Raw genomic sequence first — 111,479 nt, 5'->3', positions numbered from 1 at the left:
GCAGTGTGAGTGCCACTGAAAATCCGCTCGCGTGCCGCCTTTGGCACACATGCCATAGGTTGCCTACCCCTGTTCTAGAGAGGCAGCAGCTGTGGAGATGGCTCAGTGGAGCATGCTTGCGGTGTGACTGGACAAAATGGGTCTCTGTGGATTGCAGGTTGGGGGAGAATGGGCCAAGGGAGGGTTTTGCAGGTGCTTCAGCAATCACAGGGTGTATTGCTGCAGATTCAACAGGAAACCCTTCAGCATTAGTAAACAGCCTCTGGTGCAATCTCCTCCAAGCTGTTACACTGGGTCTGCACAACGACAGGAATGCTAGTACTTCCCCAAAGCCCTGGCCTCGGAGCAGTGCCTGGCCCAGCTTGGCTGCATGTGTCATCGAATAGGGAAGGATGAACGGGCGTGCCCCTTGCAACACCTGGTTGCGATGGCTTCCTGCCAGTGGAAGAGTGAGGTTATGCCTCAGTGCTAAGTTGACTTGAGCACACTGGGGTTTTCTAAGTAACTCTTCGTCCTGAGCTGTGGGGACAGCGACCGGGGTGAGGGTGATGGAATGGGAGTTGCTAGGAACATTGTGATGGCAGAGGGAGGAGCAGAGCTGAATTGTGCAGGAGCCCTGCTGATGGACACTTGGCTGGGATTTGACTACTCTGCCCCTGTGGCCCTGCACATATCATGGGTGGGTGTGTCCATATCCATACAGCCTGCACAGAGCTGGCTTGGCTAGCCCAGGGCTTTCTGTCCCACAACTCTTCCACGTTTCCATTCTCCCTCTGGCACAGGGTCAGAGCAGAGATTGCCCCGGAAGCAGGGCCAGTGCAAGGATGTTTCGCGCCCTAGGTGAAACTTCCACCTTGCTCCCCACCCTCTGCCCTGCGGCACCTCCCCCCCCGCCCCAGCTCAGCTCTGCTCTGCACAGGGGCCACTGTAGCTCCCAAATAGGGGAGACACAAATCACCCTCTACCTGGGCAAGTGCAGGGCTCTGTGCCCCAACACAGGAGGAATCCCCCTGCCTAAGCACATGTCATGGAGTTTGCCAGAAGAGTGAGAGAGGGCAGGGGACGTTAGCGTTATTGTTGCCTTGCTCAGATCCATTTCCATTACAAGATCCATTTGTAAGTAATGTCTCTACACTTCAGGCCATTGCAACACAGTGGTTAAGAGCTCTGGTGCCATCTGCACTAGGACTTGCAGCTGCAGGAGAATTTCAGAGAATTCTGCGTGTGTGGGGAAAAACCTGGGGATTGTCTCCATGGCCTAGCCCTTCACTTGGCATGTGTGTTGAAGCTGCTGCCAAAGCAGCTGGGGATTTGTGAGGGTCTCCTCTTTGATGGAAACTAACCTCGACAAGTGAAGGCTGGTGGTAGAATGTGACCCACACAGTTGTTACAAGTGGCATTACTGCCTTCACCAGGGAATAATGCCATGTAGGCTCAGGCTATAGAAGACCCATCTACCTCACTGCCACCTTTAAAGGTATAATGGTGGCTGACAGTTGCACTCCACGCTTTCACTTTCAATTGTTACAGTAATACCAGACACTGCTAGAACAGGAAGGGCTAGGAGAGAAAATGGTGTGGTGTGTTTGTTTTTGTTTGGTTTTTTCTTTTCATAAAGTATCTCTCACTTTTTCCCTTGCAGTTAGTCATGTCCTCTGTGGGGCTTTGTCTAAACACACAAACTGCATGATTCTGGTGTGGCTCTGCTGCACTGCTTTAACTGTGCCAACATCCTGCAAACATCCTGCAAACATCGTGTTTAGACAAAGCCCTACAGAGGACACTGACTAACTGCAAGGGAAAGAGTGAAACTGACTGTACAAAAATCACACCTGCAATGACAGTCATATGGGTACAAACTCTGTTTGCGGACCAGGCCTTGATTGGGTGGGATTTCCCATTTTAAGCACAGAATTCTCTCCCCTGCTGGGGTGTGAAGGTGGGATTGGGAACCACAAACATTGAGAAGAGGTTCTGGGGCAGCAGTATTGCCCAAGCATTTAAAGATTGCAAGTCCTCTCATCTGCCCTCCACCCCCAAATGCGATTGTTTTAAAAATCATGAGGTGGTGGTACTGAGTGGTGTGGGTGGGGGGAGTCTTTTTATTGAGCTTCTGGTTTCTGAGCCATTAAGCTTGAAAACATGCCTCCCTTTCTTGGCCACCATGAAAACTAGAAACTTTAGAAAGTTGAGATTCTCACATCTGCTGCTTGGCATTAGTATCCTTACCCACAGGCCACCAAGAGTCTTGGGTTCAACTACCAGGGAACCCCTGAAGGTGGAAGGGGCAATTATAGGACCTTTAATTTTGGATGAAATTCTCTGGCCTGTGTCATGTAGGAGATCAGACTAGATGGGCAGGGCAGCGCATGCTTTAAAACCAGGTTTTAACCCACAGTCCCAGCTATGCAAGCAAGTGTGGGTTCAAAGAACATGCCTGAGGGTTTTATGTATGGCTGGTATGGGGGTCTGGGCAAAAACACACAGTGGGTAGACCTACAGAGTATATATAACCATAACGGTCCCATTATGAATCTGTCTACCTTACTAGCTAGAGGTCTCATTCCTTCCCCCCACCCCCCTGTCCTGCTCCTGTACACATTTGCCACATGAATGTAAATAGCAGCATAGCTGCAGTAGCGTACATAGTGTTGTACTCGGCGTGGCTAACCCCTGCCTCTGCTGCCACTACCCATGTGATTGCAGCTGCCTTGCTATCTATACTCATGCTAACATGAATGTATGTACAGTCCTGAGAATCACATCCTTAGCTCTTAGAGTACATGTAGCCTGTGACTCCAGGAGTGGAAATATTACAAAAATGCCCCAAACTGCAAGAGTTGGCAACAAGCGAACACTAGGGGCTACTTGCAATCTGGCCATCTTAAAGCCAAAAGGCATTTCAAGTTTCTTCTACTTTCTCTGCTCAGAGCCCTGGGGCCACTTCTTCAGAAGAGTTCAGCACCCAATGTGCGGAGCCTTCTTGCAGGCCTGGCCCCAAGAGTCATGCTGGGGGCTGAATGTTTGGACATAGGCCCCAAGTTCCTTTGCGGGTTGGACTAGATGCCTCCTGAGTCCCTTCCAACCCTGATATTCTAGGATTCTTTGACAGTTTGGTTCCTGTTACATTGACTGTCAATACTGGCCATTGTCTTGCTGTTTGAAAACAATTGCAACTGATCTCCCGCCAGAGAATCTCACCCAGGTCAGATTAGATGACCTCAGCTGGCCATGAATCCAACTGCATAAAGCATATGGAGGAGGGTTGAGTTTTGGGGGCAGGGATTGCATGGGCCCGTAGACTCCCTCCACCCTTTCCAGCTTTTGCCCATAAGTCTCCTCTTCCCATCCGCCTTGCAGGTGGTGACAGAGTATCAGACCAACACATTGAGGAGGTGACACTCACCGTGCATATCCTCACAATCCAATCTGAGCAAGTCTCTGACCCTCTTTGCCAACAGCCTGCCTCACCCTAATCCCATCCCCTCCAAAATGTCTGAGGAAGGTGCTGAGCTCAGTGTGACCGCTCAGTTCAGCAGCTGACCTTTCTCTCTGAGGGAAGTGTGTGTGTGTGTGTGGCCAGCTGTGAGGGCTTTCCTGGGATGTGAAGGATAGCCCCGAACAGGTCCCTGTTTTGAGGCATGCTTTCCATATACATCTGCATAGGAGCTCACTGTTCTCTGGAAATGAGAAGGATCTAGCAGGACTCCTGCTGTAGTGGAGACACTCCCATGAAGAATACCTGATGATTCCCAGAGCTTAATGCTAGCACAGAAGTTTGGAGTGTTGGGTGACTAGCACAGAGAAGATTCTGAGGTGGCAGAGGATAGCTTAGGCGGAGCTGAAAAGGAAGCCATTATCTAATTAGTAGTTTCAGTGGAAGTGTGTGTTCTCATCAAAGTGTCATGCATTAGACTTCCTCTTAGCTGACCTGTTAATATTACCTTTTTTGCATACAACCTCAGGTCAAATTCATTAGACACATCTCCCTGGTGTGGCACTCTGAGTGGAACCATCTTTTTGCATATCAGTTGTCCACGTCACTTCCTCACAAAGTTTGCTAGGCTGTTCTTTCCTGAAGTGGGAGTTTGCATCTCTCCTTGAGAGGCCACCTTAACGCACAGGAATTAAATTCATGACTACATACATGCATCAAATATGATAACTCCAGATAGCGATAGCACCAGCATGTCCAAAGATGGCCTAGTGATGGTGCCCTTCATGAAGGTGGAAACTCCCAGTTTTACAAGTGTGCACAAAAAAACCCTGAACTTAATTCATAAACCTATAAATATCCTAGCCTTTCCTCTCCTGCATACCCTTCCCTGCTGTCCCCTCGTCCTGAAGGCGCTGGATAAAGATCTGGAGTGCGCCAAGATGGACCAGGTTACTGCAGTGAGTTGCTGAGCGTGTAGCTCTTCCCCTCAGGATCCCTAGAAGTATTCTGGGGGGGGGGGGTCTACACCAAAAACAGAAACATTCTGCACACAGTATTAAATTATGCAAATTTTATTTGTCAAAATAACACTACATAATCAGGCCAATTTCAGTTATTTTGATTTATTTCAAAATACCTTTAAGCAAGTATGTCTGTAACAGTTCAGACTAACTCTCTCCTGCTGCGCAAGTTGGTGTTTAGGAAGCCCCTGTGACAACCCAGTTCCTGTTTCTTTGCCCTCTTCCTCTCCCAAAGCCTAGACGGGGAGGTCAGCGGAGGTGACAGTGGGCCAGTACAGAGTACCGACTTTTAAAAAAAGGTGCAGCCGTGTACCAGCAAATAAGTGGAGCATTCACTACTGGCTTACTTTCACCTCTCTGGGCTGCATAAAAAACAGTTTAAACTCAAAGCTAATAAAAGCTTGGAAAGGGAAAACTCACTGTCACATTAGTTTCTTTCCTCCCTCCTCCTCCAGCCAGGCTGCCAAGGCAGCTAGGCTCCGCATTCCCCCGACCCCTCGCACTCAGCAGGGGCTGCAGCAGCTCCCCTCTAGCTTGCAGCAGGGAGCAGGGGGACTGGGTGAGGGAGAAGCCTCCCCAGGACGCCTGCTGCCTGCATAGGAATAGTTTACATTTAGCTGTTCACTCCCTGGTTCAACCTGTGGGATTAGGGGCCATTTATGATATCCTTGTTAATTTCACTCACCCTTGTTGTGGGGGGGTGGGGGTGAGACCAAGGCAGGGGCAGACTAGAATAGGCATTTGGCTGCACAGCTTAAATCCAGAGCTAATAAAAGCCAGTGGAAGGGGAAAACTCACTGTCACCGTTGTTGGGGCTGGAGGAGCAGGGAGGAGAGAAACCACTGAGTGAAATTAACAAGGATGCCAGAAATGGCCCCTAATCTCGCAGGTTGAACCAAGGAGTGAACAGGTGAGTTTAAACTGTTCCTATGCAGGCAGCAGGCATCCTGGGGAGGCTTCTCCCTCAGCCAGTCCCCCTGCTGCAAGCTAGAGGGGAGCCGCTGCAGCCCTGCTGAGTGCGGGGGTCGGGGGGAAAACGGAGCCAAGCCGTGTTGGCAGCCTGGGGGGGAGGAGGGAGGACAAGGAGAAAAATGTGACAGTGAGGGTTTTTTTTTCACTTTTTCAGGCTTAAGCCAATATGAAAGTTCTATTAGAGATGGTACTGGTGGCAGTAGCTTTATTTTCTAGATCCAAGTCATGCAGTGGGAGGTATGAAGTATGTAGGAGAGCTGGGTTGCTTGCCTTTGGACTGTACCAGTAAGAAATGTACCTCACTTTCACCCTGGCCCTGCCTCTTCTGCCTGAGGCCCCGCTCCTTCTGGGGCGGGGGGGAGGCAGCGGAGTGGGCCCCGTACTGCTAAGAGCTGTATTTTACTTTCATGCCTGGAGGTCAGACACCCACAACCTTCCTCTTCCTCCTCCTCCCCCCACATCCCCTGGAGCCCAATTATGCCCCCCTCAGGAATACACCCAAATTCCCTCTCCTCAAAGCCCAGCTGCCGTGCCATCTAGTCCAGCTACCCCACTGACCCCCCCCCCCCCCGGCTGTGGTGCTCCTCCCTCACCCAGGGATCCAGAGGAAGAAACAGATGGATGCTCAGTCTGAGGCTTGAATGGAGTTTCCTGCACACTGCTGTTTCCTTCCCTTAGGTCATGTGGGGAACTGGAGCTGCCAGTAACTCTCTAGCTTCCTCTCCCTCCCCCCATCACTGTCTTCTATTTGTGACCTGGGCTCTGCTGGGTCCAGTGGCCCCTAGTAGCACTGCAGTCCATTTCTGGGGAGGAAAGGAAATTCTGCATGCACACCATTCATTTCTGCAAAACTGTGCAGTGGTGCAGAATTCCCCCAGGAGTACTAGAAGGGACAGACACCTTCTCTCCTGGCACATGTAGTGCAGCACAGCAGCGCATGACCCCCAGAAGTCTTAGCACCCCACACCAAGTACTATGTGGACGCAGGACATCACAGCAACTTGTCGAGTCAAAGGTCTGAAGGGACCATTATGAGGCTGTGGCCTGCCCTCCTGTGTAACACAGGCCAGAGACCTGCCCACAAGCTGTTGTTCTGTAGAGTTGCTACTGTCCCTTGTGAAAGGCTAACATAAGGGAAGTACTCAAGAGTGGACTGCTTATGTGAATTCTGGAGTGCAGACCCACCTGCAGTGAAACAAGAGAGGCATCCTCCTAAAGATGCACCCAGTTAGCAAACACACAATGAGAGCAGTGGTGAGCTGCAACCGGTTCGCACCTGTTCGCAAGAACCGGTTGTTAAATTTAGAAGCCCGTTTAGAACCGGTTGTTCCTGGAGGGACAACTAGTTCCAAAAGGGCTTTTAAATTTAACAAAAGCTCTAGCAGCTCCCTACCCTTCCCCCAGCCCCAGCTCACCTCACTCCGCCTCTGCCTCCTCTTCTGAAGCTCCTCCGGCTTCTCCTCCCCCTCCCCAGCTTCCCGTGCATCAGCTGTTCGCGTGGGAAGCCTGGGAGGGCTGAGAAGACTTCCACCAGGTGAGCTTGAGCTGGGGGCGGGGGCGCCAGCGGGAGGAGGGCTCCTGCCCCCTGGGTCGAGCTGCGACCTCGCCGGGCAGCGCGGCGGGGCTCCTGCCCCGGCCCCGGCGGGGCTCTGGTCCCAGCCCTAGCCCAGCTGGGTCCCCACCTCCAGGCAGCGCGGTAATGGGGCAAGGAGCAGGTGTTGGAAGAGGGCAGGGGAGTTGGATTAATGTCAGAGGGCAGGGAACAGGGGGATTGAACGGCAGGCAAGGGTCCCGGGGGGGCAGTCAGAAAGGAGCAGGGGTTGGATTAGGCGGTGGGGGGCAGGATTCCAGGGACAGTCCGGGGACAGAGAGAAGGGGTGTAGGGGTCCTGGGGTGCCATCAGGAATGAGAGAAGGGGTTGGATGGGGTGGCAAGGGGCAGGAGTCCCCTGGGGGGGCATGACCCCCTCATGGGGTGAGGAGGAGGGAACCTGTTGTTAATATTTTGGCAGCTCATCACTGAATGAGAGTGCATTGGTGCAGTCTGATAACCCTGGCACCCTTGTCCCAGATGCTGTATACACTTCACAGTAAAGGTCCTCTCTATCTCATAGAGCTGGAAGGAACCCTGAAAGGTCATTGAGTCCAACCCCCTGCCTTCACTAGCTGAACCAAGTACTGATTTTGCTCCAGATTCCTAAGTGGCCCCCTTAAGGATTGAACTCACAACCCTGGGTTTAGCAGGCCAGTGCTCAAACTACTGAGCTATCCCTCCCTGCCAAAGATATTCTAGTCTCAGGAATGCATTTTCCTTTAACATAACACTTTTTCTGTGTTTGGCCAGCACCCAGCCAATAGGGTCCTGGCACCCCCACAACACACCATAATAAGATAATTGCACCAACTGGAACATTAAAACAAAAAGTCCTGTGTATACAACCAAAGCCGCCTCATTCCGCTCTGGCTTTGTGGTGTTCTTTCTATGGGGTTAGTTGCTGGAATTTGTTTTTCTGTTGTTACTGGAAGGTGGTATCTCTGCTTCCTGCTACTAGAAATTTTGTTTCTTGCCATATGAAGAGCTGTGCTAATAAATGGCAGTTAGATGTTTGTTTGTCAATATGTAACAAACAGAAGCCTCAAATCACACTGGCATCAAGGGTGCATGGCACTAAATAGGACTAAGTCTGCAGTTTTGAGACCTTGCTTGCATGAGAACATTCTAAACCAGTATAAACAGATTTATTTAAACCAATGCAACCCTGTTGTGTGGACTCTTACATTGGTTTCAAGGTGCCTTCTAGTGATTGTATTACTATGGGCAGGTCTACACTACGGGGGAAAATCGATATAAGGTACGCAACTTCAGCTACGTGAATAACGTAGCTGAAGTCGAAGTATCTTATATCGAATTACCTACCGTCCTCACGGCGCGGGATCGATGTCCGCGGCTCTCCATGTCGACTCCGCTACCGCCGTTCGGGTTGGTGGAGTTTCGGAGTCGACAGGAGCGCGTTCGGGGATTGATTGCTACCTGCCGATACGGCGGGTAGTGAAGACGTACCCTATGAAGTACTTCCTCTTAAACCAGTTTAAAGGGGTTGCACTGATGTCAATCAGGGCTGGTCTGCGAATTATGTTTTTGGGAACAAACTGTTGTCGAATAACTATTCTGAAATATTTGCATCCACTTCCCTCTGAATGTACACAGAGTGCTGACTTCCTCCCCCCACCACCCCCCCAATAAAGGCTTAGCATTCTGCTTGGGTGTGGTGTGGTGTTGTCCCACTGCTGGGCTCTGTGCTTTCTAGTACTTTTCCCATGGGGCATTGTGGGATATCTGCTGGGAGCCACTGGAATTCTGGGACTTAGGGTCAAGCTTGCAAATTCCCATGATTCCTCTGGCTTCTGAAGCTGGCAAGATTTTCACACTGGTGTCAGCCAGTGTGCACCACCAGTGTGAGACACTAATACACAGCAGCTGCTTGTGGACTGTCACTTTGGGGGCCAGCTGTTGTGCTAAGAGGAGGAAGATGAAGCAGAGCAGCTGTTTATGCCTGATCTTTTCCTGGAATAGCTTCACTTCATGCAGTGCTGTTTCTGGGGTTGGAAAGCCAGTTGTGATGCAGTCCTGGGATGATCAGCAGTGGTGGCAGAATTTAAAGATGACCAAGGCCACTTTCCTAGAAATCTGCATGGTGCTCACCCTGGAGCTGCAGTGGCAGCAAGCCAGCATAGAGCTCCCCTCAGCATGGAGAAACATGGAGCCAGGGCTATCGGGAGGCTCACCAACCCTGCTTACTGCTGGTCAGTAGCTACCCAATATGGTGGTGGTAGATCAGCTGGTGCATGGAGGTGTGCACTGCGATAGTGCTAATGGCATTGGTCATAAAGTTTGGCACTGCACAGGAGAGACCTGATGGATTTGCCCGCTTGGAGTTCTCCAATTGTATTGGGGTCACTCTCCCCCACCCCGTCATGATCTCCAGGGACATGAAGCACCTCACTACCACCTGCCCTGAGTGTGAGGAAGCCTTAGGGTCCCCTGACTCCACCAGCAACGGGCAACACATGCACCTCCTTGAGGCCTATGCGGGCCCTGCTGCTGTCTCCCTTCAGGTTAGAGATAGGCATGCTCTAACCCTAGCAGCCCCCAGCCCCTGTTCTACTGGACACTCTCAGCCATTGGCTGCAAAGAAACAGCACACCCAGCTTAGCTGTTCCACCCCAGCTCACCGCTCCACATCACATGCAACAGTGTGAGGGTTACGGAGCTTGAAGCAGGGCCCGGGAGTCCCCAGGCAGCATGTGGCCCACAGGCAGCACCCAGCAGCTCCCTTGGAGGACTAGCTTGCAAAGAGCTCCACTCACCAAGTTTCTGACTGGGGGACACATCCAGACCCATTGATCAGCTGGGAAGTTCCACTTAAGCCAGAAAGAGGCACAGGAAGCTATCAAAGTGGGAATCCATGGCTGGCTGCTAATATGGACCACGACCGAGCCCTGCCTGTTCCTGTCATCCTTATCCCAGACACCCATCTGTTCCAGGTCCTGCTTTCCTGCCTCCTTCCAGGTGCCTGCTCTTACCTCCCACCCCTGATGCTGACTCCAGCTCTGATCTTAGAGCTGGTGGGAGAGTCAGGAGCCCACTCTGGTTCCAGGCACCTGACTCTAACCATTAGGTATGACTGCCCATGCCCCAGTCCCTACAAATTTATTTTAACAGTGACTCAAGTGATAGCACGTAGAAGTATTGGAAACAAATAGTCACAGGTAAAATCATACCATGCATTCTAGAGCCCTGACTTAATTAACAAGATACTTTCATGTCTAATAAAGTATTGCTCACTAGCACTTTGCAGCTGGGCTGGCTCTGACCTCTCTTTGAAAAGGCACAACACGCTGTCCGCTTGTCTCCTCAGTGAAGGATCCAAGCTTGTCTCCTGGTACCCCGAGATATATCAGAACAGTTCTTTGTCCTTAATCATCACCAGGGGAGGGATAGTCTGCTAAACCCAGGATGGTGAGTTCAATCCTTGAGGGGGCCACTTAGGGATCTGGGGCAAAAATTGGTCCTGCTAGTGAAGGCAGGGGGCTGGACTCAATGACCTTTCAAGGTCCCTTCCAGTTCTAGGAAATTGGTATATCTCCAATTATTTTTTTTTTTATTTTTAGCAGGACATAGGCTGAAAAATCAATAAGAGAGGAAAGCCAGAGGAAGAAACAATCCTCAATCTCTTTGATTCATATCTGGCTCAGTCTGCAAACAGCCCTACAGTGGGAGGCAGACAAGTCACAAATGACCAGACAGGGAGGTAAGTGTCAGTTGCCACCTATCCAAGGCCTGTCACCTGACCTGGTGACCTGTCTCAATCCCAAATCCTTCAGAACAGAATTTTCAGTGCAGGTACTGTGACAGACCCAGGCCAGTGGGGTACAGGAGTCTGGTAGAGGACAAATATACTGGTGACTGGATGAGTAGTTTTCTGTTCCCTGAGTGACCAGAGCAGGGGCTGCACTAGAGTAATCAGCAAAGAATCCTGTGGCACCTTATAGACTAACAGACCTTTTGCAGCATGAGCTTTCGTGGGTGAATACCCACTTCGTCACTTGCATCCAACGAAGTGGGTATTCACCCACGAAAGCTCATGCTGCAAAACGTCATCTGTTAGTCTATAAGGTGCCACAGGATTCTTTGCTGCTTTTACATATCCAGACTAACACGGCTACCCCTCTGAAACTAGAGTAATCAGGAACCTGCTAGAACCAATTAAGGCAGACAGGCTGATTAGAACACTTGCAGCCAATCAAGGCAGGCTAATCAGGGCACCTGGGTTTAAAAAGCAGCTCACTTCAGTTTGTGGCGCACATGCGAGGAGCTGGGAGCAAGAGGCGTAAGGAGCTGAGAGTGAGAGGGTGTAGCTGCTGGAAGACTAAGGAGTACAAGCGTTATCAGACACCAGGAGGACGGTCCTGTGGTGAGGATAAAGAAGGTGTTTGGAGGAGGAAGTAGCCCAGGGAGTTGTAGCTGTTACAGGAGGCACTCTAGCCAGCTGCAATCCACAGGGCCTTGGGCTGGAACCCGGAGTAGAGGGTGGGCCCGGGTTTCCCCCAAACCTCCCAACTCCTGATCAGGCGCAGAAGGAGTTGACCCAGACTGTGGGTTCCACCAGAAGGGAAGATCTGAGGTGAGCAAATCTGCCAATAAGCGCAGGACCCACCAAGGTAGTGGAGGAGCTTTGTCACAGTACATAACTCCTTAAATATTATCTGTGATATTCTATGATTATCTGTGCCTATATTTTTTGCAGTGGTTATGATGATCAGTGGGCTACTTGCTCTGGATAGAGACCTCACCTGTTGTGTTTGGTGAACTAATTTGCATACATCTGATCCAGGGAATCCTTGTAAACCCCTTTGCACCAGTTGGCACCAACAGGCTCCTGGGTCACAGACCCATGTGCCTGTCCTTTTGCTGACCCACACCAGGCCTCAGAGTTCATTAACTATTGCTTCAAGACCTGGCTGATCAACATGGAAGGTTCACCAAGATTAATATCAGAGGGGTAGCCGTGTTAGTCTGGTTCTGTAGAAGCAGCAAAGAATCCTGTGGCACCTTATAGACTAACAGATGTTTTTGCAGCATGAGCTTTCGTGGGTGAATACCCACTTCTTCGGATGCAAGAAGAAGAAGTGGGCATCCGAAGAAGTGGGTATTCACCCACGAAAGCTCATGCTGCAAAAACATCTGTTAGTCTATAAGGTGCCACAGGATTCTTTGCTGCTTCTACAAGATTAATATGGGGTGTTATGGCCAGGTCCATGGTACCCTGATCTTTTGAAACTCTTGTCTGGGTGTGTATGGAGGTTTCTTTCTCTTTTCCTTCCCCTAATGGAAAAATGGGACTTTTTTCCTCCCATGTATTGCCATAAGAACAGCCTTACTGATCAATGGTCTGCCCAGCCCAACTTCCTGTCATCTGACAATGGCCAATGCCAGGTGCTTCAGCAGGGATGAACAGGGCAATTTCAAGTGATCCATCCCCTGTTCAGTCCCAGCTTCTGGCAAACAGAAGCAAGGGACACCCAAGCATGGGGTTGCATCCAGTATTCCCTCTACATTTTCCCACCCATGTGCAGAATGTGGTGAGGGTGGAGCTGGGGCAGAGGGGTTTGGAGTGTGGGAGGGGGCTCAGGGGTGGGGCAGAGTGTTGTGGTGAGGGGGGTGAGGGCTCCAGCTGGGGGGTGGTCTCTGGGATGGGGCCAGGGATGAGGGGTTTGGGGTGCAGGAAGGTGCTTGGGGCTACAGCAGGGAGAGAGGATTCCCCCAGCTCTCTCTCCCTACAGCAGCAGGACCTGGGCTGGGGGGAGGAGGTTCCTCTCCTTGCCACAGCAGCTCTGGGGTTGGGGCTGCAGGATAGGCTCTGGGTGTGTTCTTTGAGTGCCTGTGTGGCACTAAATAGGCTGCTGCGGGGCCCTGTGGCCACACAGCTTACAGGGAACTGAAGTTGCATCCCTGACCATCTTGGCTAATAGCTATTGATGGATCTGTCCTTCATGAACTTATCTTACCCTTGTTTGAACCCAGTTATACTTGGCCATCACAACATCCCATGGCAACAAATTCCACAGGTTGACTGTGTTCTTTGAAGAAGTGCTTCCTTTTGTGTGCTTCAAATCTGCTGCTGACTAATTTAATTGTGGTACCCCTGCTTCTTGTGTTATGGGAAGGAGTAAATAACATTTTCTCCACACCAGTGAATTTTTTATAGACCTCTGTCATATCCCTACGTTGTTCTCTCTTTTTCCAAGCTGAACAATCTGCCTTTTTAATCTCTCCTCATATGTTCTATACCCTTAAGAATTTTTGGTGTCCTTTTCTATACCTTTTCCAGTTCTAATCTTTGTGTTTTGTTTGAGATGGGGTAACCAAATCTGCATGCAGTAGTCAAGGTGTGGGTATACCATTTGTTTAAATAGTTGCAATATATTTTCTGTCGTCTTATCTATTACTTTCCTAATAGTTCCCATCGTTAGCTTTTTTTGACTACCACTGCACATTGAACGGATGTTGTCTGAGAACTATCCACAATGACTCCAAGATCTTTAAGTGGTAACAGCTAATTTAGACCCCATGATGTGGTATGTATAGTAGAGATTGTTTCTATTGTGCATTACTCTGCACTAAGGAGCTGTCACTACCTGCCCTGCAACTCTAGGTGCCTTCAGTGCTCTGCTTCTGTGGCTCACCCCCCTGACACCAGCAGCTCATATACAAGCATGCAGGTCCCCCCTGCTTCCGCCAGCCTTGGTTACATTTTGCAGAGTGACCCAACACCCTCCCAGTCCCAAATTTCCCCAAAACCATCTGTCTTGTGATCATCTGCCAAGGTTCCCAGAATTCTGAGTTACTGTGTTACCCTTCTCACTCTCTGCCAGTGAGAGCTTTGCTAATTGGAAGCTGTGTGACAACTCCCGGACCTGCCAGCTTGTCTGTCTGGCCAGCCAACTCTGCAGCACTCTTCTAGTCCACACCTTGCCTTGGAGGCAACAAACCATGACCCCGAGCTCCCCAAATACATCTCCCCGCAGCATCCACTCCCACAAGTCATTAAGTTCACTGCACCTTTAAAGAGACAGTAATACCAGCTTGTTAATGGAACTGGGGGTTGAAATAAGTGTTTGTCAATCACAACGCTAAACTGGCATGTTGTGGAAAAATTGACCACACCGTTGATTTTTGGGTCAGACACAGCCTTGAGGCACCTTTATTAGAATACAAATATGCATATAGGGAAGGTCAGCATGGCCCCATGCAAAAGGGGTGGGGGGGTAGCTGCCTTGTCTTTAACAGATTTTCACCAAGCTTATAAAGGATAAAACCACAAAGCATAATTACACATCACACAGATTATACTTTATTAACTCCTTATTTGGCATACTTTCTTACTTTTAGTGAGCCTGTCACTGCCCCTCACCATCTAGGGTTTTTCCTGTTATTGTCCCAAATGTGGTTTTCGTTGGTAGTCTGCCTGCCTTTAAGACCCCTCCTTTGTGGTTGCATTGGATAAGGCTCTTGTCGCATTCTAGCTGAGCTTCCCTCAGTTCCCCTTTCTCTGGTTTCTTCATCACCACCACCCCCCCCCTCGTGCCCCTTATACAGACAAACAAGTTTTGCAGAAGTTAACCTTTGTTCTATATAGCAATTGGGTTTTGCTAACAGGCCTGGGCCTGAAAGGCAGGGGTTAGGATGCAGTTTGCTTCTGACCCTATGGGTGGGGGTCTGGCAAATTCCCTATCAGGCATAATTTAAATTAAAACAAGTTTATTAAACAAAATGTCATAGGTATATATGATACCAAAGATATAGGGTTAAACAAGCAAAAGTAAAAATGAATTTCAGCAAGTTACAATCTTTGCCTAAGCAGGATTCTTACCTGTATTGAAGGATCCCTTTGCCTCAGATGTACAGGAGCTCTGGCCTTTTTATCTGGCCAGTAGAATCCTAGAATCTCAGGGTTGGACGGGACCTCAGGAGGTATCTAGTCCAACCCCCTGCTCAAAGCAGGACCAACCCCAACTAAATCATCCCAGCCAGGGCTCTGTCAAACCGGGCCTTAAAAACCTCTAAGGAAGGAGATTCCACCACCTCCCTAGGGAACCCATTCCAGTGCTTCACCACCCTCCTAGTGAAATAGTTTTTCCTAATATCCAACCTAGACCTCCCCCACTGCAACTTGAGACCATTAATCCTTGTTACGCAGACCAAAAATGACTTTTTCTGCTTATATTTCCCAAAGTTCATTAACTTTCCTTGAAGAGGCAGGAAGGCTTCCGGCTGTTCTTCTGTTCCTGTTGACTTCCCATCCCCTTGCTGATTCATATGTAAATTTGACTTCCATTGTTGGTCACAACTTGCGTAATATCACTGGAGACAAGTAGATAGCTACCTTTCCTCCTGGCAGGAGGGAACCAGTTTCTCCTTTTGTTTGGTCACAGATTGTAAAGCATGATATTGGTGAATATCTGTAATTCCCCATATAGTATTGATGCAGACATTTCACAATTATCTTAATCACCAGTATCTCACAGGCTGTCATAAAAGACCTTGCTTGGTACATGTCTATCATGCAGGTTTCAGAGTGGTAGCCGTGTTAGTCTGTATCAGCAAAAACAATGAGGAGTCCTTGTGGCACTTTGGAGACTAACAAATTTATTTGGGCATAAGCTTTCATGGGCTAGAACCCACTTCATCAGATGCATGGAGTGGAAAATACAGGAGCAGGTATAAATACATGAAAGGATGGGAGTTGCCTTACCAAGCATGCGGTCAGTCTAACAAGGCAATTCAATTAACAGTAGGATACCAAGGAAGAAAAATAACTTTTGTAGTTGAAATGGGCCACTTTCATTAACAACAGTTGACAAGAAGGTGTAACAGTAGGGGGAAATTAAGTTTAGGTTTTGTAATGACCCAACCACTCCCAGTCTTTATTTAGGCCTAAGTTCTAAAATAAATGAATTTTAGTCTCTAAGGTGCCACAAGGACTCCTCATTGTTTCTATCATACAGTAATATTAGATTAAGCAATAAAATCAGTTGACTCAGTGTTTAAAGGTCAGAGCCGCTGTCCCAATAAACCATTGCAGTGTATTCTCCAATAAAGGTCCTTTTCTCCTTCTGGGAAGAGGCACCATGTGGCCTGGTGAAGACTTTATGCAGGCTCCTTCTCAGCTGGTAGTGGTTGAGTTATTGCCATCTCCCCTTGTTAGCTTGATGGCTTTGTTTACCTGTTATGTAAATTCACCATTGCCACTGCCTGGTGGTCACGGAAGTCAAACAAGGAAATAGACATTCCTTTGTCTAAGACAGACCGGGCTTATGCATTGCTTGGCAAACTCATCTTAAGAACATAATTTCAGCAGTTGTGTATTACCTGTTGTACACGTCCCATACATACATCATGCAATGATTATTAGGGCTATCGTGTTACCAGTTGGTATATGAAACCTTACACACAACAACACCTTTTTGATACAGGTTATGACACCAGTGTGCAAGGTGTAGTGAGCACATCAGGCCTGCCGAGCTGCTGACACAGATTTGTGGAGTGCAAGTAGAGCTCTGTCATGTTTGATAGGAAACTTGGAGCTTTTATCAAAATTTTGCTTCCCATCCAGTAGTGCAAACAATAAAATCATTAACTGACCAAGGCTTGCAAGCTGTTAACCCCAGTACCACAAAATAAAAAGCTGCAAACTTGAACAGTGAAAGAAGGCAGAATGCTTGCCTAGAAGTGCTGCATGCCCATTTGTGTCGCACTGCTTGTAAGTGTGCATAGGTGCAGGTGTTTAGCTTGTTTTGTCCTTCCCTTGCAGTGTAGAATGAGGAGGAAAGAAGAGAAGATTTGAGTTAGGTAAGAGCTGGGGTCCCAGTATCTGCTATTTTCCCTGTCCTGCAGTGTAAAGTGGGGAGGGAAGCGCCTGTGGCTAGAATCCGGGAAGGGTAAAGCTGCTCCTGGTACAGTGTTCATGGGCTGCAGGATATGGCTGGGATGTGGAGGTGGGTGGAACACTGCCTTAAGACTATATCTGCACTGCACACCACTGGTCTAGCTATATGCCACAGTGAAAAGCAAGCTGCATCCACACTGCAGTGTCAGGGAACGTCTTCAGCGGCACCCCGCTGCCAGCAACTTTCCCCACTGCCGGAGCTCTTCCCTGCTCCAGAGAGAGGCTCCAGCACCAGGAAGCTACACTGCTAAAAATAGCAGTGTAGATGTGGAAAGTGCTGCTTGGGTGTGTACATAGCTGTAAGCATCTGGACTCACTCCTGCTGGTGACTTCTGGGAATTAGCTCGTTCCAGCTCCGGAGCGCCCTCTGCAGGCCAGTGATCCGCCTTACCTGTGTCCCATGTCCCTCCCAGGACCCCTGTGCCCCGTTTACCTAGGCTGCTGCCCCCTGGCGGTAACCCCTCACAGCCTCAGGGTCTCCCCCTCCCAGGGGAACCTCCACCCACTATCCCCACTTCACCTCAGTGTTCGGCTGCTGCCAGTCCCCATCTAGCCCCCCGCTTACTGGGGTGGACTGCAGTGTAAGCCACTCATCATAGGCAAAGGGGGTTCGGACCTGCTGCCTCTGCCTACCCATGGGCTGCCCCCTGCAACCCAATACCTAAAGGGCCTTACCAGGCCTTCAGCCTGGGGCTTTCCTAGGCCAGAGCTCCCTGGCTCCATAGGCCTTTCCCCAGTCCTGCTCCACTCTAGGTTCCCTTCTTGGCACCTTGCAGCCAGGCCCTTCTCCCTCTACAGGCAGAGGGAAAGTGCTTGGGCCTCTGGCTCACAGCCTTTTATAGGGGCCAGCTGGGCCTGATTGGGGCATGGCCCCAGCTGAGCCTACTTTCCTCCAATCTGCCCAGGGTTCTTGCCCCAGCCTCTCCTGGGCTGTTTCAAGCTCTGCAGGGCAGGAGCGGGTGATCACTCCACTACAATAGCCCATATAGGTTACATAGCCACAGGGTTCAGGTGTCTCTACTCTACTCGGCTGAGCAGTGCCTCCCCATCTGCACTCTCTGTATACTCATGCTAGGAGGCATGCAGTGTCTGTACTGTACACAGTGAAGATGTACCCTAACATGCTGTCCTGCAAACTGATGTGCTTTTGCATCAGCATGTTTCTGTACATCCCTGTCTCTTTCTATGGTGTCCCTTGTTGGCTCGGTGGTCTCTCTTTGCCAGGAGAACTCTCCTCCGCCGTCTTGCTCCTCTTCTGTGTGGCTGACAGAAGTCATCAAACGCTTCATCCTTTGTCGTCCTCTTTCTTGCCCTGGAGATGGGCCAGGTGTTTGGTAGATCACATTCTCATCCTTGGGGGCTGGGGGGGCTTCTGGGCAGGACCTGGGGGAGTTGAGAACCAGACCAACAATGAGAAGCTGCTGTGTGGTGTGTGTATTTGTTCCCCCCCCCAACCCTTTCCATGGGGGACTTTGTTCTGATCCTAGGTTGTTTGGTGCAGTGGGGGGCAGGGTGAGGGGTGGTCTGGGTGTTTGCATGAGCTGGGGTGGATGGGCAGCAGGGTTTGTGTGTGCATGGGCTGGTTTTGCAGAGGGATGCTTAGTGCACCTCTCCAGGTTGTCCTTGCATTGGTGGATGTTACCCTGATACGGGTCACCAAGAGGCAGCAAACGGGTTTCTTCAAAAACAAACAGAACCTAAGGCCAGACCAGTAAGAAAGGAGAGCAGTAGAACAGAGACCCTGGACTTCAGAAAAGCAGACTTCGACTCCCTCAGGGAACTGATGGGCAAGGTCCCCTGGGAGAACAACATGACGGGGAAAGGAGTCGAGGGAAGCTGGCTGTATTTTAAAGAAACCTTATTGAGGTTGCAGGAACAAACCATCCCGATGTGTAGGAAGAAAAGTAAATATGGCAGGCGATCAGCTTGGCTTAACAGTGAAATCCTTGCTCGTCTTAAACACAAAAAAACAGCTTACAAGAAGTGGAAGATTGGACAAATAACCAGGGAGGAGTATAAAAGTATTGGTCAGGCATGCAGGAGTGAAATCAGGAAGGCCAAATCACGCTTGGAGTTGCAGCTAGCCGGAGATGTTAGGAGTAACAAGAAGGGTTTCTTCAGGTATGTTAGCAACAGGAAGAAAGTCAAGGAAAGTGTGGGCCCCTTGCTGAGTGAGGGAGGGAACCTAGTGATAGAGGATGTGGAGAAAGCTAGTGTACTCAATGCTTTTTTTGCCTCTGTCTTCACAGACAAGGTCAGCTCCCAGACAGCTGCACTCTGCAGCACGGTATGGGGAGGAGGTGACCAGCTCTCTGTGGGGGAAAGAAGTAGTTCGGGACTATTTAGAAAAGCTGGACGAGCACAAGTCCATGGGGCCGGATGCGCTGCATCCGAGGGTGCTAAAGGAGTTGGCCGATGAGATTGCAGAGCCATTGGCCATTATCTTTGAAAAATCATGGCGATCGGGGAAGGTCCCGGATGACTGGAAAAAGGCTAATGTAGTGCCCATCTTTAAAAAAGGGAAGAAGGAAGATCCAGGGAACTACAGGCCAGTCAGTCTCACCTCAGTCCCTGGAAAAATCATGGAACAGGTCCTCAAGGAATCAATTCTGAACCACTTAAAGGAGGGGAAGTGATCAGGAACAGTCAGCATGGATTCACCAAGGGCAAGTCATGCCTGACTAACCTAATTGCCTTCTATGATGAGATAACCGGCTCTGTGGATGAGGGGAAAGCAGTGGATGTGCTATTTCTGGACTTTAGCAAAGCTTTTGATACGGTCTCCCACAGTATTCTTGCCAGCAAGTTAAAGAAGTCTGGGCTGGATGAATGGACGGTAAGGTGGATAGAAAACTGGCTAGATGGTCGGGCTCAACGGGTAGTGATCAATGGTTCCATGTCTAGTTGGCAGCCGGTATCAAGTGGGGTGCCCCAAGGGTCGGTGCTGGGGCTGGTTTTATTCAATATCTTCATTAACGATCTGGAGGATGGTGTGGACTGCACCCTTACCAAGTTTGCAGATGACACTAAACTGGGAGGAGTGGTTGATACGCTGGAGGGTAGGGATAGGATACAGAGGGGCCTAGACAAAGTAGAGGATTGGGCCAAAAGAAATATGAGGAGGTTCAACAAGGACAAGTGCAGAGTCCTGCACTTAGGACGGAAGAATCCCATGCACTGCTACAGACTAGGGACCGAATGGCTGGGCAGCAGTTCTGCAGAAAAGGACCTAGGGGTTACGGTGGACGAAAAGCTGAATATGAGTCAACAGTGTGCCCTTGTTGCCTAGAAGGCTAATGGCATTTTGAGTTGTATAAGTAGGGGCATTTCCAGGAGATCGAGGGATGTGATCATTCCCCTTTATTCAGCTCTGGTGAGGCCTCATCTGGAGTACTGTGTCCAGTTTTGGGCCCCACACTACAAGAAGGATGTGGATAAATTGAAGAGAGTCCAGCGGAGGGCAACAAAAATGATTAGGGGGCTGGAACACATGACTTATGAGGAGAAGCTGAGGGAACTGGGATTGTTTAGCCTGCAGAAGAGAAGAATGAGGGGGGATTTGATAGCTGCTTTCAACTACCTGAAAGGGGGTTCCAAAGAGGATGGATCTAGACTGTTCTCAGTGGTAGAAGATGACAGAACAAGGAGTAATGGTCTCAAGTTGCAGAGGGGGAGGTTTAAGTTGGATATTAGGAAAAACTTTTTCACTAGTAGGGTGGTGAAGCACTGGAATGGGTTACCTAGGGAGGTGGTGGAATCTCTTTCCTTAGAGGTTTTTAAGGTCAGGCTTGACAAAGCCCTGGCTGGGATGATTTAGCTGGGTTTGATCCTGCTTTGAGCAGGGGGTTGGACTAGATGACCTCCTGAGGTCCCTTCCAACCCTGAGATTCTATGACCAGCAAGCTAGTCAGTGATGTTATTCGCTAGAGGTGCTGTGGGACTGGAAGGGCAGATTGAGCCGGCTGCTTTGCCATGCAATGTTTGTGCCAGAATCGAACACTTCCTTAGCCTGAAATTCTGGTTATCTTCCCTGCAGACATGCCCAGAGTGCATGGCAAAATAAATAGTTCTGTAGTAATTGTTCAAAACCTAAGGGGTTAATGATGCTGGGATTCTGACTACCTTAGCCAAGTGCCTTAAAATCTTTCTGCATTTTTAAATGCCCCACTTTAAGAAATAGACCTCAAAGTGCTGCGCTAGCTGAAAGCTCAGGGCCTTTCACAGGCTGTGAACCAACATCCTCTTTGTATTGTCTTGTTTTTTACTGCATATGGCATTTTGGCAAACACATGGACATTACATAGGTTTTTTTTTTTACCTCACTGCTAGCTTGACAGGATGCTGGGGGCGGGGGCATGGCAGTTGAAGGAGGGAGCAGGTATTGGAAAGGGGAGTGGGGGTGGGTGCTGGCCCAGCCAGGGCCCATGGACTATTAAAATGTAGGGACAACAATCAGTTGGGGAGTTCAGCTTCGCCACTGCAGATGCCATTTTGAGCATGGGGTGAGAGGGGGACTGAACACTCCCCCAGCAGAGAGTGGTGGGGAAGGAGCTGACTCTAGTTTCTGACCTAATTTAGGGCTGGTTTCCTGAGGAAGTTGCACCTGTTTCACTTAAGGTGGGAATTTCAACCAGTTTAGCAAAACTGGTGTAACCTTACCCCACCTAGGGTTGCTAGGTGCCCGGTCGACAAGGGGCCCTGACAGCTCTGCTCAGAACCACTGATCGGGCCGTTAAAAGTCCAGTCAGCAGCGCAGTGAGGCTAAGGCAGGCTCCCTGCCTGCTGTGGCTCCATGTGGCTCCCAGAAGCAACAGCATGTTCCCTCTCCAGCTCCTACACATAGGGGTAGCCAGGGGGCCCTGCACGCTGTCCCCATCCCAAGTGCTGGCTCTGCAGCTCCTGGGAACTGCAACCATTGAGAGCTGCAGGGGCAGCGCTTGGGGACAGAGCAGCAGGCAGAGCCACCTAGCTCCACCTCCGCATAGGAACTGGACGGGGGGGGGACACGCCACTGCTTCCAGGAGCTGCCTGAGGTAAGCACTGCCCGGAGCCTCCACCCTGACCCCATCCCGTGCCCCTGCCCCTGCCCTGTCCTGATTTTTCCCCACCCCACCTTCCGAACCCCTCGGTCCCAGCCCAGAGCACCTCCTGCACCCCAAATCCCTTATCCCCAGAGCCTGCACCCTCAGCCGGAGCCCTCACCGCAAACCCCTGCCCCACCCTGGAGCCCCCTCCCGCCCTCCAAACCCCTTATCCCCAGCCCCATCACAGAGCTCACATCCCCAGCCGGAGCCCTCACACCTTCTGCACCTAACCCCCCCTACCCCAGCCTGCAGCCCCCTCCTCCACCCTGAACCCATCATCCCTGGGCCCACCCCAGAGCTTGCACCCCAGCTGGAGCCCGCAGCCCCCTCTGCACTTTGAACCCTTCATTTCTGGCCCCACCCTGGAGCCCGCACTAAGTGATTCTGCAGCAATCCTATAGCTTCTAGTTGAGCTAGTGCACATCTTTTTAGAAAGAGACATCTGATCTTGATTTACAGACTTCAAGTGATGGAGAATCCACCCCATCCTTAGGTAACTTATCCCAATGATTCATTGTCCTCCCTGTTAATCATGTGCACCTTATTTCTAGTCTGAATTTGTCTAGCTTCAGCTTTCAGCCACTGTATCTTGCTCTGCCTTTGCCTGCTAGATTAGAGTCCTCTGCTATCTGAAATCTATCCCTTTGTAGGTACTTGTAGACTGTGTGATCAAGTCACCTCTTAACTTTCTCTGCAATAAGCTAAATAGATCAAGAGAGACTCCGGAAGGTTTCCTAGACCTCAGATGATTCTTTTAGGTTTTTTTTTTTATGAACCCTTTTCAATTTGTCAATGCCCTTTTTGACATGGGGACACCAGAACTGGACCAGTCACCAGTGATCTGTCTGATCTACACAGAGCTAATATGACCTTCCTACTTCTGCTTGTTGTTCCCATCCCTCCACCTACTAAAGGACACTTTCAGAGCTGGGAATGTGGGTGTATCTGGGTTTGAGCTACATTGGCCCAGCTCGTTTGGCAGGCTACAGGACTGGAGTAGCTGGGGATGCTGCAGGTAAATAATGCCACACATCTGCAGAGCTGGGGTGAGTGAAGTTTGCGGAGCACCTCTCCGTGTTGCACCTGACTCTGCTTGGGAGGGCAAGAAAATGTTATTGCTTATCTGAATGTTACAATTCCAAATTCAGTTCAGACACAAGGGCTGGATTCACACTGGGTTGGAGTATTGTCTCCGCCAAGCTCCCCAGATAGCACACACTGGATACTGAAAGCCTGCAAAGGAGATTGACCCAGCACCAGACTCATGCCTAGAACCACCTGACTGCTGAAAAAGCATTTATGGCCAGATCTTTATAAGACATCAGCTTCCCCTCGAGCAATGGTCCCCACAGTCCCTCCACCTCCCTCTCCAGTGGAGAAATCCCACCTTGCCCCTCCACTGAGAGCAATGGAGATCTCCACTTCTCTCCCCCATTGAGAGCAGTGGGGAATTCCCTCCCCAGGCTGTTCTCAATGGGAGCTCTTGGGTGCTGAGCTTGCTTGTAAACCTGGCCTCCAGCCTCTGCCCCGGCCTCTTTCAGCAGGGCAGCTCCTGCCAGAGGTGACTCAGCATTGCTGAGTGTCATGTAGCCATCGTTTGCAGAGATCAGTGGCCATTTCTGTGCAAATTCCTGCCCTCTGCTCCTCCGGGCCATGGGGTCCTGTCAGAACTTGGCACTGAGCAAACCTCCATTTTCCCCCATCTGTGAATTAGGGCTGAGGCCCACCTCACGGGGGCTGAGGAAAAGTTAATATATCTCCAAACAGCAGGCAGGCCCTCAGTTGGAAAGCACAATAACCTCCCTCCATGCTATAGAACATGCTCCAGCTGCTTGTGATTTGCCAGACCAGCTAGATCTCCCTGCCAGCTGGCCTGGCAGGGCTCGCTCAGAGGTTTGTGCTGGGGATGCTGGTTAGTTCTTCCCCCTACTGCTGGCTGGAGTTTTTGGAGGAGGCCTGGTTGTGCAAGGCAACTGCTGTCCCCTGCCAAAATCTGTGCTACCCAGGGAGCAGTTACTGAGTTCCAAAGGCACCTCTGTCACTGGCACCCAGCAGGCTAATCCGAGGGAACTGAGTATTGCGGTTCTCCAGGCTTGTCTCAGATCCTCTCCCTCCCGAGAGGAGATGGGGGAGAGGGGGGCCCCCATAGCTTGACAATGCAAAGTGTGTGCAGGGGATCCCCTCCCCCACCATGGTGCTGCTGCTTATGAGGTGAGGATAGTTTTCAGGAACTAGCTGTGCGAGGGGTTTGCACTGCAATTCCACTCTTTCCGTGCAGTGACTGGATCTTCACTCCAATTCTGTGGCATTCTTAAGTAGTGACTTGAACCATGGGTCATCTGTGTGGACTGAACCTGTGACCTACACACAGGCCTCAGGAAGGAGGGGTGATGGTGCTGGGCATTGCGAGACAGTGCAGTTCAGCGCATAGGGATCTGGACAGGGAGTCAGGAGACTTTGGTCTATTTCCCGATGACCTTGGGCAAGTCACTTCAACCTCTCTCTGCCTTGGTTTTTCCTCTCCCACTCTTTGTCTGATCCATTTAGGTGCCAGCTCCTTGGGGCAGGGGCTCTCACTAGGGCTCCTTGTCTTCACTAGGAAAAAAGGGTGGAAAGCCATGTGGTAAAACCTCCATGCAGACAAGGCAGTTGCAGTTTCAACACACGTTAGCAGGATGAGGTAGCCTCCAGGGCCCCCCTTCGTGTTTACCTCAACCTGCTACCACATGGGGAAAACTAAACTACCATATCCTCAGTAGGATTTTACTGTGCGTCTGACGAAGTGGGTATTCAACCACGAAAGCTCATGCTCCAATACGTCTGTTAGTCTATAAGGTGCCACAGGACTCTTTGTCGCTTTTTACAGATCCAGACTAACACGGCTACCCCTCTGATACTTGACATTATGTGTAAGCCACCATGTGGTAAGACCACACCTTTCTTCCTACATGTGGATGCATCCCTAGTGTCTGTCCAGCACCTTGCACCACGGGGCTGTGATCCCCTCTAGTGCCACCAGGCCCACTGTCATACAAACAGGAAAGCCCAGTCAGAGGTGGTGCAGTGTCCAAAGGCGGGTGCCCTCGCTGCATTGAGAGGGAATTTAGAAGATGTTGCAGGACAATAGGAGCTATATATTGTTTGAGAAGTGCCAGCATGTCTTAATCAACCTCAGCACTCTCCCCCTGGAGAAAAAACTATGTCCTGGGCTGAGTTAGTTGGACAGCAGAACAATTTAGCCCTTCCAGCCTACCTGGGACAATCCAGTCCCTGAAGGATTTCACCCAGGCTACAGCTAAGTCTGTCCTCTCCTGAAAGCTGTTCTGCATGGGGGAAGCAGAGAGAGGGACAAGATGGGCTGGGGTAGACTTCCTTTCTCCCTTGGGCAGCAGTGCGAGTGTTCTCTGTGTCTTCCATTCCCCAGAGTCTGCTACGCAGGACCAGATCCTCTGCTGAGCACACAGGTCCCTGGTGTCGTCCTGAGTGGCTGCCAGCAGCATCATGAAGGCTCTTCTCCTCATCCTGCTGGCTGAAGTCTGTCTCGCCTCCCTTGTCCCAGGTAGGTGGATCCGTAGGGACTCACGCCCAGGGCAGTCCCTAGGGGGGTGCAGGGCCTGGGACAAATCAGCTCCTGCCGGCTTGGGGGCCTTGCTGTGCACTGGGGGCTGGGCAGGGCCCCTGGTTGCGTGGGGCTGGCAGCTGGGACCCCAGGTTTGCTGCCGCTCCCCCTGAACCTCTAGTTCCTGCACCTGTCTTCCAGGACTGACTGTGCGGGTCACCTGTGCCAGCCATTCACACTGAACCGTGGGGCCCCCTAAAGCACAGGGTCCAGAGTGGTTGCCCCGATCTGCCCTACCCAAGGAATGGCTCTGCTCACGCCCGTGGGCATACCAGCTTTGAGGCATGTGCTTTGAAGAGTGTATACGTCAAGAACAGATGTAGGAGTTCTGATCCCCTCTGCTGAATGCTGAGCATGCTTAGGGCTGCACCCGATGGCGCTATGTCTGGGGCTTACATGCTGCCATGCAGAGAACCCATCAGCTGCAGGTCCGCAGAGCTCTTTACCGGGGTCTTTCAGCAGGCAGACAGAACTCAGGATGGCTGGTGCCAGCCCATACTCTTTAAGATGGATGGTTCAGCTTCTGCAGTACTGGTCTCATCCCTCTGCTCCCCCTGAGCCAACGGTGCAGCCTTGCAGGCTGGAGGGGAGACCAGTTAGGAGGGCTGGTCTTGGCATAGTCCCATAGTCAGATGGGCCAGCCTCGGGCTCATAAGGCAGTTTGTGTGGTGCCCCGCACAGCCTGCACATATGAGGGCAAAAGATGTTATCGTTGTAACACGTGTTAGCTAACCCTAGTGTTGAGAGGGCAATCTGCATTTTAACTTCTGTTAGCTGGTCAAACTCTGTTCTCCTCTCTTAAAACATGTTAGTTAGCACCCCTTAACCTGGTGTGCCTGCACAGGTCTGAAGGCAGTCCCACCCGTGTCTATCTAAAGCACGTCATAAAATCATAGAAGATCAGGGTTGGAAGGGACCTCAGGAGGTCATCTAGTCCAACCCCCTGCTCAAAGCAGGACCAACCCAAACTAAATCATCCCAGCCAGGGCTTTGTCAAGCCTGACCTTAAAAACCTCTAAGGATGGAGATTCCACCACCTCCCTAGGGAACCCATTCCAGTGCTTCACCACCCTCCTAGTAAAATAGTGTTTCCTAATATCCAACCTAGACCTGCCTCACTGCAACTTGAGATCATTGTTCTGTCATCTGCCACCACTGAGAACAGCAGAGCTCCATCTTCTTTGGAACATCCCCTTCAGGTAGCTGAAGGCTGCTATCAAATCTCCACTCACTCTTCTCTTCTGCAGACTAAATAAGCTGAGTTGCCTCAGCCTCTCCTCATAAGTCATGTGCCCCAGCCCCCTGATCATTTTCGTTGCCCTCTGCTGGACTCTTTCTCCAATTTGTCCATGTCCTTTCTGTAGTTGGGGGCCCAAAACTGGACACAGTACTCCAGATATGGCCTCACCAGTGCCGAATAGAGGGGAATAATCACTTCCCTCGATCTGCTGGCAATGCTCCTACTAATGCAGCTGAATATGCTGTTAGCTTTCTTGGCAATAAGGGCACCCTGACTCATTACCACCTTCTCATCCACTGTAATCCCCAGGTCCTTTTCAGCAGAACGGCCACTTAGACAGTCAGTCCCCAGCCTGTAGCAGTGCATGGGATTCTTCCGTCTTATGTGCAGGACACTGCACTTGTCCTTGTTGAACCTCATCAGATTTCTTCTGTCCCAATCCTCCAATTTGTCTAGGTCACTCTGGACCCTATCACTACCCTCCAGCATCTCTTCCTTTCCCTCCAGTTGAGTGTCATCTGCTGTCATAACTATAAAGGGAAGGATAACAAGCCTCCTGTACACAATTCTATAAAATCCCTCCTGGCCAGAGGCACCAAAATCCTTTTACCTGTAAAGGGTTAAGAAGCTCAGGTAACCTGGCTGACACCTGACCCAAAGGACCAATAAGGGGACAAGATACTTTCAAATCTTGGGTGGGGGAAGGCTTTTGCTTGTGCTCTTTGTTCTGGTGGTGGTCGCTCTTGGGACTAAGAGGGACCGAACATCAATCTCCAGATCTTTCTGCACAAGTCTCTCATATTTCAAACTATTTAAGTAACAGCCAAGCAAGGCCTGTTAGTTTTATCTTTGTTTTCTCAACTTGTAAATGTTCCTTTGCTAGAGGGAGGTTTATCCCTCTTTTGCTGTAACTTTTTGAAACTAAGGCTAGAGGAGGTTGCTCTGGGCTTATTGAATCTAATTACCCTGTAAAGTTATTTCCATCCTGATTTTACAGAGAGAAACTTTACCTTTTCTTTCAATAAAATCTTTCTTTTAAGAACCTGATTTTTTTTTCATGGTTTTAAGATCCAAGGGTTTTGGATCTGTGTTCACCAGGACTAATTGGTGAGGGTATACTCTCAAGCCTACCCAGGAAAAGGGGTGTAGGGACTGGGGTGGGGGTGGGGGGAGGAATTCATCTCAAATCTGCCCAGGAAAGGGGGGGTTAGGGACTTGGGAAATATTTGGGGGAAGGCAGAGTTCCAAGCGGCTCTCCCCTAAGATTTGGAACACACTTGGTGGTGGCAGCTAACTATTAACCTAAGCTGGTAAATAAGCCTAGGGGGTCTTTCATGCAGGTTCCCACATCTGTACCCTAAAGTTCAGAGTGGGGAAGGAACCCTGACATCCGCGAACTTGCCAAGGATGCAATGCATCCCATCATCTAGATCATTAATGAAGATATCGAACAAAACTGGCCCCAGGACCAACCCCTGGGGCACTCCGCTTGATACAGGCTGCCAGCTAGACACTGAGCCATTGATCACTACCTGCTGAGCCTGACAATCTAGCCAGCTTTCTGTACGCCGTACAGTCCATTCATCCAGCCCATACTTCTTTAACTTGCTGGCAAGAATATTGTGGGAGACCATATCAAAAACTTTGCTAAAGTCAAGGTATATCACGTCCACCAATTTCTCCATATCCACAGAGCCAGTTATCTCCTCATAGAAGGCAGTCAGTTTGGTTAGGTTTCACTTGCCCTTGGTGAATCCATGTTGACTGTTACTGATCAACTTTCTCTCCGCCAAGTGCTTCAAAATGGATTCCTTGAGGATCTGCTCCATGATTTTTCCAGGAACTAAGGTGAGGCTGACTGGCCTGTTGTTCCCTGGATTCTCCTTCTTCCCTTCTTTAAAGATGGGGAGCTATATTTGCCTTTTTCCAATTATCCGGGACCTCCCCTGATTGCCACGAGTTTTCAAAGATAATGGCCAATGGCTCTACAATCACATCAGCCAACTCCCTCAGCACCCTTGGATGCATTGCATCCTGCCCCATGGACTTGTGCTCATCCAGCTTTTCTAAATAGTCCTTAACCTGCTCTTTCACCACTGAGGGCTGCTCACCTCCTCCCCACACTGTGCTGCCGAGGGCAGCAGTCTGGGATGAAGACCAAGGCAAAAAAAGCATTGAGTACGTCAACTTTTTCCACATCAAGTAAGTGTCCTACACTTTCCCTGACCATCTTCTTGTTGTTAATGTACCTGTAGAAACCCTTGTTACCCTTCATATCCCTTGCTAGCTGCAACTCCAGTTGTGCTTTGGCCTTCCTGATTACACCCCTGCATGCTTGAGCAATATTCTTATACTCCTCCCTAGTCATCTGTACAAGTTTCCACTTTGAAAAGCTTCCTTTTTTGAGGGAGTCGGTCTGTTTTTTCTGAAGTCCAGGTTGCGTATTCTGTTGCTCTCCTTTCCTCCTTTTTTTGTCAGAATCCTGAATTCAGCCATCTCCTGATTACTGCTGTCCAGATTGCCACCCACTTCTAATTCCCTTACCAATTCTTCCCTGCTTGTGAGCAGCAGTTCAAGAGGAGCATGGTTCCTCCAGCACTTGCACCAGGAAGTTGTCCCCAACACTCTCCAAAAACTTCCTGGATTGTCTGTGCACCGCTGTATTGCTCTCCTAGCAGATGTCAGGGTGATTAAGTCCCCCATGAGAACCAGGGCCTGTGATCTGGAAACTTCTGTTAGTTGTCTGAAGAAAGCCTCATCCTCCTGGTCTGGTGGTCTATACCTTACCCCTGTAATGGAGACTTCTGGGGGGCAGGGCCATCACCCCTTGCACAGAGGGGTAACTAAGGCACAGTGAGGGTTTCTCTACACTCTGAAAAATGGCCTGCAGCAGCAAGACTCGGAGCCCAGGTGTATAGCCCCAGGCCCATGCTACATGTAGCCGTATGGACATTCCCACATGTGCTCAGAGACCCACCCTGCTCTCGGCGCTTCAGAGCCCAGGTTGGAATGTCCATCAGAGCCAGTGCTAGCCTACTTGGGGGTCATAAGCAGGAATATTTTGGCCATTCCCTATATTAAAGCAGGCAAATTCTTATAATAAAAGTGACTAGGGGCCTCCTTGAACTGCTCAGGGCCCTAAGCAATTGCTTAGTCTGCTTCTGCCTAGCACTGGCTCTGATGTCCACACTGCTATTTTTAGCACTCGAGCACAAGCACTGGTTTGTAGACTCAGGCTCTGAGACTCACAGCCACATGTCTTTTTTGCAGTATAGACACACCCTAAGCAACTTGCACAGGAAGTCTGTGAGAGAAAAGGAAATGGAACTCAGGTTTTCTAGAGCCCAGTGGTGCACCCTAACCGCTGGGCCCTTGTTCCTTGGGGGGACATCTTCACCATACTCCTCTAGGACGCTGCTAAGCACTAAGGGTTTAAAAAAGGCTGAGCAGCACATAAAGAAGAGAGACCTATTGTGCAGCAGGACAGAAAAGGATACAACCAGCAAAGGAATAAACCTCATTTGTCAGCTAGGAAGAGAGGATCCTGAAGAATACAGGAGAAAACACTTGAAGAATGATATTCAGAAAGGATTCTTCTGTGATTGCATCTGAATTCACTTCCCAGGGCATCTTTGGCCTGGTCTACACTACGCGTTTAAACCAATTTTAGGAGCGTTAAACCGATTTAACGCCGCACCCGTCCACACTAAGAGGCCCTTTATATCGATATAAAGGGCGCTTTAAACCGGTTTCTGTACTCCTCCCCAACGAGAGGAGTAGCGCTAATATCGGTATTACCATATCGGATTAGGGTTAGTGTGGCCGCAAATCGACAGTATTGGCCTCCGGGCGGTATCCCACAGTGCACCACTGTGACCACTCTGCACAGCAATCTGAACTCGGATGCAGTGGCCAGGTAGATAGGAAAAGCCCTGCGAACTTTTGAATATCATTTCCTGTTTGCCCAGTGTGGAGCTCCGATCAGCACGGGTGGCGATGCAGTCCCAAATCCAAAAAGAGCTCCAGCATGGACCGTATGGATGTGATCGCTGTATGGGCAGACAAATCTGTTCTATCAGAGCTCTGTTACAGAAGACGAAATTCCAAAGCATTTAAAAAAAATCTCCAGACAGAGGCCACAGCAGGGACTCAGCACACTGCTGCGTGACAAGCGTAACGGAAAGCCAAAAAATCAAATGGATGCTCAGAGAGGGAAGGAGGGAGGGGGGACTGAGGACTCAAGCTATCCCACAGTTCCTGCAGTCTCCAAAAAGCATTTGCATTCTTGGCTGAGCTCCCAATGCCTGTAGGGTAAAACACATTGTCCGGGGTGGTTCAGGGCATAGCTCGTCAATTTACCCCCCCAGAAGTAAAAGGGGGAAAAAATCATCTCTTGACATTTTTTAAATGTCACCCTATGTCTACTGAATGCTGCTGGTAGACGCGATGCTGTGGCAGTGAACTGCAGCATCCTCTTCCCCCCCTCCCTGGTGGCAGATGGTACAATATGACAGCTATCCATCGTCATCATCAGCCTGGTGGCAGATGGTACAGTGCAGAAGGACTGGTATCCGTCCTCGTCATCAGCCCGTGAGTGCTCCTGGCTGGCCTCAGGTGAGGTTGGCCGGGGGCGCCTGGGTAAAAATAGGAATGACTCCTGGTCATTTCCAGTAGATGGTACAGAACGGCTGGTAACCATCTTCATCATAGCAACTGGGGGCTGAGCTCCATCAGCCCCCGTCTTTCATGTGTAAAGAAAAGATTCTGTACTGCCTGGACTATCCTAGCAGCGGGATGCTGGGCTCCTCTCCCTCACACTGCTTAATGTCCTGTCTGGACTATCATAGCAGCTGGAGGCTGCCTTCCCCTCATTTTATCTCACTAACAAGTCACTGTTTCTTATTCCTGCATTCTTTATTACTTCATCACACAAATGGGGGGACACTGCAACGGTAGCCTAGGAAGGCTGGGGGAGGAGGGAAGCAACAGGTGGGGTTGTTGTAGGAGCACCCCCTGTGAATAGCATGTAGCTCATCATTTCTGCGGGATCTGACACGGAGCAGCTGTGCTCTCTGGTTCTCTGATACACTGGTTCTCTAGTACACTAGCCCCATATTCTAGGCAGGACTGATTCTATTTTTAGATACCATAAAGGAGGGATTGACTCAGGGAGTCATTCCCATTTTTGTCTTGTGCCCCTGGCCGACCTCAGCCAGGGGCACCCATGACAGCAGCAGACAGTACAGTACAGAAGGACTGATAACCGTCTCTGCTATCATGCAAAAGCAAATGAATGCTGCTGTGTAGCGCTGCTGTATCGCCTCTGTCAGCGGCATCCAGTACACATACGGCGACAGTGACAAAAGGCAAAACAGGCTCCATGGTTGCCATGCTATGGCGTCTGCCAGGGCAATCCAGGGAAAAAGGGCATGAAATGATTGTCTGCCGTTCCTTTCCCAGAGGAAGGAATAACTGCCGACATTTACCCAGAACCACCCGCGACAATGATTTTTGCCCCATCAGGCACTGGGATCTCAACCCAGAATTCCAAGGGGCGGGGGAGACTGTGGGAACTATGGGATAGCTACGGAATAGCTACCCACAGTGCAACGCTCCAGAAATCGATGCTAGTCTCGGACCGTGGACGCAGACCACCGAATTCATGTGCTTAGTGTGGCCACGTGCACTCGACTTTATACAATCTGTTTTACTAAACCGGTTTATGTAAAATCGGAATAATCCCGTAGTGTAGACGTACCCATTGTCTGACGGTTAGTCAGGGGTGGAGGATCAGAGTCCTGGCTCAGCAGAGCACCTGCCAGCAGCATGTGAGAGAATTCAGGCCCCATGCTTGGGGGTTCATGGCCAGTTCATGGCTCTGGGATTGGATCCTGGCCTGGGAGAGGCTAACATAAATCAATGGCAGCAATTAATTGGAAAGTGCTGCCTGCAAGAGCCTCACTCTACTGGATCAGGGACTTGTGAAAGGAGAGAACGCAGGCTAGAGAAATGGGGACAGTCCTTGTTGTTTCTGGGCAGGGGTGCTGGAACTACTTTTATAGTGGAAGCCATTGAACAAAACTGTAAAGCATTTGGTTGCTATTGTTATTTCAAGCTGGGAGTGCTGCAACCCCAGCAGCACCCCTAGCATGGGGTGGAGCCCAACATGGGAAAAGGGGCTGTCAGTGCTTGCCCTGGTGTGCTAAGGGGTAACACTACAAAGAGTGCTGCCCTCTGATCCACAGGGGGTCCACGTCAGTGAATTAAAAGCAGAGGCAGCCCCAGGTCTGAGAATCCCCTGGCTCTGGGCGTTCAGGGCAGCAAAGGGTTTTAACGGGATACCAGCAAAGAAGCCAGATCCAAACACTCCATGATCTTTGGCATGTGTGAGATCTGGATTGAAATCCCCTGGCTTGAGCCCCTATCTGCTTGGGAGCTGATAGTCTGAGCCAGCTAGGGCTGTCCACTCACCCACAGAGGGAGGGTGACTAGGCCCGACAACAGCAATTCCAGGCCCCAGGGCAGAATAGTCAATGCCCCCCCCCCCATAAGCCATGCCCGCGGATGGCGCTGTGCGTGCGCTACCTGGTGCCCAGTGAGCTGCCTGCTGCGCTGCTGGGCATGGCCAGGGCTTCCACATGCCTGCCTGGTAGGGCTGCCCACTGTCTAATCGCGCAAACCCAAAGACCATTGCCCCACCACCTGCCCCTTCCCTACCCTGAGACCACACCCCTGTCCTGCCCCTTCTCCGAGGCCCTGCCCCCTGCTCACTCCATCCCCTCACCCTCCATCGCTCGTTCTCCCCCACCCTCACTCACTCTCACCAGGCGGGGGGTTGGGGTGCAGACTGGGAGGGAGGTTGGGTGCTGGATGGGGTGAGGGGTTCAGGCTCTGGGAGGGAGTGTGGGTGTGGGCTCTAGACTGGGGCAGGGGGTTGGGGTACAGGAGGGGGCCAAAGGATTGGCACTTATCTTGGGGCCCAGGAGGTGTCCACATTCCGCTGCCCCCAGGCACCACCCCTACAGCTCTCATTTACCAGGAACTACAGCCAGAGTCGGTGCTGGGGGTGGGGGCGGTGTGCACATACCTCAACCTGTGGTCCGTGGACTATGTCTAAAGGGTCCACGAAAGATTTAAAACGGAAACTGACTGAATGGAAATGGATCGTCTGTGGCTATAGCTAATTTCTGAAGGGGTCCTCACCTCCATTTGAAATTTTTTAGGGGTCTGCAAATGAAAAAAGATTGAGAACCACCGTTTTAAGTAAGTGGTGAGCCTTCTAGCAGTCCCACTGAATTTGTTTTCAAAGCTGCCAGAAAGCAAATTTGCTTTATCCAGCCTTTTGAATTCAGGATTAAACACGGATTTGGCTGTTTTTAGCCCCAGCCAGAAAAATCAGAGGCAATTCCTAGCTGAAAACCGGAGTGGAGGTTATGAACTGCACAGACCGATCCATTTTGGATCCTCCCTCATTTTGTTTGTGACAAGTTGCCAGATGCCCAGTGTGCCCAGTAGGGATGAGGGTTATAGAGTGGGGGTAATTCCCAGGGTTTGTCGGGTGGCTGGTCAGCATCAAAGGAGCCCTCACCCCACCAGCCAAGCCTTTGCCCTATAGCCCAGCTTGTACTTCTTGATTTCTATTTTTCTCTGGTGGTGGAGCATAGAGCTGGCAGCATTAACTCCTTCCAGACTTGGAGTAGAGAACAATGGGCAGGCGATGGGACCAGGTCGGAGGAGGCTGGGAAACCACTGCAGGGCTGTGTAGCCCCAATCAGCTCTTCTTCCTGGACTCCCCTTGCCACCTAAGTGTTTGAGTTTTGTGGTCCCCATTTCATGCAGGGATTCTCTGCATCATTGCTACCTTCCAGCCCCCACCATGGTGACCTTTCTGGTCCAGGTGCAAATGAATCTGTAGTGGCTAGGAATAAGATTGTAGCCCTTTAAATAGTTTGCTAGCCCTCGTGTGGTCCCCACTGTGTTTGTGTTTTAGGAGCTGCCAGAAACCATCCAGAGCAGCTGGATGTGTGTAGCTAGGCACGTTGTACTACAGATGCCAAACATTCAGAAGCTTGAGTCTGGCCCTGTGAAAATCATGAGATTGGCTTAAAGCTTGAGATTTAAAAAATATTCTTTGCCTTCTGTTTTTTTGTGCTTTCAGGTCACATTTGCTTCATGTTCAAACTTTTCCATGCAACCAGGAGTGCTAGAAATTTGCTTGGTGTGGTGTGGGTGTTTTTTTTTTGTTTTTTTTTTAAAACAACCAAAAGCCAAGATTCTCATGCAGTACCAGGATTCCAGCAGCTGGGGCTTTAAGCAAAACACCTAAACCCAGAACTGGCAACAATGAATTAATAAATACTGTTATTTGAGACCCAGAAGTGCTGGATGCTTCCTTCACAGTGCTGTGGAAAGAGAAAAAGCCCCAGCAGACCCTCCCTTAGGGTCTCTCATCTCTGTTCTTTGGTCAGAGATCAAAGGGCAGTCCATCCTTGGGACACCAGTCCCCAGGACTCTGAGTCAGCTCAGGGACAAGAAACTGGGACTTGATCCAAGAATCCTCTTCTGAGCTGCATTCCACAGGCTAGAAACCTCTCCTAGTCCCATGCACAATGCCCTAAACCCTGGAAAATGGCCAGTCCCCAGGTGACATCCTTGAATGGTGGCTGATTTCGTAAATTAGTATAGCAAGGAGAAGGCTGTGCAGGCAGATGCTGCTGGCTTCCTTAAAGACACGCAGAGAACACTTGTTACTTCTCATGTCTAGATCCAGGCCTGTGGAGGCAGGCTCTTGTTGCAGCTTTTTGGGGCTTGGTTCCTTCTGCTAAAGGATGAAGCACTGTGGTGACAATTGGGGACTGGGAGTCAGGACCCCTAGATTCTTTTTTGAGTGATTGCTCATATTGATTCCAGTCAGGTGTGTGTGTGTGCCACGTGCACAGTCATTGGAAAGTTTTTCCCTTAGCAGCTGTGGAGCCCCCTGGAGTGGCGCCTTCATGGCGCTCAATATATGACCCTGTCTCCTCCGTTCCTTCTTACCGCCAGTGACGGTTGTTGGAACTGTGGCTTCTTGCTCAGCAAGTTCTCCACAGTTCCTTAGCTCTTGTTTCTCTTACACCTTTTATTTAGTTTTATTGTAGTTTATTTTAGTAGTAGTTTGTAGCAGTTGGGAGGGGGGTTTATCTTCGGTCCCGACCGCTTTTCCTTGGGAGGACTTACATGCCCAAGTCCCAGGGGTTTAAGCCCTGCAAGTCCCGCTCCAAGCCCATGCCAATGGGTGACCCCCACCACGTTTGTCTCAAGTGTCTAGGAGAGGCTCACCAAGCCAATAGGTGCAGGATTTGCAAGGGTTTTGCCCTAGAACCAAAAAGGAGCGAGACTTTTGCCTTACGCAGCTCCTTATGGAGGTGGCACTTAGACCTCAGCCTCCTTCAGCGTGGCAGGATCTGGCACCAAGTTCTTCAGTGCGTAGTGCCCCGGCGGCAGTGGTGGAAACAGCACCGTGGACAGACTCCACCAGAGACCTGCGGTACTGCTGCTCCCTGGCACCGAAACCAGTGGGATTGACCGAGCACCTCTCCAATTCCCTGGTGCAGGGGAGGGACACAGACACTCAGGCCCCTGTGTCCAAGTCCAAGGAGGTCAAGCGCCTAGCCTTGTTTGGCCGTAAAGTGTACTCCACGGGGTGGCTTCAGCTCAGGACTGCCAACCAGCAGGCAATTCTGAGCCGCTATAATGTCAATGCCTGGAACTCGATGCTCAAGTTCAAGGAGCTTGTGCTATCTGAGTCCAGGGAGGAGTTTGGGGCTATAGTAGAGGAAGGCAGGGCAGTGGCACAGGCCTCACTGGATGCTGCGGACTCGGCGGCACACACCTTGTCCTTGGGTATTGCCATGAGGTGCACCTCTTGGTTGCAAGCCTCGGGGCTACTGCCCAAGGTCCAGCAGACCATGCAAGACCTTCCTTCTGATGGGGCGGGCCTGTTCACGTAGCAGACTGACTCTCAGCTGCATAGCCTAAAGGACTCAAGGGTGACTATGAAGACCTTGGGTATGCACACCCCAGCAACCCAACGCAAACATTTCAAGCCCCAGCAGCAGCAGCAGCAGCACTCCTACCCTCCTCGGCTGCGGCAGGACTTTTACAGACGGAGGAGCAGGAAGGGCAGAAGAAAGCCTTCCAACCCCTCTTCCGGACAAGGTCAGGGCCCAAGCAAACCATCATCGGGTTCCAAGCAGGCCTTTTGAAGGGACGCCTGAGGATGGTGCACCAGACTATTCCCTAGATCCTTCAGCACACTTTTTGAATCGTTTTGTCCCACTTCTACCAGGCCTGGTCCCAAATAACCTTGGACCGCTGGGTCCTCCACACAGTGGAAGCAGGATATTCTCTCCAGTTCTGCTCCTATCCTACATCCCACCCCCATTCCCATCCCTCTTCAGGGACCCATCTCACGAGCAGCTCCTTATCCAGGAGGAGCAGGCACTCCTCGCCCTGGGAGCGGTGGAGGAGGTTCCTCAGGAGCTATGGGGCAAGGGATTCTTCTACTCATACTTCTGTGACATTCCCCTCTGGTGTTATCCAGATCGGTGATCTGCTAGGCCACTCCACTCCTTGACTCTGGGAGCCAGCCTGACCCTGCTCTGCTGTGAGAACCCCGTCACTCCTGGGCTGTTTATACACAGCCTCTGGCATGTAAGCTGCTCCTAGCTACTTGCAGCCGAATGACACTAGCCAATAGCTCCAGTCCCAGACACAACCCTAGGAACCTCCGTCTTGCAGTGTCCAGTTATACCCGCTGGACACTGCAAGCTTATATAAGTTAATCAATTTAACAAAGTATCGGGGGTAGCCGTGTTAGTCTGGATCTGTAAAAGCAGCAAAGAGTCCTGTGGCACCTTATACACTAACAGACGTATTGGAGCATGAGCTTTCGTGGGTGAATACCCACTTCGTCGGATGCATGTAGTGGAAATTTCCAGGGGTGGGTGGGTGTGTGCGCGCGCACAAGAATCAGGCTGGAGATAACGAGGTTAGTTCAGTCAGGGAGGATGAGGCCCTCTTCTAGCAGTTGTGGTGTGAACACCAAGGGAGGAGAAACTGCTTTGACTGTGAATGGCTAGCCAACTACAAAAGCAGTTTGTAGGCCTCATCCTCCCTGATTGAACTAACCTCGTTATCTCCAGCCTGATTCTTGCCTGCATATATATACCCGCCTCTGGAAATTTCCACTACATGCATCCAACGAAGTGGGTATTCACCCACGAAAGCTCATGCTCCAATATGTCTGTTAGTCTATAAGGTGCCACAGGACTCTGCCAATTTAACAAAGAAATTGATAGGTACCAGCCTTGTTTTCCCCAGGGGCGTCTCTGAGCCACTTCAAACCAAATGCACTGCTTCAGGTAGAATAAACTAACAGATTTATTAACTATAAAGATAGATTTTAAGTCAAAGCATAACAGGTCAGAGTGGTTACCAAAATAAAACATAAGCATGCAGTCTAAATTCTCAACCCTATTAGACTGGGCAGCAACTAGATTAACCAGTTTTTCTCACCCCACTGGATATTGCTGTCCTTGATATACAGGTTTGTCCTTTAAACCTGGGCCAATCTCCTGTGTTGGAGTGTAGTGAGGCGGCCTGGCTCCCAGCCGCCCCAGAGTGCGATGAGCCCCTCTGGATGCCTAAGTGGGCGGAGACACTGGAGCCTGTGCCTGCCTCCCAGAGGTCAAAGCGCAGGACAGGAAGTATAAAAGCCCAACCCCAGGGCTCAGAAGGGGCTGGGCCACCGGAGAGGCCAGACGCTGGTGCCATAGCTCCTGCTGGGGAGACTCCTGCCACCTGTGACCGACCCAAGGACTGGCCATACCCGAGGAGGCCGGATGCCGACCAGACGCCAGAGAAGCTAGTAGGCCGACCGGTGCGAAGGGACCCAGAGGAGCTGCCCAGCTTACTGCTCGCAGAGTGCCCCAAGGAGCCCATGGTGCTCGATGCCATGGAGGATGCTGACCAGACGCAGGTACTGCTAGACGGGGAGGTCGGAAGTAGCCTGGGGGCAGCCGACCCTAGTCTGGCTGTGGCACCCCCAGAGCTGATGTCGGTGTGTTGCGGCCAGGATCCCCACTGACAGAGCAGCAGGTCGCCTGCTGCCATCAGGGCCCCGAGCAGTGGAATGGGTGGGCCTGTGTCCCCCCTGCCACCCCACGCATGGGTGGCATCTCCCCGACGCTCAGGACCAGGAGCCTGGGCTTGGTATTGAACTCTGTGCTCAGCCCCTGCCTGAGCCCTGAACCGTTTGTTTGCTGCCCTGACCCGACCCAGGGCCTGGGCTTGGTATTGAACTCTCTGCTCAGCCCCTGCCTGAGGGTCTGAGCCCTGGACTGCTTCCTGCCCCACCAGGCTAATGCCCCCACTCACCGGACTTGTGTAGTGAGGTGGCCTGGCCCCTAGCCGCCTCAGAGAGGGGCGACCCCAACAGCACGCATTTACATGGAGTCTTGTCGTCTTCTCAGTGCCTTGGTTGCTTGCAGCATCGGTGGGGGCAGCAGAAGAGCCCAGTATGTGTCCACTCTGCCCGTTTTATACCCTCAGTCCATGTGCTTGTAGAGCTCAAGTCCAGGCATGTCTGGGGGCATTGCTGAGTCCCTTACAGCAAGGTTGAGCAATTCCCCTGGTGGGGCCTCATGCAGGTGAGTCACTGCATTGTAGCTCCCTTGCTGGACAATGGTTGTTGATGGGTTGTTTCACACCCTGCCCAAGTGTTGGTTACTTTCCTTGCTGTTGCCTCTGGGGACCTAATATTTGGCTGATTCCCCTAACTTACAGCATGTTTTAGTGACAACCATACTCCACAATTCTCATAACTTCATATGCATTAATGAGATACATCTATGGATAGAGAAATGACTTTCAGCAGATCATAACCTTTTCCCTGATACCTTCCAAGGCATGTGCTTTATATGTAAGATCACGATTATATGAAAATGAGGAATATGGGGGTTACAGCATGCTCCCCCAAGGTAAAGAATGTCACAACTTCCTAATCCCCAAGGCCAAGGAGGGGGAGATCTCAGACCCATCCTAGACCTGCATGGGCTCAACAAATTCATGGTGAAGTTGAAGTTCCACATGGTCTCCGTAGGCACCATTATTCCCTTCCTGGATCTGGGAGACTGGTATGCTGCCATTGACACGAAGGACGCATACTTCCAATATAGTGATTTGTCCCGCACACTGGTGCTTCGTATGCTTTGTGGTCAATCATGAACATTATCAATTCACAGTCCATCCTTTCAGCCTCTCAACAGCCCCCCCTGAGTGTTCACCAAGTGCATGTCGGTCATGGCTGCTTTCCTCCATCGACAGCAGGTGCAGGCATACCCCTACCTTGGCAACTGGCTGCTCAGGGGCTGCACCAGAGCACAGGTGCAGTCCCAAATCTGCGTGGTCAGGTGCACGTTCGAGCAGCTGGGTCTCCTCCTCAACCTGGGAAAGTGAACCCTGGAACCAACTCAGAGAATAGACTTAACTGGGACAATGTTAGGCTCGGTCCAGGTGCAGGCCCTTCTACCGGAGTCCTGATTCCACACCATCACGGACCTCATTCAAAGCCTCCAGCAATTCCCAACCTCCACAGCAAGGGGGTGCCTGAGTCTCCTCGGCCACATGGCTTCTTGCACTTACGTGACCCAGCATGCCAGGCTCTGGCTCAGACCATTGTAGACGTGGCTCACCTTGGCCTACCGCCTGGGGTGCAACAGCTTGAATTCAGTGGTCACGGTGCCGGGGCAGGTCTTCACATCACTTCGCTGGTGGCTTGACCCCCAGGCGGTGTGCGGAGGAGTTCCCTTCCGCAACCCTCAATCTTCCTTATCCCTGGCTACAGACACCTCAGCTATGGGATGGGGGGGCGCATCTGGGAGACCGCCAGAGACAGGGCCTGTGGTCACAGGATGAGCTCTCCCTCCATATCAATGTCAGGGAGCTGAGGGCTGTGCTTCTTGCTTTCCAGGCCAGACTACAAGGGCAGTGCGTAGCAGTTCTAATGGACAACACCACCTCCATGTTTTACATCCACAAGCAAGGGGGAGCCCATTCATCCACACTGTGCTAGGAGACCCTTCGGCTGTGGGAGTTCTGCATAGTCCACTCCATTCACCTGGAAGCATCGTTTCTACCAGGAGTTCAGAACACGCTGGCAGACTGCTTCAGCAAGTCCTTGCACACTTACAAGTGGTCCATCCGGCCAGACGTCATACACCTCGTTTTCCAAAGGTGGGGGTTTCCCCAAGTCTACCTGTTTGCCACCCCCCACAGCAGGAAGTGCCCAATGTTCTGCTCCTTCCAAGGTGGGAGCCCAGGATCCCTCACAGATGCATTCCTACTTCCCTGGAGCGATCGCCTGCTCTATGCCTTTCCTCATTCCCTCTTATGCACAAGGTCCTGCTCAAAGTCCGCAGGGAGGGGGCAAAGGTTATTCTGATAGCTCCAGCATGGCCTCACCAGCACCGGTACACCACGCTACTGGAGCTGTCAGTGGACATACCAGTCACGTTGCCTCTCCTTCCCGACTTACTCAGGACCACAGTCGCCTCTGTCATCCCGACCTGTGGTCCCTCTCCCTCACAGCTTAGAAGCTTCATAGCTGAACCCCATGGAACTTCTGTGCTCGGAACAAGTAAGGGAGGTCCTCCCAGGCAGTTACCTCCTGCATCTGAAACAGCAAGGCCTGGTGGCACCCTCCATAAGCGTACACTTTGCTGCTATCTCGGCCTTCCACCTGGGTGTGTCTGATTGCTTGGTCTTCACCAACCCTATGATTGGTTGCTTCCTCAAAGGTTTGCATTGCCTATATCCTCAGATCCATCAGCTTGTCCCTGCGTGGGACTTTAACCTGGTCCTTTCACGGCTCATTTGGGGGAGGGGGGGCATTCGAACCATTGGCAACTTGCTCCCTCCTGTATCTGTCTTGGAAGACAGCTTTCCTGGTCGTCATGTCTGTGAGAAGGGTGTCTGAGCTAAAGGCCCTTACCTCAGAACCGCCTCGCACCTTATCCTTGTGGAAAACAGTGTAAATCAGGCTGCACCTGACCTTTCTCCCCAAAGTGGTGTCACATTTCCACACCAGCCAGGACATTTTCCTGCCCGTCTTTTACCCTAAGCCTCATGCCAGTACCCGAGAGTAGCGGCTACACTCTCAGTGTTTGGCAAGCACTACCTTTCCCCACTGAGCGCACTAAGCCGTTCAGAAAATCGACTGACCTATTTGTAGCGGTGGTGGACTGGATGAAAGGCCTCCTGGTCTAATCTCAAAGAATATCCTCCTGGATCGCGTCTTGTATCTGCATTTGTTGTGAACTGGCCAAAGTGCTGACCCCAGCTCTCACGGCACACTCCACAAGGGCCCAGGCCGCATCAGCGGCATTCCTGGCCCAGGTCCCGATCCAAGAAATCTGCAGGGCAGCAACTTGGTCCTCGGTACATACCTTCATCTCTCACTACGCCATCGTCCGGCACGCCCGGGACGACGCAGCCTTCGGTAGAGCGGTGCTGCAATCAGCGTTTCATTAACTCCACCTCTACTGCCTGGGTAAGGCTTGGGAGTCACCTAATTGGAATCGATGCGAGCAATCACTCAAAGAAGAAAAGATGGTTGCTCACCTCTCAACTGTTCTTCGAGATGCGTTACTCATATCCATTCCAAACCCGCCCACCTTCCCTTCTCTCGGCATAGCCGGCAAGAAGGAACTGAGGAAGCGCAGGGTCATATATTGAGCGCCATGAAGACGCCACTCCAGAGGGCTCCATAGCTTACCCGATGGGTGCTGCTAAGGGAAAAACTTTCCAACAACTGTGCACGTGGTGTGCACACACCTTATTGGAATGGATGTGAGCAACACATCTTGAAGAACAACAGTTATGAGAAGGGAGAGGTGAGTAATCATTGGGTTTTTTTTGTTTGTTTCTGGCTCTGCCTGATTTGCTGTGTCACCATGGGGCAAATTACTTAGGTCAAATTCGGGGCGCACGAGGATCTGATTGGGATTAAAAAAAAATAGGTGTTCTGAGTGTCATGCTCAGGGCTACTGCCCATGTAGTCCCCCTCTATAATTCCAGCCAGGCTGTCCACCCTCTGGCTCCTCTTGGGCACGGGAACTCTCCTGTTGCTGTAGTTGGTGCACCTCTCCAGTGGAAGACTTCTGTCAAACCGTGTGCACTGGGAGTGACATCGGCTCTGTCGCTCTAAGGGGTGGATTTTTCACACCTGGAGCGATGTTTGAGTTGACCGAACTCTGCAATGTAGACCTGACTCTTCTCTCTGGCCACTGTGCTCTTACCCTGCTGTGGCTCTGTTTTCAGAGAAGGAGAAGAATCCACAGTACTGGAGGAATCAGGCTCAGCAGACACTGAAAACTGCCCTGAAGCTGCAGCAGCTCAACACCAATGTGGCCAAGAACATCATCTTATTTCTTGGAGATGGTGAGTGCTTTTCTCCACTGCCTGAGCAGTGCGCATGGGGCTGGAGTGGCCTGTGTCAACCCCAGTGTCTCAGGAGGGGTGGTTGGGTCAGTTTGGATTGGGAGCTGTCCAGATCTGGAAATTGGGCGCGGTGATATTGCCGTCAAGCTTTCTGGTGAGATTTCCCATAATTCCCCTGGTTGGAGGTTCATAAATCCCAGTAGATTCTGCCTGAGTCCTCCACTGGCTCGGACTGCATTGGTCTGTGGCCCCGATCCACAATGGGAGTTAGGAGCCTGAACACCATAGAGGGTCTGGGCCTCTCTCCCTGACATTACCCACTGTGGCTAACACTGGCTCCCTACTGGTAACTGTGTCAGTGGGGTGGAGGAGGAGCAGTAGTGTGTCCGGGCTGGAGTAAGGAGGCTGGAGATGGCAACTCCCTCTCCTTTGCTTAAAGCAGAAAGGGGTCCCCCTTCCTCACCTGGCCTAGGAAAGGACCACTGAACTGTGTCATAGACCCTAAACACGAATCACTTGGCTCAACCACAGGGGCTATGCTTGTAGCCCTGCTAGAATTGCAGAGCTCTGAGTGGCTGTGGAGTGCAGCGCAATGATAACTCTGCTGATGTTGCACTCACTGTGATGTCACACTATCAAACATTCACCACCAGTGGGAGGCATTATGTCATCAGAGTAACTCCCATTGGCTGACCTGACCCCCTTCCTGCCAGCTTTTGAAAGCCGCATTACCCAAATGTACCCTTTCCCAGGCATCACATGGATGCTTCTCCCCCACCCTCCCGGAGTTCAGTGACCCAGGCTGAGTTGGAGTTGGCCCTGCTTTGAGCAGGGGGTTGGACTAGATGACCTCCTGCAGTCTCTTCCAACCCTAATCTATGATTCTTTGGGTCACGATGCCGGCTGAAGTTGGAACGGAGAGGTTGATTCCAGAGATGCTGGGAACCATTGGGTTCCCAAAAGCCAACCCTGTTACCACCAACAGTAGGGCTGGGGTGCCAAGTTTATCTAACCTTTCAGTTAGCTGCCATGCAGTTAGACAGCCCGGGAAAGCCTGGTTCAGAAGGAACCAGTGCTAGCATGCCATGCCCCAGGCACTGCCAGGGACAGCTGTTCCCATTTAGACCCATGCTCGGGAATATTCTTCTGCGGTCTTGGTGTAAGACATGTGCGGTTGTTAGTAATCCTGGGCTGTGCTTTTTCTAATAAAACAAGAAAGAAAAATCAAAATATCAAGTCTGCTCCATAATTGCACAGTCAAGAGTAAAATTTTCAAAAGCACCTAAGTCCCATTTTTCAGAAGTCATTTGGGCTCTTAGGAGCCCACATTTCTATTGAATTAGACTTAGGCTCCTACGTACCATAACTCACTGCAATGTGCTAGGTCCTAGGTATTTACTTGGTCCATCTCTCTGAGCATCATGGGAGTTAGTGGGCATCCGTGATGCAGCTTGCAGATTCAGAGCTCATGGTTATAAAAGAAATACCAGCTATAAAATGTCACTGAGCTACCAAAAGAATGAAGGTGAATACAGCAACAGAGTTTATATTACAAGAGCACCCATTGCAGATAAAAGCTGGGAGGGCAAACAGACACAAAAGGGCATGTCTACACAGCCTGCCTCTGAGCCCGGGTCAACAGACTTGGGCTTGTGCTACCACATTAGAAATAGCTGTGTAGACGTTGCAGCTCGGGTGGAGCTCATGCTCTGAAGTCTAAGGAGGGAGGAGGTCTACAAAGCTATTTTTTAGCACCATAGCACAAGTCCTAGTCTGTGGTGTGGTCTTGGAGGCTCGCTGCTGTGCGGTGCCACTGGCTGTGTAGTTGTACCCAAGGTTACAGAACACGTCAGTGGCAGAGCCAGGAATAGAATCCCTTGTGCCTGATTCCTAATCCAGTGCCTTGTCCCCTAAACCAGGAATGGGTCCCCTTGCCTACCAGAACAGTTAGATGAGAGCAGCTCCCTTGCTCTCCTTAGTCCTATGTGACCGGTTCTCTAAGAACCTGTCCCAATGTGGAGATTTCCAGGGACTCCTTTAAGCTGAGAGATGGTCACTGGAGAAAGCTGATGCCCATCTTCTGTGCGTCCTCACATTGAAGAAGGGCCTTATATCAGTTTTGTCTGAACCTGCGCAGGAAGAGAGGAAGCACCTACTACCCCAAAGTCTTTGATGAACTGGAACCATATATTGGCAAGGGTGAAATGGTTTTGCATAGATTGCTTTTACTGTGTATAACACCCATGGGTTGGTCCTTAGCCCTGGGCTTCTTTCAGGGGAATAGAAATGGGATGAAGAGCAAAATAAATGATATTGTGCAATGTTCTATTTTAATCCAGCAGTTAAAGGGTTTATTGTATCATGAGCATGGTTAATTATAATGTGTCATCTGATGTTTTCCTCTTGGGGCCAGGGGAGCCAAGCTCAGACAGAAAAAGAGGAATCATTGTTGCAACTAATGTTCTAGTGTGCACCTGATCTGGAGACAGCTGTGTGGAGAAGCTGCTGGCGAGTGGGTTGGACTGGCTTTTCTGATCCCCAGCAATGCCTTGCAATGGCTTTTAAGGAAGTCAGAGTCTCAGCGCTTTGTGATTCTTCAGTGTTGGGCACAAGTCACTGCTCCATGTGATTTGTTCTCGCTTTGTCCAACTATCTGCTGCAGGCATGGGAGTCTCCACAGTCACAGCAGCTCGTATCCTGAAGGGACAGCTGCAGAACATGAAGGGGGAAGAATCCCTGCTGGAAATGGACAAATTTCCTTATGTGGCTCTGTCCAAGGTGAGCCCAGTTATTTTTGCCTGCCTGGCTATCCCTGGGGTATGGTTTGGCGTGGGAGCAGGCTCTACAAGCTGGCTGGGGTGAGACAACGTGTGTGACTGAGAATCTACAGGAATCGGTCCTGCTCTGGATTTCATAGCTGGGGCCAAGCTGTGGGACTGTGATGCTGCTCAGCCTGTGCGGGAATGTAGAGGAATGACTGTGGCCCAGCTTTTAAAGGAATGTACATGTTTCTGTGCACAGCCTTGCAACACCTAACTGATTTAGGAGCCTAAATCCCAGTGCCTAAAGGCCTTTACAAATCTGGGTCTGTGCCCATGGAGGTGCAATCCCAGCTCCACTGCTGCAGGGTTGGGGGGAGGGGCAGCAAGGATTGTACTTCCCCTGGCTCTTGCACCTTCAACTTGTTTCTCCCTGGGGCATGGCGGAAGGTTTCCCTCCAGCGCCTGCTCCCCACCCCCCTCCTCTCATCACACACCCTGCCTAGTATCAGAGCCCTGTCTCTGGGCCTCAGCTGCATTTCCCCAGTTGCTCAGTGGAAGCAGCTCAATTTGTTTCAGCCTGGGTGCCGAAAGAGGTAACTGTGGATAAAGCATCTGCCACGGCCATGGAACTGTCACTTTTCTCCGGGGAACTGGGCGCTTTGGGTCACCAGTAGGGCATTCGCCACCAGTCCTTCCCTCCCACCCCAAATTATTTCTCTCAGGGGCTAGGGACTCCTCTGTCCTTGGCTCTTGCCAGCTCCCCCGTGGGAGGAGAAGCTGGGAGACTAACACCTCTTTGTGGGCCTGTTGGTGAGACTGTCCCTTTGTTGACCCCCGAGGCAGAATCGATTTCAGTGACCCCAGTGCCATCTCTCCAGCAGGCATTGATGAGTGCTGTAAATCAAACCAGCAGCAAATAGGCCACTGGCAAAGGCAAAGATTTGTGCCAGCTGACTGACACGAGCACGCCCAGGGCAGCTCCTCTCGGCCAGGAAGGCATCTCTTAGAGACATTCAGTTCCCATATGTTTGGGTTCATTCAAGTGATTGCAATTACATGGGGATAATACCAGATTTACACAGGTGTCTTGGCCTCCCAGAGACCAGGAAAAGATTTATGGCAGAGAATACGGAGGTGTTGGGCCAACTTTGATACCTTTTGGAAGTTTGACATTTGAAAGGGCTTTGGTTCAAGGGCAAATTTTAAAGGTTAGATTGTGGGAAAGCAGACTCCTGAAAGACCCTCTGCATTTGCACTCTGATCACAAGATCGACTTTTAAAACTGATCCTGAAGCTGCCAGGTGTGTGTGCGCATGTGAATGTATGGTGGGGTCAGCATAGCTAGGGTTGCATTCAAATTTGCACATACCCACATATCTCTGATTTAAAATAGCTGAGAATTTCAAGCTGCCTCCAGAATTGGGGTGTCCAGTTTGCATTAATCATGTCATGGATGGGACCCTGAGCATCCAAATCCCTCAGGCTGATTTGAAAATCAGCTTGAATACAAAGAGTTTATTTCCCTGATTCCTTATAACTGAACTGCTCTCCACCAAGCAAAGCCAAGAGAGCTGCTCAACCCATTTCCTGCTTCCATTCTCTGACCCTGTGGAGCGGGGGGCTATGGTGGTCAGTTTACAAGAGATCTGCTTTATTGTAAATTCAGTTCCAACCATCTGTGCATGACATGAGCTTCATGGCACCCCACCCAGACTGTCTGGGAAGCTCAGCCCTTGAAGGCACAGTCCCTAATACCACAGGGGCCAGTGCCTCATTTGCAAAGTGGCAGCTCTTAGGGTAAAACACTGCAGAGACGAGCTGCTCTTAAAAACAAACTTAAAAATTCCACCTCATTTCTCTCAAATTGCTCTTCCCTGGAAACAAGTCTCTGGCATTTGGGTGGGAAAAGGGATCCTGGCACCAGCATTTGCAGGGCTGTGCTCTTCACCCAGCCCATCTGCTGGCATGTGGCTGGCAATGGGTGGATGGCCTGACACTGAGACACCTGCTGTTGCCTCCTTGCTCTGAACTGAAGCCCTGATTCGATCCATGCTTCTGTCAATAATACATTCCCACAGTATTCTTGCCAGCAAGTTAAAGAAGTATGGGCTGGATGAATGGACGGTAAGGTGGATAGAAAACTGGCTAGATGGTCGGGCTCAACGGGTAGTGATCAATGGTTCCATGTCTAGTTGGCAGCCAGTATCAAGTGGAGTGCCCCAAGGGTCGGTGCTGGGGCCGGTTTTGTTCAATATCTTCATTAACGATCTGGAGGATGGTGTGGACTGCACCCTTAGCAAGTTTGCAGATGACACTAAACTGGGAGGAGTGGTTGATATGCTGGAGGGTAGGGATAGGATACAGAGGGACCTAGACAAATTAGAGGATTGGGCCAAAAGAAATATGATGAGGTTCAACAAGGACAAGTGCAGAGTCCTACACTTAGGACGGAAGAATCCCATGCACTGCTACAGACTAGGGACCGAATGGCTGGGCAGCAGTTCTGCAGAAAAGGACCTAGGGGTTACGGTGGACGAAAAGCTGAATATGAGTCAACAGTGTGCCCTTGTTGCCAAGAAGGCTAATGGCTTTTTGGGTTGTATAAGTAGGGGCATTTCCAGCAGATCAGGGGATGTGATCATTCCCCTCTACTCAGCACTGGTGAGGCCTCATTTGGAGTACTGTGTCCAGTTTTGGGCCCCACACTACAAGAAGGATGTGGATAAATTGGAGAGAGTCCAGCGGAGGGCAACAAAAATGATTAGGGGGCTGGAGCACATGACTTATGAGGAGAGGCTGAGGGAACTGCGATTGTTTAGTCTGCAGAAGAGAAGAATGAGGGGGGATTTGATAGTTGCTTTCAACTACCTGAAAGGGGGTTCCAAAGAGGATGGATCTAGACTGTTCTCAGTGGTAGAAGATGACAGAACAAGGAGTAATGGTCTCAAGTTGCAGAGGGGGAGGTTTAGGTTGGGCATTAGGAAAAACTTTTTCACTAGTAGGGTGGTGAAGCACTGGAATGGGTTCCCTAGGGAGGTGGTGGAATCTCCTTCCTTAGAGGTTTTTAAGGTCAGGCTTGACAAAGCCCTGGCTGGGATGATTTAGCTGGGTTTGATCCTGCTTTGAACAGGGGCTTGGACTAGATGACCTCCTGAGGTCCCTTCCAATCCTGAGATTCTATGATTCTACATATCACCACAGTGGAGTGCAGGACAAGGCCAGCCAGCTGCCATCAGAAGATGGGGGGGGGGGGGGAGGGAGGACCCCCTTTGGAGGAAAACTTGCAAAAAATAGTGGGTTTTTTTATTATTTTAATTGAATAGGATCAAATATGTGTTGCGTAGTGTCCCTGCCCGGTGGCAAGCTGAAAATGTTCTGGACTGAGTTAACACATGCATGGAGCTGAAAGGCAGGGATTGTGGGCACAGGTGATAGCACGAGGGTCCGTGCCGGTGAATGGGGATTGTGGGCAGCTGGGTGATGTGCCAGCTCCCTCTTCTGCTGTGGGAGTCAAGCCTGAAGGCACTGGCACACCCCCAGAGGCAATCTCTCCCTCCCTGCTCACCATTGAGCTCAGCCGGGGGAGGGGGAGGCCATCAGTGGGTGGAAGGTGTCAAAGTTAGACTCAGGACTCACAGTTTGTCAGACCAGTCGGTTTTATTAGCACAGTGCTCTGCTAATAACACCCAGATAATGTGAGCACCATGCAAGACACAAACTGTCTTATTTATACAGATAAAAGGGTGAGAACTTAACAAGATAACAAAGGAAGCAGAATCAGATAAGTTCACCTGGGCTAGGCATGTATATCTTATTTCCTTACTAACTATTACCGATCTTCTGTTAATGTTTCGCCATTAGCACCATTGTTTATGCCTAATGTTTCTTTTCCTGGCACCTGTATTTCAACATTTCTTATTTCTGCTTAAAGGTACATACAACATTTCTTTAATCCATTCTTATTTTTACAATATAATTCATTCTACTTTCACAAAGGCAAGGGGGTCATATCATCAGTGCTAGCAAGTGAAAGGGTTGAGAACATGGGCATCTCCCAAAGTTGCCCCTGCATGCTTCAGAGGTTGGCAGTTGGATCAATTTCCTGGCATCCTGATGTCACTGGTGGGCCCCATCCCATCAAGGGCAATGGGAGTCTTGGCGCCAATTCGGCAGGGTTGGAAGGGGCCCACAGGGAGGCTGGGGCACCTGGCTAGTCAGGGTTTTGTCTGAAGCAACAGTTAAATGCCCCAAAGCTGGCTGTGGGTGGGGGGACGAGGGAGAGAATCACAGGGCAGAGAGCAGGAGAGCTGCCAGGCCTCGTTGGGAATGGGAGCATCTCTCTGGAATGGACTTCAGCGTCTGTGACTGCCCCTATGGCAGGTTCAGGGCAGTCTCCTTGCAACCCTTGAGTTGCCATGGGGCAGAATCCGGACCTGGCATGAGTGGCAGTGTCTCTGGGCCCAGTCCAGCTTTGTGGCCTGTAGTGGTGCAAGTTGTATACATGGTGCATGGAGCAAAGTCGTGAAGCTTGCACCAATTTGTGCACAAAACCAATGTAATTTACACGCTGAGAGGATGGATGGGAGGGAATCAAAGAAAAGCAGCAGCCAGGAGAATGTTAGACAAAGCAACCCACTCCTTTCCTTATCCCAGCCCCTCTCGTTAGCAGACGTCCACGCCAAGGCGCAGGAGAGATTCCACTCCTTTTTCACACCCACTGAATGCCAGCTGCATGGAGTGTCTCTGCTTTCCCACGCCTGTCCCGAGTGCCTTACCCCACCAGAGACCTTGCCATGGAATCTAGGCTTGAAGCCTGCATCAGTGCTGCCCCGAAGGCAGCCGGTGTTGCAATCTGTTCTTTGCCTGGGGACTTGAATCCAGCTCCTAGTCATATAACACACCAGCCTCCCGAAGCCTGTATATGTTCATTGCCTTTCTCCTAACTCACCCCAGCTCCTTTTCCCATAGGCCATCAGCAGACCAGTCCCTGGTATGTAGAGTTGGGAGGTTTGGGGCTGTTTCTTCCATGTGTGTTCTCGGGAGGAAAGGCAAGTGGCCAAGGCCTTGTGATGGAGGTTGCTGACACTGGTCTTGTTTATTCAACCCTGCCATTCATCCTTGCAGACCTACAACACCAACGCCCAGGTGCCAGACAGCGCAGGCACTGCCACCGCGTATCTCTGCGGGGTGAAGGCCAACGAAGGGACAGTGGGTGTGAGCGCAGCCGTGACCCGTGCTCAGTGCAATACCACCGCGGGCAATGAGGTCACGTCGATTCTCAAGTGGGCGAAGGAAGCAGGTGAGCAAGTGGGCAGGGCTGTAAGGCGTCATGTGTGGTACAGAGCAGCTGTCTGGGCTGGGCCCAGCGGCCAGAGTGGAGGGTGGGCAGGACAGGGGCATGGCCAGGATAAGTTGATTCATTTAATGGATTCTTTGTTTCCGACATCCCTGTCCCTTAGAGCAGGACTTCCTGGATGTGCTCCCCTTCCAAAGAATGGTGGGGAAAAAACATCCCCAACCACAGGAACAACCGACATGCCGCGGACACCTGAACCAAAGCAATGTGACGTTTCATGCTAAACTAATGGACAGTGTCCCCCTCCGTGTATCAGCTGAAAAGAGATACCTGGGACGTTTTCCCCAGTGAAATCCCCATCGCCTGTCTGTTCTGGGCATACCGTATAGTGCCCCCTTTAGGGCTGTGGCTAGAAAATATGTCCCTCCAACATGATGGTGAGCAAGGGGAAAATGATTGGTGGAGGGTGCCCTGCATGATAGCATCCCAGAATGCTTTGTGGTGTTCTCGCCTACGCGGGTGTCAGTACAGCATGGTTACACTCAGAGATCGCAATCAGGCCCTTTAGAGCTCTAACCATCAAACCACATATCACGCTCCCCACTCACTCATCCCACTGTTAACCCCTTCTCTCCTGCTGCAGGCAAGTCTGTGGGCATCGTAACCACCACACGGGTAAACCACGCCACTCCCAGTGCTGCCTATGCCCACTCTGCTAACAGGGACTGGTATTCTGATAACGAAATGCCCCCGGAGGCCATCCAGCAGGGCTGCAAAGATATCGCCCAACAGCTCTTTGACAACATCCCAGACATTGAGGTACAGTGTGGAGAAAAGCAGAGCCGGTGGATGAATAGCATTATATTCCTGGGGACGGGGAGGAATGACTTGGGGGGCTGGGTATAATATGGTGAGGGCTGGGATCCGTGGGAGCTGGCATTGATTAGACCATGAAATTGTAACATGGGTAAAATGTGTTCTGCAACCCCAGTTGGTGGCTGGGCCACATAGAAGGAAACAACCTGCTGCTGCCGCCAGTTAATGGAGTTCCTCCTTTAGCACAAGAGGTAGAAGTATGTTTTGCAGTGCTGGAGGTTGTGGGTTCATACCCTGCTGCATACCCATGGGGGCTGTTAGAAAATCCTGTTGCCTGGGCAACTTTCAAACTGGACTGGACAAAGCATAATTATTGGGGGGTGGATTAGATAACCTCCTAGGCCTCTTGCCTCTCAGTGAGTGAACCCCTGCCCGCACTCAGCTCTGCTGGGGGTGGGGCTGACAAAGCTGGGGAGCCCTCAGCCAGCTCCGGGGGGAGGGGACCCAGCCATCTGTCCTGCTACTCCAAGCCAGACTAGTGCATATCAGATGCTGCCTGCTGTAGCACGTACATGGAGGCCAAGGGCTTGGACCACGTCCCCAAGCTGGGATACCCCAGGGGGCAGGGGTAGTCTGACCACCCACTGCCCCACCCTGTGCCAGTGCTCAGGAAGATGCTGGAAGGGAGCCCTGCCCTGCTCTGGCTCAGGTACCCTAGGCTACCTGCCATACCTGTCCAGCAGAGGGCAGGATTAGTTAAAAAGGGTTGGATGGTCAGTTTGGATCAACACCCAGAAATGTGGCTACTTCTGCTAGGCTTGAGATGTCTGGGAACAGGGTTTGTCATGAGAGGCAGCATGGTGCAATAAGAAGGGTGCCATTCTGGCAGGTAGCAGACTTTGGCTTGCTCCCTGCTCTGCCATTGACTTGCTGGACTGGGGTGAGGGCTATCAGTGAGGGTGATGCAGGGTATTGCCCCTTATAGTGATGGAAAAGGACTGTTTCTGTTCTGTACCTGGGCTTTTGCCAGCTGGATTTGTACATTACTGTTGTCCTGAGCACTGGTGTAAGATAATCACTGACTGTCTCTCTCTCTCTCTGGAGAGAGAGAAACAAACTATGGCAACGGAAAAACACTCCTCTGTATATTTACCTTGGCTTGCTTTTACTTTGGACCTTGGAGAGTTCACTTAAATCTTCTTGTCACTCAAGTCATGTCAGCATTGTGTACTTTAGAGCTGTGCAATGTGTCAGAGCAAATTGGGGTGTGTGTGTGTGTCAGTTTTAGAATTAAGAGTTCTGGAACTTCCCTGACCCCTCTCAAAAAATTGTTTCACTTTCTATCCTTGATTCCTGAGGAAGAGCAGAGTCTATGAAAATATGGGATAAATTTGTAGTAGGGTCAGATTAATGGGAAGAAAAGATGGTGATCTGCTAAGATCTGCCCATGTGAATCATCAAAATGAGACATTGCTTGCAGTAGATTATGCACATACTTATGTTTATGTTTGCTAATAGCTGAGAATGGGTGACAGGGGATGGATCACTTGATTACCTGTTCTATTCATTCCCTCTGAAGCACCTGGCATTGATCACTGTTGGAAGACAGGATACAGGGGTAGATGGACCTTGGTCTGACCCAGTATGGTCGTTCTTATGTTCTTAAGTTCTTGTGCTGGATGACCTTGAGGAAGACCATTCCCCTCGATGTGCCTCCGTTTCCCCACCTGTAAAACAAGGATAATGGCCATTTCCTACCATGGCAAAATGCTTTGAGAGCTCTGCATGGAAAGTGCTCTATGTGACTATGCTACACTGCATTGATAGCCCTTGCCCCAGTTCAGTGCCTCCAATCCCAACTTCACCTGTGAAGGAGAGGCTCTGCAAAAATAATAAGAAACACTGAAATTATTTGCACTTCCTTGACCCTCTGTGGCTGGATTTGGATGAAGGTTTAGGTCGGCTTTTACCTTATCCAAACCAGCGTGCCTTGCCCTAATGGCATCTAAGGGCTTATCTGCACAGCAGCGCAGTGCAGAGTATGGGGAGGGGTGAATTGTAGAGTGTGCTAATGTGTCATGTTTTAACTGCCTCATGTAGACCCTGCTGGTGTGACCTGAAAGGTACCTAATGCACCTTGATGTAGTCCCTTTTCAAACAGCTGCTATATAGACAAACCCTAAGAGACCAAGTCGATTTCAGTGGCTTTTGTAAAGCAGGCTGAAGAGAAGACCCTGGCAGCAACGGGGTGTGTTCCAATCTGGGCAGGACTCCCTTGCCACATTACCTTCCTCTGAGAGTGATTAGTTGTTTGTATTGTGGTAGCGCCTAGACCCAGGATTCCAGTGCAACAGAATATAAGCTGGGGGACCAGAATATAAGATGGTCTCTGGCAATCCAAGTTAATATCTACATCTTGCTCTGTCTTTGGTGTCCCCCTGTGGGGGTTCATAGAATCTCAGGGTTGGAAGGGACCTCAGGAGGTATCTGGTCCTGCGTTGAGTAGGGGGTTGGACTAATCTCCAGACAGATTTTTTTGCCTCAGATCCCTAGGTGGTCCCCTCACGGATTGAACTCACAACGCTGGGTTTAGCAGGCTAATGCTCAAACTGTTGAGCTATCCCTCTTGTTTGGGGGGCAGGACTGGGGTGAGGAAATTGGGAGCAACATGGGAAAAGTACTACCTAAGCCTCCCCAAAATGCCATGAGCTCTACACTTCCTAGCCAAATGAGCTGTGTCTCACCCTCGGCTCCAATGCGGTGTGCCACGATGGCTTAGGAAGCAGGAGAGTAGTGAAGGGAAGCCTGACTGACTAGGCCCCACATAGCAATCCAAGGAACACTGACAAAGGCTTTCAGATTAATAACACCGGATCAACTGACTTATCTGGGCTCTGAGAAAACTGCCTGCTTTGCAGACACTGCTCTGCATCCTGGTGGAGCTCACCCATCACAGAATTCCCTCGTCCCACCCCTAAGCTGTGTGCTGGCTCTGCTCTAGCCAACTTGCCTTCCTCTGGCAGCAATATTGCCAGCAAGGTGGCAGCTGGTGGGGCTGTCTCTTGGCCCACGGTCCCAGGCAGTTAGTGTGGCAGAAGGGGGGATCCGACAGCCATCTAGCAGAGGTGATGGCTGGGACTGGGGCAAGTGAAAGGAGTTGGCTGAGAGTTCAGCTCAACGTGGTGCTGGGCACGCTCCATCCCCGAGAAGCTTGGCGTGTCTCAGGGTTGGGCCCTAGTGAAGTAGTTCTGGAGCATCAACAGAACAATGATGGCCTTCCCAGAGCTTCCAGCTTTGCTTCCGTGTGGATAAATAGCTGGTGTCTGCTGCTTCCCAGCGAGCATTTGGGATCCACCAGCCTGTCCTGAGCTAATGGCTCCTTCCCTGATGGCAAAGGCATGAAGTGATTGTGTGAGTCTTTGGCAATGAAATGGCAGGGACTGAGTGGGAAGAAAGGGAATGTTCTTGGGGATCTGCCAGCCTTCTGTGTGACTCTTAATAAAGCAAATGTCAATGCTGGGGCCTGGAGGGCTGGTGTGGGCTACCTGGGTCCTCTCCTGAAAGACTAAGATAGGGGTGGTGGGCTATCCAGGGGGCTGCCTGGAGAGGGGGATAGAAGGCCACCTCTGCTCTCAAAAGGAAGATTGGAAGCTAGGCCTGTGGGAGTACCTGCATGAGAAGGGCTGTTTCTCGGCAGGGCTCATAGCTTGGATGTGTCCCATGATATGGGGCTTCATCTCTTTAAGCTCGGGTGCTGGTATGGGGTATTTCAAGATAAAGGGTGTCTGGGCCAGGGGTCTGTAACTGCAAGGGCCATCAAAGCAACTTAGAAACTTCATTACAACTTCTGATCTTGGGCACTCTCATCAGTCAGGATCACAAAGGCACTGGCTTTTCAGCAAGATGGCCGTCTCTGCCACTGGGCTCAGCAAAATGGCTGCCTTTTTGCTTCAACTCCGAAGTGGTAGATAGGGGAACAAGGAGAAAGCCACAGCCTCCAGCTGGTGCCAAGTCCAGGGGCCAATGTGACACTTATGCCTTTTGGAGGATTCACTCTCTCTGTCCCATTGCTTGAACATCTCAGTGAGAAGACTGTCAGAACTGGCTGGCTGGATTTGGCTGTTCTGAGGCTTCTGGGGACAGTTGCTGGTGCTTCCAAATCAAGGCTTAGTGTCTCAGATTCTGAGCACTGATCAGTCCCCTTTGTTGCCCTTGGGTACAGGGAGATGAGGGGATCTGGGCCTTTCCACAGTGATCTAGGCCTCTGGCATCTCCAGATTGGATGATTATGTACTAGGAACGCTCTCTCCACATTGGTCTGACAAAGCCCTGGTCTGTTGACCGTCAGGGGTCATGGGATCTATCTGTTCTCTCAAGCCCTTTCACAGGGACCAGAATTTGTCCCTAAATGCAAGACTGTTCATGCAGAAGTAGGAGTGTCAATGCACAGCCTCTTCTGACAGTGGTGTGCTTCTACTGTAGGAGAAATAGTCCCCCAGCGCATATGAGGTGTAGAGGTATGCATCAGGATGCGTTATTGAGGAGCACCTGTCTATAGGAAATTACGAACAGCTTTTCGACAAAGGGTACACAGGCTTGGACAGAAAACCTTCAAATCCAGCTAATCATTTTATCTGCATTCCCGGTTCAAGGCAGGAGAAACCACGATAAACATTGTGCAAAGCTGCTGTCAGTGAACTCTTGTTTACAAGCACGCCTCTCACTGTGGCATTGATCCGGAGCAAAGAGCAGCCCCTACGTGATCGCTTTCACCACTTCCTACAGCACGTGGGCCTTTGTGGGAAGTGTCCCATCCTAACCGTGGCCTGGCTGGCTGAGCATGTGAGACCTGAGTTACTGTGGCACGTTTGAGTAAGGCAGGGCCCATCTTTCTATTCTGTGTTTGCACAGTGGGGTCCTGCTCCGTGGCTGGGCTAGTACACAAATAATTACTAATGGGCCTACCTAGGTGCTGCAGGAGCATGGCTCAGAGCACCTTTTCCAGGTGCCATGGGAAGCTTAACTGTGTGTGTTTGAGTCTCCTCATGTGAACAGAGTTTTGAGAACCACCTTGTGCCATGAGAACTGCTCAGATACACTCCTGGTATCCAGCATGGTCCTCTACTACCTGCAGTGAGTGAACCTCAGTGCCGGCTGCTCTGGATGTTTCTCTGAATCCTTTTGGTTGCTTTTCTGAGCCGGCTGGGTCCAGAGATCTGAACACTGAAAGGAAAACAAATTTACCAAACTGTTTTTTTTTTGTTTTGTTTTTTTTAACCCAAAACCTGTCTTCTACTTTGGCTGAAGTTTGGGTTTACCTGTGTTACTCCAGATATGTTCATGCAGGTTAACCTTTATTGTAGATGGAGAGCAATAAAAATCAGGAACAAGCCATAAAAACGTGTCCACGAGGGAACACAGGGCCAATCTTGGCTGGACCAGCCTGCGCTGAATGAGGCACATGGCTAGATTTTCCATTGCTCTCAGTAAAGAGGGGAGTTCTGTGTGGTTTTCATTGGGAGCTGAGTAACTTTGAAAATCTGGCACTTCATTAAGGCACCTAGATGGGAATTGGGCTCTTCTGCAAATCTGGCCCAAAGTGGCTGCCAGTCTTCTCAGGCAGCAGAGGCCTCAGATGTAACGTAGACACAGAAAACAGAAGTGTAATAGTTACGTAGATAAATCCACCTGGGGTGGAGATTTGAATTCAGGCCAGAGGTTCAGGCTGGATCTAATTTTATCCCGAATGGTGGTCTTAGTGTTACAGGCATAAGAACTCTTTGCGCCACAGAGGAAAACACGTTAGAAGCAGGAAACGAGCCCCCCTGGAATGAATAGTCTGATTTCCAGTAACATATGGACCCTGTGGATTTTGTTTCATGCTCCCATTAGCATTACAGTGGAGTGGAGATGGGGGCTGAACCCAAATTCTGAATCCCAGCACCCCTGGAAAACCTTGGCAGCTTGGATCTGTCCCAGATTTTGTGGTCTGGGATTGAATTAGCTTTCTTCTTTGGAAGAAACCACTTTCCTGACAGCTTGTGAAAGGCTGTAATTCTGGGCTGCCAAAAGACGGAGGAGAAGGGGGAAAGAAATGTGAGTAATAAGTCGTCTCCCAGGCTGACCTTCAGATCGCAACTGGCACTAGAAGTAAAGGGCCATGCTCTGGTGCCCATTGATTTCCTGATGCCCAGAACACTCTCTGCCACCACAGAGGTCTAGCCCACTGGTGTGGCCGCTCAATGTGCTTTTTGCCAACGGGGCCACAAAGTCCTTAAGTGTCTTATGGGCACGGAAAGAAAGAATGTGAAAATTACAAGGGAGGCAGCAAGTTGGCCGGGGCAGCTGTAGTGGAGCAGGTATCTGCCACAGAGGCACAGTCTCATTAATGCAGCCCTTGTGGGAGGGGAGAAAAAAAATCAGCCCTTTTAGTTCCCCCCCCTGCCAGCACCAGGCTGTGGAATCCAGCAGCAATGTTCTCTGGTGCCAGTTCTGTAAATCACTATCCCTCTTTGCTTCAAAATAACCCCAAATCAAACAGCCAAGCCCGTTAGCTAGTGCTTTAACAGGCACATGTTTTATTATTTTAACTCTGGCCTGGGTGGGAAATAATTACACAGGGCAGCAGGCTTTTTTCCCTTAATATTTTTGCTGTTGATTTTGCAGCTTTACAGGTCACCTTCTGAGAAGGGAAATCTGTGCCCGGGCTAAAAATAATAATGAGCAAATAAAAACACCTTCAAAGCAAATGCCCAGAGATGCGGCTCAGGTGCAGCATTGGATTCGGGGTCTGAGGCGCTAGCCAGTCAGACCTATTCAGAATTAGGGCTCTGCTCTGGGCCCATAGAATCATAGATTATTAGGGTTGAAAGAGACCTCAGGAGGTATCTAGTCCAACCCCCTGCTCAAAGCAGGACCAAACCCAACTAAATCATCCCAGCCAGGGCTTTGTCAAGCCGGGCCTTAAAAACCTCTAAGGAAGGAGATTCCACTACCTCCCTAGGTAACCCATTCCCGTGCTTCACCACCCTCCTAGTGAAATAGTGTTTCCTAATATCCAACCTAAACCTCCCCCTCTGCAACTTGAGACCATTGCTCCTTGTTCTGTCATCTTCTACCACTGAGAACAGTCTAGATCCATCCTCTTTGGAACCCCCTTTCAGGTAGTTGAAAGCAGCTAACAAATCCCCCCTCATTCTTCTCTTCTGCAGACGAAACAATCCCAGTTCCCTCAGCCTCTCTTCATAAGTCATGTGCTCCAGCCCCCTAATCATTTCCATTGTCCTCCGCTGACCTCTCTCCAATTTGTCCACATCCTTTCTGTAGTGGGGGCCCAAAACTGGATGCAATACTCCAGATATGGCCTCACCAGTGCCGAATAGAGGGGAATAATCACTTCCCTCAATCTGCCAGCAATGCTTCTACCAATGTAGCCCAATATGCTGTTAGCCATCTTGGCAATGAGGGCACACTGTTGACTCGTATCCAGCTTTTTGTGCACTGTAATCCCCAGGTCCTTTTCTGCAGAACTGCCAATTAGCCAGCCACTCCCCAGCCTGTAGCAGTGCATGGGATTCTTCCATCCTAAGTGCAGGACTCTGCACTTGTCCTTGTTGAACCTCATCATATTTCTTTTGGCTCAATCCTCCAATTTGTCTAGCTCACTCTGGACCCTATCCCTACCCCCCAGCTTAGTGTCCTCTGCAAACTTGGTGAGGGTGCAATCCATCCCATCATCCAGATCGGGGCGGGCAAACTTTTTGGCCTGAGGGCCGCATCGTGTTTTTGAAATTGTATGGAGGGCCGGTTAGGGGAGGGGGTCGTGGCCTGCTCCCCCCCCCCCCATCCACTCCTCTGGGACTCCTGCCCCATTCAACCCCTCCCGTTCCCTGACTGCCCCCACCCCGGAACCCCTGCCCCATCCAACCCCCCTTGTTCCTTGACTGCCCTCGGAACCCCTGACTGCCCCTCGGGATCCCTGCCCCCATTCAACACGCTGTTCCCTGCCCTCTGACCGCCCCAACCCCATCCACACCCCCACCTCCTGACCACCACCCCAAACTCCCCTGCCCTCTCTCCAACCCCCACTCCCGCTCCCTGCCCCCTTACCACGCTGCCTGGAGCACCAGTGGCTGGCGGCGCTACAGCCCCACTGCCTGGCTGGAGCCAGCCACGCCATCGCCACCACGCAGCACAGAACACTGGGTCAGGCCAGGCTCTGCAGCTGTGCTGCTCCAGAAGCTCGCAGCCCTGCCACCAGAGCATTGCGCCGGCGGCAGGGTGAGCTGAGGCTGTGGGGGAAGGGGAACAGTGGGGGAGGGGCTGGGAGCAGCCTCCTGGGCCAGGAGCTCAGGGGCCAGGCAGGAGGGTCCCGCAGACCGTAGTTTGCCCACCTCTGATCCAGATCATTAATGAAGCTGTTGAACAAAACTGGCCCTAGGACCAACCTCTAGTGCATTCCTCTTGATACTGGCTGCCAACTAGACATTAAGCCGTTGCTCACTACCCATTAAGCCCAATGATCTAGCCAGCTTTCTATCCACCGTGCAGTCCATTCATCCAGCCCATACTTCTTTAACTTGCCGGCAAGAATATTGTGGGAGACCGTATCAAGTTTTGCTAAAGTCAAGGTATATCACATCCACCGCTTTCCCCATATCCACAGAGCCAGTTATCTCATCATAAAAGGCAATCAGGTTGGTCAGGCATGACTTGCCCTTGGTGAATCCATGTTGACTGTTCCTGATCACTTTCCTCTCCTCCAAGTGCTTCAAAATTGATTCCTTGAGGACCTGCTCCATGATTTTTTCTGGGGATGAGGTGAGGCTGACTGGTCTGTAGTTCCCCGGATTCTCCTTCTTCCCTTTTTAAAAGATGGGCACAACATTAGCCTTTTTCCCATTGTCTGGGACCTCCCCCAATCACTATGAGTTTTCAAAGATAATGGCCAATGGCTCTGCAATCACATCAACCAACTCCCTCAGCACCCTTGGATGCATTGCATCCTGCCCCATGGACTTGTGCTCGTTCAGGTTTTCTAAATAGTCCTTAGCCCAGTGGTCCTCAAGCTTTTTGTAGCCAGTAGCACATTCATGTTTTCAGAAGAGTGGGGCGGGCACCAACAATTTTTCAAAGCTTATTTTGTATTTGTTACATTAAATAATATGAAAAACATATTTAATATTACATAATATATGAATCCATAGGATAAAAAGGATAATTTTACATGGAAAAGGTATTAATTAAATTATTCGGCAATTACTCTTTCACCTTACCATGTGAATTTGTCTTTTTTATCTACCTGTAAGAAAAATTAAGGGGTTTTTACAAAATAAATATCATAAACAGTTTTCATCTTATTTATTTAAAAAAAGTAAAACATTGTTGAACTGCTGGGCCAAATATATCTATTAGTCTTACTTTAACATAGACTGAAGCCTGCAGCCCCGGAGTTCTCTGTACCCGGCAGGCGTGGGGCCGCAGTTTCTCTCCGGCTTAAGCCGCGGCCCCATGCCTGCCGGGGACCGAGAACACCGGCGCCTGCAGCCCCGGAGAAGCTGGAGAGAAGCCGCAGCCCCACATCTGCCAGGGACAGAGACAGTGGAGTAGCCAGGTTTTCAGCGTAGGGGGAGCAAAAAACATAAAAAAGGCGCCCCCCCCGACTCCCCCTCTGGCCACGCCCCCAGACCGGACCCCCCCCTCCGCTCACCTTCCCTCCTGCGCTGCCGCCTGTCCCTGGTTCCTGTCCCAGTGCTTGGCTGCGCCTGCGCCGGACGGCAGGCGCCGCTTCCACGCTGGGCTGCCGCTGCTGCCCCATGGCTCTTCCGGCCGTATGGTGGGCAGTGCCGGCCGGCAGGCAGGCGCGGCTTCCATGCCGGCCTGCCGCCCCGCAACTCCTCTGGCCGTGTGGTGGGCAGCGACGGCCGGCAGGTGCGGCTTCCATGCCGGCCTGCCGCCCCACGGCTCCTCTGGTTGTGTGGTGGGCAGCGCCGGCCGGCAGGCGCCGCTTCTGCACGTGCCGGCCTGACGGGAAGCGGCTGCTTCCGCTGAATCCCGCCAGCTACGCTACTGGACAGAGAACACCGGCACCCGCAGCCTGCAGCCCCGGAGTTCTCGGTCCCTGGCAGGCACGGGGCCGTGGCTTCTCTCCCCTGCTGGGCACTAGGTGGGCGCACATAAATGCCCCGGTGGGCACCATGGTTGGGGACCACTGCCTTAACCTGTTCTTCCACCACTGAGGGCTGCTCACCTCCTCCCCATACTGTGCTGCCCTGTAGAAACCCTTCTTGTTACCCTTCACATTCCTGGGAGGGTTGGCCCCATCTCCAGCATCAGCACCAGTGTGAATCCTTTCATTTAGTGGAGACATGCCTGATACTCACCAGGAGCAAGAGGAGACTTAGACCCTTTGTCTGTGTGTAGATGCTGTTGTCATCTGATGAGTGCAGGGGGAGGACACCACGGTATGAGTCTGTCTGTGCACTGCATTTGGGAGGTGTGATTGCAGCATGTGTAGACGTATGCAAGCTAGATCAAGTAACAGCAGCAGTGTAGCTGCAGCAGCACAGGTGGGAGCTGTTTGAGGTGTACCAGGGTACCATGTGGGAGGTCCCGTCACACACCCCCCGCGCTGTCCTCTGGGCTCTTGCGGCTTCACTGCTATTGTTACCTGAGCTGGCATTGATCTAGTTGGTACCATGCAGCCAGTGCAGTGGGGTTGGCTCCTGGAGCCGGGCTCCCCCCAGGGGTCCTGCCTGGCCTCGCCCCACTTCTCGAGGCTCATGTCCCCTCTGCTCTGCTTGCAGGACTTGCTCAGCGCTAAATAGGGTTGCCAACTGTCTAATTATAGAAACCAAAACACCCTTGCCCCACCCCTCTGCCCTTCCCTGAGGCCCCCGCCCTTGCTCCGCCCCTTTTCCGAGGCCCTGCCCCTGCTCACTCCATCCCCTCTCCCTCACTTACTGTCACCAGTGTGGGAGGGCGTGTGGGCTCTGGGCTGGGGGGGTGCTCCAGGCTGAGCCTGGGCACAGGGGTCCAGGAGTGGGCATGGGGTGCTAGCTCCGTAAGGGAGTTTGGATGCTGGAGGGGGCTCAGGGCTGGGGCAGGAGGTTGGGACGCAGGCTTCAGCTGGGAGGTGCTTACTACGGGCGGCTCCTGGTCGGCAGCGCAATGGGGCTAAGACAGGCTCCTGCCTGCCCTGGCCTCGCATTGCTCCTGGAAGCAACTGGGATGTCCCTGCAGGGGTGGAGGGGGGGGGGGCAGGAGGCTCAGTGTGCCGCCCACACCCGCAAGTGCCGCCCCTGCAGCTGCCGCCCCTGCAGTTCAGAACCAAATCCAGCCTTTCTCCTCGATCAGTGAAGGGCCATGAGCCAGGGCTGTGGTTTGGCCTGTGATTCAGGGCTACCCTGGTCTGCTTTGCAAATCTGGCCCTAAGAGACTTGCCAAAGACCCCCATTGTGGCAGCAGAACTGGGGCAGAATGAGGATGGAACCCAGCTGGGCTGGCCCAGGGCTCTGCTCTCACCATTGGAGCCAGCTCTCACCCAGTGTCTTTAACAGATTAGGCTCAGTTCTGCTTTCAGCTGCGTCTGTGCATCCCGGGTGGGGCACTTCTTATCCCCCGACCGGGTGCTACAGACTGTCTCCCTCTTGTCAGGAGAACGCCAGGATCTGTCCAAGCCAGTGGATTATTTTCCTGCCCCCTCCTTGGCTGTTCCTCTTCCATCTTAAAATAGTCATTTTAAAAAAATCCAAATACACGAGAGAAGCAAAAACAAATATGGTCCCTTTCCCGCATACTCCTGCTCAGCGCCATGAGTGCCCCTTTCATAAGGAGACTGTGTCCCTGGGGCACCCTGAGGCAGGCGATGCCTGTTTGCGCAAGGCTGGGCCTGCAGTGGTTAGGCCTCCCAGCGCTATGGCAGGAGCACCACAGGCGTAAGCTGTGTGTGGGCACTGAGGGACATGCCATGCAGGGATGGATATTGCTTGAGGGTGTGTCCATTTGTGATGCCCTCTCCTCCCTTTGGGACCCGTGGGATGGGAACGAGAACAGGCTACTGCAACGGCAGGCAGCACATGCTATTCCCAGCCATGGATGATAGAGAGCAGCAATGGGGCTTTGCAGCCTGCATTCGCTCGAGCCAGCGGTGCTCTGTGTACTCCTGCCACTTCTGCTGCCATAGAGTCCAGGAATAATTTCTAATAAAGCCCAAGCTTTGCAATGAGCCATATCCCCATTTCAGGCCACAGCTGGCTGGCACCTTGTGACAAGAATCTGCTGTGGTTAGGGTGACCAGATAGCAAGGGTGAAAAATCGGGACGGGGCTGGGGGGTAATTGGCACCTATATAAGACACAGCCCCAAATATCGGGACTGTCCCTATAAAATTGGGACATCTGGTCATCCTAGCTGTGGTCACTGTAAGTGACCCTGGTGTCCTGTGACCAACAGCTGGAGATCGTGGTGAGTTGGGTGCTCTGGGCCAGGCTACCGGGTTCACTAGCTAGTGCTGGTCTGTCTGCATCCACATCAGGAATCCATTGAGTACAAGGGCCAGTCAGTCCAAATACTTAAATATTCAGAAGGCTAAAGTGTAGGCTTGTGATTCAGCCTTCCCCACCAGCCAGGAAAATCCTGGGGCTTGCTTTCCTGTGGCAGAGCTTGGACTGACAGGACAGACGGGTTTGCTGATTATCCATTCCTCTAATGATTAGTTTTGCAAGAATGGGGGAGAGAAAGAGACTAGCTGCCATCACACCTTCACTGGTGTGGTAAACCCAGGACAAACAGCTACCAAGGAGGGGGCGTAGTAATTAGTCCCAGGGGGTTAAAAGGCCTCTCCCAATCCACTGAGGAGAGAGAACCACGGGGATTACAGAGTGAGAGAAGCAGGGAAGCTTCCAGTAGGCTGGGTGCAGCAAGACACCGAACCCTCCCAGGAAGGAAGGCTGCACTCTCTCCTCAGAAGGGAAGGAAAACAAGCACAAGGGACGGACTGGGGAAAGGAATAGCCGGACCCTGTGCTACCGGTAACGATCTGCCTTGCCCAAGCCTGTGTCTCCAAGGCTAAAAAGGACTGGGCCTGCTGAGGAGAGGAAGGTACTTTGCCACACTGGCTAATCTGCAGATAATGGTTTGGTGCATTTTCCTGTTCTGCCTGCCTGCGCCCTCTGGGCAAGCTGTGCTGGTGTCCGTTACTATTACTACTATAAGGGATAGCAAGTGGTTTGAGCATTGGCCTTCTAAACCCAGGGTTGTGAGTTCAATCCTTGAGGGGGCCATTTAGGGAACTGGGGTAAAAATCTGTCTGGGGATTGGTCCTGCTTTGAGCAGAGGGTTGGACTAGATGACCTCCTGAGGTCCCTTCAAACCCTGATATTCTATTTCAACAATTGCATCCATGAGTGTTAAGTCCCAAGGGCTGTAAAAGTCACATGACAGCAGATAGTGTTTTAGCAGCATCGTAATCCTGGTGACCTGAGGCGCTCTGATTAATGTACCACAGATAGGGGCAGACTCTCAGCTGCTGTAAACCAATTGTGGTGCTACACTGAGGTCTAGCCCAGTAACTGATTAAGCTTCACATCCTCCATAGGATCATAGATTATTATTAGGGTTGGACGGGACCTCAAGAGATCATCTAGTCCAATCCCCTGCTCAAAGCAGGTCTAAATGGCCCCCTCAAGGGCTGAACTCACAACCCTGGGTTTAGCAGGCCAGTGCTCAAACCACTGAGCTATCCCTCCCCAGCCTGAGAAGTATGCCAGTATCATCAGCCCCATTTTATAGATGGGGGAAACTGACGTGCAGGGAGTTGAAGTGACTTGCTCCGGGTCACAGAGTTGGAATTCTGTCCCAAGAGTTCTTGGCCTCCTGATCCCTCCACTAGACTGTGCTGCATCCCGGTGAGACTGCAAGCATGTCTCTGTCCACATACTGATGGACAGCAGAGCCCTGAAAACCGGTGTCTGTTTAACCCTTTGGTTAACATGCTTGATCTCTGCAATACTCTGGCGTGGCTGAATGGAAACTGGGTTCTTTTTTGTGCCCTGCTCTAGGTGATCATGGGAGGTGGCCGGAAATACATGTTCCCAAAGAACACCAGCGATGTGGAATACCAGAATGATGACAAGTACAGTGGCACTCGTCTGGATGGCAAAAACCTCATAGATGTCTGGAGAGATAAGAAACCTAAGGACAAGGTAAAGGGGAGGGAGGGAGATGTCTGGGGAGCAGATTAAGGCCAGAGGGGCTGCAGGTTTAAAGATTCTTTACTCAGGGATCTCTGGTTCAAGCTCATGTTAAAAGATACGGAAATGATCCTGCTGATATAGCACTTCCCTTGTTCAAAGCCCCGCACAGTCAGTAACTAACCTCCACAGCCCCTGCCAGGAATGGGGAGTGTTTGCAGTTCTGTCTGGCACCTTCTATCCAAATGAGGAGCTGTGTGTTCTACAGACATCAACAGGGAGCATATGGGAAACAGGCAGACAGGTGATAAGTCTCACCCAGGATCATACAGTGAGTCAGCAATGGAGCCAGGATTACAGCTTGGGAGCTCCTGACCCACTGTTGAGGGTCTTTCAGGATGAAAGGTGCTCTAAGAAGCTGTTATCTGGATACCCAGGGCACTAATGAAAGAAAAGAAGGTTCCTGAGTTTCAGCATAAAAGTACTTCTCTTTAGAGTATGCAGTGTTGTTGTAGCTGTGTCAGTCCCAGAATATTAGAAGATATTACCTCATCCACCTTGTCTCTCTATTGGACCACTTCTGTTTTATGGTTTTATTCTGATTTATTGGTCCAATAAAAGGTATTACCTCACCTATCTTGTATCTCTTTAGAGTGACACAGATGAGCCCAGCTGCCTTTGACCTTTCTTGGCCAGAGACTTTGTCCCATCAGCACTTTACTGTCTCTCTAGATATCTATGTGGCTGCTAGAACCATAGTATCTTTGCTGGAATGTCAATGGGGGGGCTGTTGATTACAAAGAGGGCTGTTGCCAGCTTCCACCCAGTTTTTCCAGTCACCCCTCTTACCCAGGCTTGGAGCTAATCTTTGCAGAAGACCCTAGATGCCTGTATGGTTTTTATTTATATTCCAGAAGTCCTGAGGTCAAGAACCCACTGAAAAAACACACAGGAAGAGCTTGCAGACTAAATAGCTAAGACAGATAAAGGGTGGGAGAGGGTGAAGCCACTTGCCAAGGTCACTCAGTAGAGGTTGGTGTAGAACCCAGGCCTCTGAAGCCAGTGTCCGAGCCACTGGACCAATCTGCCTCTCTTTGTATGTTCCGCTGCCTAACTAGATAGTACCGCTAGTGCTTAAAGATGACTTTGTCCTAATATAGCCTCCCTAGCAGATGTCCTGGCAAGCCCAGTTCTAAACTGTGTTCTCTGGAATTTCCTGCATGTGCTGCTCTGGGATTGAGAGCTCTGTCTCAAAATCTATCATTTCTCTGTGTGCAGCTTGTCTACACCTGAAACGTTGCAGTGGCACAGACACTCTATGCTGACAGGAGGGGTTCTCCTGTTGGTGCAAGTAATCCACCTCCCCAAGAATGAGTAGCTAGGTCAATATTCATCCATTGACCTAGCACTGTCCACACAGGGACTTGACTCTTTGTCGCTTTTTATGAGGACTTGAGTCAGCTTAACTGCATTGCTTAAGGGTGTGGATTTTTCACACCCTGAGTGATGTAGTTAAGCTGATTTAATTTTCTAGTGTAGACCAGGCCTGGGATTTCAGTTCCTGCTTAGGTGGGAATGCTGGGGGGATGGAGAGAGACTGGAAATGATGGTGGTTGAACCCCTGAAGACTGTAGTGAGCCCTAGTGGTCTGAATGGCTTTGATGTTGATGGAAGTTAGATTTCTAATTGGCTTCAGCTTTAAGTGCCCACATTGCATACACTGAGAGTGAAAACAAGAGTCAGCAGAGGACAAGTAGGGATGGTTATTCCAGTCTAAGGGATGATACTGTGTGCGGGAAACTGAAAATCCCTGGACCTTCTGGAGTGACCTTTGAAACTAGCCCTGCAGCAGCCCTGGGGAGGTCTGCAAACATACCAGCTCACGCCCTGATCCAAGCCTGAGCCCTGAACTCCTCTGTTGCTCCAGCAAGTGCTGCCACGAGCCACTTGTAGCACAGGGAAGGAGACAGCATTGCTCGGTGTATCGGGAGCAGCCCTTGGAGCAGCTTGGATGAGCTCAGGAAGGAAGGAAGGAAGGGGGGGAGGGATAGCTCAGTGGTTTGAGCATTGGCCTGCTAAACCCACGGTTGTGAGTTCAATCCTTGAGGGGGCCATTTGGGGATTGGTCCTGCTTTGAGCAGGGGGTTGGACTAGATGATCTCTTGAGGTCCCTTCCAACCCTAATAATCTATGATTCTATGAAGCACATCCAGGTCTTAGCCAGAGGAGGCTGCCACTGCATGATGCTTTGGTCAGGGAGAGAAGACCTTCCATGCCCCCACCCCCAACCAAACTGATCAGATCTGAGTTGAGAATGAATGTAGCCTCTAGTCTGAAGAATATCAGTGATGCTGCTGGTTTGACCATACCCCTCCCTTCTCCATAGCACTCTATTTCTTATTGCAGTTCCTGTTATTCTTTTGGGGTTCAGTTGTGTTCACCCTCTCACATTCGTGCCTTTCATCACAAAGGATCCCACAGGGGGTTTTACCAGCTGTTGGCTTGTATACTCAGGAGTTGCTTTGCTGCAACAGAATTGCAGCCATCTCTGGGGTGGCACTCAATGGCCATTTAACAGCCCATGGCAATGCTGCATGGCAGCTCATAGGAAGGAACAAAGGAGAATTCTGTATCCAATGGAAACTGCTTTTCTCTTCTCTTGGTTATGATTTAGCTGGGACATAAACCATGGAACATTTGAGTTTGACTAAGACCAGCTGGTGTAACCTGGCCTCCCTCTGACTCAAAGGGATTCTGTTTCTTCTGCTGCTTGCGCCCTCAAAGGGGAGGTTCTGTGTTAGCTGCATTGGTGTTGCTAGCCATTTAGGAGCAGACAGTCACTCTACTGGGGTATCTTGACTGGCAGAGGGAATCTGGAGAGATGCCAAACTGGGTGAGGAAGGGGGCTCGCAGTCCGGCTGCAATGGCTAGAGCCAGGAGAGCAGGATTGTCCCCAGGCATGTGATGTCAAGCGGAAGGAACTTTCTCTTCCCTCGGCATGGTGGGAGCAGGCGTAAACCGTGCTGTGACTGGAGAGGGTTGAGCTGGCCTGAATCTTGGCCTGACCCAAACTGGAGCCCCCTCACACTGCTCAGTGCTGGCTTTGGCCAGAACCAGCCCTGAAACCTGTCTTATGCAAGAGGCTGAGCTCAGGGTATTTCTGGCTCAGCCCAAACCAGGAATTCTCATGGCAAAGCCTCTCTAGGCCAAGGCACGTGGGAGAAGCATCTGAACTGAATGGAACCTTCAAACCTTTGAGGTTCTCCCCATCATTTAGTTTCTGAGATGGGGTGGAGGGGAAGGAAACACGGGGTTTGTTTGCTCATGGCAGCTCCTACAAGTAACATGATGGTCAGCACAGGTACAGGGGGCCACCCACCTGGATCTGATTTCAGGATCTGGACCAGAAGTCCCTCTCTCTACAGCACTGGCAGATCTATGGGCATTGTTGCTATCAACCCTCACTAGCCTTAGCTCCAACTCCCTGGTTCTAGGTCAGAACCAAACCCAAGAGGGATCAGTTTTCTAGTTCTGAGGAGACTACAGCCTCATGCTGTTCAACTGCTGGGGATCTTATTACATTTATTTTCTGCTGCTTTGGGCCAAAACCTTGTGAGAATGGCCAGTGGGATTTTAGTGCTGTAGGATCCAAACCTGAATCCTAATCTTGTGCCTTAAAGCCAAAGCCTCTGCATGTTCTGAGCCTCGTACCAGGGCTGCAAAACTTTGCCCTATGCTTAAACTTTATGGGTGGGATGTTCAAAAAGTGCTCCGCTTTGGCCTACCTCTTATTCAGCTGGAGCTGAGGGGAGTTCTATCACTGAGGAGCATGCCCTGGGTGCTTTATTTGTTTTATTTTCCACGAGTCCTCGGAATACAAGGTCCAGTCAATTTTCTGTAGAAACTAAAGATCCCATTTCACTTCTTGATCAAAAAATCCCCCACACCACTGTTGTGTTTTTTGTGACTGTTGCCCTCCACCCCAGAGGTGGCTGCATTTCTATGCTGCTCTATGTAGCGGTGTGTCTATTATGTAACATTTATACTGCAGTAGCACCTAGAGGCCAACCAGGTCAAGACCCCATTGTACTGGGCACCATACAAATGTATAGAAAATGATAGTCCAGCCTTAAAGGGCTTACAATATCTGTAGTTTGTGACATGCTTTGGGATCCAAGATAGCACAGACAATCCAGGAAGTTTCTGGAAAGTGTAGGGGACAATTTCCTGGTGCAAGTGCTGGAGGAACCAACTAGGGGAAAAGCTCTTCTTGACCTGCTGCTCACAAACAGGGAAGAAATAGTAGAGGAAGCAATAGTGGATGGGAACCTGGGAGGCAGTGACCATGAGATGGTCGAGTTCAGGATCCTGATACAAGGAAGAAAGGAGAGCAGTAGAACAGAGACCCTGGACTTCAGAAAAGCAGACTTCGACTCCCTCAGGGAACTGACGGGCAAGGTCCCCTGGGAGAATAACATGACGGAGAAAGGAGTCGAGGAAAGCTGGCTGAATTTTAAAGAATCCTTATTGAGGTTGCAGGAACAAACCATCCCGATGTGTAGGAAGAAGAGTAAATATGGCAGGCGACCAGCTTGGCTTAACAGTAAAATCCTTGCTCATCTTAAACACAAAAAAACAGCTTACAAGAAGTGGAAGATTGGACAAATAACCAGGGAGGAGTATAAAAGTATTGCTCAGGCATGCAGGAGTGAAATTAGGAAGGCCAAATCACACTTGGAGTTGCAGCTAGCCGGAGATGTTAGGAGTAACAAGAAGGGTTTCTTCAGGTATGTTAGCAACAAGAAGAAAGTCAAGGAAAGTGTGGGCCCCTTGCTGAATGAGGGAGGGAACCTAGTGACAGAGGATGTGGAGAAAGCTAGTGTACTCAATGCTTTTTTTGCCTCTGTCTTCACAGACAAGGTCAGCTCCCAGACAGCTGCACTCTGCAGCACGGTATGGGGAGGAGGTGACCAGCTCTCTGTGGGGAAAGAAGTAGTTCGGGACTATTTAGAAAAGCTGGACGAGCACAAGTCCATGGGGCCGGATGCACTGCATCCGAGGGTGCTAAAGGAGTTGGCCGATGAGATTGCAGAGCCATTGGCCATTATCTTTGAAAAATCATGGCGATCGGGGGAGGTCCCGGATGACTGGAAAAAAGCTAATGTAGTGCCCATCTTTAAAAAAGGGAAGAAGGAAGATCCAGGGAACTACAGGCCAGTCAGTCTCATCTCAGTCCCTGGAAAAATCATGGAACAGGTCCTCAAGGAATCAATTCTGAACCACTTAAAGGAGGGGAAAGTGATCAGGAACAGTCAGCATGGATTCACCAAGGGCAAGTCATGCCTGACTAACCTAATTGCCTTCTATGATGAGATAACCGGCTCTGTGGATGAGGGGAAAGCAGTGGATGTGCTATTTCTGGACTTTAGCAAAGCTTTTGATACAGTCTCCCACAGTATTCTTGCCAGCAAGTTAAAGAAGTCTGGGCTGGATGAATGGACGGTAAGGTGGATAGAAAACTGGCTAGATGGTCGGGCTCAACGGGTAGTGATCAATGGTTCCATGTCTAGTTGGCAGCCGGTATCAAGTGGAGTGCCCCAAGGGTCGGTGCTGGGGCCGGTTTTATTCAATATCTTCATTAACGATCTGGAGGATGGTGTGGACTGCACCCTTACCAAGTTTGCAGATGACACTAAACTGGGAGGAGTGGTTGATACGCTGGAGGGTCGGGATAGGATACAGAGGGACCTAGACAAAGTAGAGGATTGGGCCAAAAGAAATATGATGAGGTTCAACAAGGACAAGTGCAGAGTCCTGCATTTAGGACGGAAGAATTCCATGCACTGCTATAGACTAGGGACCAAATGACTGGGCAGCAGTTCTGCAGAAAAGGACCTAGGGGTTACGGTGGACGAAAAGCTGAATATGAGTCAACAGTGTGCCCTTGTTGCCAAGAAGGCTAATGGCATTTTGGGTTGTATAAGTAGGGGCATTTCCAGCAGATCGAGGGATTTGATCATTCCCCTCTATTCAGCACTGGTGAGGCCTCATTTGGAGTACTGTGTCCAGTTTTGGGCCCCACACTACAAGAAGGATGTGGATAAATTGGAGAGAGTCCAGCGGAGGGCAACAAAAATGATTAGGGGGCTGGAACACATGACTTATGAGGAGAGGCTGAGGGAACTGAGATTGTTTAGCCTGCAGAAGAGAAGAATGAGGGGGGATTTGATAGCTGCTTTCAACTACCTGAAAGGGGGTTCCAAAGAGGATGGATCTAGACTGTTCTCAGTGGTAGAAGATGACAGAACAAGGAGTAATGGTCTCAAGTTGCAGAGGGGGAGGTTTAGGTTGGACATTAGGAAAAACTTTTTCACTAGTAGGGTGGTGAAGCACTGGAATGGGTTCCCTAGGGAGGTGGTGGAATCTCCTTCCTTAGAGGTTTTTAAGGTCAGGCTTGACAAAGCCCTCGCTGGAATGATTTAGCTGGGTTTGATCCTGCTTTGAGCAGGGGGTTGGACTAGATGACCTCCTGAGGTCCCTTCCAATCCTGAGTTTCTATGATAGCTCAGTGGTTTGAGTATTGGCTTGTTCAACCCAGCGTTGTGAGTTCAATCCTTGAGGGGGCCCCTTAAAGATCTGGGGCAAAAATTGGTCTTGATAGTGAAGGCAGGGGGTTGGACTCAATGACCTTTCAAGGTCCCTTCCAGTTCTGGGTGATTGGTATATCTCCAATTATTACCTATATAAATTTAAGGTCCTTATTATGATGAACATTCATTGCACAATAAAATACATTTACTAAGATACAAGAGAAATATGTGTTAAAGAGGGCAAAGCTGCCTGATTTTCATGCCTGTGAAGTTGTCTGGGCAGATATCGATGCATATATCTGGGATATATGGCAGATGTTCTCTGTGTGTGCAATACATATGGCAAATACCGTATCTGGGAAATACCTATGGCTTCCAGATTCGAAGGGCATAAGGAGCCACTGTGATCATCTAGTCTGACTGCCTCATAGCAAAGGCCAGAAAAATTCTCCACAATAATTCCTGTTCAAACTAGAACATCCAGTCTTGATTTTAAAATTGCCAGTGATGGAGAAGCCACCACAACCCTTGGGAAATTGTTTCCAGTGGTTAATTCCCCTCCCTGATAAATGTATGTCTTATTTCCAATCCCCTCTATAAGGAAGTATACATAACAGCTGCTGTTCCTTTGCTCTCCCCTAGAATTCCCGGTATGTCTGGAATAGCATTGACCTGTTGTCCCTTAACCCGATGGAAGTGGACTTCCTCTTAGGTGAGTATCTAAGAGCAAAGGCTGGAGGTGCGGGAGCTAAGCGAAAATCAGTGAGCTGAGGGACAGATTTACAAATGTGTTTACTTACCTGGAGATGCAGATAGGTGCCTAGTGGGATTTGTGAATGCTCCTCAGCAAGTTAAGTACCTAGCTGCCAGTGAACATCAATGGGAGTTGGGTATCAGCTCACTTAGATACTTTTTGTAAATCTCAGGTTGGGTGGCAAGGGGCCAAGACCACCCTGCCCCTCCCTTGTTGCTAAAAGAGAGGTCTGGTCAGATGTTGGCTCAGTGTGTGTGTGTGTGTGTGCGCTCTCGTTCTCAGCTCTGCGCAGATAATGGAGATAGCAGACTTTGACTGAGCTACCCACTAAATCCACAGACTCGGTTTTCAGCAAGGAACTTTGGTCAGGTTTATTGCCGACGAACGGTGCTAATGCCCTGGCTCAGTGGTACACTAACACATGTATGCTCGTGACAATGGACTGGCTCAGTGAATGGCTGGACTTTCCATTCTCCCCTTGGCCAGACAAAGACACTCCCTCTGAGATGCATCTTTATACACAGCTACAAACAAGTTACGTGTTGCCCCCTTGACGTTGCTAGTTACTGCCCTCTGACATACCTAGATACCACCCTGTGACGTAGCTAACCACCACCCATTACCAGGTACCTGTTGGTTTGATCAAAACATCTCTATCCATCATGCTGTTATCCTGACCTTATCTTTAGGATAGGTCAGTGCATTCATGTTATCTTTTGAGGAATGTGTTTTGGTATCAAGGTTTTCTGGTATCTTTCTGGAATACGTTTTTGTATATATTCTTGTGCCTAGCACTACTTAGGAATGTGTGTTTCTGCAATATCAGCCCTGTTCTTGCCAATTCTGTGAGCAGGGCCTCTTGTGTGTGCCTCTTGCTCACAACTTAACTTTAGCCCAGGCCTCAGACCTCATACCAGGCCTCTGACACCAGGCCTCAAGTCTCAGGCCCTCTTTCTACTACAGGGTACAGGGAGGGATTTAGGAGAAGGGAGGTAAGCTCATTAGGGGAAAGGCCAAGAGCCACCACAAGAGGGAAGTATCCTGTGTTGCCAGGGACTGATGGACTGTAATCCATTGTGGCTTCTCTGCTTCTATCCTCTATGATCCTTGCCTGGTGCAGGGAACTAGGATGACGAGGTCCCTCAGCATTGGAAAAGACTGAAAACACCTGACCAGAAAGACTAAGTGTGCACTGAAGAATCTTCCTATCTGATACTCATAAAGCTAGCTGTTCCCAAGTGCTGAGTCAACCACTGAGGCAGGAAAAGGGGCATTTAGTGCCAGCCCTGGGTGGGTGGGTGGCTGGAGTCTGCCTGTCTTCTAGCCTGCTGGGTCAACAGCGTACTTATAGGTGCAGTGGGGGAAGATCACATCTCCTTCACTGCTGCTCCCCATTCCAGTCTCTGCACAGTGGCAGAAAGCAGCAGCGTGGCTAGGAGGTGCTAATGTCCTGTTAGAATACTGGCACTTCAGAGATGACTTGGCTGCTGTGTGGAGTGGCACCCTGTGTTATGCCTTGTGACCCAGGCAACATCAAAACAGTTGCGCATAACACCCCAGAAGCGTACGAAAGCAGAGCTTAGAGACATTGCATTATGCATTGTAAGTACAGAGCTGCTGGTTAGCCGAGGAGCTGGCCCGTAACTGCCCCTTGGATGGAGGGAGAGGAACAGAGAGCAGAACCACACAGAGACTGGGGGCTGGACTGATGTTTCTTTTGCAGGCAGGGGAGACTTTTTTGATTTTTATAAAATGCAGGGAGCTGAAAAGGCTGAGGGCTTGTACAGAACCTTCCCCATCGGTTGTGTGCAGCTGCTGTTTGTACATCCAGCCATGCGTATTGAGGGCAAAACATACCTTGCAAAACACGTCTGCAAAGGATGCCTGTGGCTCAAAAGGAATTAGGCTCCTTCTGTATGGCCATGGCACTCTGCCTTCCAGCCTGTGACCCGTGTTTGTGAGAGATCCCTTCCCATCTAGCTACACAGAACAGGGAGTGGAGTCCTGACTCCCTGAAATCTGGTGGAGGAGAACCTATGGACCTGCACCACTTCCCATCTGAATTTGGGGTGTGTTCTCCTCATTATAGGCTCCCGTTATCCAAGGGAAGCACAGTGGGAAAGTGGCAGGAAAGGGGGATGGCCACTAGCTCTTGCTGAGTGAAATAACCCCTTTGGGCCCCTTGGACATATTGATGGGCCCTCACAACAGTGTCGGAAACACTTTTCAAATGCAGCTGCAGCCTCACAAGCATCTGTGTCTGATGTGCTCAAAAACCAAGCTATGGAGTCCTTGTCCCTGCTTGCAGAGAACATTGCTACCAAAGTACTAGCAACCATGGCTTTGGAAACCAGTGGCTGGGGCTGTAGAAGGGATAGCTCAGTGGTTTGAGCCCTGGCCTGCTAAACCCAGGGTTGTGAGTTCAGCCCTTGAGGGGGCCACTTAGGGATCTGGGGCAAAATCAGTAGTAGGGAGGGATAGCTCAGTGGTTTGCGCATTGGCCTGCTAAACTGAGGGTTGTGAGCTCAATCCTTGAGGGGGCCACTTAAGGATCTGATGCAAAAATCAGTACTTGGTCCTGCTAGTGAAGGCAGGGGGCTGGACTCAATGACCTTTTAAGGTCCCTTCCAGTTCTAGGAGATGGGAATATCTCCAATTATTAAAAAAAAAATTATTAATTTGCCACAGCATTTGTTATCAGGAATCACGGAGTAGCAGTAACTTCAGTCAAAGTGCTGGCTTACTGAATTTACCACGACTGCTCCCTGATATTTGCTAACAAATGCCCTCTTCCTCACCTCGCTAAGGAGGCACTGACGAGCCATAGCAGCACCCTCCACACCCAGCACCACAACCCCCAGGTAAGGAGGGGAGTCCTGGGGTGGAGAGGGACTGGAGAGTGAGCCCTCCCACAATTACCCCATAGCAGCGACTTCTGTGTACTGCGGCGCTGGGCCCAGCACCCTGCTCTGGGTGTTGCAACCTGGTGCGCAGGGCTGCAGTGCCGCTCAGTTTGGCTTGCCTGACTGGCACTGCCCTCCTGACACAATAGAGGATGAGGTGGGCCAAAGCTGAGAGGCACTGCTGCCCAGAGTTCTCCAGGTCACAGTACCAGGGACAGGGAGCTGGGCCCAGCCCCACGGGTCACAGGAGCTGCCGCTGCAGGGTGAGCCATGAGCAGAGGAAAATGTCAGACAAGTGGGACAATCAGACTGGGACTTTTTTTCACTCTGTGACAAACCCACAGCACTGCCAATGTCAAGTCCAGTGCTAGGCTGGCCCCGGTTGTGGCGTGGAGAGAGCCTTCCAGGGAGAGGCTCTCAGGACTGTGGCTGGGTCTGCAGTTCTCCACCCTATTCGGTCGGCTGTGAGCGTCGACCATGCATCAGCTGTTGTTATATATGGGCCTGAACTGCAGTCCCCCATGTCCCCACAGGTTCCAGTTCCTGCAGCTCCTCACTCTGCCCATGCAATGGTCCACATGGCAGTCCTCTTGGGTTCAGAGGCTCCTAGAACTGATGTTTGGATCCACAGCTCAGGCTGCCTTTTAAAATGGAGGCTGGTCCCTGCCCAGCCATGACTGGACACAGACTCTGGTGTAGAAAGCTTCTTCAGAAGATGTTCACTGTGCTGTGTGTGTGCGCACACGTGCACATGTACATATGGGGCCAGGCGTATGGATGGGTACATATGTGTGTGTGCATGTGAACACCTACTTACTGGGCCAGGCATGTGGATGGGTGTGTGTGCGTGTGTGTGTGCGCGCACGCACATACATACAGGACCAGGCATGTGGATGGGTACGTGTGGGAGGAGTGTGCGCACATGTGAACACATACATACGGGGCCAGGCATGTGGATGGGTACATTGGTGTGTGTGTGTGCACATGTACATTGGTGTGTGTGTGCACGTGCATGTGTACATATGGAGCCAGGCATGTGGATGGGTACATGTGGAAGGTGTGTTCACGTGTGCCTGCCTCATACCTCTGCCACTTCTGGATAGATTGTTTTAGTGCCTACCCCAGCAGTTAGCAATGACAGGCCCATTTTGATGATCATAAGAAAACAAATCCAGGAAGCTGTTTTTCCAGGTGGCTCAATTTGCTTTCTGAGTCTGGTTCCAAATGCTTGGGCCCCTCAGGAGATGCAGACACAGGGAGATCTCAGCCTGGAGTGATGGAATCTCTCCCTACATCAGCTCAAGAGCCGGACGGCACATGTGCAAAGCATCTGGCTGTGTAGGCCCCTCTCTCTTCGGAGTGGTGAAGCCTTTGACATCTGGGGGGTGTTTGCTGCAGCCTCTGGCCACTTCCTTTCCCCTGAGTCACATCTGAGGCACCAAACAGGTTGGAGCGAACAAACTCCTTTAGATCGTGCATACGTTTGGCACGCATTTCCCGCTGACTCCCTGGCTAGCGAGATGCAGCCATCTCGTTAACCCATTGTTGGCTAGAAGGTAGGATTCCCAAGAGGCCGAACAGTGGAGCAAAGAGCCAGCATTAGCCGTGAGCAATGGGGAGGAATCATGACACAGAGTGAAGCTGCCCCCAGGCTCCATTATAACCAGGAGCAGATCGGAGTCCACTGGAGTATTGGCAGGAGGGTAACCTGAGCAACAGATTTGCAGTAAGAAGGTGTCTGTCAGACAAACTCCTCAGGAGAGCCACTGCCCCTGTCCCTGAGGATCTGAGTATGATGTGGGCATCTGGGAGAAATGCAGAGGAGCCCAGCATGGATTGGGATAAGTGCTCAGCCCTCCTAGGCTCCAGCGAAAGGGATACGCTCAGTCCCTGGGCACATTAACCCCTCTGCTCCAGGCACTGGCCTGTAGCTTTGGAGAAACCTGCCGCCGCCTCTGGCCTGGGCTTGCAGCTGAGCCAGCTCCTGACAGACCTGAGTTCACAGCAGCACGGCCCCCTCCTGGCCAGCCTGGGCCTCTGGGTCACCTGCCACCTGCACAGTGACTCAGCAACCTCCAAGGAAGCAGGCCAGAGAGAGGCTGGCTGTTCCTGGAGGGCCCAGGCTGTTGAGAGAGATGGAGCATGGGGAGCTGGAGTGATGTGGACAGGATGAAGCTGATCACTCTGGAGTTGCCTGTTGTTCAGTATCGGTGCCACAAATAGGCAGGTAGGTAACAGGGCCTAGTAACCCTCTCAGTCTTCAATATCCCCTTGGATGGGGGGGGGGTTGAGGGGACCCAGCAGGGGGACCAGAGCCTCCAACAATTGCTCCACCCCAGCAACAGGTCCTGCCTCCTCCCCTTGTCAGATCCATATGGATGTGCAAGGTGAGCAGCAGCCGCTGGGCTCTTTTTCCGCAGTTATGTCTCTTGGAGCCAAGTCACACCGATTGCTGCATGTGGCAGGGACTTGGTACATCTAAGCCAGTTGCTAGGATCGGGGACAAAAGGCAGCTTGGAGTAGCTGCAGCAGTGCGTGAGCAGGCAGCGTGAGCATGGAGGACGAGTGCACAGTGGGAGTCCCAGGGAAAATGTGCACTTATAAAATGCTGCAGAGACTCAGAGGAAAAGCGGGTGTGTGTCTCTGATCTGTACCAGGTCCCCTTGGCTTCCAAGCAAAATTCTGGGCCTGTCTGGAATGGTGTTGGTGTGTGTGCTGCTGGTGAAGCAGCGTATGGTTACACACAGTCATTGTATTATGTCAATAAAACATGTTGAAGCAATTTCCCAAAGGAAGCACTTGCACACTGGATCTTGTGCTGGATTTCACTGTCGATTTTTGCATTTTGATAAAGTTGGCTACCGAGGTAGCAAAAGTGCTCAACTGTCTCCAAAGTCTGACCCTCCATGGTGATTTGTGGTGGGTCATGTGCAAGGCCTGAGGCAGGTTAATAGAGCACTTTAGTCATCTCAATATTGAGTGAGAGTTCCTAGGCTTCGGTAAGATTGTGCAAGAAAATCCAGTGTGGACTGAAGGTAATTCGCTGTGTGTGCCAGGATGGCACAGTCATCAGCATACTGAAGATCAGTAATAGACGCCCTGAAGACTTTTTAGACTTTGAGCGGAGAACTTGAAGATTAAAGAGCCACCTGTCCATTCTGTATTGCATGTCAACTGACCAAAATGACTGCTAAATAGATGGAGAACAGGGTTGGGGCAATAACGCATCCTTGCTTAACCTCAGTTTTGATGACAAAAGGTTCTGTCTCAAGGCCATTACAATGAATCGTGGCAATCATTTGATCTTGGAGAAGCCATAGGACCTTAATAAATTTTGGAGGGTAGCCAAATTTGGTCAGCACCTTCCACAGGGCATCACAGTTGACAGAGACGGACTGTGACCTGCAGCAGGACTCCAAGATCCTGGTCTTATAAGACAACTGTTGTTCCTACACTCCTCTCTGGAGGTAAAACCTGGGTGACCTATTGACAGCACCTCAACAGTCTGGCAAGGTACCACCAACGATGCTTCTGGAAGACCCTTTCTGTCAAGTGACAAGATAGCTGCACTAATGCCAGTATCCTCACTGACGCCAATGTCACCAGCATTGAAGCAATAATCCTCATGCATCAACTTCGCTGGGCTGGACATTTTGTGCGGATGCCAGACTCTCACTTCCCAAAACAAGTCCTCTACTCTCAGCTCACCCATGGTTGGAGATCCTGTGGTAGTCAGAGGAAACGCTACAGCAGTTCTCAAACTGTGGGTCAGGACCCCAAACTGGATCCCGACCCCTTTTTAATGGGGTCTCCAGGGCTGGCTTGCTGGGTCCTGGGGCCCAAGACCAAGGGCTTCAGCCCTGGGTGACAGGGCTCAGATTACAGGCCCCCTGCTTGGGCTGAATCATAGAATCTCAGGGTTGGAAGGGACCTCAGGAGGTATCTAGTCCAACCCCCGGCTCAAAGCAGGACCAAACCCAACTTAATCATCCCAGCCAGGGCTTTGTCAAGCCTGACCTTAAAAACCTCTAAGGAAGGAGATTCCACTACCTCCCTAGGTAACCCATTCCAGTGCTTCACCACCCTACTAGTGAAAAAGTTTTTCGTAATATCCAACCTAAACCTCCCCCACTGCAACTTGAGACCATTGCTCCTTGTTCTGTCATCTGCCACCACTGAGAACAGTCTAGATCCATCCTCTCTGGAATCCCCCTTCAGGTAGTTGAAGGCTGCTATCAAATCCCCTCTCACTCTTCTCTTCTGAAGACTAGATAATCCCAGTTCCCTCAGCCTCTCCTCATAAATCATGGGCTCCAGCCCTCTAATCATTTCCGTTGCCCTCTGATGGACTCATTTTTCCACATCCTTGTAGTGTGGGGCCCAAAACTGGACACAGTACTCCAGATGAGGCCTCGCCAGTGCTGAGTAGAGGGGAATGATCACATCCCTCGATCTGCTGGAAATGCCCCTACTTATACAACCCAAAATGCCATTAGCCTTCTTGGCAACAAGGACACACTGTTGACTCAGATCCCGCCCTTGGGTTTCGGCTTTGGCCCCCTGGCCTGGGGAGGTGGGGCTTTGGCTTTGCACCTCCTCCCCCCTTCCCTCTGGGGTGGTGGGGCTTGGGCGGGCTCAGGCTTCGGTCCCCCCTCCTGGGGTCCTGTAGTAATTTTTGTTGTCAAAAGGGGGATGCGGTGCAGTGAAGTTTGAGAACCTCTGCGTTACAAAGACACGGAAAGCGTATCTTACGAAAACTGATGTGGGCATCACAAGCTGGGAGGAGCAAACCACCAACTGACCCCAGTGGCACCATATCTTCCATCAGGCAGTGGCCTGCTTCAAGGAGAGGCGCCTAGCCCTCGAAGCTGAAAAGAGAGAGAGAAGGAAGGAAAAAGAAATAACTTTCTCCCAGCAGGCAGCTGGCCTGCCACAAAATGTCAGTACCTACTGCAGGCGGATTTGCGATTCCAGGATCGGACTCTTGAGTCATCTCAGGACCCACAGTCAATCCATGGTAGAGAATATCCTCGAATTGAGGGATTGCCAATCAATCATTACGTCCATAGTAGGCTGCTGACCCATTCAGAGAAAAATCTACTCTGAACCCCACACCTGGTTCTCAGTTACATCCCCCATCACACCACACAGCCCACATCCCGATGCATACTGCAGTATACACACATTATCTCTTACATCCAGGGTGGTGCTTCCTAGTGAGCAGAGCAATGGACAGGGGTCATGGTGCCTGGCTACTCTGCCAGTGTGTCCAGCTCCTGGTGGCAGAGAGAGGTGGGAGAGTATCAGAGCCCATGGGGGATCATTATGCTGGGAAAAACTTTGGTGATCATGTTGGTACAATCGGAATTGGTAGCACATGGATCTGAGGCCCTCGTAAAGATCAGAATGTGGTGCATAGCTGACACATCCTCTCCCTTTGCAGGCCTCTTCGAGCCAATAGATATGATGTATGAGCTAGACAGGAATGTCCAGACAGACCCTTCCCTGACGGAGATGGTGCAGGTGGCCATCAGAATCCTCCAGAGAAATCCCCGAGGATTCTTCCTGCTGGTGGAAGGTGAGAGCCAGGGTCTCCAGACTGGGGACCTGCCCACTGCTCCCAGTTCCCTGTGGGGCTGAGCTTCCCATCCCAGCTTCTCAGGGCTGGGAGCATCCCATTCTGAGGACATGGGCCTGTTACTGAAGGTCTGCTATTGTCTTCTGACCTGAATGTGCCTCTCTGGGAGGGTGATGAAATGGTTCTGGAATCGAGTGACAGTGGAAAAAACCCATCCCTATTGCACCCACCATTGCTTCACCAGTCAGGAAAGGAGCTGGGCAAGTTCCCTAGCCATTTACCTTACAAGTGAGCGGATGGAAATTGCTTTGTGGGGAGAGGCTGGTATGCAGGCAATGGGTCCCAGAGCCCACGGCTCCCGAGGGAGACCCTGGACATGGGTAAATACCAGCAGTGGTCTGATACTGGCCCACAAACTCCTAGCTTAACTGCATTAGTCTCCCTTTCTAGCATCTGAAGTGCAGGTAATGCTGGCCCCTGATTGCACCTTTCAGTCAAGGAAAGTTGGTTTCCTTTACTGGCCTGGAAGGGAGAGGAAGGGAGGGCTTGTGGTGAGGAATATTCACCACATGAGAACCAAGACTCCAGCCTAGCAGCTCCCCCATCCTGAGGGCTCTGGGAGGTAGTACTTATCCCTGCTGGGTGGGTGTTTCTTCTAATAGCGAGTCTGCTGCATGCCCTGGTATCTCAGTCAGCTGTTGGGCTGTTCCTTGGAAAGCAGCAGGAGACGACTCGGTTGTGGACGTGATCCTAGAAGTGGCTGGATAGAAATGATGTATTTTCCTTGCTCTCTCCCTGTCAGCTCCTTCCATCCATTCTCCAAATACCAGCTCAGATGCACCGTGCTGCACCATAAGGTGTGGTAAACATGGTTTGCACCTTCCGGTGCAGCACTCACCACAGGCCAGTGTCGGGACAGGAGGGCGGATTGGTAATGGTTAGGTGCAGCAGAGAGACAGTATATTGGACTCCACAGACCATTGACCTGGTCCAAGACAGCAGGAAGCAAGAGCTCTAGCAGGATGGACCAACAGTGTGATCTGTTATTAGTGAGTCCCAGGTTTCTAGTCCGACTAGTTGTTCCCTTCTTGCTTTTCCCTTTCCAGGGGGCAGGATCGACCATGGTCACCATGAGGGGAAAGCCAAGCAAGCGCTGCACGAGGCAGTGGAGATGGACAGAGCCATAGGCAAGGCTGGTGACATGACCTCACTGGAGGACACACTGACCGTAGTCACTGCTGACCACTCCCATGTCTTCACCTTTGGTGGATACACACCCCGCGGCAATCCCATTTTCGGTAAGGGTTTAACCCATTGGTTTCCCCCACAAGCTAAAGACCCACCAGTCTCCAAATGGTGGCACCTGGCCAGTTACTGCTGGAGGACCGTTTGGCATCGCTGCCTGGCAGGCTTGACAAAGCCCTGGCTGAGATGATTTAGTTGGGGTTGGTCCTGCTTTGAGCAGGGGGTTGGGCTAGATGACCTCCTCAGGTCTCTCCCAACTCTAATCTTCTATGATTCTATGACAGAGGTCGGCAACCTTTCAGAAGTGATGTGCCAAGTTCACTGTAATTTAAGGTTTACATTTTAACATTTGTAGAAGGTCTCTATATCTATATTATATAAATAAACTATTGTTATATTTAAAGTAAATAAGGTTTTTAAAATATTTAAGAAGCTTCATTTAAAATAAAAATAAAATGCAGATCTTTTCAATTTAGTGTGATCCTTGTCTGGGATTCCAGCCACCAGCCGTGCTCAGCCCACTGCCGGTCAGGGGTTCCATTCACTCAGCCGGCAGCGGGCTGAGCAGGCCGGTGGCACGCTGAGCGGGGCCAGCTGGGGGCTGAGTGGCTCAGTCCGCTGCCAGTCTGGGGTTCTGGCTGCCGGCCCCTTGCCAGTCGGGGTCCCAGCCGCCAGCCCCGCTCAGCCTCCTGCCGGCCTGGATGAGCAGAACCCCAGATGGGCAGCGGGCTGAGCAGGGCCAGCAGCTGGACCCCAGACCGGCAGCAGGCTGAGCGGGGCCGGTGGCCGGTCTGGGGTTCCATCTGCCAGCTCCTGCCAGCCGGGATCCTGGCCGCTGGCCCCCCTCAGCCCACTACCAGCCTGGGGTTCTGCTCACCCAGACCGGCAGCAGGCTGAGTGCTGCTGGCACCCCAGACTGTCAGCGGACACCGGCCCCGCTCAGCCCGCTGCTGCTCTGGGGTTCCAGCCATCGGCTCCTGCCAGCCAGGGTCCCAGCCGCTGGCCTGCTCAGCCCGCTGCCAGCCTGGGGTTCCCTGGGGGTCCCCAGGCCAGCAGCGGGCGCTGAGTGGGGCCGGCGGCCAGGACCTCAGCTGGCAATGGGGCAGCAGCCGGAACCCCAGAGAGGCAGTGGGTTGAGCCGCTCAGCCCGCCGCCACGTGCCATCAAAAATTGGCTCGCATGCTGTAGGTTGCTGACCCCTGTTCTCTGATGTCCCTTGAGACAGCAGCAATTGAAATGTGTCCAGTGTCAGAACCAGGTCAAAACTTTTGGCAGCTTTCCTAGACTGTAAGGCCATTACGATCCTCGAGTCTGACTCCTTGTAACTCAGGCCTGAGAACTCCCCCAGAGAGTCCTGCATTGCGCCTGAGCCCATGTCTTGTAGCTGACCTAGAGTGCATCCAATCTCAGTATCAGGACTCCAAGTGAGGGGAATGGATTTCTAATCACATCATAATATCCAGCTCCTGGATCCCTGAGCCCATGGACCAGAACCAAACCCCAGTTCTGAACACCCCGAAACTCTCTGGATTTAAGGCCTGGATTTCATTTGTACTGGAGCTCATCTCTACTGCAGGCCAGACTCGCATCATCCACCCCAGATGGAAACAGCAGCTGTTTAGCTACCCCAGCAAAATGCCCTATTTCTCATTTCTCATGGGGCACTGGCCCGACAACACTCTGCCTGCTGCAGCACCGGCACTGCTTGCTACAGCACCTTGGGTCCCCCCTCCAAATACTGGCCCGCCCTGGCCCGGCTTAGCCAAGGAGAGCCAATGAGCTTCCAGTGGGGTGGAATGGCTGCATGGGGCAGGCTGGACTATAAACCTTTGACAGCCCTGGCCACCTCCTGAGTTATTCACCCCCGAAATCTGGCTGCAGCGATAGTGTCTCATGCCCCACTCCCTCTCTCCTTGTTCTCACTTGGGAACCTGGGCTTGAGCTCTTTGATGGGCATGTGATCAGCCCCAGGGAAGCAGAAGCATCACTGGCTGACACTCCAGTCAGTGTCCTTGTCTAAAGAGAGGATCGGGGTGGGGGGCTGGGGGCAGATAAACTAGAGGATCCTGCAGATATGCCTCTCCAGCAGAAATACTCTATGGAAATTGGCAGGACTGGAGTATTGGAGTCAGGCATGGCATCTTCTGCAGAGGAGCGATGGCCACCATCCCTCAGGCTAACCAGGCTCCTCCCCGCACAGGTCTAGCGCCGATGCACAGCGATGTGGATAAAATGCCCTTCACCTCCATCCTGTACGGAAATGGCCCCGGCTACAAAATTGTAGCTGGAGAGAGGGAGAATGTGTCCGCCGTGAATTATGGTGAGTTTGGGGGGATGGCAAGATGCAGAATGGGGGGTGGGGAGGGCACATGGCAGGGACCAGCTGACGCCACTGGGTTCATGTAAAATGCATTGCTTATTCCAATCTAATTCCCAGTGAGCCAGAGTCCATTTCCCAAACCCACTGCCACTAACAGGGCCACCACATTGGTGCCCTCAGCAGAGAGGCCAAGGTCTGAGTGGGCCATAGAGGCTGAACTCCCCATCTCTCAAAGGTGGCCTGTCACGTGAGGATGGAAGCTGGGGATAGTGCATAGTGGGTGCCAGTCTCCAGCCTGGTGGTCTGACTGCCCAGTCTCTTACAGCTGTTTGTTCTCGCTCTGCAGCTCATGCCAACTACCAGGCCCAGTCGGCTGTGCCCCTGCGCCAGGAGACCCACGGGGGTGAGGACGTGGCGATATTTGCCAAGGGCCCAATGGCCCACCTCCTGCATGGAGTCCATGAGCAGAACTACATTCCACACGTCATGGCCTATGCCGCCTGCATTGGCCAGAACACAAACCACTGCAGCTCCGGAGCCCAGCACAGCACAGTGGGGCCTCTGCCCTTCCTCTCCACCCTTACCTCCGTCGTCCTCCTCAAATTCTTGTTTTAAGGTCTCGCCCTCAATCAGCTCACTTCCTTCAGTCACAGACCAGGGCTCTCCAGCTATCTCAAATAGAGATCCTGACCCCATTCAAAGACAGATCTTGAAACCTGTCTCACCATATGATACAGGGTCTTCAGGTTTTAACCATGTTGGACATAATACCAAGGCTTCCTATGTCTCTGGTCAATGGACCCACCTTGTCCCTGAACCAGGGTAGCTGGCCTATGGCCATGAACCACTGTTCAAGATCATTAGGGGTGGGGAACTGAGTGAGCGGCTCAGTTGCTGTTGATGCTGCTGAACGTCCCTGGTGTGGATGCCCTGGATTCCAAGTTGGCTTCAAGATCTGGAAATGTTGGGCTGTTTTTATAGCAATAGCCTGGACTGGTTCTGTGAACCCAAAGACAGAGACACAGGTTCAGGCTGGGGCAGACTCTCTTGGACCCAGATGTTTCATATCTCATAATGTTTTCTTTTGTTTTAAGCTCCTCTAGCCTCACTCAAGCAATTTTTTTAAAAAAATCAGATAAACAAAACTCACATATTAGGAAATGTTCTGTTCTCCTCCCATGGCTGCTGATTATGTAAATAGAGGCTTCCTCCCTGGGAACCAAAACCCGGATCTAAACTTTGAGAGAAGAGGCTTTTGGAATCTGAATCCAGATGTGGATTTTGGCTCTTTGGTTCATCTCTGGTTGATATTTTCAGAGGACCTTCGGAGAATTAGTCACTTAAGTCAGCAGGAGTTGGACACCTGGATCAGATCCAAAAAGGTATTTAGGCTGCTAAGTCCCTCCAATTTCAATGGAAGTTAGGAGCCTAAATACCTTTGGTTCTGGGCCTCAGCCCCTTGAAAATCCAGTCCTCTGTCTGACAGCACAGAAGTGATGCTTCAGACCCTGCACTATGGCATCACTGATGAGAGACTTTCAGCGGGGCCAAAGGAATCACTCACATCCATAGAATCATAGGACTGGAAGGGACTAGGGATGAGAGGTCGTCTAGTCCAGTTCCCTGCCCTCATGGCAGGACTGAGTATTATCAGTGATGTTTTATGTTTGAAGCCAGGGTGATACAATATATGGAGCCCTCTTTGATTCTTCCCTTTAGCCCCCTTGGTGCCAGGCATATTAGGCGCTCCCAGCCTATGCTGGGGTTGTCACGTCTGTCCCAAACCTTGTGCCACAATTTGTCCGGGCTCTGCTTTGTCCCTCACATCTGGCTTGTAGGACACTAAAGGTCTCTGGAAACAATGCGTGTTGGTCACTTCTTGGTGAGGCTGTGATGTGAAGATGTGGAGCAAACTGGCAGGTCAGGTTAGGAACCCAGGTTGTCAGCCAACCCCTCATGTCTCCCAAGCTGGGCTGGGCAGGTCTGAGTAAAGAGGTAATAATGGGAGATATACCAATCTCCTAGAACTGGAAGGGACCTTGAAAGGTCATCGAGTCCAGCCCCCTGCCTTTACTAGCAGGACCAATTTTTTTTTTCCCCAGATCCCTAAGTGGCCTCCTCAAGAATTGAACTCACAACCCTGGGTTTAGCAGGCCAATGCTCAGACCACTGAGCTCTCCCTCCCCCCTCTAAAAAAAGCATTCCTGTGAGATTTCCTGCAGCCAGTTAGGCCACGGACAATATCCCATGATCAGCCTTTGCTAACATATTGCAGTCCTGGCCCGAGCTCAGCAGTGGGGAGCAACTGGAGAATAATGTTGGCCACACTTTTCTTGACCATATAAAAAGGTTGTTTGCGGTGCTGTGGCCATGTTGGTTCCAGGATGTTAGAGAGACAAGCTATCTTTTATTGGACAGACTTCTGTTGGTGAAAGAGACCAACTTTCAAGCTCCACAGAGCTCTTTGTCACTGACCAACCTCATCTCCTTTATAAAAAAGGTCCATATGAGTTTCAGGCTGGGTCGTATTTGAACCAAACTGTTTTCCCTGTCTCTGATTGCATCACAGTGTGATGATGCAACAGCCTTAGGAGCCAAAATCTATTAAAAGTCAATGGGACTTAGTTGTGGACTGTTTCTAGATACTAGTTGACCAGAGTGGCCAAGCCCCCTGCTGACAGACAGAAAGAAGCAGGGTGGGAGTGGGGGTAACACTGTCAAAGGCACTTACATGCCTTGAGAGACTAACAATCGTTTCTCCTGACAAGTAGATGCAGTGGCTGGAGGGGAGTTATTTGCCATGCCATGTGGTGATTAGTTTCTGAGGATGCTCATCGGCATGCCGTTAGGAGACCTGAGCAATTTAATTTGTTATCTAAGGTTTCAGTCAGCTGTTTAATTTGTCAGTAGTTTTTTTTTTTGTATTTTTTTTTAAATAAAGCCTTTTAAAAAAAATCAACTATTTCAGGCCATTTCAGGCCATAGCGAATTGTCTGAAGACACTTGAATTCTTGGGGCCAATGGGGCGCTGGAAAGACAGCCTTTTTGGGTTCATATTCATAAGAAAACCACTGGCCTGAACACAGCCAGTTTGAAGGAACTGTCAATCCACTTCATAACCCGTGACCCAAGACCCCTGTCTGTATTACCATAGAAACTGTTGCCAAGGGTGTCATCCATGGTGACAGCAAATCAACTGTCCATGATAAATAAATACAAATCTGGGAATGCATCTGGATTGGATTTGCATTGAGGCCTCTTGTTTCAATTTTTAGTCTGGAGATCTTGTTATTAAAGCTTCTTGTGGTTTTTCCAAAAATGTGCATCGGCTTCTCAGCATAAAGCTCTGGTCTATAGCCAAAGCTGGGTGCAAAACCATAACGGCGCGTGCCAGGCATTGCAGTACAGCTGCTGAGGGTCCAGCTCTGGTTGCTCACATGTGCTGCTCCCTACGGGATTCTCGAGTAACTTGCACAGGTCAGTGGTTCCTGAGATTATTGCTCTCCGCCTGCTCGCTTTCATTTATGACCCGTGGAATGGGGGTGAAGCCCTTTAGAGCCTGGAGGGTGGGAAAAAAGACCTAGTTGGTTGGGCTGTCAGTCACCCAGAGATGGGGAAAGACTCCCCCTCCCACCCCAAAGGGTCCTGGGAAGTCCTCTACAGAACTCCCTGGCTTGGCATTGAGAGTCGGCATTGCAGGAGGAAGGTCCCCTGGAGGTCCCCATGGGCCTGTCGGGGGCCCGTTGTGGCAGGTATTCCTGCTTGGGTTTTTATTTTTATTATTATTTATTATTTAAAATAAATCTGGGCATTATTTTTTTTTTTAAAAACCCTCCAAACTGGGTCTTGCTGTTAAATTAGACAAGGGGTGGACAAACTTTTTGGCTCGAGGGCCACATCTGGGTGGGGAAATTGCATGCAGGGCCATGAATGTAGGGCTGGGGCAGGGGTTTGGGGGGCAGGAGGGGGCTCAGGGTGGGGTTTGGGGTGCGGGCTGTAGCCCAACGCTGCCTACCTTGAGTGGCTCTGGGGTGGCAGCGGCGCACGGCTCAGACAGGCTCCCTGCCTGCCCTAGCCCCGCACCACTCCTGGAAGGGGCCGGCACCACGTCCCTGTGGCCCCTGGAGGATGGGGCGAGGGGGCAGAGGGCTTTGTGCACTGCCCTTGTCTGTGGGTACCTCCCCTGAAGCTCCCATTGCCAATTCCCATTCCCGGCCAATGGGAGCTGTGGGGGGCAGTACCTGCAGGTGAGGGCAGCGCCTGGAGCCCTCTTCCCCCACACACACATTGCCCAGGGGCTGCAGGGACATGGTGCCAGCTGCTCCTGGGAGTGGCGCAGGGCTGACAATCACATGGGCCAGATCCAGCCCGCGGGCCGTAGTTTGTCCACCCCAGAATTAGACATTCTTGCTATTGCCTTGTGCCACAACCCTCTTGTTTATTTATTTGTGCTGGAAGGGTGATTAAGTGACTTCCCAGACACTGCCACCTTCCCCCCAATGTGCCTTCTTTGTTTTCCTGCCCATGTGTAGGGTTGCATTTTGATACATGGAAGCCTTTGTTTGCAGCTGTAGTTAAAGGGGGTTTTATTAATTATCACTGAGATGTATTTGTGGGTGAGGAAGATGGACCTTGAGCCAAGAGCCCTGGATTTGGATCCTAGCTCACCACTTGACTATCTGTTTCTCTAATCGGCTAAATTGTAAATGTTCACAGTAGAACAGTCCAAACTGTGAACATTTACAATTTGGCCCACTAGAGAGTTTGGATCCAGGGCTTTTGCTAGGCTTCTTGTGTAGCCCGACAGTTCAGACCTGGAATCTTGGCATAGTTGAGTTGGGTGGCCTCAAAAATACATTCCAAGGGAAGAGCAACTTTGAAAATGGGCAGAAGGAGGGAACAGATAGGGGTGACTGATTAAGTAGGTGGCCTGGCAGCATAGAATCATAGACTATCAGGGTTGGAAGGGACCTCAGGAGGTATCTAGTCCCACCCCCTGCTCAAAGCAGGACCAACCCCAACTAAATCATCCCAGCCAGGGCTTTGTCAAGCCTGACCTTAAAAACCTCTAAGGAAGGAGATTCCACCACATCCCTAGGGAACCCATTCCAGTGCAAACTTGCTGCCTCTCTGTTGAAGCACTATTAAGCTCTGACCACGTGCAGGCAGAGTCTGTGGGTGGCTCATACCTCTGGGGGTCTTGATCAAAACTCATCTTTCAGGTGGAAGCAGTTTGGGGGTTTTCTTTCTGTAATCAGGAGGAGAAGTTCTGGCGATTGCTGAAGTGGATCGGAATGTCCAAGTGCCTGGTCCATTGCTTGCAGATATTTATTTATGCAGTTCTTTCTGTTTCTATCTAATAATCCCCTAATCAGTCGATAAAATCAAGCCAGCCCATCTGCACACAGCACGCAAGGAACGGGTGGAAAAAACTGATGAGCTGCTTGCTAATCACTGCTACGTGGATGTAGCTGCTGGTGTGGGAGTGGCTGGCTGGGCACATGGCTTTTGGAGTGGCTAGCGTGTGTGTGTGTGTGTGAGAGAGAGAGAGAGAGAGAGAGAGAGACAAGGCCCTGGATCTCTGCTTTGACCTGTTGGTAGGTGCAGGACGCCTGGTGCAGACCCCTGACCTTCTCTCTGCCTAGCAACAAGAGTTGGTCCAGCTCCTGTTATGCACAACAGCACAAGAAGAAGAACTCCACATGGACTCCTCCTGAGGGTCGAAATGACAGTCTGGACCTATACATTGATTGCTTCCGCCGACGTGCACAGGCAGAAATTGTAGAAAAACAACATCGCTTGCCTCACAACCTAAGTCGTGCAGAACGCAATGCCATCCACAGCCTCAGAAACCATCCTGACATTATAATCAAAGAGGCTGATAAAGGAGGTGCTGTTGTCATCATGAACAGGTCTGACTACCAAAAGGAAGCCACCAGACAACTCTCCAATACCAAATTTTACAGGCTACTTCCCTCAGATCCCACTGAGGAATACACTAAGAAACTGCACCATCTACTCAGGACACTCCCTACACTAACACCAGAATAAATCAACATACCCTTAGAACCCCGACCAGGGTTATTCTATCTACTACCCAAGATCCACAAACCCGGAAATCCTGGACGCGCCATCATCTCGGGCATTGGAACTCTCACTGAAGGGCTGTCTGGATATGTGGACTCTCTGCTCAGACCCTACGCCACCAGCACTCCCAGCTATCTCCGTGACACTACTGATTTCCTGAGGAAACTACAATGCATTGGTGACCTTCCAGAAAACACCATCCTAGCCACCATGGATGTAGAGGCTCTCTACACAAACATCCCACACACTGATGGAATACAAGCTGTCAGGAACAGTATCCCTGATGATGCCACAGCACAACTGGTTGCTGAGCTCTGTGCCTTTATCCTCACACACAACTATTTCAAATTTGATGACAATATATATCTCCAGATCAGTGGCACCGCTATGGGCACCCGTATGGCCCCACAATATGCCAATATTTTTGTGGCCGACCTGGAACAACGCTTCCTCAGCTCCCGTCCACTCACACCCCTTCTCTACCTACGCTACATTGATGACGTCTTCATCATCTGGACCCATGGGAAGAAGACTCTGGAAAAATTCCACCACGATTTCAACAGCTTCCACCCCTCCATCAACCTCAGCCTGGACCAATCTACATGGGAGGTCCACTTCCTAGACACCACGGTGCTAATAAGTGATGGTCACATTAACACCACCCTATACCGAAAACCTACCGACCACTATGCCTACCTTCATGCCTCCAGCTTCCATCCCGGACACACCACAAGATCCATTGTCTACAGCCAAGCACTGAGGTACAACCGTATCTGCTCTAACCCTGCAGACAGACCAACACCTAGAAAATCTCCACCAAGCATTCTCAAAACTACAGTACCTGCACGAGGAAATAAGGAAACAGATCAACAGAGCCAGACGTGTACCCAGAAGCCTCCTACTGCAAGACAAACCCAAGAAAGAAACCAACAGGACTCCACTGGCCATCACATACAGTCCCCAGCTAAAGCCCCTCCAACGCATCATCAGGGATCTACAACCCATCCTGGACAATGATCCCACACTTTCACAGGCCTTGGGTGGCAGGCCAGTCCTCGCCCACAGACAACCTGCCAACCTGAAGCATATTCTCACCAGCAACTGCACACCGCACCATAGTAACTCTAGCTCAGGAACCAATCCATGCAACAAACCTCGATGCCAACTCTGCCCACATATCTACACCAGCGACACCATCACAGGACCTAACCAGATCAGCCACACCATCACCGGTTCATTCACCTGCACATCCACCAATGTAATATATGCCATCATATGCCAGCAATGCCCTTCTGCTATGTACATCAGCCAAACTGGACAGTCTCTAAGGAAAAGGATAAATGGACACAAATCAGATATTAGGAATGGCAATATACAAAAACCTGTAGGAGAACACTTCAAACTCCCTGGCCACACAATAGCAGATCTTAAGGTGGCCATCCTCCAGCAAAAAAACTTTAGGACCAGACTTCTAAGAGAAACTGCTGAGCTTCAGTTCATTTGCAAATTTGACACCATCAGTTTAGGATTAAACAAAGACTGTGAATGGCTTGCCAACTACAGAACCAGTTTCTCCTCCCTTGGTTTTCACACCTCAACTGCTAGAACAGGGCCTCATCCTCCCTGCTTGATCTAACCTCGTTATCTCTAGCTTGCTTCTTGCTTGCTTATATTTACCTGCCCCTGGAAATTTCCACTCTTGCATCCGACGAAGTGGGTATTCACCCACGAAAGCTCATGCTGCAAAACGTCTGTTAGTCTACAAGGTGCCACAGGATTCTTTGCTGCTCCTGTTATGGTCCAAGATGAGATGGGGCCGGTTACAAAACCTGGACTGGATCTGGGGTTGGAAGGGATTGGATGCAGGAGAGTAGAGACCCTCCCCACAGTTTAGGTATCCCACTATCACATCTTTTTTCCATTGACAGCAGCGCCTGATAGTGTCATGGAAACCCCCACCCACATGTCGACCCTTTGATGGACCTGATCTTTCTTCTCTTTTACACCAATGGACTCCATGGCCTTGAGTGGGGTTACTGCTGATCTGCATCGATGTAAGTACAAGAAAATCAGGCCCAGAGTCTCTCCAAGATTGTCACACCACAACTAGGTGCTCCCTGCTCCCCATCAAGGGCTTGGTGAAGAGCTTGCTCCAGAGCTGCACCCGTGTAGGTGCCTGGGTCGCCCAGCAGGAGGCAGTGACACTAGTGTGCACTGTCATGCTTGCATCCTATGGAGACAAGCTTTCCAGTGAAGAAGAAACCCTAGGCTGCTCTCTTCCCTCACTCCCATACTGGGGTTTGCTGGGAGTCTGCCCTACTTGGTCCCAAGGCTCGGATGTGTGTTATCACTCTGTGACACGGGGCTGTGTGTTCTCAGTGAGCTGACCATTGCAAGCCAGGCCAACGCCCCTCGAACCTCTGCCTGATCTTATCTGCTCTGCCTTTGCATGTCATCGTACGGCCAGGAGGCCCTATGTAAAGGGGGAGAGCTCAGTGTTTGATGCTGTGTGCTGCTGCTGCCTCTCTTGGGCTGGACATGGCTTCCTGGAGCCAGCTCACTGGGCTGCCCCTAGAATCATGGATACTCCAAGAGGATTGCTTGGGTCCTGGTTGTCATAGTGATGCCTGAGCTCAGCTTCTGGGGCAGACTGGACATTCTTAGCTGTGACTGCTCCCTAGTCCTGCTTGTCTGCAGAGCTCAGCTTTGCGGGCCTGTGTATGGCCCTGAGGGTTTGCTTTGGTGGGGTTGATCATGGAAGTGCCCTGGGATGGGCCGTCACTCCAGGTTGAGCCTCTTGTTTGCTTTTGTCCACAAGATAAATTTTGCATAAGCGGCAGAACAAGGCAGTGAGGGAGAAGCTGGGCCCACCTTGGACAGACTGCACAGGTACTGGCGGGGGCAATTGGTGTGGGTGGGAAAGGTGCACTGCTGGGCTGTAGAGTTGGCTGTGCCTGTTTCTGATTTCCCTAGCTTCTGGTGGAGAACTTCTTTGTCCTTCAGAAGGAGCCTAACTAACCATGGGGTCTCCTTTCCTTGCTAACAGCGGGTTCCAGCCTCTCCTCCCTCACCATGGGGTGCTGCCCTGTCCTCCTAACTGTGGGGAGACAGGGCTTCACCCAACATCATTATTGCTGGCAAACAACCAGCTTGGTCAGCACCAAGCAACCTCAGGGGGGAGGGATAGCTCAGTGGTTTGAGCATTGGCCTGCTAAACCCAGGGTTGTGAGTTCAGCCCTTAAGGGGGCCACTTAGGGATCTGGGGCAAAAAATGGGTCCTGCTAGTGAAGGCAGGGGGCTGGACTCGATGAGCTTTCAAGGTCCCTTCCAGTTCTAGGAGATTGGTATATCTCCAATTATTACCTATTACCATTAGCCCCCTTAGTCAAGGGCCTTTTCCCTCTGGGCTCTGGCTGAGCCACACTCTCGGCCTATGCCTTGGGCCTGGACCCCAAGCCTGAGCTCAGACTATTGGCCTGCTGTGTCCCTGCAGCAGCAGCAACTGCTGCCTGTGACATAAGAACGGCCGTACCGGGTCAGACCAAAGGTCCATCTATCCCAGTATCTGTCCACCGACAGTGGCCAATGTCAGGTGCCCCAGAGGGAGTGAACCCAACAGGCAATGATCAAGTGATCTCTCTCCTGCCATCCATCTCCATCCTCTGACGAACAGAGGCTAGGGACACCATTCTTACCCAACCTGGCTAATAGCCATTTGTGGACTTAGCCACCGTGAATTTATCCAGTCCCCTTTTAAACATTGTTATAGTCCTAGCCTTCACAACCTCCTCAGGTAAGGAGTTCCACAAGTTGACTGTGCGCTGCGTGAAGAAGAACTTCCTTGTATTTGTTTTAAACCTGCTGCCTATTAATTTCATTTGGTGACCCCTAGTTCTTGTATTATGGGAATAAGTAAATAACTTTTCCTTATCCACTTTCTCAACATCACTCATGATTTTATATACCTCTATGATGTCCCCCCTTAGTCTTCTCTTTTCCAAGCTGAAGAGTCCTAGCCTCTTTAATCTTTCCTCATATGGGACCCTCTCTAAACCCCTAATCATTTTAGTTGCCCTTTTCTGAACCTTTTCTAGTGCTAGAATATCTTTTTTGAGGTGAGGAGACCACATCTGTACACAGTATTCGAGATGTGGGCGTACCATGGATTTATATAAGGGCAATAATATATTCTCAGTCTTATTCTCTATCCCCTTTTTAATTATTCCTAACATCCTGTTTGCTTTTTTGACCGCCTCTGCACACTGCTTGGACATCTTTAGAGAACTATCCACGATGACGCCAAGATCTTTTTCCTGACTCGTTGTAGCTAAATTAGCCCCCATCATGTTGTATGTATAGTTGGGGTTATTTTTTCCAATGTGCATTACTTTACATTTATCCACATTAAATTTCATTTGCCATTTTGTTGCCCAATCACTTAGTTTTGTAAGATCTTTTTGAAGTTCTTCACAGTCTGCTTTGGTCTTAACTATCTTGAGCAGTTTAGTATCATCTGCAAACTTTGCCACCTCACTGTTTACCCCTTTCTCCAGATCATTTATGAATAAATTGAATAGGATTGGTCCTAGGACTGACCCTTGGGGAACACCACTAGTTACCCCTCTCCATTCGGAGACTTTACCATTAATTCCTACCCTTTGTTCCCTGTCCTTTAACCAGTTCTTGATCCATGAAAGGACCTTCCCTTTTATCCCATGACAGCTTAATTTACGTAAGAGCCTTTGGTGAGGGACCTTGTCAAAGGCTTTCTGGAAATCTAAGTACACTATGTCCACCGGATCCCCCTTGTCCACATGTTTGTTGACCCCTTCAAAGAACTCTAATAGATTAGTAAGACACGATTTCCCTTTACAGAAACCATGTTGACTATTGCTCAAGAGTTTATGTTTTTCTATGTGTCTGACAATTTTATTTTTTTACTATTGTTTCAACTAATTTGCCCGGTACCGATGTTAGACTTACCGGTCTGTAATTGCCGGGATCACCCCTAGAGCCCTTTTTAAATATTGGCGTTACATTAGCTAACTTCCAGTCATTGGGTACCGAAGCCGATTTAAAGGACAGGTTACAAACTTTAGTTAATAGTTCCGCAACTTCACATTTGAGTTCTTCACATTTGAGTGACATCCTTACCTCTTCCCAGAAGAGCTGCAACAGGAGCTCTGGGCAGGAATTCCAGCCGTCTCCACCCAACCAGCATGCTCATTGCCCTGCCGGGCCAGGGCCAGGGCCAGGATTCACAGTTCAGCAGTTGATCTGTGGAGTGATGGCTCTGCCTGGACTTGGACGGGGAAGCACTGCTAATGCCACAGAAGTGAGCAGTTACAGTTCTCCACTGGATAAATCCCAGATGGGAGCTGGTGCCAGCCCCACCATAAAACTTTCCAGCAAGGCGAATGTCCTCGCTCCATGCGTGGGCTCCTAGCTGCCTGCCTGGCTTCATTCCAGGCGGGTGCTGATGTGCTGACAAGTGGACACTGGGCAAGCTAAGCCCTTGGTTTCTGTGCTTTTGCCAGGCCTGGCAGCTGGTTCCATTGCCTGGGTGGAAAGGATATTGTAACTGGGAAAGCTGGGTGGCTGTATGTATGATGCGATAGATAAACAGAGGGCCTGGGGCTAAATGGGAGAGTGCCAGGGCTGGAGCCAAGGTGGACTGATTTTAAATTGAGCTTAAATCATTGATTATCATGTTTTGTATTTGTACTTTTTATTTTCCTAAAGAGAGGCTGATTCTCATTGTTTGGTAAACATTAAAACATGTTTTGGAGCTAAATATAGTCTTGACATTACATTTGGTATTACTTTTTGCTAAGTAGGAGGATACGCTATCTGTACACATTTAAGCAATTCTATAGCTTAACATACACACATTCAGATTCTTAATCTTTACATTTTTATGATGTTAGAAAATGATGAATTATGCATTGCTTATTTACTAGAGGATTAATTTTTTACTTGTGATTTTTATCAAGCTTTATTTGTATGGAAATTCAAGTTCAATTAAAAATGCACAGAAATACTATTTTAAAATCTTTTTTATTAGTTTTATTTATCTTAAGTGATGAATAAAAAGTTTAGCAAAACATGTTTTGCATTTAAAACTAACTGCTTTATTAAGCAAAGTATGTATTATCTGTAGTTAGTAAATTGAACTCACTGTTTCTGGTCCCCATGTCTTTCAAGATTTTAGAACTAGTAGATCTTGTCCTCTCACACCTACATTTTACTCATAGATTGAAAGTGGAAAACAAGATTTCCTGCTTTTTCAACTCCCAATCAGTTTCTTAACCTTGAACTGAACTAGTTGACTAAACTGAATTGAAGAAAATATCCTCTCTGCAGCCTCAGAGGAGGCTTCTGCTGGTTTAGCTTGTCAACAAACTCTGGTTCCAGGTGTTTAGCCAGTGACCTCCATCACATCAGTGGTTTCTCTTTCTTTAAAACTTGGCAGTAAATATGAACTAATTAATATTGCTTTTTTGTATTTAAATTTTTTTAATGCATTATAACTGTCAGGGTGGTTAAGCACTGGAATAAATTGCCTAGGGAGGTGGTGGAATCTCCATCATTGGAGATTTTTAAGAGCAGGTTAGACAAACACCTGACAGGGATGGTCTAGATAATACTCAGTCCTGCCATGAGTGCAGGGGACTGCTGGACTAGAGACCTCTCGACGTCCCTTCCAGTTCTATGATTCTATAATATGTTTGCAGTGTTGTGGTAGCTGTGTTGGTCCCAGGATATGAGACAGACAAGGTGGATGAGCTATCTTTTACTGGACCAACTTTTGTTGGCAGAGGTGAAAGTAAGCTGGTACGGGCCAGTACGGAGTACGGGTAAAAAAAGGAGCAGCCGTGTACCAGCAAATAAGTGGAGCATTCACTACTGGCTTACTTTCATCTCTCTGGGCTGCATAAAAAACAGTTTAAACTCAAAGCTAATAAAAGCTTGCAAAGGGAAAACTCACTGTCACATTAGTTTCTCTCCTCCCTCCTCCTCCAGCCAGGCTGCCAAGACGGCTAGGCTCCGCATTCCCCCGACCCCTCGCACTCCGCAGGGCTGCAGTGGCTCCCCTCTAGCTTGCAGTAGGGAGCAGGGGGACTGGCTGAGAGAGAAGCCTCCCCAGGATGCCTGCTGCCTGCATAAGAACAGTTTAAATTTAGCTGTTCACTCTGCAGTTCAGACTGCGGATTAGGGGGCATTTCTGGCATCCTTGTTAATTTCACTCACAGTTGTTGTTGGGTGGGGAGGAGGGGAGAAGCGGGGGTGAGACCAAGGCAGGGGCAGAATAGAATAGTCGTTTGGCTGCACAGCTTAAATCCAGAGCTAATAAAAGCCAGTGGAAGGGGAAAAGTCACTGTCACATTGGTTTCTCTCCTCCCTCCTCCTCCAGCCCCAACAACTGTGAGTGAAATTAACAAGGATGCCAGAAATGGCCCCTAATCCCGCAGGTTGAACCAGGGAGTGAACAGGTGAGTTTAAACTGTTCCTATGCAGGCAGCAGGCAGCAGGCATCCTGGGGAGTCTTCTCCTTCAGCCAGTCCCCCTGCTCCCTGCTGCAAGCTAGAGGGGAGCCGCTGCAGCCCCTGCTGAGTGCGGGGGTTGGGGGTTGGGGGAAAACGGAGCCAGCCTGGCTGGAGGAGGAGGGAGGACAAGGAGAAAAATGTGACAGTGAGATTTCACTTTTTCAGGCTTATTCCAATATGAAAGTTTTATTACAGACAGTACTGGTGGCAGTAGCTTTATTTTCTATATCCAAGTCATGCAATGGGAGGTATGAAGTATGTAGGAGAGCTGGGTTGCTTGCCTCAGGACTGTACCAGTAAGAAATGTACCTCACTTTCACCCTGGCCCTGCCCCTTCCACCTGAGGCCCAGCCCCTTCCACGGCAGGGAAGGGTGGGGGGGCAGAGTGGGCCCCATACCGGTAAGAGCTGTATTTTACTTTCACCCCTGTTTGTTGGTGAGAGACCAAAAGCTTTTGAGCTGCACGGATCTGTGACACTCTGAATGTCTTTCCCAGGCTTGAAGAGCAGCTCTGTGTAGTTTGAAAACTTGTCTCTCTCACCACCAGAGAATCAACTGGGATTTTTCCAACTGCTAAATCCTTCTGTAAAAGCATGCGATCCACTGGAAAAAAGCTTACATGGAACACAGTAAACATTTCCAGTAGTTGGAGAGTAAATAAATCAGTTTCACACAACAACTTCATCTTTGTGCAGATGAAATTAAAAAAAAGTTATTTAGAAAACATTTGTTGCTTCCCTGCAATTACCCGTGCAGAATTCAGGAAGTGTTCTACAGCCAAATTTCAACACACAGCCAAATCTACAGCAACCCCAAACTGACACTGCCATTTTCATCATATTTTCTCCTCAGTGCAGGATCTGAAGGAACTTGGTTAGTGGTAGATCTCTTGCGTTATCTTTAGCTTTTTTCTTCTTGCACAGCTTTGAGTGTCGTCATACACTGCTCTATTTCTACAGCCTTTCCTTCTGCTTGCAAATTTTCAGTGTTACCAGCTCCAGGTGGGCTGCATTGCTCAATGTCATTTTCTTCTCAAACACCAGAATTCTCTTGTAAGGGCTTCTCTGGGTTTTAAAACTAAGACACTCTTGTTGAGAGCCTAAAAATGTCTGAAAACTTTTATCATCTTTGAGTGTTTCAAATGGTTCAGTGCAAAGCTGGTTCCAAAAGGGATCATCATCATCTCGCTGCTGTTTTGACAAAGACAGCAATACACTTGGGCTAAAGGTGCCATCAGTCCACGACATTTTGCCAGCTAAGCAAATTTAACTGCCACACATTCACAATTTGAGTAAATGAGCAAGCGGCAAAAAGAATGGGAGAGTTTTCTGTCTTTACCCATTCTGGGCACATAGCCAAAAAAGTAATAAAAAGCAGGTTTGTTTTTAAACATGTTACAAACACATAGCAGCAGCGTGGGATTTGATTTAGCTATAAAAGTTAGTTCTTAGCTTTAACATATTTATTTAACTGTAATTTTTGAAATATTTAATTGTATCATAGAATCATAGAATCATAGAATTCAAGATCAGAAGGGACCATTATGATCATCTAGTCTGACCTCCTGCAAGATGCAGGCCACATAAGCCGATCCACCCACTCCTGAAATAATTCTCTCCCTTGACTCTGCTGTTGAATGCTCCAAATCATGATTTAAAGACTTCTAGTAGCAGATAATCCACCAGCATGCTTCGGAGGAAGGCGAAAAACCTCCAGGGCCACTGCCAATCTACCCTGGAGGAAAATTCCTTCCCGACCCCAAATATGGCGATCAGCTGAACCCCGAGCATGCGGGCAAGACTCTCCAGCCAGACCCTCTGGAAAAAAGCTAACAATATCCTATCATTGACCCTTTGTACTAATTACCATTGTGGCATGTTATTGACCTATTGACTAAACCCGTTATCCTATCATACCATCCCCTCCATAAACGTATCTAGCCTAATCTTAAAGTCATGGAGGTCCTTCGCCCCCACTGTTTCCCTCGGTAGGCTGTTCCAGAATTGCACTCCTCTGATGGTTAGAAACCTTCGTCTAATTTCAAGCATAAATTTCCTGACTGACAATTTATATCCGTTTGTCCTCGTGTCCACATTAGCACTGAGCTGAAATAATTCCTCTCCTTCCCTGGTATTTATCCCTCTGATATATTTAAAGAGTGCAATCATATCTCCTCTTATCCTTCTTTTGGTTAAGGAAAACAAACCGAGCTCCTCAAGTCTCCTTTCATACGACAGGCTTTCCATTCCACGGATCATTCTAGTGGCCCTTCTTTGTACCCGTTCCAGTTTGAATTCATCCTTCTTAAACATGGGAGACCAAAACTGCACACAATACTCCAAATGAGGTCTCACCAACGCCTTATATAACGGGACTAGAAATACCTCGCCTAGAAATACCTCGCCTAATGCATCCCAAGACCGCATTAGCTTTTTTAGCGGCCACATCACATTGCCTACTCATAGTCATCCTATGATCAACCAGGACTCCTAGGTCCTTCTCCTCCTCCGTTACTTCCAACTGGTGCATCCCCAGCTTATAACTAAAATTCTTGTTAGTCATCCCTAAATGCATAACCTTACACTTCTCACTATTGTATTTCATCCTGTTACTAATACTCCAGTTTACAAGGTCATCCAAATCTCCCTGGAGGATATCCCGATCCTTTTCCGAATTGGCAATACCTCCCAACTTTGTGTCATCCACAAACTTTATCAGCCCACTCCTACTTTTGGTTCCGAGGTCAGCGATAAATAGATTGAATAAAATCGGACCCAAAACCGAACCTTGAGGAACTCCACTGGTAACCCCCCTCCAACCCGACAGATCACCCTTCAATACGACCCTCTGCAGTCTCCCCTTTAACCAGCTCCTTATCCACCTCTGGATTTTCATTTCGATCCCCATCTTTTCCAATTAAACCAGTAATTCCTCATGCGGTACCGTATCAAACGCCTTACTGAAATCAAGATATATTAGATTTCCCTTGTCTAAAAAATCTGTTACTTTCTCAAAGAAGGAGATCAGGTTGGTTTGGCACGATCTACCTTTCGTAAAACCATGCTGCAATTTGTCCCAGTTGCCATCGGCCTCAAGGTCCATAATCACTCTCTCCTTTAAATTTGTTTCCATGACTTTGCATACTACAGATGTTAAACTAACAGGCCTGTAGTTACCCGGATCACTTTTTTTCCCCTTCTTGAATATAGGAACTATATTAGCTAATCTCCAGTCAAACGGTACAACCCCCGAGTTTAGAGATTTATTAAAAATCATCGCTAACGGGCTTGCAATTTCACTCGCCAATTCCCTTAATATTCTAGGATGAAGATTATCCGGGCCCCCCGATTTACTTCCGTTAAGCTGTTCAAGTTTGGCTTCCACCTCAGATACCGTAATGTCTACCCCCATATCTTCATTCCCATCAGTCCCTCTACCACTATTCCTTAGCCCTTCATTAGCCTCATTAAAGACCGAGGGAAAATATTCATTCAGATATTGTGCCATGCCAAGATTATCCCTAATCTCCACTCCGTTTAAAGTTTTAAGCGGTCCCACTTCTTCCTTCTTGGTTTTCTTCCTATTTATATGGCTAAAAAACCTTTTGCTATTGGTTTTAATCCCCTTCGCTAGGTCCATCTCCACCCGGCTCTTTGCCTTTCTCACTGCTTCCCTACACCCTCTGACCTCAATAAGGTAGGTTTCTTTGCTGATCCCTCCCATTTTCCACTCCTTGTACGCTTTCTGTTTTTTCTTAATCACTCCTCTAAGACGCTTGCTCATCCAGCTCGGTCTAAACCTGCTACCTACGAACCGTTTTCCCTTTCTCGGGATACATGCCTCTGACAGCTCCTGCAACTTCAACCTGAAATAACCCCAGGCATCTTCCGCCTTTAGATCCCTAAATATGTAAGTCCAATCCACTTCCCTACATAGTTGCCTCAATTTAGTAAAGTTAGCCCTTTTGAAATCGTAAACCTTAGTCTCAGATGCAATTTTGTTTATCCTTCCATTTATTTTGAAATGAATTAGCTCATGATCACTCGAGCCAAGGTTGTCCCCTACAACTATTTCCTCAACAAGGTCCTCGTTACTTACCAAAATCAGATCTAAAATGGCATCCCCCCTCGTCGGTTCAGCAACTACTTGATGAAGGAATTCATCAGCTATCACGTCTAGGAAAAGCTGAGCCATATTATTATTACTAGCATTTGTTTCCCAATCTATATCCGGGAAGTTAAAATCTCCCATGATCATACAGTTCCTATTAGTATTTACCTCCTTAAAAACATTAAAGAGCTCTCTATCCATATCCAGGCTAGATCCCAGCGGTCTATAGCACACCCCAATCACTATCCCAGGGGACGCTCTAGTAGTTTTCTTCCCCAATGTGACCATTGGCCATACAGACTCCGTATTATCCATTGCATTGCTAGTTATTTCGTTACTTTTCACCTCATTATTGACATACAATGCTACTCCCCCACCTTTACCTTTGTTTCGGTCTTTCCTAAACAGCACATACCCTTCCATACCTGTACTCCAGTCATGACTACCGTTCCACCATGTTTCGGTTATTCCTACGATATCCGGTTTCAATTCTCGGACCAGGAGCTCTAGTTCCTCCATTTTGTTACCTAAGCTTCTCGCATTGGTGAACAAACATCCTAATTTTTGCTGTTTGGCTCCTCTCACCCTTTTCACCCAACTTGGTAGGGACACAGTACTACCAGTATGACCTGTCGGTCTAGTATCCGTCCCCCCCCTCTTCCTTCTGCCCAACACTGTGGCCTTTAATTTCAAAAGGGGAAACTATACAAAAATGAGGGGGTTAGTTAGACAAAAGTTAAAAGGTACAGTGACTAAAGTGAAATCCCTGCAAGTTGAGTGGGCCCTTTTTAAAGACACCATAATAGAGGCCCAACTTCAATGTATACCCCAAATTAAGAAAAACAGTAAAAGAACTAAAAAAGAGCCACCGTGGCTTAACAACCATGTAAAAGAAGCAGTGAGAGATAAAAAGACTTCCTTTAAAAAGTGGAAGTCAAATCCTAGTGAGGCAAATAGAAAGGAGCACAAACACTGCCAACTTAAGTGCAAGAGTGTAATAAGAAAAGCCAAAGAGGAGTTTGAAGAACGGCTAGCCAAAAACTCCAAAGGTGGTAATAAAATGTTTTTTAAGTACATCAGAAGCAGGAAGCCTGCTAAACAACCAGTGTGGCCCCTTGATGATCAAAATTCAAAAGGAGCGCTTAAAGATGATAAAGTCATTGCGGAGAAACTAAATGGATTCTTTGCTTCAGTCTTCACGGCTGAGGATGTTAGGGAGATTCCCAAACCTGAGCTGGCTTTTGTAGGTGACAAATCTGAGGAACTGTCACAGATTGAAGTATCACTAGAGGAGGTTTTGGAATTAATTGATAAACTCAACATTAACAAGTCACCGGGACCAGATGGCATTCACCCAAGAGTTCTGAAAGAACTCAAATGTGAAGTTGCGGAACTATTAACTAAGGTTTGTAACCTGTCCTTTAAATCGGCTTCGGTACCCAATGACTGGAAGTTAGCTAATGTAACGCCAATATTTAAAAAGGGCTTTAGGGGTGATCCTGGCAATTACAGACCGGTAAGTCTAACGTCGGTACCGGGCAAATTAGTTGAAACAATAGTAAAGAATAAAATTGTCAGACACACAGAAAAACATAAACTCTTGAGCAATAGTCAACATGGTTTCTGTAAAGGGAAATCGTGTCTTACTAATCTATTAGAGTTCTTTGAAGGGGTCAACAAACATGTGGACAAGGGGGATCCGGTGGACATAGTGTACTTAGATTTCCAGAAAGCCTTTGACAAGGTCCCTCACCAAAGGCTCTTACGTAAATTAAGCTGTCCTGGGATAAAAGGAAAGGTCCTTTCATGGATTGAGAACTGGTTAAAGGACAGGGAACAAAGGGTAGGAATTAATGGTAAATTCTCAGAATGGAGAGGGGTAACTAGTGGTGTTCCCCAAGGGTCAGTCCTAGGACCAATCCTATTCAATTTATTCATAAATGATCTGGAGAAAGGGGTAAACAGTGAGGTGGCAAAGTTTGCAGATGATACTAAACTACTCAAGATAGTTAAGACCAAAGCAGATTGTGAAGAACTTCAAAAAGATCTCACAAAACTAAGTGATTGGGCAACAAAATGGCAAATGAAATTTAATGTGGATAAATGTAAAGTAATGCACATTGGAAAAAATAACCCCAACTATACATACAACATGATGGGGGCTAATTTAGCTACAACGAGTCAGGAAAAAGATCTTGGCGTCATCGTGGATAGTTCTCTGAAGATGTCCACGCAGTGTGCAGAGGCGGTCAAAAAAGCAAACAGGATGTTAGGAATCATTAAAAAGGGGATAGAGAATAAGACCGAGAATATATTATTGCCCTTATATAAATCCATGGTACGCCCACATCTCGAATACTGTGTACAGATGTGGTCTCCTCACCTCAAAAAAGATATTCTAGCACTAGAAAAGGTTCAGAAAAGAGCAACTAAAATGATTAGGGGTTTAGAGAGGGTCCCATATGAGGAAAGATTAAAGAGGCTAGGACTCTTCAGTTTGGAAAAGAGAAGACTAAGGGGGAACATGATAGAGGTATATAAAATCATGAGTGATGTTGAGAAAGTGGATAAGGAAAAGTTATTTACTTATTCCCATAATACAAGAACTAGGGGTCACCAAATGAAATTAATAGGCAGCAGGTTTAAAACAAATAAAAGGAAGTTCTTCTTCACGCAGCACACAGTCAACTTGTGGAACTCTTTACCTGAGGAGGTTGTGAAGGCTAGGACTATAACAATGTTTAAAAGGGGACTGGATAAATTCATGGTGGCTGAGTCCATAAATGGCTATTAGCCAGGATGGGTAAGAATGGTGTCCCTAGCCTCTGTTTGTCAGAGGATGGAGATGGATGGCAGGAGAGAGATCACTTGATCATTGCCTGTTAGGTTCACTCCCTCAGGGGCACCTGGCATTGGCCACTGTCGGTAGACAGATACTGGGCTAGATGGACCTTTGGTCTGACCCGGTACGGCCTTTCTTATGTTCTTATGTTCTTATGTTCCTTATACCTAACCGTCCCCCTCTGGCTATATCTGTTGTTATACTGTTGTTCTCACTCTCAACGTATAAATTTGGCGTGGAGAGTACCTGGACCTCTCCCAACCGTCTCCCCCCAATGTCTAGTTTAAAGTTCTTTTAATCAGATGAGCCAGCCTCCCTCCTAGAATTCTACTTCCTTCCCTACTTAGGTGGAGCCCATCCCGTGAGAACAGTTCTCTGTCCCCAAAAGCCTCCCAGTGCCCATACATCCCAAAGCCCTCCTTGTAACACCGCTCCCTCAGCCAACTATTTATCGCCACGATCCTGTCACCCCTTTGGCGCCCTTCCCTAGGGACAGGTAGAATCCCACTGAAGATCACCTGAGCCTCAATTTCCTTGAGCGTCTTACCCAACCTGGCATAGTCTCCCTTGATTCTCTCTAGTGAGAATCTAGCCGTGTCATTCGTTCCTACATGAAGGATGATCAAAGGGTTCTTACCTGCTCCTCTTAGGATCCTTTTCAACTGCAGGTCCACATCCCGTATTTTAGCGCCCGGTAGACAGCACACCCTTCTGTTCTCTGGATCGGCCCTGGTCACAGGCCTGTCGAACCTTCTCAGTATGGAATCCCCAATCAGATAGACCTGCCTTTGCCTGGGGACAGTGCGGTCCTCTAACCTATCCTCCGTCCCCCCTGGTTGCAAGCTCCTTCCATTCCTATCATCCCTTGTGGTTCCCCTTAAGCCATCCTGCATCCTCCCGGGGCCCAAACTTGGTGCTGCCTCCATCGACTCCTCCCCTCTTTCTATCGGACTAGCCGCTCTTCTCTTTTTCTTTGCCCTCCCACCGTCAGCTACCACCTGCTGTACCCCTTCCTCATTCTCCAAACCTTCAAACCTGTTCCTTAGCTCTATTTCTCCCTCACTGGCTCTCCTTTCCCCTGCCTGCTTCTCACGGTCACATGCTTCCACCGCCCATATTCCTCGTCTGGCAGTATCAGACTTGTAAATCTTGTAAATCTCAATTTTGGGATAAGGAACCTACAAATCTTAAAATATAACCAAGTACCTTCCCCCCTCCCTGTTTTTGTTTGTAATTGTGATTTTTATGAACCAATGGCTGATCCTAGGTGGAATAGGTCCATAAGAAAGGATTATGTTGTAATAATTGGGCCTGCACAATTTGGGTACATTTGACCCCGACTGTAAAAAGTGAATGAAAGTTAATAAAATGTCACACTAACCTTATAACAACAATTGTTGATGGGAAAATGTGCAAAAAGGAGCCAAAGGCTAGCTTAGCCCAAACAAAAAGGCCTATCAATGCAACTCAAGGACTGTGTTAAAATCATGCCTGATAATCAAAATAAGTGTGGAACTAGAAATCAGTAACTCAAAATTGCTATGTCAGAAATGAGGCCTGCTTCGTACCATTAACTGGTGAACAAATTAATAAGAGGATGTCCAATTCTGCCTAACACTCCCTTTGGGGGTTTTTAGAAAGAAAAGACTTTTGGGGAAAAATTACCAGCAGCAGCAGCAGACACTCTCTGCCAAAGCCAGCTGCGGTGAGGTTTACAGCATGGTTCCTACCTCTACTGTCTCCTGGGAGCCCAGGATCTACTCCTTCGTCGTTTGAATCCTGACAGAGAGCTGTAGCTCACGAAAGCTCATGCTACAATAAATTTGTTAGTCTTTAAGGTGCCACAAGTACTCCTGTTCTTTTTGCGGATACAGACTAACACGGCTGCTACTCTGAAGTCTGTAGAGAGGGACCCAGGTGACATGGACAGAGCAGGTGGAGGTGGCAAACTCCCAGTCATCATCTGCTATGTGAGACTTTATCATGCACCAGCACCTTGTGTCCTTTCCTTCCACACCTTATTTCTCTGTCCAATCCCTCTCCTTTTTTCTTCTGTCTAATACAAGTCTGGATTAGTCAACCAAGGCAGTAGAGTTTGCAATGGGGCTGTAAGCCTGTGACCAGGAAGGCAATGCCCTGAACAGCCTGATGCTGGAGCAAGTTTGCCAGGTCTCAGAGCCGCTGATCAGACCGGGTGCTGGGCCTCTGTTCCTTCAGCAGGGAGCTGGCAAGTGAAAGGCAACCAGGGCCACCCAGAGGATTCAGGGGGCCTGGGGCAAAGCGGGGGAGCTTCCGCGCTTGTACTCACCCGGCAGTGGTCCGGGTCTTCCGTGGCATTTCGGCAGTGAGGTCCCTTCGGTTGCTCCGTGTCTTCGGCAGCACTGAAGGGACCCCTGCCACCGAAATGCTGCCAAAGACCTGGACTGCCGCCGGGCCAGGGCTCGCAGGGCCCCTGCGGGGCCTGGGGCAAATTGCCCCACTTGCTGCCTCCCCCCCCCCCCCCCGGGCGGCCCTGAAGGCAACATGAGAGACCAAAGCTGCATGTTTTGTCTTTGTTGTTCTGTTCTCTCCCTTCTTATCTTTGTATTGTAGGAAATGGGAAGAGACTGTAACAACAGCTCCAGCTCTCAACTAACATCTTGGCTTTTCTTCAAGGAGGACAGTTACTGCCGTCTAAGAGACGGTCAGACAACGGGGTATTTCCTGCTAAAGTCTCTTTCCAGCTGAAGGGAACAAGGGATGTTGTTAAAATAAAAGCCTGACTTAGTACTTGACATTCAAATGCTTTAGTTATTTTTCCTTTTCTGTATCTTTAATAACGGAGCTAAAAATAAGTCCTGGTACGAAGCAGGCAGAAGTCTCTGTACAACAGACTCTGGCCCTTGTTTAAAACTGGTTAATGTTGGACAGTGACAGCATCATATCTTTAACTCTTCGGGCCCATTTATTCTGTCTAAATGCAGCAGGCCCACTGTGACATACTATACCTTGGGGAAGCAGCTCATTCCTCATCTGTATATAATCGTGATCTTACATATAAAGCACATGCCTTGTAAGGTATCAGGGGAAAGGTTATGATCTGCTGAAAGTCAATTCTCTATCCATAGATGTATATCATTACTGCGTATGAAGTTATGAGAATTGTGGTGTATAGGTGTCACTAAAACATGCTGTAAGTTGGGGGATCAGCCAGATATTAACTCCCCAGAGGCAACAGCAAGGAAAGTAGCCAACACCCGGGTCAAGTGTCAATCAACCCATCGCCAGCCATTATCCAGCAAGGGAGCTACAATGCAGTGACTCACCGGCATGAGGCCCCACCAGGGGAATTGCTCAACCTGCATTGGAGACTCAGCAATGCCCCCAGACATGTCTGGACTTGTGTTTTCCAAGCACCTGGATTGAGGATATAAAACAGACACAGTGGCAGGGGTGAAAGTAACTTACAGGACTTACCGGTACTGCTGGAGTCCTGAGGGGGGCATGGCCTCAATAGGAAGGGGCGGGGCCTCTCAAGATTTAAAGGCCCTGGGGAACCAGCTGTGGCTGGGAGACCCAGGGCCTTTAAATCAACCAGGGGCTCCCAGCTGCAGAGGTGGCTGAGAGCCCCAGGAGCTCAGGGGCAAATTAAAGGGCCCGGGGCTCTGGCCGCCAGGGGGAACCCCGAGCTTTGCAGGGCTGGGGCAGGGATTTAAAGGGCCCAGAGCTCCTGCCGCTGAGGGAAGCCCGGAGCCCTTTAAATCCTGGCCCCAGCCCGGCTGCCAGAGCTGTGGCCGGGATTCAAAGGGCTCTGGGCTGCCCGCAGCCATGGGGAGCTCTGAGCCCTTTAAATCCCTGCCCCAGCTCAGCTGCCAGAGCCGCGGCCGGGATTTAAAGGGCTCTGGGCTGCCCGCAGCCATGGGCAGCCCAGAGCCCTTTCAATCCCCGCCGTGGAAGTCGATGCGGTCCAGCACGGCGTACTGGCTCTTGCCGGTACGCCGTACCAGACCGGACTGGCTTACTTTCACCTCTGACTGTATGTATGTGTGTGTATGAATGTGTCACAAACAATGCAGCTGCAGCCTGCCACCGACCAGCAGCGACCCCAGCAACCGGCCCCTGTGGGCTGCTGCCTGCAGAGAGCCAGCAGGTGCCGCTGGGCTGGGTCTGCCAAGGAGTAAGTAACCAAGGCAAAAACCACAGCCAGACAGCCAGGGAGGGAGCCGGGGGAGGGGAAGTCAGGGTGAATGAAGGACAACTGGAATAGCCTTCATGAAATATACAAGATATTTAGAGAAAGTTTTGTCAATTTCAGCCTCTGCACTCTGCAGGCAGGACAAAACAAAAAGAGATCTGAGATTGCACCCGATGTCCTAAGGACATTTCAGGTGTTTAAATCAATATATAAAGAGGGTGGATTGGAATGAAAACTACTATTTCTTTCAAAGGAGGCACAATAATTTCCCTGAATATTCAGTTTTCCCCTCCAATCCCTTTGTGGTTTTGTCTATGAGGGCTATTTGCTTTCCCTATGAATCTTTAGTTGCTTTAGCAAAATTGCTTTGCCCAAAATAAACCCTAATCATCATGACACATTTTTCCACCATGTTCTCCATGTTTTTTGTGTGTTTTTTTTTTTTAAACAGTAACATTTCAAAGAGGATCTGCAAGCAGTTTGGACATCACAACCATGATCCTCTGCTGGGGAGGGAATGGGATAGATTTGAACTTGGAAATGGTTCCTGATTTTTGATTGTGTTTAGGAGATCCCCTCATCCCGGGGGCAGAAAAGAACTGCCCCTGCCATGGTCACACACACCCAACAACAACTGGGAGTGAAATTAACAAGGATGCCAGAAACGGCTCCTAACTCTGGAACAGCTGAGTTTAAACTGTTCTTTTGCAGGCAGCAGCAGCAGGCATCTCAGCCAGTGTCCCTACTGCAAGCTAGAGCCTAGAGGAGAACCCCTGCTGGGGTGGAGTGGGGGGAGGAATGCAAAGCCTTATCTGCAGCCTGGCTGGAGGAGGGGGAGGGAGGAGCCGAGAAACCAATGTGACAGTGAGTTTTCCCCTTCCACCTGCTTTTATTAGCTCTGGA

At 50.1% G+C, this 111,479-nt stretch overlaps 1 protein-coding gene across 2 annotated transcripts; it reads left to right on the top strand.

Annotated features, from left to right (window-relative positions):
• The first annotated feature begins 10,608 nt into the window (after positions 1 to 10,608).
• On the top strand, positions 10,609 to 86,938 carry ALPL (alkaline phosphatase, biomineralization associated). Of its 2 annotated transcripts, none has more exons than XM_044995990.1 (12): positions 10,609 to 10,741; positions 25,448 to 25,582; positions 43,242 to 43,361; positions 46,024 to 46,139; positions 51,248 to 51,422; positions 52,063 to 52,238; positions 66,295 to 66,438; positions 73,659 to 73,728; positions 82,117 to 82,251; positions 83,358 to 83,549; positions 85,697 to 85,816; positions 86,163 to 86,938. In XM_044995990.1, exons 2-12 carry the CDS (start codon positions 25,525 to 25,527, stop codon positions 86,429 to 86,431), a joined length of 1,575 nt encoding a protein of 524 aa, XP_044851925.1. In that variant the 5' UTR covers positions 10,609 to 10,741; positions 25,448 to 25,524; the 3' UTR covers positions 86,432 to 86,938. The 2 variants fall into 2 exon arrangements, with proteins under 2 accessions (XP_044851925.1, XP_044851927.1); XM_044995992.1 differs by lacking the exon at positions 10,609 to 10,741 and adding an exon at positions 16,625 to 16,842.
• The last annotated feature ends 24,541 nt before the right edge of the window (positions 86,939 to 111,479 follow it).

This window comes from Mauremys mutica, chromosome 21 (genome assembly GCF_020497125.1).
Source record: "Mauremys mutica isolate MM-2020 ecotype Southern chromosome 21, ASM2049712v1, whole genome shotgun sequence".
Taxonomy (NCBI): domain Eukaryota; kingdom Metazoa; phylum Chordata; order Testudines; family Geoemydidae; genus Mauremys; species Mauremys mutica.
This window is presented reverse-complemented; position numbering and strand designations above follow the sequence as displayed.

Coding starts and splice junctions, on each gene's coding strand:
- ALPL (XM_044995990.1), top strand. CDS start 25,525: ATGAAGGCTCTTCTCCTCATCCTGCTGGCTGAAGTCTGTCTCGCCTCC. Junction 52,239..66,294: donor ACAACATCCCAGACATTGAG/GTACAGTGTGGA, acceptor GCCCTGCTCTAG/GTGATCATGGGAGGTGGCCG. Junction 82,252..83,357: donor ATTCTTCCTGCTGGTGGAAG/GTGAGAGCCAGG, acceptor TTCCCTTTCCAG/GGGGCAGGATCGACCATGGT.